Genomic DNA, 144,179 nt, shown 5'->3' with positions numbered 1-144,179 from the left:
CATTTTTCAGATGCTTAATATATTCTTTTATGAATTGTCTGAGAAATTAAATTGTATTATAGCCAATGTTCCGATAGACACATGTTCAGTGTCAAGTTACATCACAAATACCACACCCCACCTCTTCTCCCGCCATTTCTCAGATGGACTCCTCCTGAAATCAGGACTCAGAGTTGCAATAGAAACTATCTCTGGCTATTTGGGGTAGAAAAGGAATTTAATAAAGGGCATTTCATAGTCAGAGAATCCTCAGGAAGGACTGAGAACTTAGACTTGGAGGCAGCTCGGCCAGGAAGAACGCCCACGGTGGTACTGCAGAACCGCTCCGGGGACCACCACTGTCCCCCTCTGGACACAGACCCTGCAGTTTGTGGCACCTGCATTGCCATGCAGGCTCAGGACGCTGTCCTAAAGCCCCTGCCGGTGCTGCCTCTGGAGCCTGGATGGGGCTCCCACTTCACTCTCTGGAATGGATCCATGCTGCCTGCTCATCTCACCAGGAGGAATCTTGGGCTCTGCAGTCGGTGCCGGACTATGGCTGTCCTCGAGCCGCCAGAGAGGCTGGGAGGATGAGCCTTCTATGGTAGATGACAACATGGAGAATCTCTCATGTCTAGAAAGGATGGGAAAAGAGTTTGAGGAGCCAAAAGAAATGGCAAGTGTCCACCATGACACTTGGGGACCGGAACCACATATTATGGTACCTTTGGATCTTCTGAAACTTTCATCTGTTCCAACCGCTCAGGCAACTGAGTCCCTCCTCACCCCCCACTACACTTATTATCCCACTGTTATGGGATACATGCAATACTTCCCTCTGGGATGCTCTCTCTCCTCTGCCTGTAAAAACCCTGCTGGTCCAGGCTACACCCCATTAAAAATCATGCTTAAAATATATTGCAGAATCTGAAGTTTCAAACTGTCTTTGATAAGAAAAATTCAACTTGCCTTCTGCTTCTTTCTCGCTAGATTTAGAAGGAGACATTTTGTCCATTCTTCCGGAAAGAATGACTTTCTCCAGGCTGGAAGAGAAACATCCTAAGACAGACATGATCGCTGTCTTCCTGGTGCTTAGAATCTTAAGAAAATGTTTGCTTCATGAATGAATAGAAACTTCTTCCTTAACCGAGAATTCTTCCAGCCATCCCTTGCTACTTTTCCTGTACCTGAATGATGGAGCCCTATGGAGTAAAATTGCCTAATGGTGTTGATTGAGATCTTGACAAGTGTAGAAGGATGTGAACATGTTTTGATAGGTACACTCAACTTGTTTGACTTTGTCTTTGTTACACTCGTTGGTGCCTCCCAGAAATGGTGATCAGCCAGTTGTACATCCCAAGAACTGAGCTTGAGGGAGGAGGATGTAATTTCCTAGTGTTAGCAATTGGAACTCCTTTTAACAGGCAGTCAGGCCCTGCCTACCAACTCTCAAGGCAGGCAGGGAGGGGCTTCTGCATCCACTCTTCTCAGTGGAGCCAATCACACTGAAAACTCCCAAAGTTGGCACGAGTGGACCCCTCCATTACAAAATACGCATTGGAAAAAAATGCCCAAAAGAAATATGTCAAAATTATAGCAGTGGTTGCCTTTGGGAGGTCGGATTCATGGGATTATGTGTTTTGTGTTTTTAAAATGTTTCTGTCCCTCACTTGTCTCACCTGGGGTTACATTTACTTAATGTCTTCCCCTATTCCACCCTGCTGCTACCACCACCCATCACTGTGAGCACATCCTCTATTTAACTCTTTCATTTCAAGCCATGACTGGCCAGTAGCTTACCCAGATTAGGTACTCAACTAATGTTCACAGAATTGAATTCTCCTTTTTTTTTTCTTTAACCAAGGAAGGTTTGCCTTATCAGAATAATGGTCTCAAATGCCACTTATCTCTAAGAAGTTAAATCAGTTTGGAGTTGGCATATCCTTGAGGAACTGGAGGCTGAAATTTTTCACGAAATCCACCTCTGGAGGCCCCCATTCTCACAAGCTTCAGGGGATCCTCGAAGAAACTTCTGTGACCCTCTTCCAGATCAGAGTTTTGTTAGGTGATTCCTGGGAGTAAGAAGTGGGAGAATATGATTCTGACAGTAGAAACGCTGATAATAAAAAATGTAAACTTACTCTGTGACCCAGACACCTCCTAGAGATCCATTCTACCGACCGGTCCACATGGGCACCAAGGATATAAATAAGTAAAGGTGTCTTCTGCAAGGTTGTTTCAAATACCTTAAAAATTGGATACAACCTCATTCTCCGGATAAATAAATGAAAAGACATCCATATAGACGCTGGAACTTTCTCCAGTGGTTATAAAGAAAGAGGTAGATCTACAGGTATTGAAACAGAAAGATCACGAAGGCAACTGCTAATTAGAAAAAGCAGTATATCAATACATAGGCTATGATTCCATTAGGTAAAAATAATAAAAACTAACAGTTTCTTTTCAAATTTCACATGTACGTGGGAAATGTCTAAAGTATACACATTTACATGTGAACAGTGATGAGTTCTGGAGAAGGAAAAGGATTTTCTGGAAGGGATAAAAAGGGATTATAATGTTTACCTCTACGTTACAAATTAAATTATGAAATATTTGTTGTTTGAATTATCAAAGTGTACGTTCCTATGTTACATATGTCATTATAAACATTTTTTAAAAGAATTGTAATTTCAGGGCAACATTAGAATTCACAAACATGGTTTAGATGAAGACTTTTGTAGAACACCATGGAAATCCATTTATTAAACTTTAAATAATGAAATTTTGCATGTCTGCTTTATGTCAATATCTTCTTAAACTATAGCCTTAAACTGTAGCAGTTTAAGGAAAATGTAATGCAGTGAAATAAATTGAGAAACTCCAATTGATTGATTTATTTTTCTTTTTTGAAAACAGGGGGAAGGTCATAATTTATTTTTAAAGGTGGCATCCCTTCATTATAAGAACACCAGCATTGCATACAGTGTAGTGTGAGAAGCCCAAATCTAAAGAGAAAGGTAAAGAATCTGTAAGAACAGGAATCAAAGAAAAGCAGGCCATGATTTTCATGGATCTAAGACAATACAATCTAAACAGGCTGAAATCCCGAAAAACAAATTAAAAGAACATCCTGGTAGATAGGAAAATCACTCTGGAAAAGCCAGGAGAACCCCCCACTTAGACCACACTGCCTCCCTTAGTCATTCCACAAAAGATCTAAGCTGACTGTATTAATATTTATAATAAATTTTCCTTGTGCAGTAACATATATAGAGAAACAATAGCCAAAAGACCTATGGGATTACAATAATTTAAACTTATGTCTTTTGCTTCTATTGTACCATAATACCGTGGGGATTTTATACATATTGAAAGATTCAGAATCATGTTATACTTCTTAAAGTGGAATTTCACACATATAAGCCGAAAATAAAACAATGTCTGGGAGAAAATTTCATAACATGCTCAACAAGAATTGTATCAGAATTCATAGCCCTATAGTCATTTTTTTATTTTTACAAAAAGGAGGACAATGTTAAATATACGACTAAAGAGCGCCCTCTAGTGGGACGTAGTGTTCGTACAAAGGACTCAGAATTTGACCTAGTTCCAGAAAATGCTGCCTCTCAGAGTTGCTATGGATAAAATAGACTCGGCTTCGAATCACAGCATTCTTTGTTAGAGACACTGCATTTTTTTGTTTCTCCTTTCCAACTGTTAAATTAAACGCAGTTGGTTAGTCTTCAAAATAGCTTTTTCTTCTCGCAGCACATCAAGGCTTGAAACGGCGAACAATTTTTCTTATTAAAATGCCCTTCTTTGTTTAGGAATCTTTGAATGCAAACATGACCGCAAATGACTATGAGATGAGGACACGTCTGTCCCTTTTAAAAACTTTTCTTTGGCCTCCAGCACAACTCCGCTGATGCCTCCTTGTGGTCTGATGCAGACAATGATAAAGACTAAATTAAAATCCCTCTGAAGGCAGAAGCGAGAGGTGCTGAGGAAACCTGCCATAGCATATTTCAGAGAAGTGCCCAGGACCAGCGATCTCTACACAGCCATTAATCATAGTTCATCCCTATTTGGTACCACTCAAGTGAAAGGGCAAAGACTTTAAAAGCCTAGCACACTAAGCAGTTTAACAATCAAAAAGGTCTACAATAGGAGTTTCCCTAAAACAACAAGGTTCTCAAAGAAATACAGAAACAAGGAACTTGTGAAGCAAGAGAGAGTTTCGAGGTTATTTTGCACAAAATCTCACCTTAATTTTTACCATATTAACATCCCATCTGTCCTTTACTTAAGGTTTGTCTTTTAGGAGCTTGACCTTTGTTTAAAGGAGGATGAAAATCACATACTACAGTTAGAAACTAACCACAAAAATAAATAAAATTTTTAAAAAGAGTATTATCAGGGCACCTGAGTGCCTCGGTCGGTTAAGTGTCTGCCTTCAGCTCAGGTCATGATCTCAGAGTCCTGGGATCGAGTCCTGTGTCACTCTCTCTCTCTCTCAAATAAATAATAAAATCTTTTAAAATAAATTTAAAAAATAAAAAACAGTATTATTACATTCTTTTTTTTTTTGAGAGAGAGAGAGAGACACAGCGAGAGAGGGAACACAAGCAGGGGGAGTGGGAGAGGGAGAAGCAGGCTTTCTTCTGAGCAGAGAGCCTGATGCGGGGCTCAATCCCAGGACCCCAGGATCATGACCTGAGCCGAAGGCAGATGCTTAACGACTGAGCCACCCAGGGGCCCCAGTATTATTATATTCTAGGAACTGGAGTTTGTAGTCAGGCTGAGACCTGCTCATTTTGTTTAAAAAGGAAAGATTGCAAAGTATCAGAGGTGTTCAGGAGAAAGTTACACCCAGGGGAGACTTTCTTGTCCATGTTTCTGGAAGGACTGGACTAGAATCAGGAATCATTTTCTCACTGTGATTCAGTGTCCTTTGAAACTAGTGTCCAATGGCTAGTTTCCAGAATGGCTAAAATTAACAACTCAGGAAACAACAGATGTTGGCAAGGATGCAGAAAAAGGGGAACCCTCCTACACTGTTGGTGGAAATGTAAACTGGTGCAAGTCACTCAGGAAAACAGTATGGAGGTTCCTCAAAAAGTTAAACATAGAATTACCCTACAACACAGCAAATGCACTACTAGGTATTTACCCAGAGGTAAATACCTATTCAAATCTGTATCTAAGGATCTGCTACTTGAAGAAACCCAAATTAAGACAATTAAGTGGCAAATGAGCCATTGAGTCAGTTTCTCAAACCCAATTTTTCTACCTCCACGTCTCAGATGGTTTTTGTCTCCTCCTCCCCAAGGTTACCTAGTCCCAAGGTCTTAGGAGCAAGGGAGCTGTCTCTAAAAAGATGGTGGTTTGAAGTTATGAGAGTGTGCCAGCTAAAGGAAGACCAATCATTTTGGTTTGCCCAGGACTAAGGGGGTTCCCAAGAGATGGGAATTGTAGTGAAAAGTCTTGAGCAAAGTGGGACCAGTTGGCCATCCAAGCCAGCTACCATCTTTCCTCTGTGGAGGAGGTCACACAGCTCTGAGAACAGAGACCCCAGCCTCCCATGTGTAACAAATAGGTGGACTCTATAAGACACCACTTTAACACTGAAGCATCTGAGGTTCCCTAAACTGTGCTACATAGTCAAGGGGTATAAAGGACAAGTCTCTACCCCCACTAGTTATACATTTACTTTACTGTGTATTAGGGAAAATTTAGCACAGCAAATCTGTGCTTTTCTAGACGTTCGAGTCCAAGAGGATGCTAAGGCATTTCGGTTTATTTTCTTAAATGAGTTCATTTAATAAAAATAAATAAATGATAGCACACATTTTACATATCCATGGCAACGTCTTGTAACTTTGGGGAAACTGAGCTATATGGACAATACTAGAAATCATATATTTCTGGGTTTTTAGGTAAATTAAATGCAATGATTTAATCTGTTAAGTAGATCTCTAACCAACTGTCCTTCAGTAACTATTCTTCTTAACCTATTAAAGGTAAGAATTCCTATTGGTCGGGATAGCAGACAAATGGATCCAAGAATCTCCGTTAGGAGGCATATAACAAAAAGCACACTGCAACTACCCTACTTAGGAGGCCCTTACTACATGCGGATGAAAATATTAAATTCCCGTGTCACTGCTGGGTGCAGGCCACTGAACAATCGGAGAATTGTGCCAAGTGCACCACCCGGGGCTTAATCCAACAATGAGAAATGCAAATACAACTCCTTCCCTTGGGGGCTTAAAGTCAAGACGACAAGATAGACAGGAATTGAATAATTACACAAATAAATATGCAATTACTGTAAGTGAGGCAAAACATATATTTTAGCACGTTATGTTCAGACATGCAGGGAAAATGTACCTTTATTTTTTGCAACTGATTGAGTCCACTCTCCAACCCCTGAGTCAATCCTGCCGGCGGCTAAGGAAGACGTGCAGAAATAAAACTTAAAACTAGCCAACTATGGCATTTCAGTCCTTTCTGATGTAAATCCAGCCTCTTTTGGTTTAAAACACTAGCTTTCCATCTCTTTTGGCTAAATCTTGCATTCTTCTGGATGTTTCCCCCACCTGCTCTCCAAGATCAATTTCCTCTCTGTAAAGGGGTTTGGTTCTTTAAGAAATTAACAACCCAAGAAGGAAGCCTGCGTTAGTCTCTCCAGGCTGCTATAACAAATAACCATAGGTTGGGGAGCTTAAACAAGAAATGTTTGTTTCTCACAGTTCTGGAGGTTGGGATAGCCAAGACCAAGGTGCCAGTAGATCTGGTGTCTGGGAAAAAATTCTTCCTGGTCTACTGCCTTCTCCGTGTGTCCTCACATGGCTACAAGAGAGAAGAGAAGCAAGCTCTCTCCTGTGTCTTCTTAGAAGAGCACTAATCCCATCCTGAGAGCTCCACCTCATGACCTAATGACCTCCCAAAGCCACCATCTCCAAATACCATCATATTGGGGATGAGGGTTCCAATGTATGAATTGTAGGAGGACACAAACCCTCCATCCAGAGCAGACTTTAATGATCATTCTGCATGGCCCTTCATTTCTTGCTTCTGGGGACTGCCCTCCATCTTTCTCTATTCACCATCTCCGTCCCAGGCTCCTGATCCATGGTCTGAACGTATGCCCTTCTGCCAGAGTCTCAAAAATAAGGTCATTCTCATATGTTGCAGGGTCACTAATGTAAACTCTCCCACTCAAAGTCAGCAGGGCATCCTTGTTTTCTATAACTGCCTTATTTTTCCTCTAGAGCTTAGCTTTCCAATACACTAGCCATGAGCCACATGTGACTAATTCAATTTAATTGTACTTAAATGAATTCAAGTAACACTACAAATTCAGTTTCTCAGTCACACTTACTCACATTTCAACCACCCAACAGCCCATGTGGCTAGTGGCTACGATATTGGACAGTGCAGATATAGACCATGTCCTCCATCACAGATGGTTCCACTGGACGGCCCAGGTCTGGAGCCCACAGTAGGGAAAAGCAAACAAACTCATCCATTAAGGTATCTCAGTCTCCTAGTTTTAAGATAATCTCTTGCCAATCGTAAGAACCTTTGGAGTAAACTTCATTTTTCCAAGACTTCTCCCTCCTCATCTAGCAGATGGGGTCTGGATCAAAGTCTCCCAGAGATTCACAAAAGTATTGAAGGGAAAGCTGGACACCCACAAACCCTGGAACTAGAGGAAATTGTGGCTCAGAAGTTTAGGCTGCTGGCCTAAAGTCACAGAGCCAGTGAGGGGTGGAATCAGGATTTAAATCTGAGACCTCTGTCCACCCCAGTCCATTGCCTCCTGTGCTTGGCAGTGCAATAAATCTCCTTGCTTAAGGGCATGGCTCGGGCGCCTGGGTGCCTCAGATGGTTAAGCGTCTGTCTTCAGCTCAGGTCATGATCCCAGGGTCCTGGGATCGAGTCCCCCATCAGGCTCCCTGCTCCTTGGGAGCCTGCTTCTCCCTCTGCCTCTCTCTCTCTCTCTCTGTCTCTCATGAATAAATAAATAAAATATTTTTAAAAAGCATTAAAAAAAAGGCATGGCTCAACGAAGTCTTGCAAAAATCTTCAAGGGGGAAGAGCTATGCCGGTTTATCCTTGGTCCCCACAGAAAGGCAGGAGAGATGTGTACACCCAGTGGCTCCCAACGGGGTCAGGAGAGGTGGGCACCTGTTATAGGAAAGGCCCAGGAAGGTTGGGCCATACATCCCGGTCAAACCCAACTAGGGCCATTGTTCTAAAGATTCTTCTCCATCATACAAGCTTTCCTACTACTAAGAACTTTATTTCTAGTAGACTTGCCCATACAACATCTAGAAAGCCTGAATCTTAACGTTGTAACTACTCATTTGGGAGTTATGTTTATTGAGCACATAATGCATGCCAAGACCAACACTACATACTTCCCAAGATCATTATCTTACATGGTCTTCACAACAGTCCTTTGGAGTAGATATTATTGTCCCCCATTCATAGGTATTATTATCCCCCACTCATAAAGCTCAGAGTTTCAGCCATTGGCCAAGATACAAACATGAGGTTGTTTGGTATTGAAGTCAAGCTTTGCCACTAAAGGAAATCGAAATTACCTTTGCAAACATACTTCCAAAGCAGAGGTCAAAACTGTGAGAACAGATCACGGTTCTGTCATTTACTCACTGTGAGATTTGGGGCAAGTCATTCAGCCTCTCTGAAACCACAGTTCCAAATATGTAAAATGGGGATGGTGATACGTGCTCACCACTCCAATCTGGTGAATGAGAGACCCATGCTCTATCACTTAGAGTTCTTTGGTGGCAAGAAACAGAAACTGTTTGGCCACTGTTGTTTGGCTAGCAAAGGCAAAAAGTAAATTCACCAGAGGGATATTTAGAAGCCTCCAGAATTTATGGGAAAGCTGCAAAATCAGGCATGAACAAAGATCAGGAACAAGGCAGGACCTAACACAGCACACGCATCAGGGGCCACTGCCTTTGGACCATCTTTCCATCTGTGAGTCATGCTCACAATTCAAAGTCCCAGGAGAGAGAATCTGATTGGCTGGCCTTGAGTGACCTGTCCACCCTGGGCTGCACTAGAATAAGAAGTTCTGGGAAGGGCCTCCTTGGCCTCTATAGTGGGAAGTCAGAACACTCTGACCATGCTCATGGAGGAAAGATAATTTCAAAAAAGAAATCAGGATACAGTGTGAGGAGGGGGAAGGTGAATGTTGAGGGGTGGGGAAGGGAGACAAATGTTGATTACAATATAAAAAGTCACACGAATGTAAAGTGGTGGTAATATGACCATTTTTCTTATCCTTTAGCCAGAAGCCCTGCTCTACACATTTCAAGTGAGCAGCATTTGCTTTCCTGAAGGGCCTTTTCATACTCTTTTGGTTTCTAGCATTATAGCAAAGAAACATATACTACATTGCCAACCTAGGCTTTAAGTTTATCCTAAATCCAAAGTCTTCTTCTCAAAAGCATCAGGCACATACAGCAAAAAGATAAATAAGTAAGTGTATGCTGAGCATGAGTAAATCCATGGGCTTCATGACTTGTGTATGAAAATACTGATGATAAAAACATGATCAGACAATCATGCCTTTTTAAGGCAAAAATCGTCGATTATGCAGCTAGGATAAATGTGAGGCATGGCCATTCCGTTGGGAAAGAAGTGTTCTTGTTTAGGTTCAAAATAGAATGAATCATGGCCTGAAGTTCTAAGAACATAAATTTAACCATCATCATTTACAAAATATGACTACTGAAGCCAAGGCCAGTATGCAAAAAAAAAAAAAAAACAAAAACAAACAGAAAAAACCACATAGGTGGTTCCTCAAGAGGAAAGATTTCAAATATTAATGTAAATAATAATGTCTTAAAATTTAAAGAGATGTAACTAAGAAAGCAAGAGTTATGTACATTATACTTGGCTTTTTTTTTTTTTTCCTTAAATGCCATTCCAGGAAAAATGTCTTCTCTTGAGCACAGATATAAAGGGTAAGAAATATTAGCAGATTTTATTTGTTTAGTTTTTCTACCATCAAACAAGAAAAAAGTAGAGGACTAATTAAAATTGTTTCATGCCTCTTTCTAATTCTATGTGGAAAATGTGTCCCAAAGAAAAGTTTAAAAAGAAGCAGATAATGTAATTAATACAGAAGGCCTCCTACTTCCATGAATTTGCTGGAGGAAGAGGGGGAGGGGGGAGAAAAAGAAGAAAAAAACATGAAAACAAAGGAAAAAGAACCCAAATTTGTAGCACTAACATAACACGTTTATAGCTCAAAAATTCTAATTTGGTTATGTTGTCAATGGTAAAACCATACTGTAGTAAGTCACCTCCGAAAAAATGTTCCCACGTTCATTTGACAATGTTGGAAGAATCCATTTAGACACCAGTTGAATCTCAAAACATTCAGCATTGCATGAGGCAAGCCTATTAAGATCGCCTTTCCATTTCAGATCACATGATATTTTCTATCTACACAAGTGTACCCAACACGTGCCTAATTTCACCTAGAAAGTAATACGTAACAAAGCTTTTAAGAAATACACTTTTTTTTTTTTCAATTTATTTGACAGAGAGAGAGAGAGCGAGAGCACAAGCAGGGGGAACAGCAGAGGGAGAGGGAGAAGCAGACTCCCCGCTGAGCAGGGAGCCCGACGCGGGACTCAATGCGGGACTCCAGAATCATGACCTGAGCCGGAGGCAGATGCTTAACAGGCTGAGCCACCCAGGTGCCCCAGAAATACACAATTATAATAATTCCGTATTCTTCTCTCATTATCTATGGATTATCTCATGTTCTAATATAATGGTTATTTCGATGACACAAATAACACAAAAACTCACTATTTCCCCCCAACCTGACCCATCATTCAAATTCCAAAGTAAAGGAAAAGTCCTCTAAGTGAATTTTAGAACCTCCTCCCCTTTCTGTTATTTGAGAGATGAAGCATTAGGCACTTAACAAGAGAAAAATACATTCTATCTCTTCCCCATATATTTGCAAGGATTCTGTCTGTGGAGAAAGCCATACAGTACTGTTTTTTAAGTCTAGACCCACACACATCACCCAGTGTGAAAACCATCGTGCTTCATCTGTGAGGCTTTGATGAGGAACTAGCCTAAGATTTGTAGAGTCAAATCTCCGCAAAGAGTATCACTCTGGGTAAGATTTGGTGTGTATGAGTTAATAAATTTTTTGTCAGGTTGGCCCTTAGGATTACTCTCCTGTCTGAATTTTGGTTTTGTTTTCTCTCTGTCCCTCCCTCATGGAGTTGAACCTGAAATAGCATCACTCTTGAGCTCGTTAGTTTGATAAACTGGCCTAAGTGTGCGGCGACTGCGAGTAGCTCCAGCACAGAAGCAGTTATGGGTCCTGGGGGATTCTGAAACACACCAGGAAGTGTTTAGGTACTGAATCACAGCCAGGTATTCTGAATCTTTAAATTTTTTTTTCTATGAGGATGTCAGCATTAAAATATAAAACATGCTTTTCCCACTTGGTTCCTATTACTTGTAAAGCATTCAAGAGCTCCTAGGCTAGAATTACCTGCTTCCCAGGCAAAAAAAAAAAAAACTCCACAAGGCACATTAACAGTTCCTTTGCTGGCCTTCTTTTACATTTTTGAGCCAACAATACCATAAAAATGATGAAATAGCAAACCTGAGCACCAGGCTTCTAAATCCATCATAGTTTTTATCATATTTTTCCATGCAGTGTTCTCATCTTTGGTGGTTCAGATAATGCATGTTGAAAAAAATTTCACAAGATAACTAGTTTGTTTTCAGATATAACACATCCATCATCCAAATAACCAGGCAATTATGACATTGTAAACCTTTGGAATAAATGATTTGTTTTAAAGGTGGTTTAGGTTACAGTTAAAAATTAAAGTTCACAGTGAAGGCAAGAAAAAAAAAACCACAATTAATGTTTGTAAATAAGAATTTAAAACTGAAATCTGGCTTCTTTTGTTTGGTTAATTTTCATTTTTAATTAAGCACATTTATTATTGATGCTGGAATACCTCACACAACCCCTGGGGGAAGAAGAGAGATTACAGCTGTATTGTCTCAAATCTTAACTTTATCTGTCTTTGTTTACCGACTGCATTCGAATTTTTAAAAGAATCACCCCAACAAGTGAACATTGAGATATTTATCCACATACAAATAAGGGAAAACACAGGTACAAAGATGTCGAATATACCAAATTATAGTATTAACAAATTGGAGGCAATTGTCCATCAACAGGGAATAGCTAATCAATTTTTATTAGAGTCAGGTAAGCAGGATGCTTTGCAGACATTTTGAAAAATTTACCAGCAGATCCACATATATCTGTGTGGACACATCCATGACATGGTGGTAAACACAGAAAGCATTCTGCATTCAGTAAGAATCCTAAGATGTCATCTAGAAATAAGTACTCATAGATATATTTGAACATTGTTTGCATTTTTACAACAAGAATATATGAGTCACTGTATTATTATTTTTTTTTAAAGATTTTATTTATTTGAGAGAGAGAGAAAGAGCACAACCTGGGGGAGTGGCAGGCAGAGGGAGAAGAAGACTCCCCGCTGAGCAGGGAGCCCAACGCGGGACTCTGATCACAGGACCCTGGGATCATGACCTGAGCCGAAGGCATATGCTTTTTTTTTTTTATTTTTTTATTGTTAGGTTAAACACCATACATTACATCATTAGTTTTTGATGTAGTGTTCCAAGATTCATTGTTTGTGTATAACACCCAGTGCCCCACGCAGAATGTGCCCTCTTTAATACCCATCACCAGGCTAACCCATCCCCCCACCCTCATCCCCTCTAGAACCCCCAGTTTGTTTTTCAGAGTCCATCATCTCTCATGGTTCGTCTCCCCCTCCGACTTACTCCCCTTCATTCTTCCCCTCCTGCTATCTTCTTATTCTTTTTTTTTCTTAACATATGTTGCATTATTTGTTTCAGAAGTACAGATCTGTGATTCAACAGTCTTGCACAATTCACAGTGCTCACCATTGCACATACCCTCCCCAATGTCTACCACCCAGCCACCCCATCCCTCCCACCCCCCACTGCTCCAGCAACCCTCAGTTTGTTCCTGAGATTAAGAATTCCTCATATCAGTGAGGTCATATGATACATGTCTTTCTCTGATTGACTTATTTCACTCAGCATAACACCCTCCAGTTCCATCCACGTCATTGCAAATGGCAAAATCTCATTCCTTTTGATGACTGCATAATATTCCCTTGTGTATATATACCACCTCTTCTTTATCCATTCATCTGTCAATGGACATCTTGGCTCTTTCCACAGTTTGGCTATTGTGGACATTGCTGCTATAAACATTGGGGTGCACATACCCCTTCGGATCCCTACATTTGTATCTTTGTGGTAAATACCCAGTAGTGCAATTGATGGATTGTATGGTAGCTCTATTTTCAACTGTTTGAGGAACCTCCATACTGTTTTCCAGAGTGGTTGCACCAGCTTGCATTCCCACCAACAGTGTAGGAGGGTTCCCCTTTCTCCGCATCCCCGCCAACATCTGTTGTTTCCTGACTTGTTAATTTTAGCCATTCTGACGGGTGTGAGGTGGTATCTCATTGAGGTTTTGATTTGGATGTCCCTAATGCCGAGCGATGTTGAGCACTTTTTCATGTGTCTGTTGGCCATTTGGACGTCTTCTTTGGAAAAATGTCTGTTCATGTCTTCTGCCCATTTCTTGATTGGATTATTTGTTCTTTGGGTGTTGAGTTTAAGAAGTTCTTTATAGATTTTGGATACTAGCCCTTTATCTGATATGTCATTTGCAAATATCTTCTCCCATTCTGTCGGTTGTCTTTTGGTTTTGTGGACTGTTTCTTTTGCTGTGCAAAAGCTTTTTATCTTGATGAAATCCCAATAGTTCATTTTTGCCCTTGCTTCCCTTGCCTTTGGCGATGTTTCTAGGAAGAAGTTGCCGCGGCTGAGGTCGAAGAGGTTGCTACCTGTGCTCTACTTTAGGATGTTGATGGACTCCTGTCTCACGTTTAGGTCTTTCAACCATTTGGAGTCTATTTTTGTGTGTGGTGTAAGGAAATGGTCCAGTTTCATTCTTCTGCAGGTGGCTGTCCAATTTTCCCAACACCATTTGTTGAAGAGACTGTCTTTTTTCCATTGGACATTCTTTCCTCCTTTGTCAAAGATGAGTTGACCATAGAGTTGAGGGTCCATTTCTGGGCTCTCGATTCTGTTCCATTGATCTATGTGTCTGGTTTTGTGCCAGTACCATACTGTCTTGATGATGACAGCTTTGTAATAGAGCGGGAAGTCCGGAATTGTGATGCCGCCAGCTTTGCTTTTCTTTTTCAGTATTCCTCTGGCTATTCGGGGTCTCTTCTGGTTCCATACAAATTTTAGGATTATTTGTTCCATTGCTTTGAAAAAAGTGGATGGTATTTTGATGGGGATTGCATTGAATGTGTAGATTGCTCTAGGTAGCATTGCCATCTTCACAATGTTGGTTCTTCCAATCCATGAGCATGGAACGTTTTTCCATTTCTTTGTGTCTTCTTCAATTTCTTTCGTGAGTATTTTATAGTTTTCTGAGTACAGATCCTTTGCCTCTTTGGTTAGATTTATTCCTAGGTATCTTATGGTTTTGGGTGCAATTGTAAATGGGATCGACTCCTTGATTTGTCTCTTCTGTCTTGTTGTTGGTGTATAGGAATGCCACTGATTTCTGTGCATTGATTTTATAGCCTGCTACTTTACTGAATTCCCGTATGAGTTCTAGCATTTTTCGGGTGGAGTCTTTTGGGTTTTCCACATAAAGTATCATATCATCTGCAAAGAGTGAGAGTTTGACTTCCTCTTTGCCGATTTGGATGCCTTTGATTTCTTTTTGTGGTCTGATTGCTGTGGCTGGGACTTCTAATACTATGTTGAATAGCAGTGGTGAGAGTGGACATCCCTGCCGCGTTCCCGACCTTAGGGGAAAAGCTCTCAGCCTTTCCCCATTGAGAGTGATATTCACTGTAAGTTTTTCATAGATGGCTTTTATGATATTGAGGTATGTACCCTCTATCCCTATACTCTGAAGAGTTTTGATCAAGAAAGGATGCTATACTTTGTCAAATGCTTTTTCTGCATCTATTGAGGGGATCCTATGATTCTTGTTCTTTCTTTTGTTAATGTATTGTATCACGTTGATTGATTTGCGGATGTTGAACCAACCTTGCAGCCCAGGGATAAATCCCACTTGGTCATGGTGAATAATCCTTTTAATGTACTGTTGGATCCTGTTGGCTAGTAATTTGGTGAGAATTTTTGCATCGATGTTCATCAAGGATATTGGTCTGTAATTCTCCTTTTTGATGGGGTCTTTATCTGGTTTTGGGATCAAGGTAATGCTGGCCTCATAAAATGAGTTTGGAAGTTTTCCTTCCATTTCTAATTTTTCGAACAGTTTCAGGAGAATAGGTATTAATTCTTTAAATGTCTGATAGAATTCCCCTGGGAAGCCATCTGGCCCTGGGCTTTTGTTTCTTGGGAGATTTTTGATGACTGCTTCAATTTCCTTAGTGGCTATAGGTCTGTTCAGGTTTTCTATTTCTTCCTGGTTCAAATTTGGTAGTTGATACATCTCTAGGAATGCACCCATTTCTTCCAGGTTCTCTAATTTGCTGGCATAGAGTTGCTCATAATATGTTCTTATAATTGTTTGTATTTCTTTGGTGTTGGTTGTGATCTCTCCTCTTTCATTCATGATTCTGTTGATTTGGGTCATTTCTCCTTTCTTTTTGATAAGTCTGGCCAGGGGTTTATCAATCTTGTTAATTCTTTCAAAGAACCAGCTCCTAGTTTCGTTGATCTGTTCTACTGTTCTTTTGGTTTCTAGTTCATTGATTTCTGCTCTGATCTTTATTATCTCTCTTCTCCTGCTGGGTTTAGGCTTTATTTGCTGTTCTTTCTCCAGCTCCTTTAGGTGTAGGGTTAGGTTGTGTATTTGAGACCTTTCTTGTTTCTTGAGAAAGGCTTGTTATACTTTCCTCTCAGGACTGCCTTTGCTGTATCCCAAAGATTTTGAACAGTTGTGTTTTCATTTTCACTGGTTTCCATGAATTTTTTAAATTCTTCTTTAATTTCCTGGTTGACCCATTCATTCTTTTAGTAGGATGCTCTTTAGCCTCCACGTATTTGAGTTCCTTCCGACTTTCCTCTTGTGATCGAGTTCTAGTTTCAAAGCATTGTGGTCTGAAAATATGCAGGGAATAATTCCAATCTTTTGGTACCGGTTGAGACCTGATTTGTGACCTAGGATGTGATCAGTTCTGGAGAATGTTCCATGGGCACTAGAGAAGAATGTGTATTCCGTTGCTTTGGGATGGAATGTTCTGAATATGTCTGTGAAGTCCATTTGGTCCAGTGTTTCATTTAAAGTCTTTATTTCCTTGTTGATCTTTTGCTTAGATGATCTGTCCATTTCAGTCAGGGGGGTGTTAAAGTCCCCGACTGTTATTGTATTGTTGTCAATGTGTTTCTTTGCTTTTGTTATTAATTGCCTTATATAATTGGCTGCTCCCACGTTAGGGGCATAGATATTTACAATTGTTAGATCTTCTTGTTGGATAGACCCTTTAAGTAGGGTATAGTCTCCTTCTTCATCTCTTATTACAGTCTTTGGTTTAAAATCTAATTTGTCTGATATAAGGATTGCCACCCCAGCTTTCTTTTGGTGTCCATTAGCATGGTAAATGGTTTTCCACCCCCTCACTTTCAATGTGGGGATGTGTTTGGGTCTAAAATGAGTCTCTTGCAGACAGCATATTGATGGGTCTTGTTTTTTAATCCAATCTGATAGCCTGTGTCTTTTGATTGGGGCTTTGAGCCCATTTACATTCAGGGTAACTATTGAAAGATATGAATTTAGTGCCATTGTATTGCCTGTAAGGTGACTGTGACTGTATATTGTCTGTGTTTGATCCTTTCTGATCTATGCTGCTTTTAGGCTCTCTCTTTGCTTAGAGGACCCCTTTCAATATTTCTTGGAGGGCTGGTTTCGTGTTTGCAAATTCCTTATTTTTTGTTTGTCCTGGAAGCTTTTTATCTCTCCTTCTATTTTCAATGACAGCCTAGCTGGATATAGTATTCTTGGCTGCATATTTTTCTCATTTAGTGCTCTGAAGATATCATGCCAGTCCTTTCCGGCCTGCCAGGTCTCTGTGGATAGGTCTGTTGCCAATCTAATGTTTCTACCATTGTCGGTTACATATCTCTTCTTCCGAGCTGCTTTCAGGATTTTCTCTTTGTCTCTGAGACTCGTAAGTTTTACTATTAGATGTCGGGGTGTTGACCTATTTTTATTGATTTTGAGAGGGGTTCTCTGTGCCTCCTGGATTTTGATGCCTGTTTCCTTCTCCACATTAGGGAAGTTCTCTGCTATTATTTGCTCCAATATACCTTCTGCCCCTCTCTCTCTTTCTTCTTCTTCTGTGATCCCAATTATTCTAATGTTGTTTCATCTTATCGTTTTGCTTATCTCTCGAATTCTGCCCTCGTGATCCTGTAGTTGTTTCTCTCTCTTTTTCTCAGCCTCTTTATTTTCCATCATTTGGTCTTCTATATCGCTGATTCTTTCTTCTGCCTCATTTATCCTAGCAGTTAGTGCCCCCATTTTTGATTGCACCTCATTTATAGCCTTTTTGATTTAGACTTGGTTAGATTTTAGTTCTTTTATTTCTCCAGAAAGCGTTTCTCTAATAACTTCCACGCTTTTTTCAAGCCCAGCTAGTATCTTTAAAGTCATGATTCTGAACTCTAGGTCCGACATCGTACTACTGTCCGTATTGAGTAGGTCCCTGGCAGACGGTACTACCTCTTGTTCTTTTTGCTGAGGTGATTTTTTTCGTCTTGTCATTTTGTCCAGAGGAGAAAAGATGAATGAGAGAACAAAATGCTAACAGGTTAACAACGTCCCCAGGAAATATACTCTATACAAATCAGAAAAGACCTGAAACCAGGGGAAAAGAAAGGGAAAGAAAGAAAAAAGAAAGAGAAAAAAAAACAGAAAGAAAAAGATAAAAACAAAAACAGAACAATACAAAAAAAACAGAATATGATCAAATATGATCAGGCTAGTGCATAGATCAGTGCCACACACCAGATTTGGGGTGTATTTTGGTCTGTTAGAAAAAAGTCCCTCCTAAAATTTTAAAGGAAGAAAGACTTATATATGTACAAAATAAGGGTTGATACAATGAAGGGATGGAAGATGACTGTAAAGATGAAAATTATAAAAGATTTTATAAAAGGAATTGATAAGATAAGAAGTTGTTTGAAAAAAGAAAGAAGATTTTTAAAAAAAAGATGAAAAAAGAAAAGGGAGAGAATGTGATCGGGAAGGAGACTAGAACAAAGCCATACACTAGTGATTTAGGGTATATTTTGATCTGTTAGAAGAAACTGTATCTCAAAATTTTAAAGAGAGAACAACTTATATATATATGCCAAAAATAAGGGTAACTACTATGAAGGGATAAAATATGACTCTAAAAATGAAAAATAAAAAAATGTTTTTTTTAAAAAGGGATTGATAAGATGTTGGTTGAAAAAGGGAAAAAGAAAAATTAAAAAAAAAACAGTTAAAAAATTAACTTTGAAAAACTAATGAATCATGGTAAAAAAAAAAGCCATGAATTCTTTGTGCAGTATTCCCCTAGCGCTGGAGATCTCCCGTTCTCCTTGATCGGTAAATTTGGTCTTCTTGATCGGTAAACTTGGTCTTGGCTTGCTGGCTGTTCGTGCTGATCTTCTGGGGGAGGGACCTGTTGCCGTGGTTCCCAAATGTCTTTGCTGGAGGCGGAATTGCCCCGCCGTTGTCGGTCCGGGCTAAGCAAGCCGCTCGGGTTTGCTCTCGGGAGCTTTTGTTCCCTGCAAGCTCTCGGTACAGCTTTGGAGGACCAGGGTGAAAATGGGTGCCTCCCAATCTCCACCCGGAGGAGCTGAGAACTCGGGGCCCCACTCCTCAGTGCACCCCCAGAGAAAAGCAGTCACTCCCGTGTCCCCGGTCTCCGGCTGCACTCCGTGCTCACCCGGCCTGTGACCGAGCGTTTCTATGTCTGTCATCCGACCCCGTGTGGAGTCTCCAAACCCAGCAGATCCCCGCGGTGCGCTCCCGCGCCGCTCCTCCCGGGGGAGGAAGGGGAGTCTCCCCGGCTCTGCCGCTTGTTGGGTCCCCGCTGGAGGCGCAGTGGCCCAACTGGGCCGCGGATCACAGTTTATGGCCACCCCGAGCTGAGAGCCCGCGCCTCGGCTCCATCTCTGCAGCCGGCTTCCCCGCTCCGATCCCTGGGAGCTCTGCCACACTCAGGCTCCCCCGGTCTTTCTGTGACCCCGAGGGTCCTGAGACCACACTGTCCCGCGAGGGTTCCACCCCCCGCTTAGCCACTGGAGCGACGTCCCTCAGCGGAGCCAACTTCTAAAAGGTCCGATTTTGTGTTCCGCGGCTCTAGCACTTGCCAGAAGCGGCCGACGGAGGCCCCCTCCCCCGCCGTCTATCCTCCCGAATATTGCCTCGGATTCACTTCTCCGCACGTCCTACCTTCCAGTAAGTGGTCGCTTCTCTGTTCAGAGAGTTGTTGCTATTCTTCTCTTCGATCTCCTATTGAGTTCGTAGGTGTTCAGAATGGTTTGATCCCTATTCAGCTGAATTCCTGAGACCAGACAAAACCCAGGTCTCCTACTCCTCCACCATCTTGCTCCGCCCCCCCCCAAGGCAGATGCTTAACCGACTGAGCCACCCAGGTGCCCCTGTCACTGTATTATTTTTAAATGATTATTTGAATGGTCCAGAAGAATACCAAACAATCTGTTAATGGTTATTGTGGTGAGCAGGATATGAGGGAAAGAACATTCACTCTTACCTGTGTCTACTTAAAGAAAAGACACTATCACTTTATTTTTTTAACATTTTATTTCTATTTTTTATTATTATTATTTTTTAAAGATTTTATTTATTTATTTGAGACACAGTGAGAGAGGGAACACAAGCAGGGGGAGTGGGAGAGGGAGAAGCAGGCTTCCCACGGAGCAGGGAGCCCGATGCGGGGCTTGATCCCAGGACCCTGAAATCATGACCTGAGCCAAAGGCAGCCGCTTAACGACTGAGCCACCCAGGTGCCCCTAGTATTATTTTTTTAATTTTATTTTATTATGTTATGTTAATCACGATACATTACATCATTAGTTTTTGATGTAGTGTTCCATAATTCATTGTTTGCGTATAACACCCAGTGCTCCATTCAATACGTGCCCTTCTTAATACCCATCACCGGACTAACCCATCCCCCTACCCCCCTCCCCTCTAAAACCCTCAGTTTGTTTTCTCAGAGTCCATAGGCTGTCATGGCTCATCTCCCCCTCTGATTTCCCCACCTTCATTTTTCCCTTCCTACTATCTTCTTCTTTTTTTTCTTTTAACATAATGTATTATTTGTTTCAGAGGTACAGGTCTGTGATTCATCAGTCTTGCACAATTCACAGCTCTCACCATAGCACATACCCTACCCAATGTCTATCACCCAGCCACCCCATGCCTCCCACCCCCCACCACTCCAGCAACCCTCAGTTTGTTTCCTGAGATTAAGAATTCCTTCTATCAGTGAGATCATATGATACTTGTCTGTCTCTGACTTATTTTGCTTAGCATAAAACCCTCTAGTTCCATCCACGTCATTGTAAATGGCAAGATTTCGGAGGGTTTGATGGCTGCATAGTATTCCTGTGTGTGTGTGTGTGTGTGTGTGTGTGTGTGTGTATCACATCTTCTTTATCCATTCATCTGTTGATAGATATCTTGGCTCTTTCCACAGTTTCGCTATTGTGGACATTGCTGCTATAAACATTGGGGTGCACATACCCCTTCAGATCACTACCTTTGTATCTTTGGGGTAAATACTCAGTAGTGCAATTGCTGGGTCATAGGGTAGCTCTATTTTCAACTTTTTGAGGAACCTCCATACTGTTTTCCAGAGTAGTTGCACCAGCTTGCATTCCCACCAACAGTGTAGGAGGGTTCCCCTTTCCCCACATCCCCGCCAACATCTGTTGTTTCCTGACTTGTTAATTTTAGCCATTCTGACTGGTGTGAGGTGGTATCTCATTGAGGTTTTGATTTGGATTTCCCTGGTGCCGAGTGATGTTGAACACTTTTTCATGAAGACACTATCACTTTATTTTTTTTAAAGATTTTATTTATTTATTTGACAGAGAGAGAATGAGAGACAGAGCGTAAGAGGGAAGATGGTCAGAGGGAGAAGCAGACTCCACGCTGAGCAGGGAGCCCGATATGGGACTCGATCCCGCGACTCCAGGATCATGACCTGAGCCGAAGGCAGTCGCTTAACCAACTGAGCCACGCAGGCGCCCAAGACACTATCACTTTAAACAGTACTCACTTTATGCACTGGTTCAGCAATGAATGAAAAAAATGTCATCTACTTGAGGTATAAAGGGATAATTCTAACACAGGTGTGCATATCAGGGCCTAAGAAAGGAAAAAGACAGATTATCTAGTGAAAGAAATGTAAAATAATAATAATAATATCTAACTTGGCAAAAGGGTATTGAAAATATTTCAGCTGATGACAGGAACAGAATTTGGCACAGCCCTTTCCAGGGGCACATCTGTATTGTCTATCGTGAGCTTTACAAACATCTGTGTTCTGTAGTCCAGTATTTCCACTTCTGAGAACTTAGCCTAAGAAAAAGATGATGCTCACAGCACTACTTTAAAAAACAAAAAGTGGGAAACAACCTAAACATCTAGGCAGAGAGGATTAGGTAATTAAATTATTTTTAAACCCTTATTGATTATTTACTTACAATATGCTAGGCATTGTTCCAAGGGCTTAATGGACATTGGTTCATGCACTCCTCTTTACAACCCATGAGGAATGTACTATAACTTTCTACCATTATGGGTAAGGAGACAGAGACATGAGTCATTCCAATAACTTGTCCTAGATCCACAGCTAGTGAGAAGTAGAGCAGGGAGGCACCTGGGTGGCTCAGTCGTTAAGCGTCTGCCTTCGGCTCAGGTCTTGATCCCAGAGTCCTGGGATCGAGTCCCACTTCGGGCTCCCTGCTCAGCGGGGAGCCTGCTTCTCCCTCTCCCACTCCCTTTGCTTGTGTTCCCTCTCTCGCTGTCTCTCTCTCTGTGTCAAATAAATAAATAAAATCTTAAAAAAAAAAAACCCCACAGGACACCCGGGTGGCTCAGTCGGTTAAGTGTCTGCCTTCAGCTCAGGTCACGATCTCAGGGTCCTGGGGTCGAGTCCCATGTCGGGTTCCCTGCTCAACATGGAGTCTGCTTCTCCCTCTGCCTGCCGTTTTCCCTTTCTGACAAATAAGTAAATAAAATCTTTTTTTAAAAAAATTAAAAAAGAAAGACAAAGCCCATAATCTTTTTTTTATTATGTTATGTTAATCACCATACATTACATCATTAGTTTTTGATGTAGTGTTCCATGATTCATTATTTGCCTATAACACCCAATGCTCCATTCAGTACGTGCCCTCTTTAATACCCATCACCGGGCTAACTCATTCCCCCACCCCTCTCCCTCAGTTTGTTTCTCAGAGTCCATAGTCTCTAATGGTTCGTCTCCCCCCTCTGATTTCCCCCCCTTCATTTTCCCCTTCCTGCTACCTTCTTCTTTTTTTTTTTTAACATATAATGTATTATTTGTTTCAGAGGTACAGGTCTGTGATTCGTCAGTCTTACACAATTCACAGCGCTCACCATAGCACATACCCTCCGCAATGTCTATCACCCAGCCACCCCATCCCTCCCACCCCCCACCACTCCAGCAACCCTCAGTTTGTTTTCCTGAGATTAAGAATTCCTTATATCAATGAGGTCATATGATGCATGTCTTTCTCTGATTGACTTATTTCGCTCAGCATAACACCCTCCAGTTCCATCCACGTCGTTGCAAATGGCAAGATCTCATTCCTTTTGATGGCTGCATAATATTCCATTGTGTATATATACCACATCTTCTTTATCCATTCATCTGTCGATGGACATCTTGGTTCTTTCCATAGTTTGGCTATTGTGGACATTGACAAAGCCCATAATCTTAATCAACACATTAATCTGTATTAATTTGATGGAATATAAGATAACCATTAAAGATCATGAAATATTACTGACATGGAAAAATATTCATGATTTCTTGTTGCATAAGAATATATAATGCAACATAGTCTATATATTATAATGATACTTTGGTAGTACACATTCATATAAAAACATAGAATTTTCTAAAATTAACATATATTCCTTTTGTAATCAGAATTAGACATAATAGAACTTATTTTTAATCCTTCTGTGAATGGTTAATGATATAATATAGTAAGCAAGAGTGAAAGGTGCCAACTGCATATATTATAAAATAGTGATCTCAAATTTTGGAGTCCTAAATCACCAGGCTAATGGGCCTTTCCTATTTTTTTTTAAGATTTTTTATTTATTTACTTGACAGAGAGAGAGACGGTGAGAGAGAGAACACAAGCGGGGGAGTGGGAGAAGAAGATGCAAAGACACACACAAGCAAAAGACAAGACAGATATATAAAAATATTATCGATAATCCTCTGAATGTGGGATTTAAGAGTAACTTTAATCGTTTTCATTATACCTGAAAAAACGTTTTCCAAATTTTTACAATATAAATATGAAACTTTTAATATAAGAAAAAAGTTATTATTAATACTTACATTTATACTTAATATATATGTAAAGCAATACAACAAAGTTTTCTCTACTATATATAAATATATATGTATTTGTATTGTATTTGTAAAGTTGTGGGTTTTATTGGAAAAATACAAACACAGACAGTATGACGCCCCATATACTCATTACCCAGATTCAGTAATTATCAAGGATTTTCGGGAGGCAAGTACTTCAGTTTCTCAGGAAAGAGTTCAGAGGCAGGGCAGGGGGCTAAGGTGAGGCAAGTGAGACCCTCTTCTCAGGTACAAAATTTAAGGTGGCACCAAAAAGCTCCATCATCAAGATAAATAATATTTTAACACAACATCTTTTAAATCAAAGTCAATGCAAAAAATCGTGATGAACACCTATCAAAAATTTAAGGAAGGACAGGACCCTTCCCCCTGCCCCTTGCAGGACTCACCCTAGTCCCAAGCCCGCCTTCTAAAAGGGGAAATGTGGGCAGAAGAAGAGAAGGGAAAGGGGAAAGAGAGAGGGAGAGCTCGTTGCTCAGAGGCAAGTCCTAGCCTAGGAGAGAGAGGAGCTGTTTGCCCAAAACACACCCAGAGGATTGGAGGTGAGCTGGCCCCACAGGAGAGAGGCAGGCTGCCAGCTATCCAGGGATTAGTGAGGGGCCCCAGGAACAGGCTGGTGTCTCTAGGCTTCTGCCAACAGCCACATCTAACTGCTCTAATTATCTCTCATGTTTCCCAGGCCTTTAGGAAAATCATGCAGAATGCTGAACCCTCTCATTTCTGGTAAGAAATTTTGCAATATGACCATATTACAGTAGAGAGGCATTTGGGAGCTAAACCTCAACCTGCCAGAGCCCCCATTTATGTCCACAAACCCCACAGTATCCACAATGCTTTTCACCAATCCATTTACCGAGTACTGTGAAAATACATACATGAAACAGTATTTGTGTAAAAGGTATAAACTAAGGATAATTACAAAAATAAAAAATAGAGATTCAGTTCATCTCTCTACCCCATCTGAGATGAAGACAGAGAACACTACCAAAAATGCGACTCCTAAATTGGGAAGGATTCTCCACGGATGTATATTTAAGACAATATGTGAAGAACCAAACGAAGCATACATGCTTTCTATTTTTAGCGGCATAGATATTCTGGCAAACAAACAAAACTAGAAGATGGTATGATCCTTATCCTGACAAGGAAAAACTGTCCCCTCCCAAAGAAAATCCACAAAGTTTTCATGAACAGAAAGTTCTGGTGATATGGCCATTAAGACCTCCTAGCCCCTGGTTTGAAAAGTAAAAGTGTGGAATTTCCCTAAAACTCACTGACCACCAAGTAACAGATTCTGACAAAAAGGAAACTCCCAAATAATACATTCCAGAAGAAAAAATAAACATCACTTCTGAGATTGAACCACAGCTCTAATATACTTAACATTTTCTGCACACTTCCCCCAAATTAATAATTATATATATCTGAAAGGAAGCAGACAAATTACTATTTTAACATAATTAATTTGACAGTTATTCATTGTTGTAAAATTATTATTGTCACATAGTCATACTTTAACGTGCCCATGTCAATAAGGCAAGCCAAAGATGAGGATTTTAAATAGTTTCAAGAAGGAAGACAATTAATTTTTATGACTGTTGCATAAACATTGCATTAAGTGTCAAAGGAACACATTGGAGAAATTCAAATGGCTTCATAAAATCAAAGAGAAGGAAAGTCATAATCACACATATCAGAGAATGAGTGACTATTCTTTTGAAAGAATTCCTTTGCCGAAGATTAACAAACATTGATTGTTGCCAGAATGTTCCAAAATGTGCACCATAGGTGGGACAGGAGATAAATATGATTCTATGTTAATAGTTTTGTGTTTATTTTAATGTCTTAGAAATAAATATTACTCATGTTCCAAGCCTGAGATGCCACAATAGTATTGCTTACAATGAACTTTTGTTTTGAAAGAAGCTTATACAGAAGGGTCTGGGGGCTCTGTCAGTTGAGCATCGGACTCGATTTTGGCTCAGGTCTTGATCTCAGGGTCATGAGTTTAAGCCCTGCGTTGGGCTCCATACTGGGTGTGGAGCCTACTAAATAAATAAATAAATACATAAATACATACATACATAAGTAAATAAGTAAATAAAGTTTACATAAATGAGAATATAACTAACTCCTGAGACAAGTATTACACAGATTAGAGCAGACATCAGTATATGACCATACCCTTGTGGGTCTCTTTCCCGTTTACCTGCACACAGAGTCCCAGGATGCTTCTACTCCCTCCAGCCAAGCACTTGGGTTCTTTGTCCACCTCAAGCTTCTGATGCCAGTTTTGCCTGGGATCAGGTAGAGCTGGAAAGGCCTTAACCGATGTCCTTAACTCATGAGTGCAAGGGTATAAACCAGTTCTGTCCAATCGAAATGGAATGCCATCCATCTGTGTCATTTGAAGTTTTCTAGTAGCTACATTTCTACAAAAGCAAAAATAAACAGATGAAATAGTTTGATTATACATTTCATTTAACCCGTTACAGTCAAAATATACCATTTTGACATGTAATCAATATTAAAAATTACTAATGAGTTCTTTCACACTCTTTTTTTTTTTTTTTTTTGGTACTGAGTTTTCAAAACCTGGTGTGTTATTTCACACTTACAGAATATTTCAGTTTGGACTAAACACATTTCAAGGTCTCAGTGGCCACACATGGCTAGGGGCTGCCATCTTAAACACAGCAGTTCTAGACGGCTGTTATGGACTGAATGTTCATGTCTCCCCCCTCCACCACCACCACCACCAAAACTTATATGTTGAAATCCTAATTCCCAGTATGATAGTGTTTGGAGGTGGGGTCTTCGGGAGGTCATTAGGTTATGAGGGGGGGTTCTCAAGAATGGGATTAGTGCCCTCACAGGAAGAGACACAAGAAAAAAATTCTCACTCTCTCTCTCTTTCTGGCTCACTTTCTCTCTTTCTCTGGATGTCTCTAGTTACTGGGGCATTTTCTCTGTCTTTCTCTTTGCGCCATGTGAAAATACAGCAAGAGGCAGCTGTTTGCACACCAGGAAGAGGGCTCTCCCCTGACTGACAGGCTAGGTCACAGAAATCACCCGACAGACTGCGGAGAGTCCCATCGCTGGAAGGAAGGAGCTCCATCTTTGGTCTCCACCAGGACAGGAAGGAAATGGTCATCTGATCCGTCTCTCGGCTTGAGAGGAAAGGGTATCTTCGTTGATGATCATACCAACACTTCCCGCAACCTGGGAGATCCAATTTCTCCAAAAGAAAAATGAATGTTTATACCATTAAAATGAGAATATATTCTGGGCAGCAAGAAAATCATAAATATTCTCCACCAATATATGCCTTCTTCTCCAATATATTGATAAAACTTTCCCAAAAGTGCACACACACACACAGAATTATAAAAATCCCTTTTTAAAAGGATCCCTAAAGGGGCGCCTCGGTGGCTCAGTTGGTTAAGCAACTGCCTTCGGCTCAGGTCATGATCTCAGGGTCCTAGGATCGAGGCTCGCATCGGGCTCCCTGCTCAGCTGGGAGTCTGCTTCTCCCCCTGACCTTCTCCTCTCTCATACGCTCGCACTCTCTCGCTCTCATTCTCTCTCTCTCAAATAAATAAATAAAATCTTTAAAAAATAAAATAAAACAAAATAAAAGATCCCTAAGGGAGCGCCTGGGTGGCTCAGTCAGTTGAGCATCCGACCCTTGATTTCAGCTCTGGCCATGATCTCAGGGTCATGAGATCCAGCCCTGTATTGAGCTGGGAATGGGGCTCCATGCTCAGAGCAGAGTCTCCTTGAGATTCTCTCTTCCTCTCCCTCTCCCTCTCCCTCTCCCCCTCCCCCCAACTTGTGCACACTCTCTCTCTCTCTAAAATAAATGAATAAATCTTTAAAAATAAGTAAATAAAATAATTAAAGGATCCCTAAGGTTCCTTTAAGCTTTACCATTATTTAGTTGTCCTCATGTTTATGTCCTTAGTTACTGGGGCAGTTTTCATGCGCTCTTTAAGGGTACTAGTTGGTGGATTTTGCTTTGTTTTGCCTTGTTTCGGTCGGGCCTCCATTTTCCATTCCGTTTCAGCTCAGAACACAATGTTAGATACTATGGGAAGATGGAAAATAAATAGTAGGTAAGTCTTCACTGGCATAAAATCTAGGCTTTTCCAAAATTTTTTTCACCAAGAAGTTCAAAATTATTTTTTTGCACTTACATCTCTTTTATCTCGTATTTCACCAGAAACACTTCTAGTGGGATTGGCTAGAGGAGCAAGGATCTGGATGCCCATCTGTAATGGGAGCTCAGGCATCACTGGAAATGTGAGGAGAGGAGAAGCTCCTCCGGCACCATGCTGTCTCCTGGAAGGGATGCTGTGGTTAGTGAGCAAGAGGGAAGCAGGGAGCTGTGGTTTGCTGAATGGTCTCACAGTCCTTACCTTTCCTCTCCTCCGCTGATCACCTCCCACCAAAGAGACTGGGACCAAATAGTTCCCCCACCTGCCCTCCAGCTGGGAGGGGCCAGGGGACCCCCATGCAGTAAGATGTGAGGAGGAGTCAGCTGAGAAATTTCTAAGAAAGGGCATCCATCTCCCACGTGAGAGCAGAGAGCCCCACTAGGACCTTTCTCTCCTTCCCTTTAGTCACCTCTCTGCTTCTCATCTGTGGACACAATCTTACCAGCAAGTGAAGGGGGAACGCAGGCCATTTGGAGAAGAATGCTACGTCAAACCTACAGACAACAGCCATGCGCTGAGCGGGCTGGGGCAGAAGGAAGGGTCCAGCCTGGTCTCTGGGGACACAGGAAGCAGCAGATGCCTGGAATAGGCTCCCTGCACCCAGCTTCTTTGTAATCAGCCACAGCGACCTTCTCACTTCCGTCCACCATGACTCACATAGCCCCTGCGATCCAAGGGAATAATCAGCCACAGCTACCTTCTCACTTCCGTCCACCATGACTCACATAGCCCCTGCGATCCAAGGGAATAATCAGCCACAGCTACCTTCTCACTTCCGTCCACCATGACTCACATAGCCCCTGCGATCCAAGGGAACACACAGCTTTGAATCCCTTCAGAGGGACCAACCGCTCTCCTCAGTATTCCTCCCCTCCAGCCCCGAGCCTCCCTGGACATAAATCCTGAGCAAACGTCTACACACAGTCCGTCTGAAGGGACTTTACAGTATAATTGTTACCCAGAAGCTCCTCTTAAATGTACGTGAAGGGCAGAAACAAGCACGTTTCAATTCATGGTGTTTTCTGTTTCCTAAGGCGAACTTAGTCTGGTTCCCGTAACACTCATGTGCAGAGGCTGGTGAAAATATCTGTTCTGGGCTCCCACCCTCATATATTCAGAGTCAATATTCTCTGCCCAGAAATCTGCACTTGTACCAAGCTGTGCCCCCTGAGATGGTATGAGGCTGGCGGTCTGCCGCTGCGCAGAGGTGGGTGTTGTTCTAAGCATTCAAGCGTGGCTCAGGGAGGGAAACACAGAAAACCCAAGTCCACCAACTGCCCAGAGAAGAGAAACACACCAGGAGCGAGGGCAGAACTTGAGGGTGCTGTTTGGGAAAGAAACACTCCACCAGGGGTAGTCAGCAACTAGAAGTGGTTTATTGGTCAAAAGCATGAACAAGGTTCATTCTAATCAGTGCTTCTGGCTACACCCCTATAATTTCAATGACAGAAGATTCCTAAGCTATAAACCAGTGGCTCTTAACCACAATCACCGGGGTGATTTGGTCCCCAGGGGACATTTGACGGTATCTGCAGATACTTTTCTTTGTCACAAGTGGGCAGGTCCTATTGGCATCTAGTGGGTGGAGGCCAGGGATTCTGTTAAATATCCTACGATACACAGGGCAGCCCCCATCACAAAGAATTCTCCAGATGTCAATAGTGCCGTGATTGATAAGCTATATTTATTTCCTGTGGCTACTGTAACAAAGACCCACCAACTGGGTGGCTTAAAACAATAGAAATGTATCTCTCACGGCTCTGGAGGCCAGAAGTCCAAAATCAAGAAGGCAGCTGGGCCATGTTCTCTCTGAAGGCTATAGGGGAGAATCTGTCCCATGTCTTTTTCTTGGGGGCTGGTGCTGCTGGCAATCCTTGGCATGCCTTGGCTTATAGCTGCATCTCTCCAGTCTCTGATGCTGTCCTCACACAGCATTCTCCTGTGTGTCTGTCTGTCTGTCCATGTCTCTTCCCTTCTGCTGAGGACGCCAGTCCTATTGGATTAAGGGCCCACACTTCTCCAGCAGGATCTCACCCTTACTTACATCCCCAAGGACCCTGTTTCCAAATAAGGTGAGGGGTAGTCTTCAACACATTTTGGGGGGGGAATTCAATTCAACCCACAAGAGAAGCCAGGGCCTAAACTAAATTATTCATGTGTCTTTTAAGCAGTTCCCAGGTAGGAGGCCACTAAGAAAAAAAAAAAACAAGGAATAAATATGTGGAACTTATGTAAAAAATGAGCTGCTATGAGACCTGCCTGAATCTTCTTAGTCAATTCTGTTCATTTCTTTTTTCTTCTTCTTCATTCTAGGCCTGGTCAGCCAAGTGCACAGACCAAAGCCAACCTTTTTTCTTTTTCTTTTTAACTTGAGCCAAATATGCTAGGACACAGGACTAAAGAGTAATGACACTTTGAAGTGCTGAGTAAGTTTTTTTGGAAAAAAATATGTCACACACCTGCCAGCAAAAAAAAAAAAAATGAAGAGAACGGCAAAAGCTCTGGTAAAAATCAAAAAGGAAGTCAGCTGTGATGTTTCAACCATGAAGTCCTCTTTACGATGTGGTCAAGGAGATTAAAGTCACTGACTATCACAGCACACCTTCCTTCTACCTTTGACACCTGGACATGCTTTTTAATACCGACTTTCTTTCCTAGGATGATGGGAGGTCGGGCAGACATTCATGCTGACCCAACATGATCTCTGTTTCTCACACTTTTAGTTCAATTTTTGCTACATGAATAGGAGTTTGGGGACTTGCATGCCTTTCAAAAACCATGTAAGTGATCCTGATACAATAAAAGCCGACTTTATTTTAGGCTGCAGGCTTCCTTTTGAGTTATTTGTTAAGTTAGTGAGTCATTCAGGCACTTCTGTACATCAACATGTTCGTCTCGGGCACTGGTTCTAAACGGCCCTGTGTGCCAAAGCTGAGTGTCCACTCACTCCTGAAATCAATCAGCAGAGGGAAGTGTCTCAGTGTCCTCTGCTCAACCCCATTGCCACAAACTTCGTGGCTTGAAACAATACAGATTCAATATCTTATAGTCCAGGTGCCCAGAAGTCCAAACTCAGCCTCACTGGGCTAAATTCAAGGTGTTAGCAGGGCTGGTTTCCTTTGGGAGGTGTTAGAACCCATTCAAAGGAGAATCCAAAGAACAGACATATTCCCAGATCAAGAATATTGGAATGTACGTGCAAAATGAGGTGTGGGGCAGTTTCCTACCACTATTGTAACAAATTACCACAAATGTCGTGGCTTAAAACACTAAGTGGCTTGTTATCTACCTAGAAAGCTACCTAGAAAGCCTGAAAGATACAGGAGAGAAAACATCCCAGAAGATAAAGCAAAAAGACCAAGACATGAAATTAGAGAGAAATGATACATAATGATAGGACCAGGGCAGGAGCTCCAGTTCCAAAAGCCAGGAGTTCTAGCAAGAGAACAGAGAAAACAGGGGAAAAAAAAAAAACTCGATGCAATGTCCCAGAACTCACAGCAGAGGACACTATTAGATGACAGGGCTCCTCTGGGTCCCTGTGCAATGGGCGGAAATCAGCCCCACCAGTAAACGTCATGAAATTCCAGGTTACTAAGGGACAAGGAAATGCAGCTAAAAGCTAAAAGCTAAAAGAAAAAACAAGTTTTCATCTAAAAACCCAACAGTCAGAATGGCATCAGACTTAGGTCATCTGGGACTTGGGAAACACAGAAACAATGGAACAAAGCCTTCAAATTTCTCAGGGACAATTCCAGTTGATCCCCATTATGCCCAGATTCAGTATTTGGAATTTACCTACTGGCTCAAATTTCTTTTAACACGGAAATCAATCATGGAGATGTTTTCCTGGTTGTTCAGGGACATGTGCAGAGAGGGGCAAGAGGGACACCCAGCTCAGGTCAACCAAGGTGACGTTCTGCCTCCTCATGTCAGCTGAGCCAGAGTTCTCTTCAGTCTGCTTGGTGCCACATTTTACGCATTTTTTGTGGATTTTTTGTTTCAAAGTGTTTAAAACGGCCCCAAGCAGGGCACCTGGCTGGCTCAGTCAGGGGAGCATGTGACTCTTAATCTTGGGGTCGTGAGTTCGAGCCCCATGTTGGGCGTAGAGATTACTTAATTAAAATAATAATAATGAAATGGTCCCAAGCATAATGATGAAGTGCTATCTAGAGCTCCTACATCCAGGAAGGCTGGATGTGCTTACAGAAAATGTTGGTGTGTTAGATCAGGTTTGTTCAGGCATAAGTAACAGTGCTATTGGCAGAGTTCAGTCCTAATGAATCAACAATATATATTAAATAAAGTATCTTTAAACAGAAACATGCATAAGGTTATGCACTGATAGATTGATGAAAATGTCACGACCAGAGGCTCAAAGGGACCCACGTCTGTATTTCGCCTAGTAACACTGTTCCCTAATTCAGCATCATGGTAACTGTAGAACACAAAGGTAGCAAATAATAAGAAGCAACTATAATTTTAACATAGAATGAGGTTTTTTTTAAGATTTATTTATTTCAGAGAGAGAGAGCAGGGGAGGAGCAGAGGGAGAGGAAGGCAAGCAGACTTCCACTAAGCGGGGAATCTGACTTGGGGCTCAATCCCAGGACCCTGAGATCATGACCTGAGCCGAAATCCAGAGTAGGATGCTTAACTGAGCTGCCCAGGCACCCCTAGAATAGTTTTTTTTATAGTACAACATAGTGAGATTTTTTTTTTCTTGCGGTGTATAGTTCTATGAATTTTAACACATGTATAGATTTGGATGACAACGAGCACAATCAGGAAACAGAACATTTCCAGCACCCGAAAATATCCCCTCATGTTGCCCCCATGTAGTCAAACCCTCCCCTCTCCTTTTAAACCCTGGTAAGCACTGATCTATTCTCCATCACTATCATTTTGTCTTTTAGAGAATGCCACATAAATGGGGTCACAATATGTAACATTTTGACACTGGTTTCTCTCGCTCAACTCAATGTCTTTGGGATTCTTCTAAGTTTTTACATCTATCGGTAGTTTATTTCTTTTTATTGCTGAGTAATATTCTCCCTAGCCTGGAATTTTCAACACTAATCATCAATAAAGGAGAATGATATACGTGTTAAATCTTAAAATGTACCTCCCTTGTACTTCATCACAAGAATCTAGCACACCAAAAAAGGGGAAAAACCAAGAAGGTGAAGATGGAAGAGATACAGAACAAGATGGTCTGGCATGAGGAAGAAGCATAAGAAATCCTGGGAGGATGAGGAAGACACCATCTCGGGACCATTGTGCTCAGCTGCTCGTCTCCAGATTGAAGAATCTTCTTCAAAAGATGAAATCCATAGAATGGGCATGGGTATGAATACCTTGAGAAGAGATTTACACAACGGGTAGGGACTAATTCAGATGAGTTAATGCACCGAAAAGTAAGCAAACAGAAAAGGACATTTTTTTTAACTCTAATGAAAACAAAAAGTTGTGCAGAATAGGAAGTAATCAGAATATACTATGGCTCATCTGCAACTAGTATTTACACAATGTAATCATTGAATATTTGTCTAAAAATAATTACACTGTAATTCCTTTGGGGCCTGGGAAATAGTGGCGGGGAGATCACTCTTCTCCATAACGAGCCTTGGAGAATAACTTAACTCTTTAAACTGCATGCCTGTATCACACAGATAAAAATTAAAACTAAATTTTAAAATCTCACATGAAGAAATCTTTTTTTTTTCCTAAACCAGGGCCAAGAGAAAGAGAAAGTCAGCCCTTTCTGATAAAATCAGCTTTGAAGCTAGAGTCATAAATTCTCTTCTTTGTTTAAAGCCAATTCAAATTTGGATCTCTGTCGCCAGCAACCAAAAGAAAACTGACAACTACCAAAGCTGTGGACCCTCCACCCCAGAAAGCACCTTCAGTCTTCATTTAGGTCCTCCCTTGAACTGCGCTGACGGTGTTTGACGTGCTGAAGGTGGCCGAGAAGGTTGTCCACGAGCTGGAGATCCACTGCAGCAGCCTGCCTAGGCGCCATGGAGCTCCTGGAGGAGTTGGTGTTCCAGATGCCCAAGGAACATGTTGGCCAATTCCAAGTAGTGGTTCCGCTCTCTTTTTATAACTTGGTTACTGCTCTGCTTTCCCAGCTGTTCCTTTTTGGTGAATTTAGGCGAGCCGCAGGGGATTGCTCCAACCATGCCTGTGAGGTCTGCACGTGGAATCTTCCCCACTATTGTGAAACAGGATATTTCATCGATGTGTCTGATTGGACTGGAAGGCCATTTGCATTATCACAACATTTATCAATGAGAGGAAAGAAGATGTTTGCTATTAGAGCCTTAAAAAATATATATTAGCATTGGAAATTTCTGAAGGGTTGTTTTAAAAAACAGTTTTCTATTTTTATAAAACCTCCTTGTGCTAACAATGCTTTTCATTGATAGTACCTATCAAATATGTGACAAGATCATCACTAAAAATATTGGAACAGGAATTGCATATACCCACGTGAATCATGAAGTCTGACACACAAAAATCGTGTCTGTGGAACAAACTCAAGTTTCTTGTATAAAAATCGGACACTTGGGACGCCTGGTGGGCTCAGTCCATTGAGCATCTGCCTTTGCTCAGGTCATGATCCCAGGGTCCTGGGATCGAGTCACGCTTTGGGCTCCTTGCTCAGCAGAAAGCCTGCTTCTCCCTTTCCCTCTGCATCTCCCCTGCTCATGCCCTCTCTCTCTCTCAAATAAACAAATAAAACCTTTTTAAAAAATAAAAAATAAAAATCTGATACTTTACAACAAGAACTTTCGCAAAATTCTAATACTTGATTACTTCCAAAAATTTCCTGTTTTATTTTTTACATTTTAAGGAAATAACATAAAGAAATAGGATTCATTTTCAGGGGCACCTAGGTGGCTGAGTTGGTTAAACATTTGCCTTCGGCTCAGGTCATGATCCTGAAGTCCTAGGATCGAGCCCCACATCGGGCCTCCTGCTTAGCGGGAAACCTGCTTCTCCCTCTCCCTCTGCCCCTCCCCACCCCCGCTTGTGTGCATGCTTTCTCTCTCTTTATCTCAAATAAATAAATAAAATCTTTTTTAAAAAGAAATATGATTCATTTTCCCCCAGCTTCCATACCAATGCCTCAAAATTTCTACCAGTTTACCCCAGTGTGCTGGATAATTATTAGCATTTCAATCATGTACTCTGATGCAAAAAATGTTGGGAAGAACTGGCTGAAATCAGAAGGACATTTATTATTATAGTAACAAAAAATCAGAAGGAAGGCAGTGTCAAAGCAGTTTCAATGGCTCAGTAACATCAGCAAGAACCCAGGCTCCTTTTGTTTTTGCTCTTAGCACCCCGGCTTCCACACCCAGGCTCGCCAGCTGAGGTCCACAAGGCGGCTACCGTAGCTCCGCAAACCAGGTCCACTCCTGAACATAACGGTGGGAAACAGAATTTCAAGTGGGAAAAAGAACAGAATGCACCTGGTACAGAAGCTTGGAGGAGCTGCAGTTAAGTCGGCACGGTAGAAGATATTGGCTGCGTCTGGGTCCCAGGACACCTTTGTGACCCCTGGGATTGGGGGCTGTGATTAACATTATGTGCAATAGGGAGAACCTTTGCCAAAAGGAAGACGTGGAAAGAAGTCATCCTTTTATCAGAAGTAAGAAGGGGATACCAGGCGGACTCCAAAACAAAACCACCAACGTCCACTAGAATTAGCTAAATAATAATAAGCTCAAGTAAAGCCTAGGTTCCTAGATCTCCTTGGTGATGTATCATCTGAGCCAAAGTACAGAATTTTCTGTGGCAGACAGCTGTCTGTCCATCAAAACTTGCTCCACCTCCAGCCTAGGGTTGTAGTTTACAAGGGGTTGCCCATCCGGGGACTACACTTCCCAGGCTGGCCTCCCGGTAGCCCCTCGAGACCGTGTGACTAGGCTCTGCCAATGGCACATTAGTCGGAAGTAGGTGTGTGTCTTTCAGGTCATGAGTGGAACTTCTCCGGGTGCAGCTGTGGGGGATGACGGAGTCACAAGATGGAGGGCTTTCAGGCCCTTGATGGACACCTTCCATCTCAGACCTGAGAATAAGCAGTCAGGTTCTATGGCTTCGAAGCTTTGTATTTGGGGGATTATTGATTTCAGGAGCAAATGTGGCCCTAACTAAAATACTTTCCAGGACATTATAATGAAATCTGGATTATCAATACAATTGTGATATGACTACCTTTTGCATTGGCCCTGAATGCGGATGGGTAAAGAGCATTTAAAAGTAGTCCACATTTCAAGATTTTTTGCAACTCAGAAAGAGTATGATGTTATCTTTGGCGGGATCTGGGTGAAGGGCACATGAGAATTCTCTGTACTATTTTTGCAACTTCTTGTGGGTCAAACTATATCAAAATAAAAGGGTATCCAAAATAAAAGATATCCAAAAAAGGTTAAAAAAATATTTTTTTCAAACTTTCACCAACAGCTCTGGATTCCCACAAGAAGGGAAGGGTCTCAGTTTCCCCTTCTGTAAAAAGAGAACTGGATCAGTAGTGTTCAAAGCGTAGTGTCACTAACAGTGTTCCAACAGCTCAGCAAATATCTGATTTGAATTTCATCTTTAACATATAATTAATACCATTTGAAAATACACACCCAAAAGTGTTTACATGCTAACTTTTAACACACTGAGGACCCCAGGAGATTCACTTTCAGATTCCCTCTTTGACACTCAAACTTTGGAACAAAGTGTCTCCTTTACCATCTATGCATTATATTTGAACCTCCTCTGAGTCAATAATTACATAGATTGTAACTACATTGTTTTGGTTTCTTGGAGACGGGCACTAAGAATTTGCTTTAGTTTGCTCAAATTAGGCCTGTATCATAATTAGAAAAATGCAAATTAAGTCTACAACTTAGCATTTTTTACCAATCAGATTGACAAAGATCAGAAATGTGATAACACTGTGGGAGTGAGTATGAAACCTGTGCTCTAACAAGTTACTGATGGGAGCTCTAAGTGGTACAGCCCCATTGGAATGCATCAAACCTTTAAATGTCCTTTGACCCAGCAGTTCTATTTTTGGAAGTTATTCTACAGATATACTCTCTCCCTTACAGGTATAAAACAGACATAGATATTTGTTGCAGCTTTGTTTGTAGTAACAAAGAACTGGAAACAAACTAAATGTCCATTAACAGGAATTGTGTATAAGTACGTTTTAGTATATGTATGTGTACAATGGAAAATTGAACCCTTCCTAAAGCAAAGAGGCAGAACTAGACCACCTCTAAACAATATTTTCCAAGATACATTGTCATGCCCAAAAAGTGGGGTATAGAATGTTGTTTGCATTATAGTGTAATTTGGACAAAAAAATGGATGAGTATACATAGCCTTTTTTTACAGACATAGGAAACCTCTGAAGAACACCCAAGAGGGGCGCCTGGGTGGCTCAGTCGTTAAGCGTCTGCCTTCGGCTCAGGTCATGATCCCGGGGTCCTGGGATCGAGCCCCACATCGGGCTCCCTGCTCTGCGGGAAGCCTGCTTCGCTTCTCCCTCTCCCACTCCTCCTGCTTGTGTTCCCTCTCTCACTGTGTCTCTCTCTGTCAAATAAATAAATAAAATCTTTAAAAAAAAAAAAGAACGCCCAAGAAACTGGTAATATAGCAGTTGCTTCCTAAAAAGGAAACTGGGGGACCTGGGGGAAGTTGAAGGATACCAGCTTTTCCCTGTATACCCTTTTTATACTGTTGGAGTATTTTCATGTTCCTGCATTAACTATATAAAAGAGTGAAAAAAAGCAAGGCCTGTGTCTGCTTGCTCCTATGAAATCACCTAAGTCAATGTAACTATTAAAACACAGGTGTGCCACCCTCAGGTAGGTGCCAGGCAAGACTCAAAGCCAACTCTCATCAAAATAATTGGTTGTGTAATCACCACTTAATGCACAACGGGTTGAGTCTTGATCATATCCTTTTATAGAGGGGTTTTGCGCTTCTTTTAGCTTTCAAGTTTTTCTTTGTCGACTTTTATGTTTATATAAGGATTGCAGGTAGTTTTTGAATATTGTTAGTGAATCAATTTTGGAATAAATTTTTCCCCGGTCCCCTTCAAAGATTCTGGATCAGCTTTCACTGATGAAGCCAGGAGGTGCCCGCTAGAGTTACCCAAGGCGTGTCTCCATGCTGCCTGCTGGGACCACACGCCCTGATATTCTGTTCTAGTACATCTGGGTGGTGCCCAAGCATGTGTTTTCCCAGCCAGTGCCCGTGGAGAGTCCGAGGTGCTCTCCAGTTAAGAATCACCTGCAGCATCCAGAAAAGTGAGAATAAAACTGTAAGCCCCACAAAACTTACTGCAACTATGTCAGTCATGGCCCAATCAGAGAAAAAGAGAAGCAACTCTGAGGATTTAAGTGTAAATTTAATGCAGGGAATTTGATACACGCGGGATAAGAGGGTTGAAAAGCCAAATGGGAGTGGTTAAGCAACCAAGTGATTAATAACAGCTAGAAGGCACTACCCACCCCCCCCCTTCTCCCCAGGGATGAGGCAGGGACCAAAGGGGTGTTTTCAGAGACAAGGGACTGGTGTCACCTGGCCGAGATGAGGCCACAGTGGTCCGGCTGGGATCTGGGGCCATAGAGCAGACAGCCACAGCCACCACGGCAGAGAGGGAAGGGAAGAAACAGGCTGGCTTTTCCCTTCCTCCCGTTAACCAAACCTGGCAGGAAGCCAAAAGCTCCCAAAGCCTGGAAACACAGATAGGGGTCAGCTGCCCTGCCAAGGAGAGCTGAGCAGGGGAGGCAGGGAATGGATCAGAGACCAACAGACTCAGGGCCCGGACCCCCTGCTTTGGTTAAATACACGGTGGAAAACTTGCGCCGCAATTTTCTGGGTAATTTTGACAAACTTTGAGTGGAGAGGTAGTTGATATGAGTGCCTTTGGAAGTGCAAAGCTCTGGGTTAGCCATCCCTGTTAGCCTTTGTCTGAAAACTGAGAGAGGTCTAAAAATATTTGCTCACCAGTTACCATACGATTTCAATGGAAGGCATAATTTTTCTGGATTTGGTCATCATATCACACTTCTGTCTGTATGTTTAACTAAAAAGGGGAAAATGCTTCCCAAAGGTTTGCTTTAACAGTGGTCTTCCAAAGGAACTTTGATACTATCTATCTATCTGTCACTTTTTATAAATCAGGCCCCATTATAGATGCTGGTTACAACACGGAAGAAAATAAACAAAAGTTCCTGCCCTGAGAACTTACTTTTTAGTGCCCTATGCATGATCGCTATAGGAAACTACATTTGTTAAAATGTTTACTATGGAAGGGGCACCTGGGTGTCTCAGTCGATTAAGCGTCTGACTCTTGATTTTGGCTCAGGTCTTGACCTCAGGGTCGTGAGTTCGAGCCCCACATTGGGCTCCACCCTGGGCATGGGGCCTACATAAAAAAAAAAAAAAAATGTTTACTATGGGAAAAAAATTGATTACTTGAAATTATGAACTATCTTGTTAAGAGAAGGGCATCTTTGCTCACAAAACCTGTGACAATGAATCCAGTGATTATGACCTTGTGATTCTTGTTATGATTTATATTACCAGAATTTAAAGATGTGTATTCTCTTAATAATTTAAGAAAGTATCTGAAAATCTCCTTCCAGAAATTATTTAAGTAAGAAAAGAATTCTGATAGATTGATTTTGAAGCGCTATGCAAATCTCTGTTCTTCTACAGTTTATGTTACCTGCCCTCAAAGATTCTTACCTGAGATCATCTTTCACTGGCCTTCTGACCAGAGGAAATCTATTTAACTTTTATGAGACTCAGTTCCTACATCTATAAAATAGTGACAATAGTGCCTATCCTTCTGTTGTTCTGGGGATTGAATGGCAAACTACAGGTAAGGCCGGTAATTCCTTGGCAGAGATTTTTAGTCAAAAGAAATATTTAAACTGGGGCGCCTGGGTGGCTCAGTTGGTTAAGCAACTGCCTTCGGCTCAGGTCATGATCCTGGAGTCCTGGGATCGAGTCCCACATCGGGGTTCCTGCTCAGCAGGGAGTCTGCTTCTCCCTCTGACCCTACCCCCTCTCATGCTCTCTCTCTCTATCTCATTCTCTCTCTCAAATAAATAAATAAAATCTTTTAAAAAAAGAAATATTTAAACCATAGGAAAGGACAAATCCCTTTTTCTATTAGAAACATATTGGAGGGGTGCTCATGCTCTCTCTCCTCTCTCTCTCTCCTGAATAAATAAATAAAATCTTAAAAAAAAAAAAGAAACATGGGAAATGTGGATACATTCAAACACATGCAGCACAAGGGCAATGATCTAGGGAACTGACTCAATCTTTTTTTTTTTCCCTAAGATTTTATTTATTTAAGAAAGAGCACAAGTAGGCAGAGCAGCAGGCAGAAGGAGAGGAAGAAGCAGACTCCCCACTGAGCAGGGAGCCTCATGTGGGGCTTGATCCCATGACCCCAGGATCGTGACCTGAGCTGAAGGCAGATGCTTAACTGACGGAGCCACCCAGGTGCCCCAAAACTCAATCTTGATACCAAGAAGCAACAGGGAGGAGTGGGGATTAGGGTAAACTAGAGAGGCTAAGAGAAGTTTCATCAGATCTGAAGAAGTTTCTCAGATCCAGGCAAGTGTTACCATACACATATGATAATCCAGGCCTGGATTTGCCAGATCTTTCCATTAAAAAAAAAAAAGGCTTTAAATCCCAATTTTTATCAAATATAGAAATGTAGAAGTGGGTTACTCACTGAAGAGCTTTTCTGGAATAATGTCCCAACACTGGTATAAAACTGTGCTGCCCAAGACAGTAGTGACTAATTAACATGTGGCTTCTGAGCCCCTGAAATGTGCCTGGGTCTCAGTGAAGATGTCTTCTACCAGATACACACCAGATCTGAAGACTTAGCTTTGGATTGTAAACTGTTAATAATAATATTAAAATATTGATCATTTTTTAGAGGCGTCTAGGTGGCTCAGTCAATTAAGTGTCTGCCTTCGGCTCAGCTCATAATCCCAGGGCCCTGGGATTGAGCCCCGTGTCGGGCTTCCTGCTCAGCGGGGAGTCAGTTTCTCCCTCTCTCTCTACCCCTCCCCCCTGCTCGTGCTCTCTCTCTCTCTCTCTCGTTCTCTCTCAAATAAATAAATAAAATCTTTAAAAAATAAATAAAATATTGATAATGTTTTAATATTGATTACATGTTGAAATGTTAATAATTTGGATATATAGAATACATAAAAAAGTATTAAAACTTTTTAAAAATCCCAATTTTTACAAGAAATTTGCCATTTTTTAGGCATTGGCAACAGATTTATATTTATTCTACAGTCTAGATTTCCGACATGTAGCAGGATTATATCTACAACCTACGGGAAGTTGGCCTTTGCTAAATTGTATTCTATTAATTGAGAAGTAGTCAAAACTTTAAGAACAGAAGGAACCATAAGCAGGCAAAGGCTTTTTAAGAAATGTAATTCTTACTGAGAACTTCATCTGGAAGGAGCCCATATTGAGAAAATGGTCTGAAAAGAAAAGGAGAGGAAAAACCCTTCCAAATGGTGTTGAGACACGTTATCCTAGGAGCTCTGTTCAGGACAGCTGGCATAGAGAGATAATGGGTTCATATGGGCCAATAAAAAAAGCCAAGGGTATATTACTTATGATATCTAAAAAAAAATTAACATCCAATAGCATATCAAATAAATTATGATGCAATCCTATAATAAAATACTATGCAACCATTAAAACTAACAGTTAGGAGCAGAAGCTTGCAAACACCAAGAGCATCACAGTCACCCAGGGAGTTTATCAAATGTTCAGATGCCTAGGCTTCATACCAGTGCATCTGAAGCAGAGCTTCCACACATGGAGTTGGGACAACATCCCAGGTGATTCTAATCACCAACCAAACTGGGAAAACTCTTCAAAATCAAAGCCAATTATGAAACAGTATGCATAGTATTGTATTTGATGAGGATTCGACTCCACTGCATATGAAAGAAACACCCCACCCCCATGCACGAACACACATACAAGTAACAGTAGCTGAAACAAAATAAAAGTGCATTTCTCACGTAAATGAAGCCCAGAAGTAGGAAGTCCAGTTGACAGGTCCACAAAGAAGTTAGGGACCTGGGCTGCTTCCAACTCACCACCTGACCATACCTAGAGTAAAACTTCATTCTCATAGTCCAAAATGGCAACTGGAGCTCCACCCATCACATCTTCTTTCTAAGCAAGGGAGGCAGGGAATGAAAAAGTGGCAAATGGCTATGTCCCCTGTTATGCTTAGGAGATGTCCCAGAAGTTACATCACAGCATTTCATTTACATTGCGAGAATGTAATCATATAGCTATGGCTAGCAACAAAGGAGGCTGGAAAAAGCCTTCTTCCAGGAGGCCATGCACTCAGCTGCAAATCAGAAATTCTGCTACTAAGAGAATTTGAGGCAACCAATGTTGGGTACATGAACAGCAATCTCTACCAGAAGTATAATATTTATATGGTGAGTCATATTGATTTGAACCATATGAAATTAACATTTTTAAGTTAAAATAGACAAATATCAGCAATTCATTTGAGTCATTCTATTGTATTTCTATGGAAAAATCTAAGAAGATATATAGTACATATGTGAATACTGGTTGTCTCTGGACGGTGGGATCTCAGGTAGCCATGTATTATTTGTGTAATCTTTAAAAATAAGCATCATAATATGTACACAAAAAGGGAGATTAAAAACAGCATGTAAATTAAAATCATATTTTTATAAAATATATGAACACAACTTGTGTGTTTATCTATGAATATATATATATATACACAGACACAGAGAAAAAAAGAGTTTCAGTATATATATCAATCAAAATATTATTTCTGGGGGTGCGTGGCTGGCTCAGTCAGTAGAGTATGCAATTCTTGATCTTGGGGTTATAAGTTCAAGTTGCACATTGGGGGTAGAGCTTATTTTTTTTAATGTTATTTCTGGATAGGGGTTTATAAATGGGTCTTATTTTCTTTCTTATATTTTTCTGTATTTTTTCCAAATTTCTAACAGTGAACTTGTAATACTTGTACAATAAGAAAAGCAAATATAGGAAGAAAAAAAAATAAGAAAAGAGGAAATTTTGAAGCCAAAAAAAAGAAAGAAAAAAAAAAAACCAGTGCAATGATCTACACATACAAGAGAAAGTATGGCTGGGCATAGTAGCAAATGTTCAAAATAGAGCTGATGGAAACATACATAAATTCATTCAACAACAAAAACTGTATTGAGGCCCCTGTGTACCAGACCCTGTCCTAGGCTCTGGGTATACAAGGTTAATAAAACAAGCCAGATCTATGCTCTCCTGGAGCTCACAGTCAGGTAGGAAAATAGAAAATAACCAAGTAAGTTAAATAAAAAATAAATAAATAAGAAGAAGAGCAGGGATTTGTTGCCTAGTTATATGAGCTAGGCACTATTGTAAGCACATTATACATATTGACTGATTTCCTCTGAAAAAAAATTTGATGAACTTAACTCAACTTACAGAAAATTGAGACATAGAGCAGTTGCCCAAAGTCACCCACGTAGCTCAAGGATTTATATGGTGGTGGACAAGCTGACTCAAGAACCAATTGGTAAACTCCAGGCTTATACTCAACAAGAATTACCTGAGGCACTTGGGAAATATATGTAAATTACCAGGTCTTGCCCTAGGAAATTCTGCAGTAGGTCTAGATTGGGACTTGAGAGTTTGGTTGCTCCCAAGCCCTCTAGATGTTTCTTCTCTTCAGGCTGATATGAAGAATACTGCTCTCAGCACAAGGAAGTCAGAGTGGGGCTTACCTCTCTGGGCTTGGGGAGCTGGAGTAGCACTGACTGGGAAGGGTCATGAGGCTGGAAACGTTCTGTACCTTGATCCAGGTGGGACTTACCCAGGTGTGCACATATGTGAACATTTATCAAGCATTCAAAAATAAACATGGCCCTAAGCTGCAGTGCCTTTCTGGATCGTGTTAGCTAGGGATAGGTATAATGAAGGTGATGTGGTAGAGTGCCAAGAGGAGTAGGTGCTTTAGATATGGGACAGGAAAAATTGCCCCGGGAAAGTGACATTCCATTTGGCCTTGGGTGAGAAAGAAGCCAGGCCTGCAGAAGACCAGGGAAAAGCAATCCAGGCAGAGGGAGGAGCAGATGCAGAGCCCCTGGCGTGACGGCAAGAAGGCAGGTCGTGCTGGCCTGAGCAAAGCAAGAGGAGAGCAGTAGATGTGCAGTGGGACTGGTGGGTAATGGCCAGTTCACACCTAGCTCATTCCTGCCAATCCCTCAGGTTGGAATTGCCACCCCCACCCCCCACCTTCAAATATTGCCCGCTCTCGATTATTACCTCCTCACAGGCCTTCCTTGACTATTCCTGTGGTCATTATCATGACCTTGTTTTACGTCTTCTGAGACCTTATCATTATTAAGAAATCACACTGCGGGGCACTTGGATGGCTCAGGCAGTTAAGCATCTGCCTTTGGCTCAGGTCATGATCTCAGAGTCCTGGGACGGAGTCCCTCATCGGGCTCCCCGCTCAGCAGGGAGTCTGCTTATCTCTCTTCCTCTGCCCCCCTCCTGCTTGTGCACACACTCTCACTCTCTCTCTCTCAAATAAATAAATAAAATCTTTTAAAAAAAAGAAAAAGAAAGAAATCACACTGCTGATTTGACTATTTGATGTCGACGGAATCACTAGCCACTAGCCAAGTTCTATTAGAGCAGGCACCAAATCATCTGGATCACCCTTGTACCTCCAGGGACTAGGGCAGTGTCTGGTCTATTGCAACACTTATATATAAAAATAATTGGTGGAGGAATGAACAAACCCTTAAAGGAAGCAGCAGGGAAAATTCCATTAGTTATACAGTCATATTTAGTGAGAGCCTACTATGTGCCCTAGGCCAAGTCGCTGGGGATAGACAGATCAGTGAAGCAGAGATTTTTCTTTTTTTTTTTTTTTTAATCCCACTTTCTTGGGAACTTTTGAATTTGTAAGGGGGGACAGGTAAAACACCTGTCGATAGATATACTCCAGATACATAATGTTAAATGTAATAAGTTCTAAGAAGAAAGAAAAGGCAGACCAGAAAAAGACAGGGAACGGTTGGGTGCGGGAAGAGGGAGCTTCAATATTAAAATGGGCTAGCCAAGACTGGGCTCTCCAAGAACGGGAGTTTGAATCAAGACCCAAAGATAGTAGGGAGCGTGGCAGATGGGAACAGTAGCGTAGGAGACTTGAGGCTGGAGAGTGCTTGGCGCTGAAGTCTGAGTAAAGGAGAGAGTTGTAGGAGATGAGGTTGGCCAAGCGGACACAGATCAGAGAGGACAGTGTCAGTCATCAGCTGGGATTTCAACTGCTGGCAACTTGGAAACGCTCGTTCTCGGGCCTCGCCCCAGACTTACTGAGTCAGAACCTCTGGGACGGATCTAGCAGTCTGTGTTCTAGCGAGCCCTCCAGGTGACAGTGCACGATAAAGTGGGCAGAACGCTGGAGCAGGGCGCCTTTGGCGATTGATCCTAGTTGTTAATCTAAGGATCCACGTGATCACTGTCCTCTTTATTTCATAGCTGGGCAGGGGACCCGCCCAGCGCTCTGCTGATTTGCCCGCCACTGACGCTCAGCTGGGGTTTCTCCCAAGCCTGCGGCGCCCGGCACACCCACCCCCCAACCGCAGCTCGACGCGGTCCCCCTCCGCAGAGCATCCCGGCGACCCGGGAGCGCCGCCTTGGGGACCAGACGCCCAGAGCGGCAGGTGCAAAGGCGCCCGAGCCGGGGAGGCCAAACGCGTCGGCCACGACTGCAGGGGTGCGGGCCGGGCGGCGGCTGCAGCGGCCAGAGGTGGGGGCGCATCCCGAGCCGCCAGGGCTTGCCCAACCCGCCGGGACGTTTGTGCGTGGTCCAGATCCCGGGGGATTCCGCGGTCCGGGGCCGCGCGGCCCGGGCATCGGGATCGGCCCGCAGCTTCCCCGGGGAGCCGCTGATGCAAAGCCAGGCTGGGGCGGCCGGGCCCGGCCAGCGCCCTCTAGGCAGCGGAAGTGGAGCTTGCTTTACATCCGTCCTCCCCGCCTGGCGGAGTTGGAAGAAGGAAGGCTGGGGGGGTGTGGAAAAATAAAAGGAAAAGTCCTTGCACCATGTAGATCAGCGCCCCCCACCCTGGCATCCCGGCCGGCCGGGGACCTCCCAGTCTGTGGCCATGAACGCGAGCAGCGAGGGCGAGAGCTTCCCGGGCTCGGTGCAAAGTAAGTGCTTTTCCGGGCTCAGTGCGCGCTCCGGGGCCCAGTGCGCGCTCCGGGGCCCGGGCCCAAGCACGTCTGCGACGCAGCGAGCAGGCCCGGGGCCCCGAAATCGGGGTGACGGCCCCGAGCCGGCGTCTCGGGCACCGCGGCGGGCGCGCCGTGCAGGGGGCGCCGGAGTGGGCTTAGGATGGGGGCACCCAACCCAGTGCAAGGCGGGGGGCGCTCTCCAGCCTCGCAAGACCCCTTGTAAGGGAACGGTGGGGGAGGGCATGCCGTTCAGACAATCGCCACCCCCTCGGGGCATTCCCCGTCCCCCCCCCGGCGGAGTTTGGGGGGATTTGGGGATAACTGCGATTACGCTGATGGGAAAACTTCTGCCTCGGTGGCTTAAAATCCTTGAAGTCTGGGGATCTGAGGGTTGCATGATGTCTGGCGGGCTGGGCTTGACGGCGCACTGGAAAGCCTTTTACACATTAAAGGTGGAGATCTGAATGGGGAATGGGGCGGTGGTCGCTTTCTTTGAGTTTGGGATTCATTTTAATTTTCCTGATGAGGACAGCAGCCTTATTCAAGTACCTGATTTCACCCGCTGCATTGTTTCCCAAAGTGTGGTCCAGAGACTGAGCGCAAACCGGCCACCTGGGAGCGCGAGCGCTTATTTAAAAAAAGAAAAAAGCTCCTTGGGCCCCACCCATTAGATGGGGGACGTGGGGGAGGGGATCTGTGGCCAGACGCTGAGCGGTTCGGTTACACACAGTTTGAAAACGACCCCGTGGCACAGGGGTTTGCAGACACCTAGCACATAGTAAGCGCTTAGCTTGTTAGCTGTTGTGGAGACATTGCCTCCCAAACTTGGCTGGGTATTCCTTGCATAACTTGTGGAAAAGCACAGATTTCTCAAAACACCAGCCCCTCCTGTACCCTACCTCCGTTAGGACTCAGTATCTCCGAAGTGGGGCTCCGATATGTCCATGTTTAACACACACACACCCCAATTGTTCTGATGCCGGTACAGGTTTGGAGAACATAGTGAAGATAAAGGAATTCTTTCTTGTTGCTGTTGAGCTCGCACCTGTACCCAGTGTTTTCTGTTTGGTCTATTAATTCTCACTACAAATGCAGGAGGTTAGGTATATTTTATCATTCCAAATTTTCAGAGGGGGATACTGTCGCATTCAAATAGGGTATCTCAGTAATAACCCCACCGGGTGTCCTGCCAGGGCACGGAGACCCCTGTGCTGGCCCTTTACAAGCACCATCTTATTTAATCGTCTTAACCGTCCTACGGAACAGAAACTTCTACCCATTTTACAGATGAGAGAGACCAAGCCCAAGTCACTGTCAACTGTAGTGTCGGGATTCTAAGGAAAGTCTAGGTCATTGCGTATGCACTTGCCACATACTGGAGACACTGTCATTAAAACCCTTTCATACCGGGTATCATTCTTGTTGGAGCATTAAGGAATCCTCATCAATATGGTCACCTCATCTTCCGGTTCCTTGTTTTCCTGTTAGTCTCATAGGCACCTCGGCTGCAGGGAGGTAGTGTTCCAGAGAAATAGAAAAAGCTTCATTCCTTCCATCCATTGATTTCGATGTACTTAAATGCACAGGGTGCTCTGCAAAATGGCTTATAAAACATTACAACACAGCCCACACTAGCTCTCCTTAGCAAGTCAAACAAATTGTATTACCACACAGAGCTTTTTTTGTCTTAGCTTGACTTGGGGAAAATTGAACATAATATAAATATTTATAAATTTTCAGAAAGTTATGATTCATATATACCAACCATATATGCACAAAGGTAGTTCTCATATGATTTAGATTTGAGGAAAATTAGAAATAATATAAAGACCTTCTAAGTACTGAGATGATGCATAGATAACAGAATAGTGTATTATTAGATAATTATATATATTTTTAAAGATTGATTTGAGAGAAGGGGAGAGAGAGAGAGTGGGGAGAGGGGCAGAGGGAGAGAATCTCAAAGCAGACTCCCCACTGAGCACGGAGCCCGCTGTAGGGCTCTGTCTCACCACCCATGACATCATGATCTGAGCCGAAACCAAAAGTCGGGTGCTTAACCTACTGAGTCACCTAGGCACCCTTTAAATAATTATACTTATAAAAATTTTAGTGATCTAGCCACAATGCTTATGCAATGTTATGTGGGGAAAAGGCTAATTTTACAGTACATTATGATCTTAATTTTTAAGCATAAAGAAAATAAATGGAAGAAAATATTTTGTAATGTTCATGGTACACATAGGTGGAAAGATTGTGAGTGATTTTACCCCTGCTTCTTCTCTTCCAAATTTTCTGTTATAAACATGAGTTTCCTTATAATAAGACAAAGAAAATTTTAAAAAATAAGAATTAAGGTAGTCATATTAGAGACATTAATTGATTGTATTTCTTCATTTAACCAACATTTACATAGCACTTTCTAAAATAGTGCCAGATATTATGGTAAGTTCTTTGCAAATGTTAACACAGTATTAACACTTGGCATCACTACTATTGAAAGACAATGTCCCTATCAGTTAGGAATGAATTTTAGCTACAGGTAACAAACTGAACTATACCAGCCTAATGAGAAGTCATGAATTAGTTGATTCAGGGAATCAAAGAAGTAGAGATCAGCAGATGTAGGGATCTTAGCATTTTCCTCATAATAACAATATGGTCGCAGAAGCTCCTGGCATCACATCTGTGTTCAAGGCCAAAAGAGGGAACCAGTGCCATTCATGTCTTATCCCTTTTTATTATGAAAGCCAAACTTCCCAGAAGTTCTCATGCATGTAAGGAACCAAGATTATTTAGTAGTTCTCATGGCAGGGTCGGGGGAGGGGGGTATAAAAGTGGAGGGATTGGTTTTCATAATGATTGGGGAGTAAAACTACCTTTCGCTGGGCTAGGACATGGCTACTGGTCCTTCAAAGTGCAAGCAGCCCTGCACATCAAAGAACTTTTTTTTTTTAAGATTTTATTTATTTGTCAGAGAGAGAGAGCACGCACGCACAGGCAGGGGGAGCAGCAGGCAGAGGGAAAAGCAGGCTCCCCGCTGAGCAAGGAGCCTGATGTCGGACTCGATCCCAGGACCCTGGGATCATGACCTGAGCCGAAGGTAGATGCTTAACTGACTGAGCCACCCAGGCATCCCTCAGAGAACTTTCTTGCATAAAATGCCACTAGTGCCCCCGCAGGCAGCAATCCCTGGGGTTTGGGAACATTGCTGCTAAGGGAGAAGAGGGGAGTAGAATGGACATCAGGCCAGCCACTAGCCATCTCTGCCACTGTGTCCTTTTTTCTACCATGAATCTGGGTTTGTGCTCTAATTTCAAGCTGTTTGAAATTAATTAATTAACCTGTGGCTTTCCCTTTGTCCCGTGGAGTTCCAGGTGGCACAACGGTGCTGGTTGAGCTCACTCCGGACATCCACATCTGTGGCATCTGCAAGCAGCAGTTTAACAACCTGGACGCCTTTGTGGCTCACAAGCAAAGTGGCTGCCAGCTGACCAGCACGTCCGGGGCAGCCCCCAGCACGGTCCAGTTTGTATCTGAAGAAACAGTGCCTGCCACCCAAACTCAGACCACCACCAGAACCATCACTTCCGAGACCCAGACGATCACAGGTACAGCCGGGGTGGCGGGGGGGCCGGGGGGGACTGTTAGAGTTGGCCTGGTTATATCCCAAACACCTCCGTGGAACTTATTAAAAATATAGATTCCCAGGGTCCACCCTGTAGAGTTGCTGATTCATTATTTTTAACAAGCTCCACTGGGAAGCCAGCTTCCCAGCCAGGTTTGAGAACTGCTGGGTAGAAACATTAACTGTTAGCTGTTATAGATGTTGTCACATGTTAAAACAGACAAAAAGCAGATTTCTAAAACAAAAACCTGTATACACTAAGGGAAAAAAATACTTGCAGGAAATACATTGCATGAAAAAAGAAAGTAGTTATTTTGGGTGGTGGGAGTATGGGTATGGGTATGATCCCAGAATTTGCATTATTTTTATAAAGGGACCAAAAACATGGGGGGGGTTGTTTTTGTTTTTGTTTTAATTTACCAATGGGCTTTGATGCCTCCCCACTACCCCACCCCACCCCCATGTTGCCAGCTAGGAAAATAGAAAAGTTCATCCTAGTTCTTGGTTGTGTTCACTTACTCCACCAAAAATAAATTGCAGATGGATCCAGAATTTAAATGTGCACAGTGAAACCATAAAAGTTCTAGAGTAAATATACACACACAGACACACACTCACACTAACATGTACCTTTACTTACACTTCTATGATCTGTCTCAAGGGACTAGACAGACAACTTTAAAAATGTGAAGTCACCCATTTATGAAATAGATAGTGCAGGCACTGCTGGGTCCTGTGGAGAAACAGACAGTGTATTCCTTAGCTAAAGGCATTCAGATTTTTAAAATTAAAATATATGGGGCTCCTGGCTGACTCATTTGGTGGAATATGTGACTCTTGATCTTGGGGTTGTGAGTTTGAGCCCCACATTGGGTGTAGAAATTATTTAAAAATAAAGTCTTTAAAAAAATAATTACATATATATAATATATGTCATTATAAATATGATAATAAAATATATATAATAGATATACCAATACTATGCCTACCAAAGAAGACAGGCTGGCCCCCTCTGGCAAAAGAAAAACCATCGTGTATGTGGCTACAAATAAAGTTACAAATTTCCCAAAGTAAAAACAATGTATAAAACTGAAGACCAACAGCTGGGGAAAAAAAAAAAAACTGCAACACAGATGACCAAGGCTTAATGTCCTTCATATATAAAGAACTCCTAAAAATCAATAAAGGTAGAGAAAAAGAACCAAATGAAAAAGTCAGCAAAGGGCAACAGATGATGTACAAGAGACCACTGAACATAGAAGGCTGCTCCGTCACCTTAGTAATTAAATTAATGCCAGTCAGAAGAAGGCCTGGGACAGTCTACTGCTTTCATTTTCTGGGGATGTAAATTCATATAACCTGGGCAATTTCGTGATATCTTTTAAATTTAACATCTTAAATTTAAAATCTTTCAAATTTTAAAAGGTACATAAACACATTGACCTAGCAAGTCCACTTACCCTTTTATCCGTAAAATTTTATAAACAGATGTATAAGAGTATTCATTTACAGTATATGCTATAAAGAAAGTGGAACCTTTGTACATATACATCAAGAAAACAAATTAGATAAGCATCAGAGATTCAGACAATGAAATATGACTTAACCTTGAAAAGGGGAGCTACAGCTTTGTAGAGATACAGAAAGGTTCTCAGGGGAAGTGTAAAAAAACACACATGTGCATGCTTACATAGTATTATATTCAAGGCAAGCTTCTAGAACAGGAATGAGGCAGGTGATGTTAATGAAAGAAGCAAGCTATGCGTAAGGTAATGGGGACTCGTGGGGACTTGGTTAAGTAGAGTAAGTATACATGACCCGTCCGAAGGGACAGCTGCCCTTTGGATCCGGTCAGTTAGATGTTTAGGTTTTTCAGAGAAGCTGAAAAATGTAAAATTTCCCAAATTTTAAAACTTTGTCGGCCAAATGAAATACATTGATAAGCCTGACTGAGCCCACAGGCTTTTTCTAGACTTTTCTCCGACAGGGTGTAGCAGATAGTTAACCTGGAGCTGAGGGATGGAAAGAACCTCTAAAGGGGGGAACCGACTTTCACCTCCTTGATTTTGTATTGGTGTGGTGTTCGAATTTTTTTGGCAGTAAGCAAAGTTTTGGGATTGTCTCCTTAATGTGTCCAAAATAATGTCTGCTGAGTTCTTAAAACACTGAAATATAATTACCTGATCACCTCACAAGCCTTAAAAAAAGCACCTGGAGGTTCTCCCACTTTCTACTGAGTTTATCTTAATAATCATCCCAGAGGAAGTCACCAAGAAAGTGTTAAAACTAAAAACCACCTTAGCAGTGGGCCTGGGTACAACCTCCTTACTTTCCCCCTGGACAAAGGGGAGCCGCAAGTGGGGAGAAGACTCAGCCAACGGGCCACCACGAGTTCAAGACAGTCCTGGGACTTAGGCATTTTGGCCTTTACCCTAGTGGTCTTCTCCCTGTTCACCATCCTCAAAATCAAGCTCCCAGTAACCCCGCACACTGGGTGTGAAACCTGTAAAACGTCAGGAGGCTTCAGGCCCACACTTTATTTTTGGCCATTGCACCTTTCCGGGTTCTGAGGCTCTGCTTGTGCTGTTCCCTCTGCCTGAAATACTTTTCCCAACAGAGGACCTTGTTTCATCTCAGGACACTCCCCTTCACTCTGTATGGCAACAGCCAAGATGAAGTCCTCTCTCTTCCAAATGAGCCACGTTTCTTTGCCTCAGAGCCTGAGTTTGTACCATCTGCCTGGACCTGACTCTTAGGCGTACGTCCAAGCTGAGCTTAAAAGCATCTCCTCAGAGACCCCTTCCCTGACACCACACACACACTGTTCGCCCGGCCCAGGTCAGGTCCCTGTCATTAAACCATCCCTGAGCTGTAAGCACCATGAGGCCAGGGGCTGCACCCCCCCTGTCCACCACTGGATCCCCAGCACCGGTCTTTGTTGAGGGAATGAGCGGCTGCCCCAATCTCCCATCCATCAGTAAAGCTGACCCCACACCCACATACCTGCTCCTTCTTCTGTCCTAGGTCTTTGCTCAAAGATGTTCACCCTCCCCTTGGCATTTCCACTGCCCTGGGACCACTCACTGGGGGGCATGCCTGGGGCTTGCTGGCCGCCCTGTATACTCGGGCCGAGCCTGGAGACCTCGGTGCGCCCAGCTCACCGTGGCACCCACCGCATGGTGCTGCGGGGAGCTGCACGTTTCAGAGACAGACAGCTGGGCTTGCAACCCTGTCTGCCACCCACCAGCCTGAGACTGCGGGCAAGTCGCCCTCTGCTCTCCTTAATAGTTCTCATCTGTAAAAGGGGGTTCGAGTGGCACCTAATACTATTAGGTAATAGAATTAGGTGCCTATTACCTAGTAATCATTGTGTTATTGGAGGACTCTGTAATAATCCACATAAACGGTCTGGGATAGAATAATTGGGCTCAGTAAACAACTGCTTTTATTAACGTCGCGATTAATGAACAGGTGGCAAGATTTGCAGTATGTTCTGTCTCTGGCTGACTCAGCGGCTCTTCCTCATCGTTCTGGCTTCTCTGCCACAAAACAAGCAGAAGCCTGCTTTTTTCCCCTCCTTTCACACTGTTCCATTTGGTTTTCTGGGCCCAACTCCCCACCTGCACAGGCTTCCATGCTCCACTTAGTGGCTGTTCCCCCGCTGCCTATGGACCCGAATCCCCGGGGAGCTTATTAAAGATACTGGTGCCCGGGCTTCGCCTCCTGAATTCGAAGCTCGGGGGCTGAGGCTCCGGCATCTGTATTTCTAACAAGCTCCTGGGGGATTCCAGGTCCCAGCCACTGTGGAGAGTCACTCACTGCCCAAGGCCAGAGTCTGACCCCCGACTTGGGCAGATTTCTCCAGATATTCTCACCCAGACATTGCCCAAACTTGTTTGTGCCTCTCAGGCCGTGATTAAAGCCAGACCCTTCCTCACTCAGCTCATCTCTGTCCCATCTCTGTCCCTTCTCTGTCCAGTAACAGTTGGATGTAAAGTAAAATGTATTCTCTGCCTGCTAGCTTTGAAAGCTGCCTTTTGTTTGGCATTTGGTTTAAGAACTTTCCTACAGGTGCGGTAACATTCAATGTTGATGCTGGTGGAAACAATTAGCATCCCACTTGCATTTTCTAAGTTCTGAAAATCTTGGGGTTTAGGAGTTAGGCCCCTGAGTTGGCATCTTGGCCACATAGGGACTTAGGAGCCTCATGACTGTGGCCAGTTACAAGAGCTCCTGGAGTCTCGTTTTTCAAGTGGGGACAAGAATAAAGAGAGAGACCACAGGGCTTGGCAGTTAAAGGGTCTGGGCCGGGTTGCCTGAGCTCAGTTCCCAGCGACAGCACTTGCTGACCAGGTAACCTTGGGCACATAACAGGATCTCAGTGTCTGTTGCCCCAACTGTAGCATGACAGTACTCACCTCAGAGGGTTCTAGCCAGAGCTCCTAAATGCAAGACACTTAGAGCTGTCAGGGTTAGCTCTCCTGACTTACCAAATCAGAGGGCTGTGTAAATGAAAGGAGACAGCACATGGAAAATGTTGGTGCAGAACCTGGCTCATGACAAGCCCCCAACCAATAGTAGTTGAATTGCTCTCTTGACCTAGAAGGGTCTTTCTCTCCCCTTCTGGCTAATTCCCACTCTTTTGGTCCCAGGCTAGAAGTCACCTCCACCTAGAAGCTAGCCAGGATTTCTCTGCGCCGCCCCCCCCCCCCCCCAGGTTAGGTGTTTCACCGCTTCCCCACCCAGCACTTATTTACCTCAGTTGTAATTAACTAGTAATTTGGTGACACGAAATCTTTAGTTCGCTAGAGAAGTGGATTCAGGTGCTGTCAGAGGCCAGGCAGCAACAGATACGCCGCGATAGGGAGTGGGAAGACCTGTGGACAACCAGCTGGGAAAGGAAAGCAGCCCGACAGCCAGGAACCATCAGCAGCTACGTCTTGGTGGGACTAGGAGCTGGGCTGGCTCTCGCAGCTTAGGCCGTGCTGTTCTCCTGGTGAACACGAACAGTTCACAGAACATCAGCATGAGCTGGGCCACTCTGGGACTATGGTAGAACAAGACCAAACGAGACCCCCTCCCTTCCCTGTCTAAGGCACAAGATACCAAACATCCCCTCCCTACTAATCTGAGGGGCGGTTGCTTCTTTGCCTATGCCAGGTGAGCCTTCTCTGCTCAGGATTCTTGATACCCAACCCTAGGCTTTTCCCCACTTCCTGACAGCTCCCAGGTAGGCTTCCTCCAGCCTCCCCGCAGCTCACCTAACGTGAGCCCCCAACCAGGAATGGGTCCTTCGTAGCAGCCCTGTTGCTGAGGTACCCCATGACTTCCATGGTTTGAGGTTTCCCTTGCACACTGAATGACAAACTTCAACCACAGCCGTGTCCCTGGTGGTCTCTGGTCAGAGGACATTGACATGGGGAAGACCCAGCCCACCTAGTTGATTTTTGAAAACCTTGAAAGAGAATCTGAAGGCTTAGTTTGGCCTGTGGGCCCCACATGAATGGTTTAATTTCTAGTTTACTGGATTGTAAATCTCCCTGCCAGGAGGGACCTAATCCGGTCTTGTTTTCCTGCCCCCCCCCCACCCACCCACCCCCCAGCACCAGGCCTGGGACACCATAGGCATTCAGTAGACCAGTTAATGGAATGAGCACAGGACAGGGCAGCTGTGAGCATTAAATGAGCGTGCATGTGGCCTGTGGCATGGTGTCTGACCCATCAGGAGGGTCCAGCGAGGGCAGCATTGAGACTGTTGTGTGCCAGATGCTGGAGCCAAGATAGTGGAGATGCTTGCCCTTGGAGAATTCCAAGCGCATGGGGGAGAACTTAGTCGTAACATACAAGCCCAGCCGTCTGTGACAAGCATAGTCTTGTGCAGAGAGTTAGTGGAGTAGATTGGTCCCAGTGGGGAAAACCAGAGGGAAAATTGTGAGATTAAAGGTATAATAGGCCTTGAAAGACTCCCTGGCCTTTGGGAGGAAGACGGTGGGAAGGGGACATTTCCTAATGGTGATTGAGAAGTGGGGAAGCTCAAGGCAAGATCTGGTAACAGTGGCTAGAGATGACAAAAATGACAAAGAGTATATGTGGTAGGAGCCATGCTTCAGCTCTGGCCTTCGTTCTGAAGGAGCTGGGGAGCCATTGAAAGTTGTTGAGCAGGTGAGCAATTTAGTAAAACAAACTAATGATTTGCTAGGAGGATCTGACAATAACAGCCGATTCTGATGTAGTGCTTATTTGCTGTCGCTTTTCTAAGCACTCCATATGAACCACAAATCAGGTACTAAGAATTATTATCCCCATTTTACCAATAACCAACTCGGGCACAAAAGGGTGAAAAGCTTGTCCAAGATGACAGAGCCAGAAAGTGGCAAATCCAAGCTAACTGGCTGCAGAATCTGCGCTCTTGACCACGCCGTGGAAGAATCCTCATGACAGTGTTTCTCAGACTTGTTCGTGCCTCAGAACCCCCCGAAGCTCTGGTGAACCGTGCAGATACCCAGAGACCCCCCGCCCCTCGGGGTAACATGTCCGTGGCTCTGAGCAGGGCCTGGAATTTAAGCAGGCCAGTGAGGGCTTGGTTTACAGAACTGAATCGAATCTGCGTTATAAAGAGATCCCCAGATCCCAAGAAGCTTGTCTGCCTGATTGTCCCCAAGCTTAAGGCCGTCTCCCACCCCCACCCCCCGCCCCAGAAGAAAGTTCACACCAAACCGCCGTATCTTAGTCCACATTCCTACCTTCCGAGCAAGCGGATCTGATTGGCTCGGCTCCTGTCAGGTATCTGCTGCTGGACCAATCAGCTGCGGCAGAGAGAGGGGGTGGAATCAGGGATGGGAGCTGAAGGAGTGCTCACCCGGGGGCTCTTGGCTGGTGGGGTTTCTGTGCACCCCGTGGGTGAAAACCCTTTTCTCTCAGGAGATAAATTCTGAGTTTGCAGTTGGATCCAGAACCCTAAATGTGAATCGTAGGCCCGGACAACATAGGAAGAAAAGAGCAATAGATTTGAATACATGACAATGTAGTAATATCCTTCATCTGTAATGTTCGTGTACAAGTCAATGAGAAAAAAAATGAAATTCAATAGGAAAAAAAAGCTAATAGCATAAACAGGGAGTTCAGTATAGAAGGTATGAGGATGGATAAAAAATGTTGAAAGGGATTCATCCTCACCAATTATAAAGGAAATGCGCATGACACTAAACTGATCTCATTTTGTCCTATCAAATAGCCCGCGAGAGCTAGTGAAAGTAAAGGGAGAATGTAAATTGATTTAGATTTTTGGGAAGGATCTTAATTTAATTAAGTGTCAGCAAGCAATTAAATGACCATACCATTCTGACCAATTCTTCAACTTTTAGAGGAATGTAGCCAAAGAATCTAGAGGTCAATTAAAAATTAGGGGCAGGTGTTATTTATAAAAATAATACCTAGAAACCAACTCAGTGTCAAAGACAGGGGAATAGATCATGTAGCCATGCCACAACCAAAATGAACGAATAGTATGTAGCCATTTGAAATCGTGTTTTGGATGGACGATAGCGTGCCAAACAGCTTCACATGGCAAAATTTTTTAACAAAAAAGGAGACTATAAATGATTTAAGCCATGATGCCAGTTTTATACTTTTAAAATCTCTATACAAAGAATGTCTTAGCCATTAGGTTGGTCATTAATTCACAAATGTCCTTTAAGCCCCTGTCCTTTGTCAAGTTCTGCGTTGGGTGCCCGGAAACAGTGATGGAGAGGACAGGCATGTCCTCAGGTGGTTCATCCAACCAAAGGGAGGAGGGTGGCCATTAAATAATTTCCCAAGTAATTATTTAATCACAGGAGAGATAAGTGCTTTAGAGAAAAAGTACAGTATATAATGAGCGTACAATGAAGCGGTGTATATAGTCATGTGATATATTGCCATGGCTGCTTTGGGCAGCTTTTATTTTCTTCTCTACACTTATTCTGTACTCCCTAGATTTTCTACAATTAGTGTTTACTTTTATTAAAAAAAAAATACAGGGGTGCCTGGCTGACTCAGTCGATAGAGCATGCGATTCTTGATCTCGGGGTTGTAATTTCAAGCCCCACGTTGGGTGTAGAGATGACCTAAAGATAAAATCTTAAAAAGTATATATACAGTTTTTAATTTAAAAAGAAAAGAAAAAGTGGAGTTTTTTAAATTGAAGAAGAGAAGGTAGAAGCAAAATGGGCTGAAAGATGTGAAAACTGTCTTCAATTATCTGAAGGGCAGCTTTTTGGAAAAGGAGCCATACCACTGGTCCACATGAGCCCAGCGGGTTCAGACACCAGTGGGTATGACCTCAGAGAGAAAGATTTTGGTTCTCTGTGACATTCATATAACAGTCTTACATTTTATTTTTTTTTTAAGATTTTATTTATTTGACAGAGAGAGAGGCAGCGAGAGAGGGAACAGAAGCAGGGGGAGTGGGAGAGGGAGAGGCAGGCTTCCCACTGAGCAGGGAGCCCGATGTGGGGCTCGATCCCAGGACCCTGGGATCATGGCCTGAGCTGAAGGCAGACGCTTAACGTCTGAGCCACCCAGGCGCCCCTAACAGTCTTACATTTTAAGCAGCATCATAACTGCATCACTGGACACCTTAGGGGCTCCTGCTACAGACCAGGACTAACTGCAAAAACAGGCTCTCGGGTGCATACCCGGACACACAGCACAGCAAGGGAAATCCCCGGGAGGCAAAAAGAACAAAGCGAAAGCCCGCAGCAGATGTGTGAGGCCGTGAGCTAATGGAGGGCATGGGGGGCTGATCTCAGTAAACGTGGGACTTGACTTTAATAGCCAAGCCAGAGGAGATGAGGCTCTGAGCTCTTGCAAAGAATTGGCCTCAGGTCAGTGGGACTCTACACATCTGGGAGTGAGTGGGACTCTAACCTCAGATCACACCTAAAGGGCCTGAGGCAGCCCCCTAGTGACCAAGGCCACTTAAAGCCTTTCCCTGGGGTATCTGTAGGCTCTGCTGTTCCCAGGGCATCCTGGAAAGAAGCCAAGTGTGGGAGATATATGGGAGGGGATGACCCTCTACAAAGCCAGCCAAGAGGCTCCAGCAAGACTTGGTAACCAGATGCCCCAAGGCCCCTTTGTTGGCTGTTGATCTCCAGCCACCTGCAACAGAAACGATTAGTAATTAGGTGCTTCCACATTCCAAAACGTCACCTTCTCACTGAGGCCTTCATGGATCACCCTACTTAAAATTGCATGCCCCCCCGCACTCCCTGTACCCCTTCTCTGCTTTATTTCTCTCCATAGCATTTAGCTCTATATCCATATAAGCTATATAGCGAATATTTAAATTATCTATTGCTTGCACCACTCCCAGCTAGAGCGTCAACTCCATGAAGGCAGGGATTGTTGTCCCTTTGGCTCACTGGTGTGTTTCTAGTACCTAGAACAGTGCCTGGCACACAGCAGGTGCTTCATCAACATTTGCTGGATAAGTCTGTGAACAATGACAACAGCACCAGCAGTATTATGTGCCTGATTTTTAATCTTCACAACAGCCCTAAGAGGTAGGGATAGAAATTGTCCCCATTCCCCAGGCGAGGAAAGTGAGGCTCAAAAAGATTATGTAGGGACACCTTAGTGGCTCAGTCTGTTAGGCATCTGACTCTTGGTTTCGGCTCAGGTCGTGGTCTCAGGGTTGTGAGATCAAGCCCCGCGTTGGGCTCCCGGCACAGTTCGGAATCTACTTGAGATTCTCTCTCTCTCTCTCTCTCTCTCTCTCTCTCTCTCTCTCTCCCCTTTCCTCCCCTACCCACTAGTGCCTTCTCTCTTGCTCTCTTTCTAAAATAAATAAATATCTCTCTCTCTCTCTCTTTTTTTTTTTAAAGAGAGAGGTATGTACCTGGCCTAAGGTCACACACCCAGTAAGTGGCCAGACCTGGACTCATATCAATTCAAAGATAGATTTTCGCATATCTGAAATGGAAGTGCACATCAGAATCAATGAGATTGCTGTCAACCAAGAGGCAGTGACCAAAAGAAAAAAGGAAACATGTCTTTGGGAGCCCCTGAACAAACTTGAACATAATTGAACACGTTCTGTCACTTCAGCAGAGCGGTGTGCATTTTTTAGAACTCTGTGTATTGAGCTTCATCGTTGAAACAGCTTCTAAGACATTGGGTGATGATTGTGGTTACGGATGGGAAGTAACCGTGTACCTAGAAATACTTGCAAACAGTAGCGGGGGGTCCACTTGATATTAATGAAGCAAATGGTGGTTGTTGGAGAAACAGCTGCACTTCTTGCAAAGCAGCAACTGGGAAAGAAGGATTCCCTCCATTAGACAAAGTTGGGTTAAGTTTCACCGATGAGGTACATGGAAAAGGACGGTGTACACCGGTGGTTCTCAAACTTGATTACATGTCAGATCAACCTGCGTGGCTTGTTAGAACACAGGGTTGCTGGGCTGGATCCACCCCAGAGGTTCCGATTCAGTGCGCTGGGGCGGGGCCTGAGGATCTGCCTTTGTAGCAGGTTCCTCCATAGGTCCAGTGCTGCTGGCTAGGAACCCCATTCTGAGAACTGAGCAGAGCAGTGGAAGCAGGAATAAAAGCCAAACCCCACAGAGTAGATGAAACATTTCAACAAGAGGGAGGTGTGGTTCATCCAGGCATCCAAGGGACTTGGCGTGAAGACAGAACATCCCTTTGTCAGAATCTTCTGGCCAACTTTAAACAAAAGCCACTTAACTTCCCCGTGCACGTTGCAGTTGCAACCCTGAAACCATTTACTCCAATAGAAAATGCTGGTAGAACCCAGGTGCTCTTGGACCCACATCAGTGATGCTATCATGGCTGGAGGTCCTCAAGAGGGGGAGATAAGGAACCTGGGTTTCCTGACAGATGCCCAAAGAAATTGAAAATAATTTGTTGCATAAACACACAATTTCTAAGGAATTTCATTAAATATAAAATAAGGAATATGAAAGCATTGCTTCATAATAATCAGCTTTTTAATTTATTGTACATAAAATAGTGGTGCATCTTACAATCTATACGATCTAATATTCAAAGAAAGGTGATGTTTGTCTTAAGAGAAAATATAACTAATACCGCAGACCTGTGACACGGATATTACTGCTCGAGGCAAAGTCGAAATAGGTAATGATACTAAGCCTGTGCCGATTTCAATAAGGATATTCTGTAAATACAGTGGCAGAGATGCCGTAGCTGGTGACTCAGTGCCTGAAGTTTGGGAAACAGAATATGACAGTGGCTTTCAAAGTCATTGTTAGGGCCTCTCAGCCTGACAAACTCACCCAACAGACAGAACCCCCCCGGTCATATTGACTCCTCCTGTGAAACCAGATCTTCATGGGACAAATTATATATAATAAAGGAAGAAAACATTTCCAAACCCAAAACCATAAATTTAGTTAACAAACTGGTCACAAAAATCTATAAGCAGAAAAAGAAATTTGAGACTGCCTCTTTTATCTCATGATGATAAATATAAAGATAAAGATGATAAAGATGTTGGTCTTTTTGTCCCTCTGAAAACTTCAGTAAGAATACAAGGATTTCTTTTGGGAATATTTGTGTTTTTAGAGAGTGCTTGTAGTTGGGGCCAGAATTCCTTTGATCAGTTTCTTTCCAGCTGTTTGTTAGGATTTTGTGATAAAGCTTATGAAAGTACCAAATGCACTTGGCTGGAGTAGTAGAAAGCTTGCCTGGTATAAATGACAGGGGCCTTTCTTGTTTATTTAATAAGTCTAGATTTGGATAGTTTCAGAACTCTGGCTCAACATCAGAGTTTCTTTCTCTCCCCTCAGGGTTACAGAATGGCTGCCACAGACCTAAGCATCATGTCCTCGCTCCAGCAAAGATAGGAAATGGGCAACCAGGACAGCAAGAATGAGCTTTTCTTCAACTGCCTCTTTTTTTTTTTTTTTAATCAGGGAGAAAATCTTTTCCAGAAGCCGCCCAAGATGTTCTCTAGTGTCTCACTGACTAGAATAGGGTCACAGGATTACCCTTAAGCAGCAAAGGAGACTGGGGAAGCAATTTAGCCTCTTCGTTCTCTAGAAAGGAAGGTAGGCAAAGGGAGTAGCTATTGGGTATTCATATTATGAAATCTAATAATCATCCTGCCTTCTAGTTTCAGCTCCAGAATTTGTTTTTGAACATGGCTATCAAACTTATCTGCCCACGGAAAGCAATGAAAACCAGACAGCCACTGTCATCTCTCTCTCTGCCAAGTCCCGTGCCAAAAAGCCCACAGCACCACCTGCTCAGAAAAGGCTGAACTGTTGCTATCCAGGTAAAGGCAGCATTGTGTCCTGCTTACATAGAGGATGTGACATGTAACAGATTCCAGGGCTCTAGCTCGTGAATTCCTGACAGCTGGATATAGACGTGTTCTAAACTGCCTGGCTTAAAAAGCAGAGCCTCCCCCGCCAGCATTTACATCATTGCATATGACCTATCTCTCGCTGTCCCTGGTCACCGTGCACGTGGACTCTAAGACTTTTACAGACGCAGGCCTTTGAAATGGGATTCATGAGGATCCAGGTTACTGTGAATTTTTCTTTCTGTGCTATAGCTTAGGAAGACATCCAGAAAGATTGTTGTTTCCTTTTAAAAAATAGTAATAACTTTTTATGTGGAAATAATTTCAGACTCACAGAAAAGCTGTGAAAATAGCACAGAAATTTATGTATGCCCTTCTTCTAGATTTCCCAAAAGTTAACATACTGTATTTGCTTTATCATTCTTTCTATATATACATCCTTTTCCCCCAAAGCCATTTTAGAGTAAGTTGCAGACCTGATGTCCCTTTACCCCTAAATACCTCAATGTATATTTCCTAGAACCAAGGAAATTCTTTTATAAACCACAGCACAATCATCAAAATCAGGAAATTAACATTTAGGGGCGCCTGGCTGGCTCAGTTGGAGGAGCATGTGACTCAGTCTCGGGGTCGTGAGTTCGAGCCCCACATTGGGCAGAGAGTTTACTTTAAAAAAGGAAATTTGCATTTATACACACTATTATCAAACCACTGCCCTTATTAAGATTTTATTAACTTCTCACTCATGTTCTCAATATCAAAAGAAAAACATTTTCCCCCGGTTTGGGATCCAATTCATGATCACACATTTGCTTTGACTTTTCCAATCTCTTTAGTTTCCTTGAATCCAACTTTTGTCTTTCATGACCTAGACATTTTTGCAAAGTACAGGCCAGTTACTTTGTAAAATGTTCCTCAGTTTGGATTTGTCTCATGTTTCCTCACGATGAGATTTAGGCTCTGCAGTTTGGGCAGGAAGCACAGACGTGATGTATGTCCTTCTTGGTGCATCATATCAGGAGGCACGTGATACCCATTTGTCCTGCTTACCGTGGGGTTTACACTCATCACTTGGTTAAGGAAGTTTCTGCCAGGTTTCTCCACCCTTAGGTTACTATGTTTCCCTTTGTAATTGATCTTTTCTTGCCTTTTTAAGGTTGCCAATTCAAGACTGCCTATGGCATGAAGGACATGGAACGTCATTTAAAAATTCACACTGGTAAGTGACATTTCTGTGGCATATAAGCCCAGAGCATGTGCTCTGTGCTAGGAGCCAAGGATCTGGACAAGTCAGACATGGGATAGGACATGGAATCTCGCTGGTTGTCACAGGAATACAAACACAAATTCAATAAAAATAAGATGCTGTTTCCGTACATGATTTTGGCAGAAACTGTGTAAAGCAATAAAATCCAGTGCTGGAGCAGATATGAGCAAATTTAGCTAGTGGAAGTGTGAATGACTCCAACCGTTTTGACAATTAATCTGCCAGAATTAATTAACATTTAAATGTACATATTCGTATTTTGAAGCAATGGTCCTATAAATGGGTATGTTTGTAATGATTGATAAAGAAAGGAATAAGGGTGAAGAATAGTAAATTTTTTTTATGTATCTGTACTGTATCACTGGATACGGAGTGTGTGTGTGTGTTATTTTTGCCATTTTGAAGGTGAAATTTAGTAAATAAATATTTTTTTTAAAGGAGAGGGAAAGGGGCGCTGGGGTGGCTCAGTCAGTTAAGCGTCGGCCTTCAGCTCAGGTCATGATCTCAGGGTCCTGGGAATGAGCCCCACGTCGGGCTCCCTGCTCAATGGGGAGGCTCCTTCTCCCTCTCCCTCTTCCCTTCCCCCTTGCTCCTGCTCTCTCTCTCTCAAATAAATAAATAAAGTCTTTAAAAATAAATAAATAAATACTAAAAGGAGAGGGAAAGATTGATGAGGCGCCTGGGTGGCTCAGGTGGTGGAGCGTGTGACTCTTGATCTTGGGGTCATAGGTTCAAGCCCCAGGTGGGGTGTAGAGATTACTTAAAAAAAAGTAAAAGGAGAGGAAAAGATTGATGCATGGAAAAGAAAAATGTACTTATTTCTGGTGATTTTAATTTTCTTTATTATATTATTTTTATGTGTCCCAGATTTTCTGAATGGAGAAGGAAGTGCATTTAGATTATTTTTAACAAAGTGTTAGATACTCATAATTCAAATGAGAGAGAGTGACTGCAGAGTGTATAAATGTGTATAAGGTAGGGGTTAGGGGTCCACTGACATTTGGCGGGGGCGTGACTAATTGCCCAAAGTCTGCCTCCACCTTTGGAAGATGAAATCTCCAGCAGTGATTTCTGAAATTTGTTGGCCATGGCTAGTGATTGCCTTGCCGTACTGGGGTCACCATCCTGTTCTGACCAACCTCACCGTGTCACGTCATTTGGATTTATTCCAATTATCAGAATATTAAGTTTCAAGTATTGGTAAGCATTCTCGACGTAAGAGTGAATCTCTCCAATGGGGTTCAACATGAATCCCGTCATTCGAGTCAAGCACAGCATATTCATCCTTGCCAGAGTAAAGTGCTGTCATTATTCACAAGGATTAAGGAAACACTCTAAATACATAAGTGAAGCAGTGACCTTAAGTCCGTTTCTGCAAATCTTCAGGAAGCACCTTATACATGCTGGTGTCCCAGCTTAGGGTCGTAGGGTAGTTTCTACGTGACTGCAGCAACTCCAATAATGTCAAGGTGGAGAGTTGATAAGGTGTCCTCACCTTAGTTACTTTCGGAGAGGAGGCCATGGCCAGGAGGAGCCCTAGGGGGCTCTTCACCCGCAGAGCTAGCCGGAAACCATCCTTCTTCCCCAGCATCCAGTGGCTTCCCGGCGGGGGGGCAGATACACAGCCCGGCGACCACAGGAGCTAATCAGCCACTGACAGTCAGGAGAAATTCTTGTTCGTGGATTTTTAAATTTGACTAACATTTTTTTATTAATAAAATCATAATCTTTCATACACTTTTAGGTGTATTCCTAAATCCCAGACGTTTGCTCTACAACGGTAGTGATCAGCTTTGGCTGACAATTGATTTTAGCACTTGGCTGTTTAGGATTTAGCCAAAGGACATATTTAATATATAAAGTAAAAAGGGGAAATCCTGATTCAGAGCCCCCTTCCTTATTCAATATAAGCCCAAAGTCACCAGTCCTAATAGTCTACTGTGTCTCATTCTGAAATTTCAGCATACCTATCCTGGGCCGAAAAACACACAGAATCTACTTTTTCCATCTCTTACTAAATTAATATTATATATACTGTCACTGCAAATTGCTGCTTTCCACTTAATATTGGTCATCTTTCCACATCAGTAGTACATGTTTGCTTCATTCTTTTCTGTGGCCCAGTAGGGAACTGGTTCAATTATTTATCCAGTGAAATACTTGAGCTTTAAAAACCATGCTGTAGAGATTTAATGATGTGACAAGACGATTGGAATTATTTTATGTACAAGAAAGTGGTCAATGGGGAGGCATTGTTGCATTTGGCTCAGAAAGCAAGACAGTCGTGGGTTCTAATCCCAGTTGTTGAGGGGATTAAGGAGAATCATTGAGAGGCACAGTGCCTTTCAGAAAGTATTTAAATTGATGTTAGCCAAGAAGTTTTTTTGTACCAAAAATACGCGTGCACAAATAATTGGAGAGATATCCATCAAAAACTCAGCAGTCATTTGCGGGCAGTAAGTACACGAGTGAATATAGATGAAGCCGCTGTGACAAAGCCCAGCTCACACGCGGTAGGGGTTTATGTCTCTCGCATAACTGTCCGGAGCTAAGCAGGTGGTCTAGAGCAGGTCGGCGGCTCTGTCCTACGAGATCAGCCAGGGACTTAAGTTCCTTCTGTGTCCTTAAAGCGCATCATGGCACGGGCTCCCCCATCTGCAGGCAAGCTGCCCTCACCTGCCAGTTCGAACACCCCATGTCTTGGAGACGGCTGGCAGGAAGGGTGGAAAGAGGAAAGTAAAAGGCAAGCAATGTCACTTTGCAAAAGGGACACACTGACCCTCTCTGCCATTTCATTGGCGGGGACCGCGCTGCCACAGGATGACTCTTGGCTGCAGGCCGGGCTGGGGAAGGAAGCTTTGAGCTGCTCAGCCGAGAGCGCTCCGAAAACTTAGAGCCTCTGAGCTTTAGGGTGTGTCTGTGGGGAAAAAAAAAAACGGGAAGAGGAGAGAACGGAAGGAGACAATGAACAGTTCCTTATTTTCCTCAGTTCTCCTTGAGACATTTGAGTCGCCTTCTATTTTTAATTAATAAGGAATTCCCATTCGATGTAGGAGAAACTAGAAAATGGCAAGAGGCAAAATAGAAGAAACTCCCCCCTCCCCCAAGAGCTTAGCTCTTGGCAGATTTTTCTATCTAGCTTTTGGGGTTTCCTGCATATCCTTGGGTGACCAGTATTCCTCTTATCATAAGGCAAGGTGTGGGGGCGGTGGGGAGTAAGCCTCTTTCTCCTTCAGGGTTGTTTTCTGATGCCATCTGTGTGTGTGTTTGAAGGAGACAAGCCCCACAAGTGTGAGGTCTGTGGCAAGTGCTTCAGCCGGAAGGATAAGCTGAAGACGCACATGCGCTGCCACACGGGCGTGAAGCCGTACAAGTGTAAGACGTGTGACTATGCCGCGGCCGACAGCAGCAGCCTTAACAAGCACCTGCGGATCCACTCGGACGAGCGGCCCTTCAAATGTCAGATCTGCCCGTACGCCAGCCGCAACTCGAGCCAGCTCACCGTCCACCTGCGGTCCCACACAGGTAGGTCCCTCCTGCTGCCCTCGCACTGGGCTCCTCACCACCAGCTACTGAGAAGCACCTTAAGGCACTGAGTCACAATCCAAGTAAACGAACAGGGGACGTCTGCTCATCGCACGGTGGGCAGGTTTGCTTTGCGTCCACCCAGAAGAGCCTTTCTCGGTCAATGAGGGAGAAAAAAAACATGGCGCTTATAACCTCATCTCTATCTGTATGCAACTTTATAACTTAGTCACTAGTAAAGTGTTGAATGAGGAGGTGAGCTAAATGAAATCGAGATATAAATATAAACAATGTGTTTTTAATAAATGTCCGCATAGTTTCTGCATTCTGGTCATTTTTAAAGTATACTCAGATTAGGTCAGCATGGGATAGCTTCATGGAAAAACTCGGCGGGATAGGTCACTTAACAAAGCATGGACGTTTCCTTTTGGCAAGTGTATCAGTTAGCTGTGGATGCAGTGATGCTGTGTAACAAGCCCTACAAAAGCTCAGTGGCAGATTATAATCGATTACTGCTCACATACTTAAGGACTAGCCAGTTGGCTAGACACTCTGTTGATCTTGACTGGGCTCAATCACCTGTGGCGGGGAAAGGCTGGGTGTCCACTGACCTTGGCTGGGGATCGGCTGCCTGGGGGGGTTAGCTGGCTGTCCACTTGCCTTAGCTGGGGCTGGTCTGGCTCTGCTCCACGTGCCTCTCATCCTCCTTTTGGACCAGTGGGCTACCCCAGGTTTGTCCTTCTCGTGACAGTGGCCGGGGTACAAGCAAGCACATCCCAGTGGGTAAGCCCATTTCAAGCCTCTGCTTGCATCCCTTTGGTTGAAGCAGGCTATGTGGTGGGGCCTGGCATCAGGGATGGGGCTGGGCTCACCCACGGTGGGAGGTCACCACGAGGTTACAGGACAAAGGCCAGAGATAGGAGGAAGGGGAAAGAATTGGGACCATTTTTGCAAACCACCACAGTCCACCACGCTGTCAGTGCACAACTCAGACATGTGGATTTAATCATGCCTTCCTAAGACCCACATAAGTCACACCCCATCATAGGATCAGGCTCAAACACCAGGATCCCGTGATCTCCCCCGGGTCTGGATATGGCTTCTCTTGACCTGGAGTTCCTTTGAAGTAAAAAGACAAGTCGTCTGTTCCTACATTCCCAATGTACAGCAGTGACACGGAGCCAGGGTATTTCCAGTTATCCTGCTGTTTGAAAAGAGAAGAATGGGAGGCACTTGGCATTCACAGCTCCACGGGTTTCCAGAATCCCTCTGGGCACATGTCCCCAGGTCCCCTCACTCTGGGGACAGAGAATGTTCCCTGATTAGGGCTCGACTCAGCTTCCTGGTTCCTGACTCTGCCCGCTGCAGCATCCTTCCCATCAGCTGCCTGAGCCCCTTCCAAAAAATAGTGGAAAAAGTACCTTTGCAAAACTTTCTCAGCCTGCTTCCTGCCTACCAAAAGCAGGTCTCCTTTTAGCCGAGGGGGATGACAGGTTTGCTGGTAGAGCCGTGTGCAAAATTTTGTGTCTGTGTGCCGAAAGCCACACCCACAATTCTTTCAGAGACTCTCCTTTCCTCTGAACCCCATTGTAGGCACTTTTGGCATATAACCTTCTGTGGCTGAATCCCTTGACGTCCCTAGGAATCCTTGTCCAGCTGGAGAACCTACGTGGCGCCAACAGTTCTTTTGGAGATTTTAACGAAGAACCCTACATTCACACCCCTCATTTCTCATTCAGTCCTCCCCCTGAGATCCCATCCCTGGATATGACCTTTGTCCCCCGGCTTCTGTCTTACTTTGAAAACCCTTTGCTGGTTGGAGGTGAGATATGTTATCTAAAACCCAGCACATCTTTGGTTTGCTCTATTCTCTCGAAGTTCCATTTAGAAAATGGCCAGTTCTTGTGTGAGTTTGTCTCTTCCTTATAGGACCTCATCATATGCAGCCCGTAAGGCACTTTCACTTTCTGCCCAGAATTAATCTCTTTGCTCAAGTCCCAAATCCAACAGGTATATTATATTCTCTATCTTCTAACTTACTGCAGGTGACAATTGGACCAAATGTTTGCCATTAAATAGTGTGCCCTGCCACTTCTCCAGTCTTTTCTTGCCGTCCAGTCCCCAAAGCCAATGCTACATATTTTAATTTTCTGGTATGGCAGCACTCTTGTTTCCAGATATCAATCTCTGTATTAGTTATCTGTTGTCACACTTAATGCAGTGTAACAAATACTCCCACAAAACCTCATTGGACACAACGACGTACCTTTTCTGGTGGCATGGTGGGGATCAGCTGGGGGTCACCTCGGCAGTTCTGATCTTGGCTGGACTCACATGTCTGAGAATCTGCCGGCTGTGAGCTGTCTGTCCACTGGTCTTGGCGGTGGGAATCCAGCACTTCTCCACATTTCTGTCACCCTCCTCCTGGGACCAGCACGCCAAGCCAGCCTTGATCATCTCATGGCGATGGCTGACAGAGGTGCAAGCAAGCAAACCCCAGTGTACAAGCCCATTTCAAGCCATTGCTTATATCAAGTCTCCTGAAGATACCATCAGCCAAATCTAGTCACATGATTGTCGAGGGACATGGCAGGTCATCCTGCCCCTGTCTGGAGACCATGCATAATTGCACACATGGCAGAGGCCATGGCTACGGGAAGGGAGGAGAGGTGGTAAGATTTGAGAACGTTTTTGTGATCTACTAAAGCAAGTTCCAGACATTGGCATAACCAATGGCCAGCTGATTTTCTTCAGAAATCTCCCACACCTATGTTAGAGGACCTGAAGGACTCGTTTATGAAAGTGGTTCTGAATCATTTTGACTTATAAGGATAAACTTACCATTGATAGTAGCATCTTCAAGTTGGTCTAGGAAAGGTGAATTTTCTAAAACTGTAAATGTGTGCTGTTTATGCAATGTCTCCATGGACTGTTCATTTCCCTTTTATAAATCCGTGGCATTTAGAAGATTTTACAAATTGTAAAACTAATAGGATTTTGTTTGTATCCTTTCATCGCTTAGATTGACTTCATTCATCATCAGTGGTTTTCATAGCAAGCTAAACTCAAGAAAGATCTGTCAGCTTAAATATATCAGCTGCTTGTTCATTCAACAACATTCATTAAGTCCCCGCGAGGTGCTAGACGCTGTGAGGATCACGTGGGGGGCAAGAACAAACGTAGTCATTAGCTTTGGAGAGCTCATGGCCCCATGGAACTATGACTGACCAGTACGCCTCAGTTGAGAAATCTATGGTTAAAAAAAAAAAAAAAAAAAAAAAAAAGATGACAAAGGGATTGGAAACCTTTGCTTTCATATCAAAAAGTGTTGTTAACTCTGCAACTCAGCTGTGAGATTTGGTTATCTGGTATTTCTGGGTTTCACGTCTGCTGACAGCTTTTAAAAAAAAAAAAGGCAAAAAGACTAACTAATTTGAGGAGGGATGTAACAGGAAAACCTAGTAGAAAATTCTGGAGCAGGGATTCTTCCTTCTGGATCCACAGATACCTCCACTCAGAGATCCATGAATAGACTTTAGATGGTCCATGAATTTGGATGGAAAAAAAATTACATCTTCATTTTCACTAACCAAACTGTATTGAAATTGGGCGTGTCCTTCCATTTGAAAATTGGCAGCTGATCTGAGAATAGTGCATATTGCCGCCAGTGGAAATCACAGATCTTTTCATAACAGTTGTTGGAGCTCGATCAATCTATCATTTATGCTCTTTTCTATTTAGAAATTATAGTTACAGATCCACCACTAGATCTTCTTATTTAATGCATTAATAAAGCACACATGGGGCACCTGGCTGGCTCAGTTGATGGAGCATACAACTCTTGATCTTGGGGTCATGAGTTCGAGCCCCATGCACAGATAATTACCCAGCATCTAAGAATACCAGCTTTGGAGCCAGCCTGGGTTGGAATCCAAGCCCGCTACGTACTACTGGGTGACCGTGAACAAGTTATTTTAGTCTATCTAGGCCTCATTTGTACAGTAGTGTTAAGAATAATATTGATAACAGTACCCACCTCGTGGGAATGTTGGGAGCATCAAATGAGACCATTCTTGTGGAGTGCTCAGCAGAGTGCCTGCCATCTTGGAAGCAACCGAAGAATGTTAGCTGCTACTTGGCTTGCTTCAACAATATTGAAATGGGCGGGGTCACCAATTTGCTTGAACTATCTGTGCCTTAGATAATTCGGATTTGCCATTCATTGAGGAAACAAATTTGGAGTACCATGTGCATTCAGATGTTTGCAATTTCACTTTCCCCGCTCATCTTTCAGCGACCATGAATTTAAAAAAAAAAAACAAGCAGCTGGATTTCGTAACTTCACGAGTAAAGAACGCAGCTGGCAATGTGGGATAAATAAATTTTGCGCAATAAACACGTCTTTATTAATAAAAATCTGCATGAAGCGTAAGCTGGGCATTTCAATCGCTTTATAAAGACTATTCTGATGAGTGATCATGGAGCTGACTGATTCCAAAATGTGTCCTCGAATCTGTTACGACATGTAACTCAATCAAAATCAACGGATTATGCAAAATTTACACAACTGTGAACCATTAACTAGCAGAGTGGGCACATGAGCAAAATGAACCATAGCTTGATCGTTTTAAAGAACATAAGTATATTCACAAATTCGATTTTATTTGGGACAATTGAATAGCTCTTTTCAGTCTCCCGTTTTTCTTGTGGGTTTTTTTTTTTTTTTTTTTAACGGTGCTGGTGGTTTAGGTTTGGGGAAAGAAAAGAAGCCCCCCACCCCCATTCCCTTTCTCCCCCCCCACCCCCACCCAGGGGCTGCTAGCAGCTGCAGTAGGAAGGTCTCCATCCGCCTGCCTTGGTATAAGCGATTTTCTGGTGTGTGCTTCGGGGGGATCCGCTGTGGTTGTTGCCTGCCTGTTCTTATCGAAACTCACCTTGTGTTGACAGGGGACGCCCCCTTCCAGTGCTGGCTCTGTAGCGCCAAGTTCAAAATCAGCTCGGACTTGAAAAGGCACATGCGCGTGCACTCGGGGGAGAAGCCTTTCAAGTGTGAGTTCTGCAATGTCCGCTGCACCATGAAGGGCAACCTCAAGTCGCACATCCGCATCAAGCACAGCGGGAATAACTTCAAGTGTCCGCATTGCGACTTCCTGGGTGACAGCAAAGCCACCCTCCGTAAGCACAGCCGGGTGCACCAGTCGGAGCACCCTGAGAAGTGCTCCGAGTGCAGCTACTCGTGCTCCAGCAAGGCGGCGCTGCGCATCCACGAGCGCATCCACTGCACCGACCGCCCCTTCAAGTGTCATTACTGCAGCTTCGACACCAAGCAGCCCAGCAACCTAAGCAAGCACATGAAGAAGTTCCACGGGGACATGGTGAAGACCGAGGCCTTGGAGAGGAAAGACGCAGGCCGACAGAGCAGCCGGCAGGTGGCCAAGCTGGACGCCAAGAAGACTTTCCACTGTGATACATGCGACGCCTCGTTCATGCGCGAGGACTCGCTCCGCAGCCACAAAAGGCAGCACAGTGAGTACAGTGAGAGTAAGAACTCGGATGTGACGGTCCTGCAGTTCCAGATAGACCCCAGCAAGCAGCCGGCCGCGCCCCTCACCGTGGGCCACCTGCAGGTGCCCCTCCAGCCCAGCCAAGTGCCCCAGTTCAGCGAGGGGCGAGTCAAAATCATCGTTGGGCACCAAGTGCCACAGGCCAACACCATCATCCAGGCGGCGGCCGCCGCCGTGAACATCGTACCCCCCGCCTTGGTGGCGCAGAACCCAGAGGAACTCCCTGGGAACAGCCGGCTGCAGATTTTGCGCCAGGTCAATCTGATCGCCCCCCCTCAGCCCTCAGGGTGTCCGAGCGAGGCGGGCGCGATGACCCAGCCCGCTGTCCTGCTGACCACTCACGACCAGGCCGATGGGGCCACTCTGCACCAGACTCTCATCCCCACGACGCCCGGCAGCCCCCAGGAAGGCTCCGGCAACCAGACTTTCATCACCAGTTCGGGTATTACATGCACGGACTTTGAAGGCCTTAATGCTTTGATTCAGGAGGGGACAGCTGAAGTCACAGTGGTGAGCGACGGAGGTCAGAACATCGCTGTGGCCACCACGGCCCCGCCTATATTCTCCTCCTCCTCCCAACAAGAATTGCCCAAGCAGACTTACTCCATCATTCAAGGGGGAGCCCACCCAGCCTTGCTCTGTCCCGCGGATTCCATACCAGATTAGTACCTAAAAACCAAAAGAAAGGGGGGAAAAGGAGTAACAAAAACAGGAAATCCTAAAAAGATTTCTGTAAGAGGTTTGCTCTTAATGTTTTTAAGGATTGTTGTGAAACCCCTCCCCTCGTAATAAATCGTAATTTTATACTGCTTACTATAATTTTTTAATGCTTGTGACCACCTCGGAATCGCCGTGTTCTAACTGTTGTAGAATGTTGCCAAGATGATTCCAATTAGGGCTTGGAATTCAATGCAGTGAGTAGTGAATACATTTTGTTTTGTCCAGCTGGATTTCCCGATTCTGATTAGGGTTTTTTTCCAATCTCATTAAATTTGTGTGGGAGATGGGAGACTTCCCAACCTCTCTGAAGTCACCATTCTGAAATACCCCTCCTCCAACTCTGGGCTATTACTGTTTTAGTACATGGATACAAATCTATTGGCATGAGGACCATTTTCTACATCATGTTACATGGATACTTGACCCCCCCCAAAAAATGTTTAGTGCTAATGAGAAAAAAGAAATGGTTTCCTAATAAATTGATACGTGAGTAAAATATACTGAATGTTAATGATTCTTTAGAGTCACAGTATGACTGGGGCATAATGGGGTGTGAATTATCCTATAACTAAAGAGAATTTGAAGAAGCAAAGGATTTTAGTCCTCCGATCAATATTATACAGATGCCTTACAACCTTCACAGTCAACTTAAGTATTACTGATGCCTAAAATGACCCAATGATACCATTTCCATTTTGGAACGAGATTGACAAACCTGACATTTCTGTTTAAATGCAAATACGATGTGAGTTCCTACTAACATTTAGAATGGTTTTCTAGGTACCATTGTTTGAAAATATCACTATTGTGCAATCTCGGGGACCAGACGAGTGGGATTGGAAAAGCACCTACATTTTTCAGAAGGGTAGGCTCTATTGAGGAAAGGGAAATTTAAATGTTACTGTTTTAGAATTAAAATGCTGTTTTATCAGTAGGTGGCGCTAGAGAGCAAGCTAGAATTACCCATGCTTGTAACCAAAGTCGTAATTTCCAGCCTCGAGGGCTATCTTCAACTCATCATGGGTTCTTTTTTTTTTTTAAGATTTTATTTATTTATTTGACAGAGACAGACACAGCGAGAGAGGGAACACAAGCAGGGGGAGTGGGAGAGGGAGAAGCAGGCTCCCCGCTGAGTGGGGAGCCCGATGTCGGGGCTCGATCCTAGGACCCTGGGATCATGACCTGGGCCGAAGGCAGACGCTTAACGACGGAGCCACCCAAGCACCCTCCTCATGGGTTTTTAATCCATGTTGAATGACTGAAACATGCTCTCACAGAGTGTCAGCAAGGATTGGTGAGGAAAGAATATTTAAAATGTTACGAGAACCCTTACATTTTTTAAAAGATTTTATTTATTTGACACAGGAGGAGAGAGCGCAAGCAGAGGGAGCGGCAGGCAGGGGGAGAGGGAAAAGCAGACTCCCAATGAGCCAGGAGCCCCAGTGTGGGGCTTGATCCCAGTACCCTGGGATCATGACCTGAGCCGAAGGCAGTCGCTTAACTGATTGAACCACCCAGGAACCCCAAGAACCCTTACATTTTTACCAGAGCCCTCATCACTTTCACTTTCGTAGCACACAAACTTATTAAAATTATCATGCAGATCAGCTCACTTTTACATAAAGATATTACCCATCCCCCCTCTCCCTTTTTCTTTGGTAATAAACTAAGGAAATACACAAAATGGTGATGCAGAAACTTCGGGGTTTGCCTGTTGGAATAGGAAAATCAACTTCCCTTAGGAAACAGCTATAAAGTTTGAGTTGTCTCCTTTCTTTGATCCTTAATATTTGAACACAATTCTGAGAATTCGCGGGGGGGGGGGGGGAGTGCCACAATTTATTTTCATATAAGCAATGGTGGTAATGAGTCATTAACTGTGGTTTGGCAAGGAAATGAAAAAGCTTGCAGCGCACTCTGTTAATATTTTAATGATTTCACTGCTTTAGAATTACTGCTTATAGCTTTTTTTTTTTTAACTGAGAGGGAGAGCACTAGGTGGGGGAGGCATGGAGGGGCAGAGGGTGAGGGGGAGAGAGAAGCTTAAGCAGGCTCCACCACCAGCGCAGAGCCTGACACGAGGCTCTATTTCAGGACCCTGAGATCATGACCTGAGCCTAAATCAAGAGTCAGATGCTTAACTGACTGCGCCACCCAGGTGTCCCGCCTACAGCTCTTTAAGAAACTATTTAACTATTCAGTTTTAGCCGGCAAATTCCTTTTGTCATGAACCTGTTTTCCACATCTTTCTTTCCCAGAATGCCCCTCTCTTCAACTTTTAAAGTATTTTTTCCCCTGATTAGACATGTAATGTCCATTCAAGGTAGAAAAGATACAAAACACATTATATTATTTTTATTTTTTTTTATTTATTTATTTGACAGAGAGAGACACAGTGAGAGAGGGAACACAAGCAGGAGGAGTGGGAGAGGGAGAAGCGAAGCAGGCTTCCCGCAGAGCAGGGAGCCCGACGCGGGGCCCGATCCCAAGACCCCGGGATCACGACCCGAGGCGAAGGCAGACACTTAACGACTGAGCCACCCAGGCGCCCCTCCCCAGCTGGTGTTTTGATCTGCATTTCTGTGACATCTCTATATAGACTTGTTGATCATTGGCCTTTTTCTTGTCTGTGAACCTAAAACACATTCTCCCTCATGTTTCTCCTTGAGTTGTTGGGCACTGGGGACACGAACCCCATGTCTGTCACATTTTCTCCCCTCCTGTCCTTTGTCTTCTGACACCTCACAAAAAGAATTCTCTTTTCCTATAGTCAACCTTCTATTGCTTCACTTGGGGCTTCTGTTTTTTCTAGGACCGTCATCTCTTCCCCTGAGATGAGAAAAGGGTTGGTTGGTTTGTTTTTTCCTTTAATATATTTGTTGTTTGGTTATTAGCAACTTACTGCAGCAAAAATTCCTATTTATACACATTTGACATGGAAATTTGGCAGCCCACATATGCCAGGACCGTTTGTTAAATACAATTTTATTTTCCTTGCTACTGAAATCCTAATTTCACCTGTAAAATGGAAGTTCTCGAATACACTTGGATCTGTTTCTGGAAGCTCTGCTTTGTCTCACTGATCTTTATATCTTCTCTGGTTTGCCAGCAACACACATTTTATTATAGTAGCATTAAGGTGAGCCTTACTGTCTTTTAGGATCACAAAGCCTCCCTCTAGCTATTCTTTTCCAAAATTTTCTTAGCAATTCCTAGATATTCATTCTTCCAAATGAACTATCATTTTATCCAGTACTTCTCAAGCCCCCCCAAAAAAATCCTTTTGAGAATTTTTATTAGAAATGGATCCATGTGATGTTGAACTTATACAAAGAATGACTTATTAAAATATGTTAAATCTTACACCCAAAAACCTTTATTCAGCTCCTGGGTTAACCATTATTCATATGGTTTTCTTCATATACAATCAGTTCTTATGATACGAGGCCTATATTTCCTTATTATTGTATAATTTTATTATAATTATAAATAGGATTTTTCCTTGTTAAAATAACTGTTGCAAACATATAAAGAATAGCTACATTTGGTATATTTGTCTATATTGAGCTCCCTTAGCAAAAATTCTTACTAATTGGGGCACCTGGCTGGCTCAGTTGGTAGAGCGTGAGACCCTTGATCTTGCGGTTTTAAGTTCAAGCCCCATGTCAGGTGGAGCGATTATTTAAAAACAAAATCTCTTGGGCGCCTGGGTGGCTCAGTCGTTAAGCATCTGCCTTCGGCTCGGGTCATGATCCCAGGGTCCTGGGATCGAGCCCCGCATCGGGCTCCCTGCTCCGCGGGAAGCCTGCTTCTCCCTCTCCCACTCCCCCTGCTTGTGTTCCCTCTCTTGCTGTATCTCTCTCTCTGTTGAAAAATAAATAAAATATTTTTTAAAAAAAATAATATAAAATAAAAACAAAATCTTTTAAAACAATTCTTATTAATTGACGATAAGTATTTATTAGAAACTCTTGGTCTCTGATAAATATAACTTATCATGGTTATAACACAGTCATCTCATTTCCAGGTGGTTTTATCTTGTAATATTTATACTACTTTATTTTTTTTTAAAGATTTTATTTATTTATTTGACAGAGACATAGCAAGAGAGGGAACACAAGCAGGGGGAGTGGGAGAGGGAGAAGCAGGCTTCCCGCGGAGCAGGGAGCCCGATGTGGGGCTCGATCCCAGGATCCCGGGATCATGACCTGAGCCGAAGGCAGATGCTCAACAACTGAGCCACCCAGGTATACTACTTTGTTTCCTTGTCCCATTGCAATTAGCCTCAGCCTCCAAACAAAGCTGAAACAGCTGACATCCTTTTGTGTCTCCAGTTTTAATGTGAATGGCTTCAGAATTTTCCCGGTTAATATAATATACTCTGTTCCTCTGAGGGGTGGTTTTTCTAGTACTTGGGTCATTTTCTTCTACTGCAGTTTTCACTTAGAGTTTGTTATCAGGGTAGGTTGCTGAATTTTAGCAAATATCTTTTCACCGTTTTTTGACATAACTCCTTGGGTTTTGCACTAAAGTCTGTTGATGTAGTGAATTCGTATAGCCTGGTATTCCTGAATAAGCCCTGGGTCATGTTGGCTTATTCTTCTAACAAACCCATTGCTTGGGTTGCAATTATGTCATTTAGCTTGAAAGTTGTCCAACTCTATCCATAAGTGTAGTTGATCTCTGGGATTCTTTTTTGTGGTCTGTCTGATTTTTGCTTGTTTGTTGTAGGTGATGCTACTCTGGAAATAAATTGGGGCTCTTTCCTTCTTTTTCAGCGATTTAGCAATAGCTTTGCTATGTCGGGAGTGATCCGCTAATGACGTAGGCTGCTGCCCTTTCTCGTGGCACGTCCTTAACAAAACTTCCCTGCTTTTTCCACAGTGACAAGTCTGGGTTTTACAGCCCGTGTGGCTCAGTTTTGGTCATTTATGTTTTGCAGAATAAAAAATTCACTTTGCTCTGGATTTCACATTCCATTTACCATCCTCTTAAAATGATTTTTAAATCTTTGGCATCTTGGGGAGTTTCTCAGCTTTCCTATTGCTGTTGGTTTTAGAGGAGGGGAGGGTTTCTGCTTTTGTTTTTTTGTATTTTCAGTCTTCTCCTTTGTCTGCCAAAGAGTTTATCTATTTTTCATTTGTATTAAAGTAAAAGTAAAAATATTAGTGTGAAAGCTTTTGCTGTTAGTTACTTTCTTTGCCCTCTTCCATTTGATTCATTTCGGCTTTTCTCTTTTTATTAATTATTTTTCCTGCTTTTCTTTCTGTTTGTTTTGTTGTTCCAATTTCCTGTAAGTTCACTTATTTTCAGCCTTTCATAATGAAAGCATTTGAAGCTGTGTATTTTCCATTGCAACCTCACCCATGTTAAAAGATCATTTTTTTTAAAAGTTAAAATCATGACTGTCATACAAATGTAAAATATCAATGGGTAAACTGTAATGAAAATATTAATGAGGGCATTGGTTTCAACAGGCTCCAACAAGCTCAAAGGAGAATTCAGTGCATGTATAAGTTACACAGGTAATCAGAAATGCTACACTGAATTCACACACATGCAGAATGGCTCAGTGTCTCTATGGCAACATCCGCTGCCCTCTGCCAGATAAAGTGCGTTCACATTCCTGTGGATGAGTTGTTTCCATTATTATATGTTTCTGTGCCTCACAAGGTTGTAAAATATCTCAAAAACAATGAAAGGCACGAACGTCCAGAGAATTGGATAGCCCAGAGCAGAGAAGAGACAGGACACCCAGTTTATCTTTTTTGCCTGTTTTGGGGTCTTTCAAAAATGTTCGTGATATCCATATCCCTGTAGATTTTTATATGAAGTATCCTTATTTTATAAGTTTCTAGATGCTTTGTTATTTCAGTTTCAGGGTGGGTTGCTTGGTTTGGTGTGTTGTCGGGACAGAATCCAAGGGTTATAGAAAGGAACGTTTCTTGTTTTTCAAGTAGTTAGAATTTGGGAAACTGTATTTGGGATTATAGTTTCTGATATTCATGGGCCTGAGGATGTGATCTGTGAAGATACATGCTTTTTGTAATTTATTAGTTTTTTAAAAAGGTTTTATTTATCTATTTGAGAGAGAGAGAACGAGCAGAGGAGGGGCAGAGGGAGAGGAAGAAGCAGACTCCCACTGAGCAGGGAAGTCCAATGTGGGGCTCCATCCCAGGACCCTGGGATCATGACCTGAGCTTAACCCACTGAGCCACTCAGGTGCCCTTCAAGATTTTATTTAGGATGTTAATTTCTTTTTCAACATACTTATTTCATAGATACCTGCCAATCATAGCAAAAACTGGTAACATGCATGGCCATAAAAAGAACTAATAAATTACAGGGGCGCCTGGGTGGCTCAGTCAGTTAAGCGTCCATCTTCAGCTTAGGTCATGATCTCAGGGTTCTGGGACTGAGCCCAGCATTAGCATCATCCATCACCCATCGGTCTCCCTGCTCTGTGGGGAGTCTGCTTCTCCTTCTCCCTCTGTTCTTTCCCCCCACCACTCATGTGCATGTACTCTCTCTCTCTCTCAAATAAATAAATAAAATCTTTAAAAAAAAAAAAAAGAAGCAGCACATTGACTTAATTATTCAGTTCTTCTAATCTTCTCTGTTTTTGTCTATTTGATAAACTGAAAGAAGTATTTGTAAACCTCTCAGCATGGTTAGTTTTTTAACTAAGCTTTTCTTATAACTACTAGGGTGTTTTATTTTATTATACCTTGCCCTATGTTGTTTGAGGCATAAGAGTTCGTGGTTGTTATATGTTCTTCATCTATTTTACCTTTTTTCCTTTTGTCTCCACCTGTTCTTTCCATTCAGTAGCTTTTGACCTTAAATTATACTTTATCTCAATAATATTCTAAGCCCTATTTTATATTTATTTACATGTGCCTGGCTTACCTTTGCCTACTCTGTAATTTAAGATCTTTCTTTTAGCAGCTTCCCTTTGTCTCTGATAGGAGAATTCACACTGTTTGCATTTATCATAGTCACATAGACTTCGTACGTTCACTTCTGTCTTATTGAATATTTACTGTTTATTAAACTTTGTGATTTTTTTCTCCCTTTTCCTTTCTAGCTTTTCCCTCTTCTCTTGAAAGTTCTTGCCTACGTCTCCATTCTGCTAACAGTTACTTTCAAAGCTTTACCAATTATTTTTAAATTTACATTTCTCTATTGTTGTCTCGAATATAAATATTAACCTTGCCCCCACCTCCCACTAATAATCTCCTCCCCCATGGCAGGAGGCCTTTGGACTTCATCTCTTCCTGCAACTCCCCCTCCCCAAATCCCAAATTTTGCTGAGACAGTTCACGAGCTTATTTCCAAGCTTTTGCTAAGTTTTGCCCTGTGGTTGGTCTCATAATTCCTGTGTTACCTTCACCCACTTAGATCTGGCCAAAGATGACAATGGTCATTGTTTGCCATTGTTTCTTATATATTCTTCTTCTTCCCTAGTTCACATCTTTACTCTGGTCTGACCTTTATTCCGTTAGACTGTGTTCTTGAGTATACCCCCTTAGAATGGGCACCTCGGTTGGCATTTCTTTTGTCCTGGCAGATGAATGATACCTTTGGACATAGGATCCTTTTCTCTTCAGTAATCTTCAGATTCTGTTCTAGTGGAGATGAAAGGTGTAAAACATCATCTCATCCAGGGATGCCTGGGTGGCTCAGTCGTTAAGCATCTGCCTTTGGCTCAGGTCATGATCCCAGGGTCCTGGGATCGAGTCCCACGTCAGGCTCCTTGCTCAGGGAGGAGCCTGCTTCTCCCTCTCCCATTCCCCCTGCTTGAGTTCCCTCTCTCGCTGTGTCTTTCTCTGTCAAATAAATAAATAAAATCTTTAAAAAAAAATAATCTCATCCAATTCTCAGATGCCTTAGATCCAGTGACCAGCCAAGTTGAGACAAAATGTCAGTGTTGCTAGAAAATAGGTGGGGACTCACCTCACCTCAGCCAGATTGAGAGAACCAGACTCTGAAGCTTCCAGAATAGGGGGAGGGTCTGGAATGTGGGGCTTAAATGTTTTAATGTAGAAAATTTTTTGTTGCTCATCTCCTCCTACTTCTCAGCAAAAAATTATGGTTCTGTAATTTGAAATTTACATTTTTTATTCCTTAAAAAGCTCCAAGCTTTTTTTTTTCTAATTAGAGTATAATTGACATAGAATATTATATTAGTTTCAGGTGTACAACATAGTGATTCGTTACGTATATATATTACAAAACGGTTACCACCATAAGTTTAATTGCCATCTGTCACTATACAAAGTTTTTACAATATTATTGACTATATTCTCTGTGCTGCACATTAGATTCCCCATGTCTTAGTTATTTTATAAGCAGAAGGTACACCAGAAGGGGGTACCTCTTAATCCCCTCCACCTAGTTTGTCCAGCCCCTCATGCCGCTCCCATCTGGCAACCATCAGTTTGTTGTCTGTATTTATGAGTCTATTTTGTTTGTTCATTTGTTTTGCTGAAATTTTCAGACTTCATATGTAAGTGAGATCATATGATATTTGCCTTTCCCTGTCTGATTCATTTCATTTAGCATAATACCCTCTAGGTCCATCCATGTTGTCACAAAAAGCAAGATTTCATTTTTTTATGGCTGAGTAATATATATATATTACATATATATTATACCAGATCTTTATCCATTCATCTATTGATGGACACTTAGGTTGCTTCTGTATCTTGGCTGTTGTAAATAATGCTGTAGTGAACACAGGGATGCCAATGTCTTTTTGAACTAGCGTGTTCATTTTCTTTGGGTAAATACCCAGAAGTGGAATTGCTAGATCATATGGTAGTTCTGTTTTCAGTTTTTTTTAAGGAAACTCCGCAGTGTTTTCCATAGTGGCTGCAAGAATTTATATAGAGCTCCAAACTTTAAACACTTTTTCTAGGGGCGCCTGGCTGGCTCAGTCAGAGAAGCATGTGACTCTTGATCTCGGGATCATGAGTTTGAGCCCCACGTTGGGTGTAGAGATTGGTTAAATAAATAAACTTTTTAAAAAAGAAGGAAACAAAACAAAATAAAATAAAATAATAATAAAAAAAACCAAAACAACAAAAAGGAAACAAAATTTTTTGTTGGTATGCTATAAGTAACATAAATATATTATGCATTTTGATGATTATTAAATATAAGGAAAATTCTACTGGCAATATATATCTTGATGAGATAGACAGGCCTACTTTTTAGTCAGCTTATATATCCTTGATGAATATTACCTTTCTAAAAACAAATTTTTTTTACCAACTGCTAGAATAAGATACAGGTAATTTTCAGTTATTTTTTTATTGATATAAACTCTGAGACGTGTCTTTCATATAAATAAGGATATGGAAAGAGAAATTAGTATGGTTTTAATGATGCTTCTCAATTATATTAATTCCTTCTCAATTATATGCTAGAAAATCATGTAATGATCAATCATAACTAAGTGGGTCAATTTTGTTAAAAGCAAAGAACCGAAAACTGCCTGGGATTTCTCTCCCAGGCAGGGAATGCTTTCTCAGCATTGATACCATGATTTCCAACATTTTGTCCTTTTTTTTTCTTTTGGTGTCCCAGAGATTGTATAGCTCCATGCATTGATTCGGTGCAGATTATTCAAGGGGACCCACCTTCTGGTGTGTTCTTAAATGATCAATTTTAGGAAAAGGTACACACAAAAATTGAAAATCTGAGAACTGATTCTTTAATCATGCCCTTGAAAAATCTTTGTATATGGCCAAAATACAAGAACTCTAATTGAAGACCCTTGCCTTAGAGCGGTGGTTAAGCTTTCAGTGTAAAGAGCCAGATGGTAAATTCGTTCAGCTCTGCGGGCCACATAGTCTTTGTTGCAACTACGCAACTCTACTATGGAGCATGGAAGCCCTAGAGAGTATGTAAAGGAGTGGGTGTGGCTGTGTTCCAATAAAACTTTATTTATGGGCATCAAAATCTGCATCTCATAAAATGTTCACATGTCAGGAAATATTATTTTTCTTTTTTTTTTCAACCATTCAAAAAAAAATGGGAAAACCATTCTTAGCTCACAGATCGTATAAAAACAGCTGCTGGGCCATAGTTTGCCAACCCTTGATCTGGACCCTGCACATAGTAGGTGCACAATAAGTATTTACTAAATAAATGGCAGTAATGATTTTCAGTGATAAAAGCTGATATTTATTGACTCGCAATGTGCCAACATAGTGCTGAATGTACAGTACTATGTACCATGTACACTACAGTAATCTCATTTAATGCCCCCAACAGCCCATGAGGGAGGTACTATTATCACTCACATTGTGCTGAGAAAGATGTGTTTCCCAACTTGCCTGGTGTAAGAATCACCTTGAAAATGTGTCAAAATGCCCACAGCCACAGCTCAGCTCTAGAAATTCCAATACAGTGCATCTGGGCGGGGGCCTGATAATTTGTATTTGAAATCTAACACCTCTGGGGATTTTTCTGATCCAGTCAGTTAAGAAATTTTTTTTAAAAGATTTTATTTATTTATTTATTTATTTGAGAGGGAGACTGAGAGAGAGAAAGCACAAGACGGGGGAGTGTCAGAGGGAGAAGCAGACTCCCCACCGAGCAGAGAGCCCGATGCAGGAATCGATCCCAGAACTCCAGGATCATGACCTCAGCCCAAGGCAGATGCTTAACCGACTGAGCCACCCAGGTGCCCTAGTAAGTTAAGAAATACCAAGGTATAGAACCAGAGGCTCAGAGAAGGTAAGAGACCTGCCCAAGGTCACACAGCTATTAGCCATAAGAGGTTTAAACCTAGAGCCAACATCAAATCACCTGCCCTTGTTCTTTTTTTTTTTAAGAGTTTATTTATTTATTTGATAGAGACAGAGAGCACGAGCGGGGAGAAGGGGGGAAGAGGAGGGAGGGAGAGGTAGAAGCAGACTCCCCGCAGAACAGGGAGCCCGATGAGGGACTTGATCCCAAGACCCTGGGATCATGACCTGAACCAAAGGCAGATGCTTAACCAACTGAGCCACCTTGTTCTAACCAGCATGTTTTCATGAGTCGTGACTTTCGGCCAACTTGATAAAGGGCTTGTTTGCAGGAATTCATTTCCCTTCTGCCCATGAATCTTTGTGGGCTACTAAATGGGACTGGGTAGGCTTTCCTGGGGTGCCTGCCGAACCCACCCCCACATGTGAATGACAGATCTAATTTTGTGGCACCTTAGCTTACAGTATAACCTTGGGAATTCAAAGTATCTTTTTATGAGCCTGGGCACCCCAAAATGCTTCCGTTTTGTGTTCACCATTATTCCGCCATGCTCAATCCAGCAGAGCTGGTGTGTACAAGGCAGCTAGCATTTACTTTTACATGGGTTCTTTTGAGAAGACCCAAGAACCCAGGGGTTGTGTCCTGAAACATGGTCACTGCCGGAATCCTAGCTACTAATGCTTTTTTTTTTTTTTTAATTCATCCTTTTTTGTTTGGGCTTCAGAAGAATTCTCCTCTGAGCCATAAAAACGAAATACTTGCAACTGAAATTTCTCTTCGATTCATTAGCTGGCATTGGATCTTCTGAAAAGATTTCGGTAGAGAATAAAAACTGCAATAAAAACTATAGTCATTTTCTCCTCCACCACTCCTGGTTCTTTCACCTTTCTCTAGGTCAGAGGTTATCTGAGGCAGTCTGATGAACCAGATTCAGCCCCCTGGATCTGTCCACCAGGGGACTTCCTGATCTTACACGTGAACTGCAGGTTCAAGGGGCTCAGGCTGCAGAGGGTGGACTCTTGTTTAAACTGACCCTTCACTCTTTAAAATGCTCCTTCACTACCTAGTTCTGTGTTTTCAGCAGGCTGGAGAGACAGGGGTCATGGGACCTATGCATGGTCACTCTGCTGGTGACTGGCACTTGAGCCCAGCCAGCTCTGTCCATACCTTGTTACTTCCTTCCCCAGCATTGAGTGTCTCACTAGTGGGTAATGCACAGAGGCAAGAATACCTTTTGCACTCTGGTTTAGCTTTCTAATTTTGCTTGGTGCCTCTGACTTCATCCTGTCATGAAAGCAAAACAGCCCCCCCCCCCCCGTAAGTCCCCAAATGAGAGAACATAAGCTTCAAGGAAGGTTACAGTTTAATATTAAATTATTGGGAGCCAACAGGGTCACATTGCTGTTGTCCTGGGCTGTGGGTACTTTTCCCTGCATAAGCCCCCCTTCCTACACACACACACACACACACACACACACACACACACACACACACACATACACACACTTAAAATTATATTTTACAACCATGTGGGTACAAAGATGGGTAATCTGGGCTGGATCATATTAAATTTTTTTTCTTTTGATTTCAAAAGAAATGAAAGCACTTTCCTGGACTCTGAGCATGATGCCCACTGAGCCTAATGGAAAATGGGGCTGGGAGATTATAATCAACATGAGATATGCAAGAGAAGATTCATTCTACAGGGAGAAGAGATAGGTTGGGCAGACAGATATTTACTTATCTTTGTTTTGCCCTAGTTTATTTTTTTCCAAAAACTTTCCTTTTTTTATTTTTTTATTCTTTATTTAAATTCCGTTTAGGGCACCTGGGTGGCTCAGTCGATTAGGCGTCTGCCTTCAGCTCAGGTCATGATCCCAAAGTCCTGGGGTCGAGCCCTGCTTTGGACTCCCTACTCAGCGGGGAGCCTGCTTCTCCCTCTCCCTCTGCCCCTCCCTCCCCACTGCTCATGCTCACTCTCTCTCTTTCTCTTTCAAATAAATAAATAAAATCTTTTAAACAAATAAATAAGTAAATAAAAATAAATTAATTAAATTTAGTTAACATATACTGTATTATTAGCTTCAGAGGTAGAATTCAGTAATTCATCAGTTGTATAAAACACCCAGTGCTCATTATATCAAGTGCCCTCCTCAATGCCCATCGCCCAGCTACCCCTCCCCCCACCTACCTCCCCTCCAGCAACCCTCAGTTTGTTTCCTACACTTAGGAGTCTCTTATGCTTTGTCTCCCTCTCTGATTTCATCTTATTTTATTTTTCCTTCCCTTTACCTATATCCGTCTGTTTTGTTTCTTAAATTCCACATACGAGTGAAATCATATGGTATTTGTCTTTCTCTGACTGACTTATTTTACTCGGCATGATACCCTCTAGTTCCATCCACATCCTTGCAAATGGCAAGATTTCGTTCTTTTTGATGGCTGAGTAATATTCCATTATATATATATATCACTTCTTATATATAATATATATAATAATATTCCATTTTACTTCTTTTTTATCCTTTCATCTGTTGGTGGACATCTGGGCTCTTTCCATAGTTTGGCTACTGTGGACATTGCTGCTATAAACATTGGGGTGCAGGTGCCCCTTCAAATCACTATGTTTGTATCTTTTAGATAAATACCTAGTAGTGCAGTTGCTGGGTCATATGGTAGCTCTATTTTCAACTGTTTGAGGAACCTCCATACTGTTTTACAGAGTGGCTGCACCAGCTTGCATTCCCACCAACAGTGTAAGGGGGTTCCCCTTTCTCCGCATCCTGGCAACATCTGTTGTTTCCTGAGTTGCTAATTTTAGCCATCCTGACTGGTGTCAGGTGGTCTCTCATTGTGGTTTTGACTTGTATTTCCCTGACGCTGAGTGATGTTGAACATTTTTCCATGTGTCTGTTGGCCATTTGTATGTCTTCTTGGGAGAAATGTCTATTCATGTCTTCTGCCCATTTCTTGACTGGATTTTTTGGTTTTGGGGTGTTGAGTTTGATAAGTTCTTTATAGATCTTAGATACCAGAGCTTGAGGTTTTAAATAGATGGTCAGGGAAAGCCTCCCGAGAAGTTAAGATTGAACAAAGACTGGAATGAGGGAGGGAGGGAGCCATGTGGATATTAAGAGGAAGAGAATTCCAAAGGGAAAAGCCGGTGGAAAAATCCTAAATGAGAAATGTGCCTGTGGTTTTTGAGGTTGATGTGGCTGGAGAAGAGAGAGCAGAAAAGAGGAGCAGGTAGACCATGAGGTTGATGAGAGAATTATTCTCTATGTTTTATGCATATCTGATGTATATTTTAATACTCATTAAAACAATAGTAGCAGTTGCATTCATTCAGCAAATACCAGTTGCCACAGGGGCATACATAAGATATTGGTGTCGCGATGCAGGCAGGATCCTTGCCCTCTGGGAGTTCACGGTCTAGTAAGGCAGATAAGCAAATACACATTTGCCACAGCACATCAGTGCTCTAGCAGGGGACATGGAAGCACGACAAGGAAGCCGTGTGACCCAGATTTGGACCGCCAGGTGAGGCTGCCTGTGGAAAGTCAAAGTGATGAATAGGCATCACAGCTGAAAAGCAGGAACCAAGAAATGGGGGATGAGTGTTCTAAGGTGGACAGGAACATATAAAGGTCTGGAAAGAGAGAGGTCATTTGTAATTGGAGCATTTTTCCAGAAGGAAAAAGGGGGGAAAAAGAGAAAAAAGATTGGTGTTCCTCATGGTATGTAAGGCTCCTGGGAAGGTTGTTTATTTCGGGAGAAAAAAGTGCCCCATTTATACTATATATATATATATATATATGATCATCTTGTTCCTCATCCAAACTGGGACACCTCTGGGAGTAAAGAGGCACTAGTGATAATAATGCTGGGAGAGCAGGTGTGAATCAGCTTCCAACCTGCTGTGATTCCTGATGGATGGGAGCCAGAAGCTGTAAAATAATGACTAGAGCTTCACCCTAGCGGTGGAATGCAGCGTTACAACCCAAGGCAAAGATGAGAGAGGGCCACATTCCACCCGTTAGTTTTCCAAGAAACAGTCTTTATCAGTCTGCTTATACTTCACCTTGTGACTGTATTCCTATTTTCAACGTTAACAGAATTGTAGGTACCCACCCTTGCCCACTGGCATCATGGTGGGTGGAATGTGCTTCCCTACCCCACTGATTCTGGGCAAAGCCATGTGATTGCTTTGGCTAATTGAATACTCATGGACCTGATGGGAAAAGGGGCTTTCAGTGTGCCTGTACAATGTAGCTTATGCTCTTGTTCTCAAGGGACCTGTCATGAGAAGAACAATGCCCCATGTGGCTGATGGCCCGAGGAGAAATGAGCAGACCAATGGAACCGACCTCAAGCCAACCCTCAGCCTAGAGCCAAACCCAGCAGAGCCCCAATGAACTCACAGACCTATAAAAAAGAAAATAAATATTCCTTGTAGAAAGCCACTGAGATTTTGAGGTTGCTTGTTACACAGCAAAAGCTGACTAACACAGGAGACTATGAGGGAAACCTTCAGCTTGCGATTGCCTATGGAATTGCCATATCCAGTATTCGGTGTCTATTTGAATGAATGAAATGATGTTTTCCCTACAATACTACTTAAAAATCACTTTCAACACAAGTGTGATGAGAAAGTGCACTTCGGATGCAAATACAGCAGGTCTCTCCTCCCATCTTGTCCTGCCTCTTTTTTCCTCCCTCCCTCCCTTCCTTCCTTTTTTTTAAATTTCTGGTCAGTTTCCTTTCATGGGAAAAGACAACCTGCCCACAGGACTCCCCACCCAATCTACATAGCACCTGTTGATCTCCATAGGACATCTTTTGTTAGAGGCAGCACTTTCCCAGGTGGCTCTGAGACTCGGCGCCTCCCAGGAGAAGATACACGAAAGGAATGAATGCTGGAGTGGTCTCCACTTTTATGAGACTTTAGACCTTCCCACAGAGCATCTATTCATTTTGAGCTAACTCTCAATTACCAGTGTCTTCAGAAAGACAGAGTTCAGATTAATTTTAAAGATGGGTATGTTGGAGGCTCAATGAGAATTTAAATTTTTTTTAGTATTAAATTTCTTACAAGTTAGCAAACCTGCAATCATCTTCACAGAGAGTGCCTTTCTACCTAATCCGGTGTGAAAAGCATGGACACACCCAAATTACCTATAAGCAAATTACCTATAAGTGAGTCAGGAAGTCATACAGAGACCTCTCCTGCCTGGCTTGCACAGCAGGCCCATGGAGCGCTGCAGCAGTTGGCAGTAGAGGGTACTGGTTAAGAACAAGGGCCCTGGAGTCAGAAAGAACTGGGTTCAAATCCCAGTTCCGCATCTTCTCAGAGATAAGACCCAACAGGTTGACCTCACCTCTCTGAACCTGTTTCTTTTTCTGTATAGTGAGAACAATAACAGTACCTAACCTAGAGTCTTATAAAGTAGGATTAGATAAAATAGTACATGGGAAGTACCTGGCACACAGTAGGCAGTCAATTGATGTAGCCGTATCCAATGGCAACACCAATGCTCTGCTCTCTCAGTGCGTCTGTAACCTTGGTGAAGCCATCAAGAGCTCGCACTCATCATTAGTAGGGCTGCTCGGCAGCCAACGCCTTCCTGGGCGGAGGGCATGTCATTGTGCTCTCCTGAGTGGAAGGCAGTGCCCTACCTGCCATTTTACTAGCTGGTGAACATCAGCTACTCCCACCACTTCACCACTTCCTTGCAGCTGGAGGACAAGCACGTGACCTAGGCTTGGCCAGTCAGATGCTCCAGCCCAAGACCGAACAAGGAGCACAAACCACAGGGACGGATCCAAGTTCATTCACAGTGACAGCATTTCAGCAGAGGCCTGAACAGTGCATGATGGTTGCAGCAGGGGCTCACTCTGGGGGCAGTGGGCTGCAGCTTAGGGGTTCCCAGCATCAGTACCAGAGTTGTCTCCCTGCAGCATCCAAAGCAGATAGTCCCCCACAGGGTATGTCCTTCATGGTTACACCTGTCTGGCCGGCCTCCCTCTCTGCCCATCACCTGAGCCGGGCTCTCCGCGCCCCCAAGGCACTTGGCTGACTCACATGATGCCCATAAGTTTCTGTTCTGATTCAAATGGCCAACAGTTTCTCTTACGTATCATCAACAAACCCCAATTGATACATTCCCAAAGAGAGAAGCTTTGATTGGATCCCTTGTCACTGACCAAAACTGAGGGCTCCAGTGGACAGAATTTGAGGCCATACCAACATAGAAGTCTTACACTAAGCCAGCTCAGATGTTTTCACTCTAACAGTGTAAACCCTGGCACTTTTATGCAGAAAGAGGCCCCCCCACCATTGCCATGGGAACTCTCCTCCCTTCTGAGAGCTGCAGGGGAACCAGCTTCAGGGCTGGCCCTTGATTTCATCATAGAAGGGGAACTTTTTAAAGTAAACATGTCCCAATAATTTTTTTTTTTTTGCAAGTAGGGGAAGGCGCAGAGAGAGAGGGAGAGAGAGAGAATCTCAAGCAGACTGCACCGAGCCTGACACAGGGCTCGATCCCAGGACCCTGAGATCATGGCCTGAGCCGAAGGCAGACGCTTAACTAACTGAGCCACCCAGGCGCCCCAAAACTAGTTCCTTCTTAGAGGGACTTTTAATCCAAGGCTTAAATGCTTGTAAGACCCAGGTGACAACAAAAATGTGGGAAGGTATGTGCAGTGAAAGCTAGGTCACCAGACATCAGGAGATCAGAAGCTGGAACTGCAGTTTATTAGTTCTGGGGATTCTTAGGTATTTTCTCTGCCATAGACGAGACTCGGATATTCCACATTTATCTGTTTGTTTCACTGTCTTTTCAAGACTCTGCACCTCGCCCTCTATTCTATATGTTTCACATACACCATGGCGTCTACCTAGGGTTTTTGCTTTTTCCTGATTTCAGGTGAGGGGAACCCCTCTCTGGTCTTTCTCTACAGCTCAATCAGATATTGTCAACACTCTTTTGGTTACAAGTAATAGGAAACACATAAAAACTAGCAGAAGTAAGAACACTTCCTGAACAGACACTAGGTAGTTTCCAGAATCTGAGAAAGAAACACAGGGATCAGAGCCGCTCCAGGGACCTGGGGACCTGGGGACCTGGGGACCTACACCAGGGATGTGGTCTTGTGCGTGTGTCTTCCTCCACAATCACGCCCATCACGGCAGGCCTTTGCTTGGCTTTACTCTTTCCTCCTGCAGATGGGTTTTCTGTACATGGCAGAAGGATATGGTCACAGGCAACTCCAGCTTAACGCCATCCCAATTCAGCCAACCCAGAGGGCAGTCCTTCTCTTTGCTTTGTATAAATAGCCCAGGAATGGTTCTCCACCGAGGCACATGCCCAGTGCCAGAGCAGCTCTGTGGTCTGGGGGGTACAGTGAGCTAGGACGAGTCCATCCTGCCCACTGGCCATCGGTAGCTTTCTAGAACTAGCTGTCAGTTCAAGACCTCTTGGGGAGCTTCCTGGGAGTCATCTGAAACCGGCTCCATACTGGAAGAAAGAGTCAGGCCACTCCAGATTGGTAGGTGGTAGGTTTCATAAGCAAGGGAACTTACACATGACACTTGTCTTGGGCAGCTACAAGATGAATAGATCTCCGCACCCTCCCGCCAAATCTTAAAAGCTTAATTTTTAAATTTTTTTAAAGATTTATTTATTTATTAGAGGTGGGGAGGGGCAGAGGGAGAGGACAGTCTTAAGCCGACTCCGAACTTTGCATGGAGCCTGCCGCGGGACTTGATCTCCTGACCCCGAGATCACAACCTGAGATGAAACCAAGAATCAGACACTTAACCAACTGCACCATCCGGGTGCCCCTTAAACATCTACATGGAGGCCTTAACTGGTTCAGTCATGTACCATCCAGATGGTCTAAGCACCAGATCACTATCTCAAGACTATGTCCTTGGGGCAGCTTCTGGGAGCCGGAAAGGCAAGCAGAACCCATATTTTAAGGGTTGGGGAGAGAGCGAGGAGCTTCCAATTGCTGGGGTCCAGCTCACAGGTCAACCAGTGGTCACATCCTCTTAATGACCTCCCCCAACACTGCCAGTCCCACCACAACTAGCTCCCCAAAGGAAGGAGGGTAGTGTGGTTATACAAAACCATGAAGGTTCACTGCTCCCTCTGCTAACTACCTCCTTCCCTGAGCATTTTCTAGATGATCCTTGGGGATCCACTCCAGCCCATATGCTCCAAATGGGGCTGACACACTCCCTTCATAGGGGAGAGCACGGTCCCATGCTTGGCCAATCAAAGTACTCCATGACCTTGGTCAAAGAGACTGGGCTAAAGCAAGGGTCAGCAAATTCTTTCTAAAGCAACAGAAATGGTTGTTAATTTCAACAGAAATCTTTGAGAGTAAATATTTCAGATGTAGGGGGTCATCCAGTGTCTGTTATAGTTCTAGCACAAAAACAGCCCTAGACTTATAAACATCAACAAATGAACCTGCGTTCCCACAAATCCTATTTACAGAAACAGGCAGTGGCCCGATTTGGCCCGTAGACCATAGTTTGTCACCTCCTGGTGGAAAAGATGGGCGTATGATCCAAGACAAGCCAACCACGCCTAACCAGGGCAGAAGTGAGTCTCCAGGTCCAGCCAAGGGGAGGGGATTAGCCAAGAGCAAGCACACTGGGAGGTGGGACTTTTTAGGAGCCATGTCAGAAGCCCATGAGAGAAGTGCCTGAGAGCAAACCAGCACACAGCAAAGATGTGCTGAGAGGAGCAGAGGAAGACCAAGCCGGCATGATATTTGAGCCCCTGGATGAAGCCAGAGCTGAAATAAAAATGTACTCCCAACCTTCAGTTCTTTGGCACAAATTATTGTTTTTTTCCTAAGGAAAAAAAAGGAAGGGTGTTTTCTTACTTGCAAGCATACAGTCCTGATGAATAGACCCTCCATTACAGAAAGTGAGTCAAAGGAAGCCTTGGGTATCTCTAGTAATTGATAGAAAAAGTCATTTTTCATCGACTGCTCCCACTCTGCCAAGTAATGCCCTGAGCATGCTACAACTAATGTCTTGTCAACCCTATGGCAGCCTAAACAGTAGACAATGCAATAATGCTCTTTTAAGAAAACCAAGGCCCAGAAACATTAAATCACTTGGGGGCACCTCAGTGGCTCAATCAGTTAAGCATCTGACTTCAGCTCAGGTGATGATCTTGGGGTCCTGGAATCAAGCCTCGTGTGGGCCTCCCCACTCAGTGGGGAGTCTGCTTGTCCCTCTGCCCCTCCCCCAACTTGTGCACATGCTCTCTCTCTCTCTCATATAAATAAAATCTAAAAAAAAATTCCAAAAAACAAAAATATGTAAATATATATTAAGCCATTTGTTCCAAGCTATAGAGCTATGACTTGGCCAGTTCTGTCTTATAGAGAAGTTTATATTTTTGAATATTCTTTAGGCTACATCATTCCTCATGAGTGTCTCTGGTGAAAAGATCATACATTTTAGTTTCTTGTAGATTCTTTATAAGCCCAGCACCTCAAATTAAATACATTTACCATACTGATTGCTTGATTGATTGATTGATTGATTTAGCAGTCCGTAAGCTTGTCAGGCATGCACACTTCTTGTAGGTGAACTTTACTAGATCCAGGACTTTCCTTACAACGTTGAGAGAAAGGTAGCATGGATATTTATTGTGTCCACTTCTCAGGTGATAAAACTGAGGCCCAAAAGTTGTGGATTCACCCCCAATCCACAATGCACACTGCCGGACAGGTGATGCCAAGATTCACCATCACGTTCAACTTCCCCATTCCATTTGCAGCCTAGGACTTATGCCCCTAACAGAACAGGGAGAGAGGAGTTGGGGGGACTCACACCTTTGCAATATGGCAATTGGTTTGGCATCAAGCAGAAATGAGCATAGCAGGAATAGGGCTCTGTCAAAAACTGTTCACTGTACCCCAACAGCCAATGTGTTCTTTTTAGGACTAGAATCACTGATGTTTTTGTGAGCTCTTTCATGAATAATTCATACATTCACAATGTCCACATAGCAAAACAAAACAATATAGGATGCTATACATTGAGATGTCTCTTTCCCAGCCTGTGTTCCCTTCCTGGTCCGTACGGATAACTGCTTTTCTTTCTTTCTTTCTTTTTTCCTTTCTTTCTTTCTTTTTCTTTCTTTCTTTTTTCCTTTCTTTCTTTCTTTTTTCCTTTCTTCCTTCCTTCCTTCCTTCCTTCCTTCCTTTCTTTCTTTCTTTCTTTCTTTCTTTCTTCTTTCTTTCTTTCTTTTTCTTCTTTCTTTTTTGTTTTCTTTTGGTCTTATTAGGGTTTCCCCAATAGCAGGCCCCGAGACAAGGATTAGAGAACAAGTAGCTTATTTGGGAGGTGATCCCAGGAAACAGCGACAGTGGGATGGGTGGAGAAGTGAGCCAGAGGAGGGAAGGAGCTGAAACAGAGTGTGTTATCAGCAGGGTTGCCACTTCGGGCATCTGGCACTTACTCCTGCTGGGAACCCCTGGGAGGCAGGAAGGAACTGATGCCTCAGAGTTATCCATTTGTGGGGCAAGGGCGCTGAGGTATTTATCCACCAACTCCAGCATTTGCTGATTGAGAGCCACTCCTGAGGTGGCAAGAAGAGATGAATAGCCCACGTCTTTCAGACCGCTGCACAGGTGGGCAAAGGGGACGCTGGCAAACAGAGAAAACCCTCAGGAAAAATAATGCAAGTACTGACCGCTGGAAGTCCGTCCAGCATGCACCAAGGTGACAAGGGCGAGGGGATATGGGTGGGCGCCAACAGCAATTGCCACACTCTATAGGCTTCCAGTGTGTCTTTATATAAGCATAAGCAAATATGAATATACTCTTCCATTATCCCCTTCCCTTTTGCTTCCCTTGCTTTTTTCATTTAATATATTCAGAAAATCTTACCAAATGAGTACATAGATTCCTCATTCTTTTTTTTTTTTTTTAACGGAGGCGAAGTATGCCATTGTGTGGCTTTACCACAGTTTATTCAGCAAGTGACCTGTAGACAAACACGTCAGAGAGTGCTGCAGTGAATAGACTTGTAGGCCGGTCGTTTTATTTTATTTTATTTTATTTTATTTCATTTTATTTTATTTTTATTTTATCGAGAGAAGTTGCTTGCGAGCAGTGGGTGGAGGGGCAGAGGGAGAGGGAGGGAGAATCTTTTTTTTTTTTTACAATACATCATTAGTTTTTTTTTTTAATTTTTTATTGTTATGTTAATCACCATATATTACATCATTTGTTTTGGTGTAGTGTTCCATGATTCATTGTTTGTTCATAACACCCAGTGCTCCATGCAGAACGTGCCCTCTTTAATACCCATCACCAGGCCAACCCATCCCCCTACCCTCCTCCCCTCTAGAAACGTCAGTTTGTTTTTCAGAGTCCATCATCTCTCCTGGTTCGTCTCCCCCTCTGACTTACTCCCCTTTATTCTTCCTCTCCTGCTATCTTCTTCTTTTTCTTTTTTCTTAAAATATGTTGCGTTATTTGTTTCAGAAGTACAGATCTGTGATTCAACAGGCTTGCACAATTCACAGTGCTCACCATAGCACATACCCTCCCCAATGTCCATCACCCAGCCACCCCATCCCTCCCACCGCCCACCACTCCAGCAACCCTCAGTTTGTTTCCTGAGATTAAGAATTCCTCATATCAGTGAGGTCACATGATACATGTCTTTCTCTGATTGACTTATTTCACTCAGCATAACACCCTCCAGTTCCATCCACGTCGTTGCAAATGGCAAGATCTCATTCCTTTTGATGGCTGCATAATATTCCATTGTGTATATATACCACCTCTTCTTTATCCATTCATCTGTCGATGGACATCTTGGCTCTTTCCACAGTTTGGCTATTGTGGACATTGCTGCTATAAACATTGGGGTGCACGTACCCCTTCGGGTGAGGGAGGGAGAATCTTAATCAGGCTCCACACTCAGCACAGAGTCCCACACAGGGCTCGATCTCACAACCCTGAGATCAAGACCTGAGCCAAAACCAAGAGTCGGTCGCTTAACCAACTGAGCCACCCAGGTGCCCCACAGTCCCTTTTAATACTCAGGAAAACCATTTGAGGTCGGTAGATTTATTATCCTCATTTTACAGATGAGTCTGAGGCTCAAGAGGTTAAGAGACTTGCTCAAAGCACACATCTGCGGAGAGCTGGACTCGGGTGAGATACTCCATGTAGAATGTGCCCGAACCCAGCCCCTACCTGGCACGCAGTGAGCATCTGTGAGTGTTCGCTGTTATGGTTGTCAGAGTCAGTACCTTTCCAGCATTGCTGCCTCTCAGGTGAGGAGAGGTGCAGTAAGTAACCCTCACCTTCGTCAAACGGAGCCTGGAATCTGCCTCTGAATGTGTCCTTGCTGCCATACGCGGCCCTTGCGTCTCCTTCCCACCCTCCTCCTCTGCCTCCCTGCCAGTATTCTGCCCACCTCCAGCCAGACGGAGGTTCCTCAAAAGGGCCATCCCTTTACCTCCTGGTCTTGGCACAAGCTGTTCCTTCTGCCTGAAAGCCTCTGAAGCCTCTCCACCTCACTTCTCCACCTGCCCAAGACTGACTCATCCTATACACCCGGGGTTACGAACCCGCCTGTTGCAGGCTTTCCCCGACCACCGTGCGAACCTTTCTCACACGGCGTATTGTACCTGCCTGTTGACTTAGGTTCCCTCCTCATTACCCTGCGACTTCCTTCTAGGCTTGCCTTGCATTCCTTGAGGTGAGCAACCTCACAACCAGGTGGAACCCAATTAATGTTTGCTAAACAGATGAATGGCTCCGGAGCAAGAGCCCTAGTAGACAGTGTCAGAGTCAGGGAGACTGCGGCCCAAGACACGGAAACACTCAAAGGATCTGCAGGTGACCCTTGGTCCGGGTGATTCCAGTGTTGCCAGAAAGGGATCGGAAATTCACGTTTTTCAGGACCAGGTAAGGCAACTGACAAGCCCTGGTCTGCCACACCCTGCCCCAGGTCTAAAAGCTTAGATTCTTCGTCTGGGACCACATTCCTTTAGAGTTCAGGAACTACCAAACCTGTAGGAGCCAGCAGCTGGACTGGAGGCTGTTTTCTCTATAAATAAAGGGCCCTGATCCACTGCGTCACCCACAGGGTACCCTCCTCCAGGAATTCATCTCATTGGTTCATATTCTAATCCGTGAAGGGGAGGGGCTGGGTGTGGGAGCAGAAAGGAAAGAAGAGGAAGTGAAGATCGGGGTAGTGGTTATTAACATTTTCAACGAAAACCGTGCCCTAGTGACTTTTTAACGAGTTCCCCCTTTTTTTTTTCATTTTCATTTTAAAAGTCACATATGCTGACGGGAATGTAAATTGATACGGTCACGTCGGAAAAAGTTCGGCAGTTCCTCAGAATGTTGAGGGTGAACCTGTGCTATCATCCAGCTAGTCCTCCCCCACGCTGCACGTCTCACACTTACCGCACATGAGGGTCACGGGGGATCTTGTTAAAAATGCAGATTCTGGGCGTGGAGCAGCTTACACACAAGAACCACGAAAGCTGTGTAAAAATGTTCCCAGCGACGTTGCTCATAATTACCAAAGCGGAAACCACCCTTTGGCAGCGAAGGTGTAAAATGTGGAGCTTATGTGAGAGTGAAAATCCGGTGCAGGGACACCTGGGTGGCTCAGTCAGTTAAGCCTCTGCCTTCGGCTCAGGTCATGATCCCAGAGTCCTGGGATCAAGTCCCACATCAGGCTCTTTGCTCAGTGTGGAGCCTGCTTCTCCCTCTGCCCCTCCCCCCAACTCCTACACACGTGTGTGCACGCTCTCTCTCTGACAAAGTCTTAATAAATAAATAAATAAATAAATAAATAAATAAATAAATAGAAGTTGGACCTTTAAAAAAAAAAGAAAAGAAAATCCAGTGCAGCTGCCTGCAACACCACGTCGCATCTGACAAACTTAAAGAAGCAATGGAAGAAATATTAGCCATGCAGTTTCAAAAGCCTCAGAACTAAACAACATTATTTAGGTGACAAAACTACTGTTTTTTTTTTTTAATTGAAGTATCATTGATGCACAGTGACAAAACTATTTTTAAATAAGAATTACACAAAATTGGAGCTAGTGGAAGAAGGTGGCAGAAGGCAGGAGAAGCTAATGGATGGGAACATGTAAAGAGTTGCTTTGGTACTAGGAATGTTCTACACCTTAAGTTGTTGGTGGCTACAAGGGTGTTTGTTTTAGTCCATAAATTGTACATTTGTGTTTTATACACTCTTGTGGGTGTGCCAGATTTTATGATTTAAAATTTTTTAACTTGAGATTTTTAACTTAAGAGATTGCCAAAAAGTCTATATCACTATGTCATTCAGACAACTGCTGTTCTGTCCCCAGGAATAATTCATGTTACCAGTTCCCGTCTCATCTGCACTCACGTGTGTCTGTATGTCTGTGTGTTAAATTTAATTGAATCATGGAACACTGCACCAAAAACTAATGATGTAATATATGGTGATTAACATAACAATAAAAAATTTTAAAAAAAAGAAAAAAAATTTAATTGAGAGATGCTGCTATATCTTATGTTTTTACTATGCAATTGTGTGTATGTATATATGTATGTATGTATGTAAAACACATATATACACACACAGTAGCATAATTTGTATACTGTTCTGTCCTTTGAATATTTCACTTAACATATGTTGAAGAATATTCCATATCAGTGCACAAGGAAATACATCATTCTCCATTATGGTCATACAGAATGTATTCCATTGTATGACAGAACCATAATTTAGTTAATTATTTTAACTATTGCTTTTTAACTATTTAACTTTTTAACGGTCAAGCAGTGTGGGAATCCATTCCCTATTTTTTTTAAAAGGAGATAATACTAAGGATCATGTCTTCTTAAACAGACACGGAACACAGGCTCTCCAGTCCTTCCTCCCTCAAGCTACTACCCGGCCGCCATCTTGCTTAACGCATAGCCAGTGTGTATCCTTCCAGTACCTTTTACTTTCCATTAAAGCATATATGGATCTGAATAGATGTTTAATTCTATCTCTGTGGAACTTGCTTTTTCTTCAGTGCAGTGTATCTGGAACTCTAGCCATGCGTGTGTTCATAAATCTGGTGATTACTTTTATTTGCTGCCTGGTAGTCCATGGTATGGCTAAACCTTAGTTTAACCTAGCCAGTCCCCTGTTGTTGGGCAGTTAGGTTATTTCTCAATGGCTTTTTTTTTTTTTTTTTTTACTATGACGGTGGTGTTGCCACAAACATCCTTGGACACGCTCCCTTGTGTGCATGAGCAGACATTTCTCTGGAGAATAGGTGGAAAGCAGAATTGATAGATCACTGGCACTTTAAAAAGGTATTGCCAAATTGCTCTCTGAAGCAGCGATAAACATTCACGCTCCCACCAGCAATGCATTAGAAGACCAAACTCCCTGTGCTCTTGCTAACGGTAGATGTTACCAGCATTCTTAATTTTTATTGATCTGATAGGGAGAAAAGAGAGAGGAATTTATGGTTATTTAATATTCATTCCGTCATAATTAGTGAGGCTGAATGCCTCTTCATAGGTTGGTTGCCCAGAATCTGCTTTTAACAACATCACCAGATCATTCTTCTGCACATTAAGGTCTGAGAAGCACTGAAATCACAATCTGCTCCTTAACAAGGTCCCCAGGTGATCTGCACTCATGTTAGATTTTGAGACACACTGGAGTCAGAATCTGCATTTAACAAGGTCCCCAAGTGATTCTCATGAGCAGTAAGTGTGAGAAGTGCAGCGTGAGGGAGGAATAGATGGATCATAACATGTGTGCACCTTTGCTAATATGTGTGCATTTAATCTTCCCTGTTCAGACAAGATAAAAATGGTATTTCAATTTATTTTAACTTGCATTTCTATCATCATAAGTGAGCTTGGACTTTTTTTTCAACTTTTTACAAGACATATTTTTTTTTCTGGGAACCAACTAGCCACTGATGCTTCTTACTTTGCTTCAAACACGCCAAAGCTGATCTTCTCAGAGCCTTTGCTTGTTACCTCCCTCAGAAATGCTCTCTCTCTGGTTCTTTCCATGGCTGCCTATTACATCAGGTTTTAGCCCAAAGGTCACTTCTAGCCAAACTCAGCTACCCTCCCCCGTACCACTCAGTCATTCTTGGTTCATGCCCCCCCACGTCATCTTGATCATGGCGCTCATCCTTATCTGAAATGACCTCATGCACTCATTCATTCATTCATTCTCTGGCTGCCCTGCTGGGTCTTGTTTGTCTTGCATATCACTCTGTACCCCACACCTGGAACAGAGCCAGGCAATAGTGTGAGCTCAAAAAATTACCGGTTGAACAAATAAATTCCTGGCAGAGAAAGAAGTCAGATTTGCTCCTGTCTGCCTTTACACCCTCTTTGGGAATCATTTATACTTGGATAAACATTTATTCATTCATTCATTCCTATATCCATAGTGGAGAAAGGTAGTGGAAAGGACAGAAGTCAGATGAGCAATGCCTTTTTCTCTTAGGAAAGCAATTACTTGAGCAGTATTAAATGAGTCCCTTTGAATTCCTCATTTAATATTCATAATATTGGGGTGCCTGGGTGGCTCAATCAGTTAAGGATCCAACTCTTGAGTTCTGCTCAGGTCATGAGCTCAGGGTTGTGAGACCGAGCCCCATGTTGGGCTCTGTGCTGAGCGTGGAGCCTGCCTAAGATTCTTGCTCTACCTCGCCCCTCCCCAACCCCCCCACCTCGTGCTCTCCCTCTCTCTCTAAAAAAATAATACACATATATTGAAACTGGTATGAAAGCATAGAAAATCTGCAACTCAGAAGGGTTGGGTGAAGTCAACACAGATGTGTTTGCTTCCAGTTTATTTCCATGGACAACAATATCTGTGCCTAGTTAATTGGAACCACCAATTCTGGATTAGTGTGAGCTATTATTATACATGATAACCATTGTAGTAAACTAATACATTTACTCTGCTATTATAGTCATGGTTAACACGTAGGGAGTACGGCTCGCCACTAGACATTATTCTTTGTCCTTTGCATAGAGAAATCTATTCATCCCTGTAACCGCCCCAGTTATATTAGCATTGCCATTTTATTGATGAGAAAACTGGAGTGCACAGCAGCTTTCCCAAGGCCACACGGTCACAAAGCCAGGATTCCAACTCACATTGGCTCTAGAGTAATGTTATTTACATTTTACTGCTTCTCAATCTTTATAATGCTTTATAAAGAGATCTAGAGGGATGAGGAGAATCTTGTATAATTTAGAGGTGCACTGTTTATCTCTTGGCAAAAGACTTAAGTTATCAAAATTACAGAGATTTTCCATCTTTCCTTTAAAAAGTGACAAGCGTTGAAAATTTGACTTTCTCTTGAAGGGGACTACCTAACAATCATTAAAAAAAAAAATCAGGATGAAGATGATATATAAAGAATGAGAAAGTAACTCATTTCTAGAGAAACATTCCTGTGGTGAAAATATTTTGAAATGCATGTTTGGCCACGGTTTCCTTGTTCTGTGATTTTGTTGCTGAAGGAAGATGAAAAGGTGTCACCTGGAAAAACCTCATTCTGCGTGTTTAAACTTAGCAACAGAATTTTCTGATCTGTTTAAACCTTGTTCAAACGGTGGGTTTGAAATCCATCTGGTAAAGATGTAGTGATGCGCCCTCTTCAGTTTAATTGGCAAAAGCCCCAAGTTGATTATCAGGGAAGATGAAAATTTACAAGCTGGATTTCAAAAAACAAATAGTCAACTTGTATAATTGGTGAATGGGATTGGAGGAGAATTGTGACTTATCATAGCCAATGAATGATACCCTGCTTTCACTTAGATCTCTAATCTAAGAGTTATATATGTGATTTTTTTTTTTTAAGTAAGCTCTATGCCCAACGTGGGGCTTGAACTGACAGCCCCTAGATCAAGAGGTGCATGCTCTATTGACGGAGCCAGCCAGGCGCCCCTATATTTTTTTTTCAATTTTTCAGTTATGACCCTTGAAGTCAAGCCATTAAAACCAAACATGGTAATGAATTTAATTTACAGCCATAACTTTGAATAGATACATTAAAAAGTATTACAACAATGCCTTCGAAAAATGAAACAAATTTAATCAGTTGCTGTCCTTTTGTGAAAAATAAATTTTGCTTTGTTTTTTGTTGAAACCATACATGCAGGGAAAATGCAAATCAAGACCATAGTGAAATATCATTGTATATTAATTCGACATCTGATAATACTGAGTATAGGAAAGGATGTGGCTCCACAGTATTTCTTACTTTGTTGGCGGAAGTGTCAATTGGTGCCACCACTTTGGCGTAATCTCTTAAACAGTCACCTACAATCCAAAAATGTGTACATTCACTTAACCTCTGACACTTTTTAGAAGGGTCATAGATCATACCCACACAATTCAGAAAGACTGGGATACAACCCAAGTGCCCATCAACAGGAGGGCAGATGTATAAACTGTGCTATTTGCACACCATAGAATATTACACATCAGTCAGGCGAATGACAGTGACAGCGATTTGGATGATTTTAGCAATATAGTAAATGAGGGGAGATTCCTAGAAAATTACATACCCTTTTTAAGTTCTTTAAAAATTAAAATTGTGTTTTTTAAGATTACACGTAGATGCAAAAGAGCTTGCTGCAAAGATAAAGCAAAGGAATGAAGTATGTGGGGTTTAGGTTGATGGCTGTATCAGAGAGATGTAGGTTATGGTTATGCTCCCAGTTTTGGGTGGTGGGTTCCCTGGTATTTATTATATCCTAAGAAGCCTGGGAACAAACAAGCAGCCAAACAAACATAAGCCAGCAAAGGATCAGTAATGACCAGGTGTCATGTACCAAGGATTAATCCAATTGTGTGCACCTGAGCTGACAAAATGCTGTCTAAATATTAATTATATAAACACCTGTACACACCTCACGCAGTATGAAGGGGTATCAGATATCTCCCATCCTTCTGGCTGGGTTTGCTTCCCGAGGCAACCACTGTATGTGTGTAGCTACCTCCTGGAGAAAAGTTTAAAAGTTGCTTTTAAAAAAGGGGGGAGGCTCTAAGCTTTAACCTTGGATCGCTTGGCTGGTTCAGTGGGTAGAGCCTGCAACTCTTGATCTCCGGGCGGTGAGTTCAAGCCCCACGTTGGGGGTAGGAATTACTTTTCTAAAAAGTTGTAAGTAAATACATAAATATATAAATAAATAGTTTAACCTTGAGTGACATCACCTGGCATTACACAGCCATCCCTAAAATCCATTCACCATGTGAAAATCAGCGGGAAGTTGGAGAAAAACAACTCAGTTTTTGAGAAATGTAAAAATCGTCTTCTTGCAGGCCCTGCCCTAGGATTTGCTAACGGTAACCCCACAAAAGGCGAGTTACAGACGGCTGTTGAACCCCAAGGGGCGGCCCAAGCCACAGCGCCAACTGTCAGCAGGGGGCGCTGTTAAATACACCGACTCCCAGGCCTCTGCCCCCAAGGATTCAGAGCCGAACCTGGGTCTTTTCTAGCAAGGGCCCCCACGTGATTCGCAGGTTTGGGCAAGCTTTGGGCATAGCCCCGCCTTAAGCAACTCCCCAATTTGTAGAAAGTAAACACCAGAGGGATGTAGGTGGCTTCCCTGCTCCCTGTTGGATGTCGTTCACCTGGTGCAAGGAGGGGTTTTCCCCCCCCCGCCTTGGGTCTCATCAAGGTTCCAGCCAGTCTGAGCATGAAAGCCAATTAGCTAACCCCCACACACACCACGCCCCAGTCACCTGCTGGGCGGGCCCACGCCCCTGTTGGCCCTGAGGCTTCTCGCGCGTGTGGTCTTAGACCTGGAGCGCTCGAGTCACCGCGCGAGGGATGGGGTGGGGCTTGGGGGAGCCGTATAGAAATACAGATTACTGGGCTCTGCCGCCTGAAGCCAAAACTTTCGGAATCTGCATTTTTAATGGACTCCTCAGTAAAGTGGTTCATCTGCAGTTGGAGACTCTCTGGGCTCATTTAAATTTTAAATGCGAAGATGCTGGAGGTCGTGCTTCTCAACTTTGGCTGCACATCAGAATAACCTGGGGAGCTTAAAAAAAAAACCAATGCCCAGGTTTCCGCCCAGACTAATTAAGTCAGATTCTAAAAACACGGCTTGTGCGGCAGCAGCGGAATCACCTGGGAGCTCGTTAGAAATACCGAAGCTCAGGCCCCACCCCAGACCCACTGAGTCAGAATCTGCATTTTAACGAGATCCCCAGTGATTCGAGCTTACATGAAAGTTGGAGGAGAGCTGTGCTTCTGAAATTTTAATGGGCAAACGAATCACCTGGGGATCTCGTTAAAATGCAGACACCGTTTCTCAAACTTTAATGTGCATGCGAATCACCTGGGGAGCTTGTTAAAATGCAGATTCTGATTCAACGGGTCTGGGGTGGAGCCCGAGAGTCTGCATTTCTAACGAGCTCTCAGGTGGTGTGGGCTGCAGGGGCGCTGACTACGCTTCCCCCCGACCCCCGAGGTCTTGGCTCCGGGCCAATCAGCCGTCAGGGTTCTTGATAAATCGTCCTGCTCGGCTGAGGAGCAGAATTGCCAGGACATGCGCGCTCCAGCCGGGGAAGCGGAGGGGTAATTTCTGAACTCCGGGAAGCGGTTGTGGGAGGCAGGCCACTCGCCGCGATTCGTCGGGGGCCGCGCTCCTCTCGCCATGTCGCGGCGCAAGCAGGCTAAACCTCAGCACCTCAACTCCAAGGAGCCGCCGCCCGGGCGCCGCGAGTTCGCGGAGGCTGGCCCGGGGGCGGCGGGGGGCCCGGGTGAGTAGCGCTGCGGACGCACAGTCTGGTGGCTGCTGGCAGTTTCTCGGACGGTCCCGGGACCTGCGCGGGTGCGGGGCTCCGGGCGTGGAAGGGCGGGGTGAAGCCTCCAACTCTAGGGCTGGGGCTGGGACCTCGGCGCCCCAGCCCTGCGCCTTTGTAAGTTACACCTCCTTGTAAATTCCCTCTCTGCGGGTAAACTATGCGGCTGCCCCAAGCGCTAGTAAATCGCGGTTCCTCTCCCAAACACGCTGGGAAGATGCTCCGAGACCCCTTCGGAGGGCCCTCTTCGGGGCGCGCCGGCGCCCGGGTCCCTGACCTCCTTGGTGCTGGCCTGCGGTGGCGCGCCTGGAAGGTGGGCGTTCTGAGACCCGCGTCCGGGACTAGGGGGGGATGTCTGAGTTTCTGCCCGGCCCTGGAGCTAGGTGCTGGCGAGGGCAACGGCGATGAACAAGCATACAGGATTCCAGTCCTTCTCGAGTTTATGGCCGAGTGGGGTCGAGAAAGACGGCCCTCGAGACAGAATGGGGAGGCGTAAGGTGCGTTAGGGGTGAGCGGCGGAAGCAGACCTCACGAAGCTGGGAAGGGAGAGGTGAGGGCGAGGGGGCATTTCACAAGCGTTGTCCAGGGAGGGCCTCGTGGAGGTGGGTATCATCGAGTAAAAAAAAACCCGAAGGTTGTGAGAGGCTTGGAGATGTCTGGGGGGAGAGCATTCCAAGCAGAGGGAACAGCAAGTGCGGAGGTCGAGGACGTCAGCAAGGTTGCAGCATTGGCGGGGGGTTGGGAGGCACATGGGGTCGGACAGATGATGGGTGCCCTAGGGACTCCAGCAAGGACTTTGCCTTTTACTTTAGGACCCTTTTACTTTAAATGAGGCTTTGGAGGGACGGTTGTGTCGAGCAAACCACTGCCATGGTCGGACTTTGCGGACTGACTTGGCCGCCAAGTGGCTGGTGGAGGGGGTCCGGGTGACGCGCAGAGGCCCCGGACTACCCTAAGTCCTCAGGGCAGTATTTCTCACCTTGTGGTCAGTGGAGCCTCTGTTTCTGAAGAGCCTGCAGGTGGGCAGCTTTGCTAACTCGCTAAATTCCTCAGTCTACCCTTAGGCACCGCCCCCATTGGAATCTCTGGGGCGAGGTGGGGTTGGGGAATCTGCATCTCTAAGGCGCTTCCCTTCTGATTATCTTGCCCTCAGATAACTTAAATTCCCACTCGATCTCCTCTCCACCCCCGCGGTTAACTGATAACCTCCTAGTTCCGAGTGAACTTTTTTCTCCCTCTCCCTTGCGTTCCTTCGGCCCAGAAAGGAAGCTGGGGGATCTCAGGTCTCTTCTAAGAATAAGCCTCAGACTTCCAGCAGTGCCAAGTCAGTCTGCAGGGCTTTGATGACCACAGGCCCAAGGAGAGTAGTGGAGGGGAGAAGTGTAATGAAGCTACTTTGGAAATAATAGTACATAAAACTAAAATTGGGCTGGATGGAACTACCTTTTAACCAAAAGACCATAACTACCTTTGTGCCCAAAGACTATAATGGACACAGGTTGCAACGGGAGCGTCTCCCTGGAGGGTGGTCCCCCGCTGATCCTCCATAAAGGAGGAACTGGAGAGTGTTGTTGGGAGTGTTGAATCTTGGGGGGAAGCAATTATAAAAGACAATAACCTGAATGACCCCTGGCTGTTGTGTGGGGGCCCTGGGCTCCTTTTGTTCTCGCATAGCTGCTGTGAAGATGGCTCCTTTGGAGACGCCCTCTGTTTAGAAGGCTTAGGGTGTTCTGCATTGTGAGGTACTCGGCGTGCCCCCTGTGGGAGCAGGGCACAATCAGAATTAAGCGCCAGCCACTCTGTAGAGAAAAAGCAACATTCCAACTGATGTGGTTTTTCCTCCTGCATTTTGGGTCTGTCCAGATGAACAAAGGCCCACCTTCTTTTTGAGGTTTGTTTAGGCTTCCCGCACCCCACAGGTAGCAGGGGTGGGCCACCATTAATTTGCAAATGGCTTTGCTACTCAAATAGGTTTTGGAATAAATAAAATGGAACCAGTCAATTGGTAGACTGCAGTCATGACCAGTTAAAAAAAACCACCTGAGGGTAACCTTATGAAAGGAAGTGGTTTTTCATAGGATTAAAAAACGCCCACTGTACTAAACTGGGTTCTATCATGTGGCTCACCCCCACTTTCAGACTAGAGGGTCTCTGTCCCAGCTGTACCATTTTCAGGAGAGAGTGGGCTTCCAGACTGGCTTGGTTTCCTGGATGTTTGAAAGGAAGGAAGTCTCCTTGGGAGGCCCTTCATGCCACTCCACATTCTACCTGGGTGACCCTTTCTAGCATTAGTTTTGTTTTAAGACTTTGAGAGCGACAGTGGGGGGCAGAGGGAGAGGAAGAAGCAGATTCCCCCCTGAGCAGGGAGATCATGACCTGAGCTGAAGGCAGATGCTTAACCAACTGAGTCACCCAGGTGCCCCTGGATAGCCTTTTTTTTTTTTTTTTTTTGGCTTTAACACATCAATTTCTTCTGCCTGTTCCCAAGTTTTCATGGCACAATACATTTCCCTCCCTTGCAGAATCTGGTGGCTCACGTCTACCCATCAATGAACAAAATCAATGTTTATATGGTGTTAACTTATGTACCAGGTCCTCTTACATATACTAAAGGATTTAATCTTCACCTAAACCTAGGAGAGAAGAGCCATGATCCCCATTTTAGATGTGGAAATTGAGGAACAGGGAAGTTGAGTAACTTCTCCAGGGTCACACAGCTAATAAATGATAGAACTGAAATTTGAAACTTAGCCCTGGCTTTCCAGTCAGCTCTCTAAACCACTGTGCCTTACAACTTCTCACTTAGATTTCACTTTTCAATCTTTCTTGGTTTCTCTGGGATTAAAAATCCTTAAGAGTTTGATGGTTTTCTTTAATACGAATTGCTAAGTAGTGCAAGGTTTTGGGTTTTTCTCTGAGGAGCATAATGATGGGCTTCATTCAGATCTGGCCAGTGTGGGTTCTGGTCAGCTGAACACTTCTAGCCCTGCAACCTTCAGCATCTCTGAACCAGTTTCCCTTCTCACAGAGAAGTTTTCAAAAGTGTGGTTGCCAGATCATCATCAGCTGGAACTTGTTAGAAATGAAAAATGACCAGCTCTACCCCAGATCCACTGAATCAGGATTTCTAAAGGTGGAGCCCAAGCCACCTGAGCCTTAACAAGCCCTCCAGGTAATGCTGATGCACCTGTTTGAGAAGCAGTGCCTTAGTGGTGGGCTACTCCTATTTTTAATGTGCACAGGAATCACCTGGGGATCTTGTTAAAGTGCAGATTGATTCTGTTGGCTGGTACCTGAGGTTCTGCATTTCTAACAAGCTTCCATGTTATGCTGTTGTTAGCTCTGGGGACCACCCTCCAAGTAGCAAGGGCTTGAAGTATATGATGGAATCACTGGGCAGGGCTTCAAAAGTGCAGGTTCCTGGGATTTACCTGTAACCACCCTCACCCCAAGTTATCTGGGGTGAGCCCTGGGAAGCTACATTTAAAACCCACAATTCATGTGACTCGGATACAGGCGTGAGGGCTCTCCTGTATGTTGTAGGATGTTTAGCAACATCCCTGGCCTCTACCTGCTAGATGCCACAGTCACCTATGTGTGTGCATATATGACCACCAAAAATATCCCCAAGCATTCCCAGATAACCCCTGGGGGCAAAATGACCCTTAGGGGAGAGCCACAAGATTCAGTCACTTGTTCAGACCCTGTTAAGGGGCTTTGAGCACCACCACTATTCAGATGGGACCTCTGCAATCCTTTATTCCTGAATTGTGTTTACAAGCACAGGCTGAGTGATGCACTGAGAATTTACATTGTTCTCTTAACCCTGCAGCTCTGCGGCGGGTCCATTATCCTTTTTCAAAGGAGTAAACTGAGGCTCAGAAAGGTTAAGTTTCAGTTAGCAAGTAGCTAAGCAAGCCCTGTGCCTAAGAGCTAAAGCCCACACCAATGTGTTCACTAGCTGCTCATGGTAAGAGGTTTACCCTGACAAGCCTCTCACTGAAAACGGAATCCACCTTCTCTACCTGGAGCGAAAACAGTCCCAGCCTTTGGCCCATAATTTATCAGTATCTTTTTAAGACTTCAGGCATTGACAGCACCTCTTTATTCCTTGGATTTAAATCTGTTTGGAGAGAAATCACTTTATAATCTTTCGGGAATGCTTTGGTTTTGTTACAGAAATGTTTAAACCTCCACATTAGATTGGACCACATGAAACTATCTGACCATTTTGGCCCACAAAAACATCAGTTTCACATGATTCTACCCTAGTAATAGAACATGAGCCACGAACTCCCATGTGTGTACCTGGGGCCAGGCTTGTTTCTTCTTCCAGCTATTCCCCTGCCCTGAGGTATTTTGAAGCATCCGATATCTATACAACTTGTAAATATCCATCCCTAAACTATGAGAATGCTCTTTAAAAACTCTTAATTTCATCTTCACACACACACACCCCAAAAAAAACACTTTAGTGTTCATGCTTGTCATGGTCTTAAATGGCTTATGATATGTTTAAATCGGGATCCAAGTAACCTCCTGATACCACAAGTCGTATCTTTGAGTCTGTTTTTTTCCCCCCTTCATCTTTAAGTGATTTGCTGAAACAGTGGCATTTTGTCCAGGAGACCAGTGGTGCTTGAAGTGTGGTCTGTGACCTACTGAATGGAGACAAAACAAATTCAGAAATCGAGTAAGCTTTGAAAAAGAGCTTGACATTGCTGGGCCAGCCTTCTTTCATCTCTAATGTTGGGTCTTTTTTTTTTTTTTTCCTGTATTTCATTTGTAATTTGCATTATATTTTATAAAAATAGCAGCCTGTGATGGATCGGAACATCTTTTACAAACTAAGTTTTCAGTAGGTCATTTGAGAAGCCCCAGTTGCAAAGTTTTGCAGCCTGGATCTTGCCAGTCTGTCCTGTTTCCATGTCCCTTGTACCCTGTATTTTCTGGAAGTTGGTAGTTCAAGAAAGGACTTCTGTAAGGCCAGAGTGTATGTGGCTTTCCATTTTTAATGTTTTTGTTTTTTGTGTGGGGGGTTGTTTTTTTTTGTTTGTTTGTTTGGAGAGGTGATGGAGATAAAACAATCCTGCTTATATTGTAAGACTTACCATGGTGGTGGTTTTTGAGAAATTAACACTTCTTTTTGCCTCCATTTCAGCTTCAGGATTAGAAGATAATGTTCCCAAACCAACGTGTCCCTCCACGGACAGCAGTGATGCCCAGAAAGCCCCTGCCTTGGCGCTTCCCTCAGCGTCCAAGGAACAAACGGTGACGCTGGGAGAAAGGACCTTCAACTGTTGCTACCCAGGTGAAACATGAACTTGATCGCGCGGAGCCCTTTCTCTGTACCGGGCGCTGGCGGGCAAGCTCTTCACCTGCTGAGTCCTGGCCCCGCTCCGCGCAGTCACCGCGCAGGCGCATTCCGTGCGTTCTAAGCATCCTGTGGCGTCAGAGCTCGGCCGATCTTCCCAGAACTTCAGGTTTATAGGAGCTTCCTTTTTGAGGAGCTATTTTAAGAAAAGCTGGATTTTTTTCTTCTAGGTTGCCACTTCAAAACTGTTCACGGCATGAAAGATTTGGACCGCCATCTGAGAATCCACACGGGTAGGTGTCCATTTGTTTGTGCGAAACTTTAATGTTGAAAAGAAGGAAATGGATAAGAATTTAAGTGCAGACACGTAGTGGTGGGCAGGACAGAAGCGGTCTCTGCCTCATGAAATGGTCTGGTGGGGTGGGCTGGGACCTAAAAAGTCATGGGAGCAGGGCTGTCCTGGGAGAACCGGTCGTAGATGGGATCAAGGCTATTTCTGAAAGGCTTTCTGAAGGAGACTCTTGCCTTAAACTATAAAAAGTGGCTAAGTAACCAGACAAGCCCAGGAACATTCCAGCAGAGGGAACAGCAGGTGCAGGTGCAAAGGCTTGGAAGAGGTGAGCTAGTTGGAGAGGTTGGTGAGGACGGGCTACAAAGAGGCCTTGTGGCCCTAGTAAACCTCAGATAAGGTCGTGGCCGCCTGGGTGGCTCCGTTGGTTAAGCGTCTGCCTTGACTCAGGTCACGATCCCAGGGTCCTGGGATCAAGCTGTGAGTTGGGCTCCCTGCTCATTGGGGAGTCTGGTTCTCCCTCTCCCTTAGCTCCCTACCCCCATTTGTGCGTGCTTGCTCACTAGCGCGCGCGCACACACACACACACACACACACACACACAAATACACAAATTAAGGTTGCTTCTTAATGGTTCCTTCTTGAGAGCAGCCAGCTACTGAGAATAGAGAAATAAGATATGCTGGAGCAAAGGAACTTCCATGCTCTATAATGAGGGTCAGCACACTATGTCCTATGGGCCAAATCCAGCCTGTGAAGCTGGCTGTGGCTGCTTTGGCCCCTACAGTGGCATTATTGAGTTGTTGCCAGAAAAACTGCATGACACACAAAGCTGAAGGCATTTACTATCTGGCTGTTTACAAAAACTTTACCCACCTTTTGGTCTCTGGTGTAGACCCTATATGAGCCTCTGGAAGTTAAGATAGTGGTCTGTGGGGAGCCTGGCTGGTTTAGTCGGGAGAGGGTGCGACTCTTGATCTTGGGGTTGAGTTTGGGCCCTACATTGGGTGTTAAGAGGACTACAAATTTAAAAAGAAGAAATTAAGGGGCACCTGGGTAGCTCAGTTGGTTAAGTGTCTGCCTTCGGCTCAGGTTGTGATGTTGGGGTCCTGGGATAGAGCCTTGCATGGAACCCTGTGCTCAGCAGGGAGTCTGCTTCTCCCTCTCCCTCCCCCCCCCCCCACCTCAGGCGCACATGCTCTTCCTCTCTCAAATAAAAATCTGTAAAAAAAAAAAAAAAAAAAAGGGGGGGGGTGCCTGGGTGGCTCAGTTGGTTAAGCCTCTGCCTTCGGCTCAGGTCATGATCCCAGGGTCCTGGGATCGAGCCCCATGTCAGGCTCTGCTCAGCAGGAGCCTGCTTCTCCCTCTTCTTGCAGCTCCCTCTGCTTATGCTCTGTCAAATAAAATCTTTAAAAAAAAATAATTAAAAATTAAGATATTGGTCTTTTAGCTCTTACAGAAACCAAACCAAGTGGCTTAAACATAATCAAGTTTCTCTCAAGTACAACTAAAGGAGTACTCCACAGCTGGTTGAATGGCTCTGTCATCCTTAACCTATAGCTTCATTTCCAGGTACAAGGCAACCGCTCTGCTAACTAGTGGCAAGCAGAAGCGGGGGAGGGGCTCACAGCATCCTTCCCTTGGGGCATGCCCTGCCCCACCCCCCAGCAACATCCCTGGTGACTGGTGGGGTATGACCCACCTCTGGCATCAAGGGGGGCTGGGAAGTGGTTTCCAGAAACCACTAAACTCAGGAGCTCTAATAGGACCACTTTCTGGACAATTAGTAGTCTCAGCTAGAAATGGGCATCGTGCTGTGCAAATAAGAAAACGAAGGGTCCTTTTTGCCAGGAAAGGGTAGGTCATGAAAGGCCTGTTAGTGAAGGGAATATTGATCCTCCTTGAAAGACCAGGCTGCCAGGATGAGGTCAGGAGCATGCAGAGTGCGGAAGCCATCTGAACAAAGGAGACCCCACCAACACGACTGGCTAAGGCAACTTCAAAGCTGGTTGGTCGCTCACAGCTGGGGCAGTGCTACTGCCACCTAGTGGGCGGAGCCAGAAGTGCCCCCAAATTCCTAGGACCACAGGTCAGGCCCCCAAATGTGAACAGTGTGCCAAGGTAGACCTAGAAAGACAGTCAGGGGGTGGATTAATAATGTTTTATTGGAATAATACAGAGCATGATGGGGATACAGAAAGTAGGCAAGGCCCTGTCCTTGGTGGGGTTCAGACAGACTCCTTGATAACAGAAGTGGGGGCAATATAGATAGCTTCTCTAGCAGATTCTTAGGCTATTTCTGTGTTCAAAGCAAATGCTCTAGTTCTCTGAATATCTTGGTGAAAAAGAGGAGTCTGGGGGACTTACAGCATCTCTCAGGGCATGACCCAGAAGTAGGATCCCTTGTGATTAATAGTGAGACCCAATTAATGGTGGCTTAAAACCAAGCTATTTCTGTCTTACAACAGTCCAAGTTAAGTATGGTAGACAGCCCCATGGTTTCGGGGACTCAGGCTCTTAGGTTGTTGCTTTAACATCCCGAGTGTGTAGCCCATGTTGGCATGGTCTGAGCTGGCTGACACCCCCCCCCCGAAACATACCCATTTAAGGTATATATTAGAAGCTTCCAGTCACTTGGGTTCATTCCTGTTGGGCTAGAACGTAGTCACATGGGTCACTCCAGGCTGTGGAAATGAAGGCTGGGAGAAAAGTCTTGACTCTGGCCACATGCCCAGCTTACAGAGCAAAGGTTCTACTTAAAACGGACGTGTGGGCTGAAGGGCATCCCTGACCAAGCTGTGAGAGGCAGGGAGGGTGCTATGTGCAGGTGATCTTTTAAAGGCTTAGGCTGGACCACTTTGCCAAATGGATTCAACAGTGGTTCTCAAAACACTGTTGTGATCTTTTTACATCTAAGAATTGAAGCTTTCCCCCACCCCAAGTTTGTGTTTTTATAGTTACTGCACTAAAAATTAAAACCAAACTTTAAAATATTTATCCACTTAAAAGTAAGCCAGGGTGGCCTACCAGGTGGTAGAGTGTGCCGCTCTTAATCTCGGGATTGTGAGTTTGAGCCCCACATTGGGTGGAGAGATTACTTAAAAAGCAAAGAAAACTGTAAGCTCCTTATAGTGACACTTTTATGAGAAATAACTATTTTCCCCCAAAAATGTGACCAGTGGTATTATCTATACCTTCATAAATCTCAAGTCAGCTGGATTCTCACACCTGCATGTAGTCTATTGCCATGTTTTGAAGTATCTGAAGAAAATCTGGTGCCTCACATGTGGTTGGAAATGGAATATTTTGTTGATAGCCTTTTCCGATAATCTTTAATATTCTACCAAAACACATCAGAGGGAAGTTTCCTTAACTGTTTTTTAAAGGTTTATTTTAGATTGAGTGTGCAAGTAGGGGGAGGGGCAGAGGGAGAGAATCTTCAAGCAGACACCCCACTGAGCGCAGAGCCGGATGCAGGACTCCTTTCCATGAACCATGAGGAAACAACCAGAGCTGAAACCAAGAATCGGATTCTTCACAAACTGAGCCACCCAGGTGCCCCAAGGGTTTCTTAAGGATCAGTTGCTGTATAGAACCTGGAGCCATATCCATAAACTTCTCAAACTGATAAAATCCATTGTTCTATTTACTTTTTGAATATCTCTTACTCGTGCTTGGGTTTTTTGTTTGTTTGTTTGTTTTGACCTATCCTGCATTGGCCACTTGGAAAATACTGGTTTATCAACTTTCATAATCCTTCCAAACGTTGACCCATTTTATAATAGAAAAAAAATCACTTGTTAATATTCCCAATCTCAGAAAAAATCTAAGAACCAGGAAGCTGCATGCCCAGGGTACGGGATAGACGTTCCGAAATCCTAACTTTGAGTTTAGAACTGGGATGTTACCACTGCAACATTGTTGATAATCTCCCTTGAAATGACAGGCTCACATAGTTCATTCTGAAGAACATATTCGTCAGATCCCAAATTTGAAAAAGCCACAGTGGGTGTGTTCTTTCAAGTGAAACTGATGTCTGCACCTCACAACGCAGCCCCCTCCTACCCCCCAACAAGAGCATGTTCTCAAGACCGGGTACTTTGGTCTGCATACTTCCCATTTCATTACATGATGTTAAAAAGTCGTCAGCAGGGAGAGATTTAATATAATAGGTTTTGCTGCTGGGAAAGCTATTCCTGAGTGGAACTGGCACTGGGTTCCCTGGGAGGGCACGGCTGGGAGGAATCGCCTTCCTGCTGCGGGGGGGTGCGGCGGCCTGCAATCCACGCTCGGGCACCTGCAGGTCTGCCCAGGTGCTCCCACAGCGGAGTGAATGTCAACCATGAAAAAGGAAAAGTCCCATCTTCATAGTTCATAGTAGGATGAAGATACTTCTGGCTACAGATTCGACTAGAAGAGACTCGGGGACCCCCAGGCACTGCACTCTGAGAACCGTGGAGGTAGAGTTTGACAGGACAGGCTAATGCAGGGGAGGGAGACACGGCGGACAGAGGAGCGGCTCAGAGCACGGCCTGTGTGCCTGGAACGGGGGCTTGCTGCAGGCTTATCCTGGGGAGAGTGAACTAGAAAGCTGGGTGTGCTCACATTAGAGACCTCCTGGAGAACAAGGCCTTGATTTGGGGTTTTTTTTTCAACTTCATTCTAAAGTTACATTTCCTCTTTATACCCCAAATGCCAGTTTATCCTGGATAAAAATTTTTAATCAGAAATAATAGTTGAATTGTAAATGTTTTAAGATGCTCATGCAGCATTTAGCTTAGTAAAGGAGATTGACTTATAGTATTTCTATTTTTTTATCCTATTTCCTCGTTTAGTACTGGAATCAGGGTTAATTGGTCATGAAATGAGTGGGGGCGTTTTCTTTCCCTGCGCTATAGACCGTGGAAACACTGTTCCTGGAAGACTTGATAGAACATGCCCCCAATGCTCTCTGCTTCTGACTTTCTCAGCGGATGGAGAGAGTGTAGATTAGGTTGTGAGGACAGTGTCCATCTCCAGGACAAATGAAGACCGCTCAGTCCCTCCCAGTGTCCCCCAGAGTCAGTCACCCCTCTGTGCCTTGTGCTGTCTTGTCTGGGACCCGGCCTATGGAGCTGCCTGGCCTCTGTCTGGAACATGCCAGATAAAGGCGGTCTTGACCTTTTTTTCTGCCATGGACACCTCGCAATTTTGTGAAGCTTATGGACCCTTCCCAGAAGGTTTTTAAATTAAATTTCACTATTTCTGTACAAGTTCGATCAGTGTTAAAAGTGTGGTGTTTTAATACATAGCCCCCCTTTTATGTGTGGTAAAGACCAGGTGTGTCAGCCTCACCTGGGAGCTTGTTAGAAACCCCGATTCTCTGGACCAACCCAGGCACACTGACACAAACTACATTTTACTCTGTTTCTGTGAATTTAACTTGAGAAATGGGAAATGCTGGTAAAGGGTACCAACTTCCAGTTCTAAGATGGAGTTCTAGGAAGCTAACGTACAGCGTGGCGACTGTTCAGTTAGCAACTTTTAAGTCTATTAAGAGTAGACTTTAAATGTTCTCGCCACAAAGAAACGGTAATTTTCTGAGGTGAAGGTGTTAACCTTATGGTGGTATTCCTTTTTCAATATACACTTGTATTAAATCATCACACTGTATACCTTAATGTCACATCAGTTACATCCCAAAGCTGGGGGGAAAACCCACTTTAATGAGCCCCTCCTCAGCCCCCAGATGATTAGTATGTGCAGGAACACTAAGAAAACCCTGAGTTTGTTAGCAGACCAGCTACCAGATCCTATCTTAATCGTGAAGTAGTGATGAGCATAAATAATCCTTCAGAAATGCAACAAATATAATACAGTATGAGCATGGCTCCTGTCTCTTGGCCAGGGTCTCTGGTACCATTATTGGGTTTGTTGATTGCATAATGGGTAGAAATGCTAAATTCCAGTTACAGGTAGTAGAAATAAAAATGTAATAGTTTCTCATACAAGGTCTTGGACCTCCTAAATCTTATCCACAAGCCCTAAATTAACCCCCTAATCTGGCGGAGGCTGGTGCTTGGGTGGCTCAGTCGGTTAAGCATCTGCCTTTGGCTCAGGTCATGATCTTAGGGTCCTGGGATCGGGCCAGCATCAGGGATCCTGCTCACCCAGGAGCCTGCTTCTCCCTCTGCCCTTCTCCCCCACCCCACCCCCCCCCCCCGCCATGATCACACACTCTCAAAATCTTTTATAAAAAAGGGTGGGTGTGCCTGGGTGGTTCAACTGTTAAGCATCTTCCTTGGGCTCAGGTCATGATCCTAGGGTCCTGAGATCAAACCCCACATCGGGCTCCCTGCTCAGTTGGGAGCCTGCTTCTCCCTTTCCTGCCTGCCACTCCCCCCTGCTTTTGCACCCACACGCTCACTCTGTCAAATAAAAATAAATCTTTAAAACAAACAAACCCTGATCTGTAACGTTACAGGTCATCTGAGCAAGAGAAACGTGGTGAACCACCCTGGCTCTTAAAAGCATTTGCCTGAGAGTGATCCCCCCATTTCGATCCCTCTCTCTCCAGGCAGAACGAGTCACAGGCCCAAGCCTGTGATTACGAACTAGGAGGCGGAATTCTCCTGGGCAAGGGACCACTAGTGAATAGTCAAACAGTACATAGTTCACCTTGGGGTTCATCTCTGACCTAACAACCCTGTCGTTGATCAGTTTTCTCCTGGTTCAGACTTTGTAATTTGATATATTCCTAAATCATCATCTGTTTTATCAAGTCTTAATTTATTAGGGTAACGTTCTACGTAAGCCACGATGGACCTGATCTGCAGTCCCCTTTCTCTTTTCCAGCGTCTGTTGGAATAGTTCTCAACCAGGTAGTCTCGCCCGCCCCCCAGCCCTGGGGACATTGGACAATCGGAAGACCTTTTTGACTCTTAAAACTAGGGATGGAGGTGCTACTGGCATCTAGTGGGAAGTGGTGAGAGATGCTACAAAGGATTACTTGGCCAAAAAGACAATAGTGCTGAGCTTGAAGACCCTGGGATATTGGTATCTTGAGCAAACCTCCCTTCTTGACCACTTATGTTTATATGGATTAACTGCTGTATATCTTGATTTCTTCTAGTTCATCAAATTGCATGGTTCACTTCCAGCTGTTTGTTAAAAATGAACTTAAGTCTATAAACATCCTTCTGAAAACAGGGCTAGGCTATAGGTTTTGACAGAGCTCTCCCTGCCCGTCTCTAGGGACTTTGTAATCTGATTTTGATTCTTAAAAATTGTTTTAAAATATGCCCTGACTTTTGAAAAACCTTCTGGGAAACCATATCAGGTTCATAAGTTTGAGTCACATCTATTTGGTTTTATCTTTTCAGTATGAATTTTTTTTAGCAGCTTTCACCAAGATTTCTGTTTTGCCCAATATTTGATACTCCTATCTTCTAGCATTTTCCTAAGATACTTATGTACCTTAGGAGCATTAAGCTGATTTTTAAAATGTGTTAAAACTTTTAACAGGGAAACTTAACCTGTTTTTACTTACACGTAGTTTGACTTGTGTTCTGTTGCCTTTTTGTAGGGTTCCCTTGTGGTTTGGAAGCAATACTTTCCATTTTATTATATCCCACATCTTATCCACTTCCTTTTCTCTTATGTACACTGTTCAAGTGTGATGCTCTGAGTCATCAGCTGGCTTTATCTTCTCTTCCTCCTGAATGCTAGTTCAAGTGTAGGACTCTATTTAAACAATTTCCCTAGAACTTTGCAGACACTGCTCCCATTGTCTGAGGAGTTACATGCTGATCTGAGCATTTCTTTCTGAAAGCTGTAAGAGCTCCTTGGGCTTCTGCAACTATCACCCTGCCTCCAGATAAGCCATCTTAAGACCTGGGACTGTCATTAGTGTTGAGAAATAACTATTTGTTTTGTCCTGGACCATCTAGAACTGGCTTTCATGTCTTGTACTTTCCCTCTTGTCCTTTCGGGCAGCCTTCTGGGAGATTTCTTGAGCTCCATCTTCGAAGTCCCTTTTTTTTTTTTTAACATCTTTTCCACTCGTGAACTTGGAGTCTTGAGAGATCTAGGAGAATCAGAATTATTACAGAAATGAAACCTATTTGCTTTTAGAACCTCAACTTCTTGAGTTGGGTGTGTCTTCCTGGGTTCTGGCTTTCCCCCAAGCATTTGGTTATTGGGTAGATTTTTTTTATTTGTAAATGATCAGTCTGGAGTGGTTGCAGGGGAGGGATGGAACACTGGAGGAAACGCTCTGGCCATGGGGTTCTGTTCTCCAGATTATCTCTAACTACTTGAGGCCTTTGCACTGTTTCTGTGGTGTAAGCGCCCTCATTTTCTAACAGCCCGGGGTAGACACCATTGCTGCTATGGTTTGGCACAAGTAATGGAGGAGGCAAGCCGACCATTCGATATGAGCCATGAAAGCTGTTCCAAGGTCCCTACACCTGATCCTGAATACTTCTATGACCACTCCCTTTCTCCCAAACAGAGTTTGGTCTATGATTTTTCTCCTTCAATCTGATCTTACCTCTTGTTAGGGTTCTTTAAAATTTGTGAGCCACCCATGCCTAGCACACCTTCTCGTTTCCCAGCATGCTGAACTACATACTTCAGTGTCTTCCTGTCTGAGCACTGGGACAGAAGGAAGAGGCAGACTCCTAGGCCCAGGCTACCATCTTGGTCAGATCTCTTTGCAGTCACCTTAATAGAGAAACCCTTAAACCCTCAAATCTTCCTTATGTGTTTGAAGGAGACAAACCCCACAAGTGTGAGTTCTGTGACAAGTGCTTCAGCCGGAAGGACAACCTGACCATGCACATGCGCTGCCACACCAGTGTAAAGCCCCACAAGTGTCACCTGTGTGACTACGCCGCCGTGGACAGCAGCAGCCTCAAGAAGCACCTGCGGATCCACTCGGACGAGCGGCCCTACAAATGTCAGCTCTGCCCGTACGCCAGCCGCAACTCGAGCCAGCTCACCGTCCACCTGCGGTCCCACACAGGTAGGTGCCTGGCCCGGAGACCTGTGCCTTACCTGTTGTCCAGTTTCTTAAGCTTCATCTCACCAAAACACAAGCAACCAAGAGGACTTGGTGGTCAAAAGTAGAGGAATTGGAATTTCTGTGGTTTTCCACCCAGACGGCAATTTTCAGTAAAACGTGGAAGTCTGACAGCTGGGTTTTTTCTAACTCCATTACAGAGGCCACAGCTGGGAATGAGTACCCACTACAGCAGGGAAGCAAGGGATGTCTCTCAAAAGTCTGGCGTATAAACTAGGTGTTTTCAGTCATTTCACATAAACTGGTCGCATGGCTGAATTCAGAAGCGTCACAAAATTCATTGACTGGAACTGCAAATCACAGACTTCTAGTGCTGGAAATTTGACTTGGCAAAGAGCTTTATCTTCCCTTTGTGAGACCCCATTGAATAACAATAGATAGAATCAACCAGTTCATCATGGCACAGAAAAGGGGGGACTGGGGGGCTCATAAGAAGGCTCAGAAAATGAGGCTTTTCAATGAATTCATGGAAGATGGCAAGCAGATAGAATATGCTGACAACCGAAACTAAGTTTAAAAAAAAAAACTTCCAGCAGACAAATGGCTCCCAACACTATGTCCGCCTCCCAGTCTTTCTAACCAGTGTTTTACTGCCCTGAGCGCTCTGGACTTGGAACTGGCATGTAGACTGCCAAGGCCACAGAGCTCAGAGGAGAAGCTAAAGACTATTGGCAACATGGTCCATACTGCCCAGTAGCACGTAAAACCAATGGCCACCTATATCTAATCCTTAAACCAATCTGTTCTTCCTAAACTAAATGTCAACTATGGATTAGGAATCATTGGCAGGAGATGAGTGATCTAAAATGCCCCAAATCTAACAAATCCTGGAGTTAACAGAGTACTTGGGTCACAGACAAGAATTCTTCAATTCTAATTGGTATCTACCCACTAGCAGAAATGTTGCATCCAAGAAGAGTTCTATGAAAATGTAGTGAGAACAAAGTAAGAATTAAAACTGGAATTGTTGGCTACAGAGGCAAAGAAATTCCCCAGACATTAGAAGAAAAAAAAAAAAAACTGGTTTGGATAACTGAGAAAGAATAAGAAATTGGAAGTTTGGTTACTGACTAGGTCTAGGAAAAAAAAATAGAAGTGAGAAAATCAAATGAGAAAGAATTTCCCAATTCTAAGGAGCCATGAGAATGGAAAGGATTCACAGGATGCCAAGCAGTACAGAGTGGATGGGCAGAGTCAAACCTAGAAAAACTTCTCAGTAGTATTAGCTTCTAGGGGGATAGTGGAATAATGCCCTGAAAGTTGGGAAGTGATTTTGAATGAAGAATTCTATACCCAGCTAAACTATCTGAAGTATACAAGTAGAAAGGAGACAAAATTAGGCAAGAAATCAAACTTCCAGCCATCATGCTGGTGGAAGTTACTGGAAGATAAACTTTTCTCCAGGTAGAAAACAAAATTTGGCATATTTGATGTATATTTGAACATAGCTAACAGAGGTTGCAGTAAAGGGAAATATTAGGATGATTCCTCTGTTGAAAGTTTAAAAGAAAATTCAATAAATCAAACTCAAAATCCACAAGAAATTTTATCTAAAATATTCCATAATTAAAGGACCGGGTGACTTTTGAGATTATGGCAAGATTCTTTTTTCCTGAATGCATAGTCCAGTCCAGGATTAAGCTAAACTGTGACCCAAAATGATCATGTAAGAAAAGAGAGTCAGTGTGACCTTAATGCTAACAACACTGTCAAATGGCCCAGGTGTGACAGTGACCCTCTAAGGAGGTGAGCGGAATTCTGGTGCAGTATTTGGCTCCGGTGAATGATATATACCCAGTCATAAATTACAGTTTGATTCGAACACTGAAAACGACTAGTTAAAGCATGGGACTTCACTGGCCAGAATGCAAATGTTCTTGAACTTAAATGTGAAAATCCTGACAAGTAGGAAGAGGTAGTATGGTGAAGACAGGGGAATCCTCAAGAAACCTCTCAAGCTGATGGACTAAAAGTTAGGATGCTATTACCCAATGTAGAAGATAATGCCAGAGGGGTAAAATACACACCCAACAATGGAGGAGAGGCTGGGGGGGAAGGGTGGACGTGTAGGGTAAGTGAGATCCTCATCTCTGCTTATGTTCAACTGATGATAACCGTTAAAGTAGCAACCTCCAGAAGCACTAAAAATCCTTAGCAGTGCCTCCAGAGTACAAAGGAGGCTATGGATTTTCAGGAATTTGTCCCCTGCTGCCATATTCCTGTATTAATTTTATAAATAAAATTCAGTCTCATTGTGTAACTATGAGACTTTAGTAATACAAGCCAATCGATTGATGTAATACAGCTTAAACATGAGAGTCAGCAGTAAGTCAGTTTGATTTGGAGCAGTTGTAACATAAATTGCACCTCTCCCATGCCCAGTTTTGGGGTGTTAGATTAAATGAAGAGCTAGATTGGAAAGTAAAGTGGCCTCATGAAGAGTGTGGACTTGCACGCCCTGGTGCCTGAGTTCAAATCCCTGCTATTTGACCTCGAAGCCTCCATTATCCCATCTGTTCAATGGGGGCAATAGTACCCACTCATAAGATTGTTGTGAGGATAAAAGAAGTTAAGGTACATGGTAAGTGGTGGTGTCAGGGAGTTACCTGTCTGTTGGAGTTCAAAGACCCAACTCTCTCTGCACCACGTGTTCTGATGCATGTTCGGAGGGGGGAGGAGGGAATTCTTTTGCCTGCTTGCTCTAATGGAAACATACCTTCCGTTGTTAGGGGACACCCCCTTCCAGTGCTGGCTCTGTAGCGCCAAGTTCAAAATCAGCTCGGACTTGAAAAGGCACATGATCGTGCACTCGGGGGAGAAGCCTTTCAAGTGCGAGTTTTGTGATGTCCGCTGCACCATGAAGGCGAACCTCAAGTCGCACATCCGCATCAAGCACACGTTCAAGTGCCTGCACTGCTCCTTCCAGGGCCGGGACCGGGCCGACCTCCTGGAGCACAGCCGGCTGCACCAGGCCGACCACCCCGAGAAGTGTCCCGAGTGTAGCTACTCCTGCTCCAGCACGGCGGCCCTGCGCGTGCACAGCCGAGTGCACTGCACCGACCGCCCGTTCAAGTGTGACTTCTGCAGCTTCGACACCAAGCGGCCCAGCAGCCTGGCCAAGCACATTGACAAGGTGCACAGGGACGAGGCCAAAACAGAGAACCAGGCCCCGCATGGCAAGGAAGGGCCCCGAGGGAGCAGCTCCCAGCACGTGGCCAAAATAGTGACCCAGCGGGCCTTCCGCTGCGACACCTGCGGTGCCTCCTTCGTCAGGGACGACTCTCTGAGATGCCACAAGAAGCAGCACAACGACCAGAGCGAGAACAAGAACTCAGACTTGGTCACCTTCCCGCCCGAAAGCAGTGCCCCGGGGCAGCTGGGCACCCTGGTCTCCGCGGGGCAGCTGGAGACGTCCCTGGAGCCCAGCCAGTGCCTCTAGTTGAGCCACAGACGGCGGTCGCTGTCCGAACGCCAGACAGATGCTGCGGTCCAGCCCTCTGAGTGGAGGCCGCCGAACCAGACTTGTCACCAGCTCTGGGGACGGATGCTCCAACTTTATAGGCCCTCAAGGCCATGGCTGCGGGTTACTGGCGTGAGAACCGACGCCAAAGCAACACCGTGGAGACACCCCTCCACGTTGCTGTCTTCCCTCCAAACATCGGCTCCGCAAGTCGACCCAGTCGCTCCAAGGGGGGGGGGGGGTCCACTGCGCACTGCTCTATCCCACAGGGATAGTTTTGTGATGGATTCCAATCCTAAAACTGATCCACCTCCGATGGAATTATGAAACTATTTAGACCACGTGGAGAACTAAACTGATGTGTATAGTGGGGAAGGCTAAGATGGCGGCGGGGGTGCGTTCCGTGGAGGACCTGGGGACATCTGGGAAAGTTCTGTTTCTTAACCTGGGTGGTGGTTATGAGTGTTTGCCTTATGCATTCGTGTGGTTCCTTTTATCATTGTCTTATAATAAAAAGGCAGACTCAGCTGTAGAATGACATAAGAGGAACGCTCCGTTTTTCTTTACATGCTTCCATTAGACTAGGGTGTGGGGTTCTCCATCCCCGCCCCATTCAGTAATGCGTTCGCGGCGCACACAGATTTCTCCAGGTTATGAGTGCTGCAGAGACGTGAAATGCAGCTTGACCTCTAGGTGGCGCCAGAGATCAAGCTAACACTAGCTTAGCCCGCACGTGTGCATTGTGAAACTGCATTTACAGACTTCATATAGAAAAGACTTGGGGCACTACATCAAAAACTAATGATGTAATGTATGGTGATTAACATAACAATAAAAAAAAGACAAGACTTGGGTCCCGGGCTTGGTTCTGGGACATGTGATGTATGCGGCAGGCGAAGCTTAGGGTCTTTCATCCCAATAAGCACTTGGTGTTCGCCGAACCAACGAATGAAAATCCAAACTTCTTGCAGATGGACATTTTACTTTGGCCAAATCTTAGGAGGCTCTGGAATGCCAATGGATCTATAACTTATCCAGAGTTGTTTCGTTGTTTGGCATCTTTTCAAGTACAGTTTTTGTTTAATACAAATTCTTATGTACCCTCATCAAGTTAAACATCTGTGCTTTTAAAACCGATTAAATAGATCCATTGTTTTTGGTAAACTGGGAGAAAAGGGACGTGAAAGCTTTTATAGGTTGTACACGAGGGAATAAATAGTTCACTTATGGAAGGTATGTAGCTTATTTCATTATGAATTCTGTTGTTCGAACATACCTGATTTAAGTGCGGCCGCAGGTGGATGATGATACACTGTCGGATCTCTTTGTTTTAAGGAGAAAATGATGTCTGAGACCCACGAGAGAATTAATCTTTGCTTTGCTTTGGATTGCTTTGCTTTTCGATTGTCCGGGAGAGTGGTGACTGAATGCCCATGCATTGTGCAGATTCCGTTGTCACCTCTGTTTGTCATGAGTCTTATCTGTGTTTCTGTTCTAGTAGCAAGAGGGCTGTTGACCTTTCAAGTGGGAACCCATAGATCGAAATCATATAAACGTTCCTTGAACTTTTCGTATCACAGCTCTTCAGATAAACAGGAAAGTCTTTTTAGAAGGTTTTTTTTTTCCCCCAGTTGTATGGTCTTCAGGGGTCTGAGGTCCACCCTGGGTATAACCCGTGAATTTGGATTCCCCATAGAGCAGAGGTTCGAGAAGAGTGCTAGACCACATTGTAAATATTGGAGGCATTGTAGGGCCATAAGGTCTCTCTTGTGAGGAAACTCTGGCTTTAGCACAAAAGCGGCCATAGGCTAAGAGAAAGAACATGTCTGTGTTCCAATAAAACTTTATAAAACAATTCAGGAAGTACAAGAGTAAACCCTTCTGGGATGAGACTTCAAATATATAGATAAGGACAGAACTGTGGGAAAGAGCCGTGATGGCTAAGGGGCTGCTGACCTGGTGCAGACCAGAAAGGCCAAATTTCTGTGCCTCTGTTTGCAAGGTCAATATGGGTCTGAAAGGGGAAACTGAGTATGTTTGCGGTCTGACTTCACCCAGACCAGGAGTTGGTGGACTTTTTCAGGCAAGGGCAAGATGATATTCTGGGCTTTGCTGGCCTTTGTCTATTCAACTGTTCATCTCTGCTGTTTTAGCACAATTACTCAACTCTGCCACTGTAACTAAAGTAGCCGGAAATAATAGGTAAGCATATGGGCATAGCCATGTGCCGATAAAACTTTATTGACAAAAAAAGGCCATGATTTGGAAGGCCTAGTTTGCTGACCCCTGAGCTGGACTATTGATGAGTACAAGCAACGGGGTAAATGATCATGGGTTAAAAACATGGGAAAGAGATACTGAGAATGCTAAATGTCCTGGGGTCCTTTCAAGGAGGGGGCTACTTCATGCAACAGATGAGTTCAAGTTTAGGCATTGGGAAAAACGGGGTCCTTCTGATCCTTATTCAGATTGGCTATAAAATCTCCAGGAAAGAGTCCAGAAATCAAGATGACCTCATGTTCTTTTCTGCGTATGGTTTCTTGCTGCCTTCTAAGCACTACAGTACATGAATTTTTTTGTCCCATTTAGTTTTTCTTAAAAAGGATGAACCCGGGGCACCTGGGTGGCTCAGTCGTTGGGCGTCTGCCTTCAGCTCGGGTCATGATCCCAGGATCCTGGGATCGAGCCCCGCATCGGGCTCCCTGCTCCGCGGGAAGCCTGCTTCTCCCTCTCGCGCCCGCCCCCGCCCCCCCCCCCCCCGCTTGTGTTCCCTCTCTCGCTGTGTCTGTCAAATAAATTAAAAAAAAAAGGATGAACCTGTTTCTGTTGCCATGGCAACATGAGTCCCTACTCTGAGCCAGACATTGTGCTAAGAACTTTATCTGTGTTCACTGATTTCTCCCAGTGCCGTCCAGAGCTGGGACTAGGGCAAGGGAAGGGAGCCCTTTGTCTAGGGCACCAAAAACTCCATAACCAAGAAATATTTTAATTGGCAAACTATGGCCCCCAGGTCAGCCACTTTGTTGTTGTGAAGTAGCATTAGAAGTCAACCTGGGAATTGAGGCCAGCTATGCAGGGGCAGAATTGGATCCTAGTTTCACGTAAAATTGCATTAAAATACTGACCTTGATCAGTGAGACTTGGGGTACCACTTTCTTTTGGCACCTGAGGGGACTGCCTCACCCTCCCCACCCTGATCCTTGCCTCTGGTCCAAATGCAAAAACCGGAAGCGTAGAGGTGAAGAAATTCTAGAACAGATTTAGGTTTCAGCTCCTGACAGGGTAGCTCCAGAGTCCATGTTAACAAAATGCTAGGCTGGGTCTCAGAGAAGAATTTTATTAAAGTAGTAAATTGAGCAGGGTGATGTGGACAATCCCGAAGAAGCCTTTTGATGAAAGTTAATGGGGTTGAGGAGGAGGGTGTGAGGAAGCCCCAGCCTCTGGCAGTACTATCTGGCTGGCATCCAACCAGAGACTCGGATTCTCCGTTTGCTCCTCTAAATGTGCCGCTTCAGGCATTTGGCTTAATGCTAAAATCAACTGGTGTAAAACGAAACTAAGGTTGGCTTACCTGTTTGCCCGTTTCTTGTTTCTTTGGGGGGGGGGGAGGCAGATTGGAAAATAACCAAGAACTAGTACTGTGACCTTCTGATGTTGGGGAACATGGCTTCTGTCTTCTCCCCAACTCTAGATCTTCCACATGTGGTCCAAGATAGTGCCACCTTAAGCTCCAACCAGGTGGAAAAGGCCATGCCCCTTCCCCTTAACACTGCCAGGAAGTTGTATGTAAACTCTTGCTCACCTCCCCTGGCTACCTGGCTGGTCCCACAGCATTGCTATTGTGAAGGGGGCTGGGAGATGGTGGCTCTGGAGTAGCCTGTGCCAAGTTAAAACCTGGAAGGAGATGCTAGGTCATGAGTGTTCTCTGCCCCTAAGCAGCAATGCAGCCTCCTAAAAGTTGGAGATGACTTCCCTAGGAAACACCTGGCTCAGATCCTGAACACCCGGGGTGTTCTATACACGAACACTTTGCTTTTATCAGGGCTTTACTGGGGCTGTCTTTGCCTGCGCTTGATGGATGTTGGTCCATGGCATTTGTCTAAGGTTTTCTGCCCCTCTAGTCCAGTGGGCTCAACGGTGGCCCCAGCCACCTGGGAAGCTCTTAGGTATATGGACTCTATCTTGGGGGACCTCCCGGGGCAGGGGGTGGACTGGTATTTTCTGGAATTCTGCAGGTGATTCTAATGTGCAACAGGGGGACAGATGCTCCCATTGAAGGAGCAGGGCTGTCCTCGACCTGCCACCTGTGCTGTCACAAAGGGCCCTACACTTAATTGCGTGCTCTGCTCTTGCCATCCTGAAATTGATTTTTAAACAAAGAGCCCTGTGTTTTCATTTGGCATCAGACCCTGCAAATTATGTAGCCGGTCCTGTGAAGGAAGAAAAAGAATCTGCCTAAGAAGGAAACCTGCCTGTGTTGCTGGTCCAGAAGTTGTCATAACCATGGTTGGCCAGCCAGGGCTCCGCATGGGAGGAATGAGCACGGGGAACCATGGTGTTCAAGCATTCCTCTGCACAGACCTCATGAGGAATGGCATTTGCATTTGTCCTAATAAGGGAACCGATCTTCAGAAAGGTTAATACAGCTGGTGCAGGATAGTCAAGCCCCGGTGCACCGGGCTCACATTCCCACATGGTATCTGCAGTCCGGTTCTCCACTCACGTATAGGGTGTCTTCCCCTGGCAGAGGTGAGGGAATCGGGTGGAACCATTTGCGTTCCAAATGTTAAGGCAGAAAAAAGGATAAGCTCTTTCTGCAAGAATGGCGAGGTCTATGGTGGGATTGGAAAAAGAAAAAAAACTGCAGTTGTGGGTAGCGGATGGTTGCAGAAATGTCCCTAGGCTGTCCGACGACATGCTGGGGCGAGTACTGCAGGAATGACCGACGTGACTTTCTCCCAACATACACTGCATAATTGTAGTGTCTGACTGAAGTCGAGAGTGTTAGGATTTGAATCCATGTCTGAAGCTTGCAGGTGGAAGTCCTTCTAATACCCAATACTGCCTGCTTGGGCGATCTGCCTAAGGCCTGAGTTCATTTTTTTGAGGCCTGGACCTCTTTCAGTCCAATGAAATCTATGATTCCCTTCTGAGTGATGTTTAAAGATTGTATTTATTTGAGGGGGGGAATAGAGCAAGCGAGAACACAAGAGCAGGCAGAGGGAGAAGCAGACTCCCCGCCGAGCAGGGAGCCCAAAGCGGGGCTCGATCCCAGGACCCTGGGACCATGACCTGAGCCGAAGGCAGACGCTTAACTGACCGAGCCACCCAGGCGCCCTGAGTGATGTGTAAAAGAAGAAAACAATGCATCTGTTTACAAGGGAAACAGTTATATTGAAATAGTTATCAAAATATTTTTTGAATTATATACACTTAATAGTGCATTAAATAGGTTCTAGCAGCAGATCTAGTAACTCTTATTTTGAAACAGTGATGATATTTCAAGATAACTAGAGCCTGAAATGTATTTCACATGTCCTATGCACATACCTGATTTCCTTTGGCTTGCTCATGCCACTGTGGTTTGGTACCTATATCCAGAATTGACAGAAATGTTCAATTTCAGTTGAAGGCTAGTGCAGGAAGTTCCTCTTCTTTCCTGTCTAAGTCCTTGGACCCTCTCAATTCCATCTATGGTCCCCTTGACCCTATATGAAAACCTTCAGTGCTAATGGAGTTTCTGGGATCTGGTGTCTGTGGCAAAATTTGCATTTGCACTTGCTTCCATCATAACACAGATCTAGCAGCACCAACATTTGAAAACTTAACCCCCGGGGTGCCTGGGTGGCACAGTTGGTTGGACGTCTCACTCTTGGTTTCAGTGCAGGTCATGATCTCAGGGTCCTGGGATGAAGCCCCACATCAGGCTCTGCGAGGAGACTGAGATTCTCTCTCTCTCCCTCCCCCCCTCCTGCTAGTGCTCTCTCTCTATAAAATAAATCTTAAAAAAAAAAAAAAAACTTACCCCCACCAGCCCTGCCCAAAACACCTTGCAGTAGGAGGGCTTCACCAAATGAGCTCTTTGTAGCATCGTGTACAATCTTTTTCCGATGAGCTGCTCTTTCAGATGGCTCAGTCCTCACATGTTAGTTTAATGAACTTTGACCCACAGAAAGCAGACATTGAAGGTTTGGCCAACAATCCTGAAGTTCCCAAGCCACTGTCCCCACTCGTATTGTACCATATATTTCTTGAAAGTTTGCAAAAGACTGGCTTCAGCCTTTTCGCTAAGGGTAGGCTTTTGCCCATTGCCAGGCGGGTAACAGGTGAATAACAGCAGTTAATTCTAGTGTTCAGCCTAGTGTCCTTTGCACTTGTTAGTTGTAAGAGTCCCGGGAGGGGAATGGTGTCTCATTTGTATTGGTGGTTACTTATGGATTTGAAACAACCTACCTTTGTTTCTTTTAGTTTTGATAAATGATCCCTTTATGGGTAAGAGAAATTGATTCCCTGTGTAGAGTTCTTTTAAAACATATCTCTGGGGGCGCCTGGGTGGCTCAGCCAGTTAAGCATCTGCCTTCAGCTCAGGTCATGATCCTGGAGTCCTGGGATCGAGTCCTGCATCGGGCTCGCTGCTCAGCAGGGAGTCTGTTGCCTCTGCCCCTCACCCCCCTCATGCACTCTCTCTCTCACTCTGTCTCTCAAATAAATAAAATATTAAAAAAAAAAGACATCTCTGGATTTTGAGAAAAACTAGGTACATTTGCCTCTTCAATTGTCAGCCCATCCCCAGTTGAAGAAGACCTTTCTAATACCAGTATCTGAGGGCAGCCATGGTGCAGATGTCCTTTAGAAATGTTTAGCCTTTGAAAGAAAAATCTTTATCCCAGGTACTCATTTCTTCCCTGCCCGTAGCCCAGTCTCTAGCCCAGGGGTCGGTAAACTTTTTTGTAAAGCAGGTAGTAAGTATCTTCGGCTTTGTGGGCCCTTCCGTCTCTGTTGCAACAACTCAACTCTGACCTCAAAGCAGAAAGGCAGCTGTAGACAATACATAAAGGAATGCATAGTTGTGTTCCAGTTAATCTTAATGGACAGTGAAATGAGTTTCATGTAATTTTTCATGTCACAAAATACTTTGATTTTTTTTTTTCCAAGCATTTAAAAATCTAAAAAACTACTCTTAGCTCATGGATTGTGCAAAACAGGTGGGGGGTTACCATAGAAAAGCCTGAGCAGAGTATACAAGAGATCTCTCTGTTACTTTGTACAACTGCATATGGACCTACAATTCTCAATAGAAATGGTTTTTGTTTGTTTGTTTTTTATGAAATAACCAGTAGATGGCTGGATTTGGCCCCTGAGCTGTAGTTTACAACCCCTGCCAGTCAGAAACACTTATAAAAATACAGTATTTGATTTTAAACTCTCATTTCTTAGATTGTTTTTTACACAAAAAGCATGCTTGAATATGATTTCTTCCGATGTATCCTGTTCCCAAACATTGCCTTTATATTACAATTCAAATACAAAAGGCTTTGCCGTATAGGGGTCGGTGTAATTAAAGACGCTAGTGTTTCTCAAGCATTTAAGGGATAGATGAAGTGCGTTTATGTTGTCAAGTGTTCACTTATTTAGGAAAGATGATGTGTCGAGTTTTCTAATTAGGAAAGTCATTTATAAAAAAAAAGTCTTGGCATTCTTAATGTCTTGTTTATATTTTAAAATAGTAATACATGTGCATGATTGGTTGGAGGGGGTACTTTATCAGGATGTGCTGTGAGAAGTCTCTCACCTAGGTCCCTCTTCGACCCTTCCAAGAGGCGGTCATCATTAGCCGTGTCTTCGCATCCGTGAAAGTTTTGATTTCAGACTTGTCATCATGCTGTTTTTGTGTTGGGTTAGCTGCCAATGGTAATTCTAGTAGCTACCAGTGCCAACTGGTGCTCTGAACCTCAAACACCTCTCCTCCATACAGCAACTTTTTACTGGCCCCACTTCACAGATCGAGCCCCTGGAAAAGTCCTCGATCGCTAGCACATAGAGGTCCCAGACATTTTCCTTCTGATTCTCCCCATTGCCTGCACAGGAAGCGCCTGGGCATGGCACCAAAGGCCCTCTGTCTACCCTCACACACCGAGCCGTGGTGATCCTTGCCTCCCACCTTGTGAATGACCTCTTGCCATTCTCTTTTCCTTTTCTACTTCCTCCATCTACGTGGGGGCCTCCTCTGCGACAGATATGCACTACTAGGCTACTGCAAAGGGCCATCTGGTCACCTTGGAGATGCATTCCCTGCAAGTCATGGCACATTACCTGTGACCATTCCAATAAGGATCTATGGACCAAACGTCAGCTCCTCTTCTCTACAAGTATTCAAGTTTTAAAAAATTAGTCTTGAATAGGCAAAGACTAACAGGACACACATCCCCTGCTGACCTTTCTTGCATTTTTATATCCAGTGGGCATGGTCAACCATTAAAAGAAGCCCACGTGTGTTTAGTCAGACTAAGCTACAAATCCGTAGTCCTTCATCTGGAAAACAGAGACTACAGTGAAGTGGACAAAACCTACACCCTGACAAGGGCCACTCCAACCAGAAAGCAATGCCCTGGTGCTTTAGCTCAGAGCATTAGGTGGTGTATTAACCATTGCTGAGATAATGTTGCATAACAAACTACCACCCCCAAAACACAGAGGCTTTCAGCAGACTTAATTTCTCACCTATGGTTTTCTTGGCAGCTCAATTTTAGGTTAACTGGACCAGGCTCCAGGTTTCAGGCTGGGTTCTGGTCTATTCCGTGAATCTCCACATTCTCCTTAGGTGAGTGATGGTCCTCATCTTCTCATGGCCGATCACAGGAGCAAGGCGCAAGGCAAAGCAAAAGTGGCAGAACTGGATAAAGCCATTGCTCACATCACGTCGGCTAATATCCCGTTGGTTATGGCAAGCCCAATACCGGAGGGGTGGGGAGATACATTTCCCATGCACTGGGGGGACTGCAGCATTCTCTGGCCGAGGATGTGAGTGTATAATCCTGTTAGAGATGAGTAGGGGACCTAGAAGCTAATCCGGGGATCAGCATTCTCCAGTCCATGGGCTAAATCTGGCCAGCCACCTATTTTTGTAAATAGTTTTACTGGAATCTCAGTGTACGGGTGAGATCATTATAGATTCACCTGCCATTGTGAGAAAGAATACAGAGCAAGTCCTTGGACAATTCACCCAGTTTCCCCCAATGGCAACCCACCACTTGTTTTTTGTACAACCCTTGAGCTAAGAAATGGTTTTCAGATTTTTTTTTTTAATGGTTGAAAGAAAAAAGAAATTGTGATATGGGAAAACTACATGAAATTCAAATGTGTGTCTGTAAAGAACACAGCACATCTGTTCATTTACCTTGTCTATGGCTGCTTTTGAGCTCCGGTGGCCCAGTAGAAGCAGGGACCGGGTGTCCTGCAAAGCCTAAACTAAGACTGTGGTCTTTACACAAAGGGCTTACCACCCTGCCCTAGCCCAAAGCAGTAGGTACTCACTGTACTGGCAATAGCCTGCCTTTGTTTTGGGATTCCTATGTGCCCGGTGTTCTCATAAGCTTTGCCTACCTGATGTCATGGAATCAGCACAAGAACTGTATGGGGGTGGGGGAGAAGCCCTTTTATCCCCATTTTACACATGAGTCAATTGGAGCTGCAGAACTTGCCTGAGGACACAGGTTCCGAGTGGCAGAGCCGGCATTCAACCCCACACAACCCAACCTGCAGTCCCGCAGCATGAACCACCCAGCTGTTCCAGGTCTTTCTGCTCCATCCCAGTGGCAGTGGGAAGGGTGGATTTTAGGTGCTCTGTCCTGCTGAGCAGATGAATGAAAACAAAAGCATCCGAGGAGAGTACCAGCAACCCCTGAGCAGCACTTAGCAGGGTCTTCACGTTCTCTATTGGAATTCTTTCCATCCTTTGAATCCTGTTTCAAATGCCACCCCCTAATCCTGCCCGACTGAAAGGACTTTCTCCTCCTTTTCCCTTCCCAAAGCAGACAATAGGGCTTGTCAGATTCTGCTTTTAGGGTTTGTGTGTAAGGTTGTTTTGCCCACGTCATACTCCTCAACCGGGGATACAGACACTAGGGTACTCCAGTCAATACTAAATTCTCTGGGTGCACAGTATCTTCCAGATTTGTATGCCAAGTATGGGAAACACCAACGTGACATGTTATAATGAGGAATTTTGAAACTCTGCCTCTGGTGCCTCTGAGGTTTTGTGGTTTGGAGTCATGAAACCCTCCTGATGCCGAGTGGCCATTGGTAGGGAGGGTGGATGAGGCATTCGAAAGATGAGCCACTTTCTGATACGGAAAGTGTTCTGTCCTCAAGAACTGTCGATATTTTTAAGCAACTTCATTTTCTTATGACCCAAGCCATATGTGGTCATCAGAGAAAATGTTGAAAAGCAAAACAAAAATGAAAAACCTATAGTCCAGCCATTGCTGTATCTTGATATTGGGGCACCTGCATCCCAAAGGCAGGTAAGGAACTTTCCCTGTTGGAAATGCTACGATGAAAAGCTTTGTGGAGAACTGTAAAGTGCATCCTTATTTCCTGAACGTGAGCTTCAAATATAACATGGTGGTTAAGAGCCCAGAGGCAGTAGTCAGGATGCCTCCTTTGGATTCTGGCTCTGTCATTGTATTAGTTGCATGACCTTGGTCATATCACTTGAGACCTCTGTACCTCCTTTTTTTAATCTATGAAGTGAAGATAATCGTAGTGCCGACCTCACAGAAATGTCACAAAGATTAAATACATTTGTGTAAAGAGCTGGAATAGTGTCTGGCATATAATAATAAGCACCAGATCGTGAGCTAGCTAATTATAATTTGTATTTGTAAATGAGTCGTTAATAACTGCAGATAGCTCTTTACCCATGTCTACTAGGGCTGTGCAAGAGTTTCCTTAATCAAATCATTTATGTGTGACTTTGGAATTAATTCTATAACATTTGTATTGGATTTATTTTGTTAGTAGTAATTTCCAGTGCTCATACTTTAATAAACCTATGCACATCTTGCCCTTTATCATCTTCTCTTTGGCCAAATAAAAAATGCCCATGCCTTGCAAATACGTGGACACAACTGAATAGAAATCATCTATTTATTACAGACAAAACTTAATTCCACAGCCAAAGATGGGGAAAGAGATTCTTGTGCTCTGTGAGGGGGAGACTCACCGGAAGAGGAATTTAGCCATATTTATCCAAATAGAAAATGCGACTGTCCTTCACCCAGCGATGCTCCTTGAAGGAGTTTCTCCCATGGAATGAATTTGATTACATATGCAAGTCAACGTGTATGAAGGTGTTCAGAGCAACATTGTCCGTGGGCCCCAGTTAGCAGGATACAGCCCAAATTTCCATGAGCACAGGCAAAATTATAATACAGTCATACAGTGAATGACCACACAAACCTTTGTGGGTTTTTTTCCTTTTTAAAAGGTGTGGTTGACTCATGCGTGTTGATGTGGATAATGGTTAAAGGTCGATCATTAAGTGAACAAGAAGCAAGTTGCAGAGCTCTCTGGGAAATATAGTCCCCATTGGCCTTCAAAAAAGAAGTTATGTGCATGCCTCTTGTCTCAAAGGATACGAAATAACTTTAATGGTGGTTGTCTCTGGTAAGTGAAGCAGGTGTGAGGAGAGAGGAGCTTTTATTACTTTAATAGCCTTCTGTTAGGCTTTTTACAACAAGCAAGGACTACATAAATAATAAAAATAGCTTTTAAGTTTATCTCCCACATTCTCACTTGTTCACTTTGATGTCCACGTTGTAAATATATACGATACATTAATTTAAACACGTAAAAATCCTTTGGAATTTAGAAGTTCTATGAACATCTCCCTTCTTGTATTTTGCTTTTCTGCGGTGCCTCTGCACCTATGTTCCCCACCGCTCGCCACCCACTCTTGGACATTTTTAACCTCCTTTCCTGCCAGTCTCTAGAAAAATCTTGGACAACAAACAGAAACTAAGTTCTTTATAAGGCAGTTTGTGAATGGCACAGAATCTCTTCTCTCCAAATATGAGCCTGGAAGAATCGATCACCTTCGTGGGTTTCTTTGTTATTCTCTGAGAGTCTGATTTTAGGATAAAATAGGAGTTTATTCCGTACAGTGGTCATTTCAGCAGCTGGCCTTGATTCTGTCCAAAAAGGAAAAAAAAAAAAAAGCAAAGAACGATTTTCAGTCACAGAGTGGGTCTGTTCACTGATTCTGTCTAGAACTTACCTCGCACTCTTGTGCTTTCCTCTGATCAAATACTTCTCAAGAATGTTACCCATCTCTTAAGAACAGGGAATATTGTACTAGGGAACAACACGATTTATTACTGATATTTCACACTAGAAGGAAATGTTAAATTTAAATATTTAAATGTTAAATTTTAAATATTTAAATTTTAAAATGTTAATTTTTAACCTCTTGCAGTATGATCATTTTCATTATCTAGGTTAAATTCATGCTCGTAGAAAATGCAGAAAATGCAAAATAATACAGCAAAGTAAAATTACCTTTACTCTAGTCCTAAATTCACAGGCAACAGTTCCTAACATTTTTGCTCTAGTCTTTTGCTGTGCTTGGTATGTTTTTACATCATCGTCTATCGTATTACCATATCCACAATTTGAAATGTTTCTTTTCCCTTCTTTAAAACTAACAAGACATTTCCCCATGTTATCATATACTGCTTATAAATATAAGTTACTTTCCATTACTTCCTTAGTGAACATTCAGGCTTCTTCCAGTTTTTTATAATTGAAAATAATACCGTATTTATCATCTTAACGCATAAAGCTCTTTCCGATATAGGATTATTTTCTTCAGATAGATTCCCAGAAATTGAATTACTGGGTCAAAGGTTATTAACATTTTAAGACGCTTGCTACATGTTGCCAAATTGCTTTCCACAAAGGTTGGACCAGTTTATACTCATCAGCAATACCGAGAGGCCACGTTTACTTCCCCTGCTCCAAAATTGGATATTATTTTGCTAAGTGCCAGACTAATTTATATACGCCGATTATCATTATTGCATTAGTAACTCTTAATGGCATTAATAGAGGATTTTGTGAAAATCCATACATGGTCATATCTTCGCGTAGTTTAAGTGATATGTAGTATATATAGTAAATAAAAGAATGGCAAAAAAAAAAAATCAAGGATTCTGAGTATCTTGATGACCAGGTATCAATACACAAATAGAAAATTTATCAATCCCTTAATCCAACAGCAGAATAAGCACTGTAGAGACATAAAATCATTTGCAATTTCACCACTTTATTTAGCACATAATGATTCTAGTCACCAGCAAAAAGGGAAATTATTAAGAATCCAGACTCTTTGCCCCCATGTTGGGAATTTATCCCATGTGTCTTGATTTGCTTAATCAATATGAAATATTGCTTGTATATAAGTCATAGGACTGTAACTTCTAATTGGACAGTGATGTCCATGATGACCAAAAGCTGCCAGCACAGTTGGGTTTTGGTGATGACTCGGCTTGAAAATTGTCCAGCAGGGAGCCATTTCCAATTGATTATCTCTCATTGCTAATAGCCTCAAAGGCGGTTTCTACTCCTATATTTAAATGCAACTCTTGATAGCTGAACAAAGCACTGATCAAGGAAAGGGGGTGAGGGTAGGGGCCACAATAAAATAAATGTACAGCTTTGCCGGATTTTCAGTAACTCTGAGGGCAACTTAAAAATCGGAAATGTGCAGCAGTTGACAAAGCTCCTTACATCAGAAAATGAATGGGAGCCTTCAAGGAGGAGGAGGGACTCTACCCTCAGTGAGTCCTTCAAGTCAGCATCTTTAAAAAGAAGGAAGGAGAAATACTTATCTAGTATCTCTTAGGGGCTACTCATGCAGTCATTTCTTTTTTTTTTTAATTTTTTTATTGTTATGTTAATCACCATATATTACATCATCAGTTTTTGATTCATGCAGTCATTTCTATAACTTCACTTAATTATTTGGGGAAAGAGTCAAGATCGCTGCAAAGTAGCTTAGTTTAAGAATAGCTGAAAATGTGTTTTATGAGTAATCCATCAGTGAAAAAGGACATAGGAGGGCATGAAGAGGGGTGCCTGGGTGGCTCAGTCGTTAAGCGTCTGCCTTCGGCTCAGGTCATGATCCCAGGGTCCTGGGATTGAGACCCGCATCGGGCTCCCTGCTCTACAGGAAGCCTGCTTCTCCCTCTCACACTCCCCCTGCTTGTGTTCCTGCTCTCGCTAACTCTCTCTGTCAAATAAATAAATAAAATCTATTAAAAAAAGGGGGGGCATGAAGATTCTATATGGTTTGTTGGTGTCCTTTTTAAAATAGAGACTCCTGGCGCCCAACATTACTGGTTTTAGATCCATGGAATGGGACTCTTTGTAACCTCACTGAAAACTAAGAAAACAAAATCTTCAAGACTATGATCTAACGCGAAAATGCCCATAATGATGCCTTAGCTAACATGAAGATTGTACCACTCATAACAATGTTAAGTAGAAAACAAAAGTTGAAAAAAAAAAAGTTGCCTTCAGTTCAGCAATATTTATTAAGCACCTACTGTGGGCCCAGCACTTTGTGAGACAGAGACACGAGAGAGAGAGAGAGACCTCAATATAGGATTTTATTCCTTTCAAGTAATTGTATTTTATTATAAAAGTACTACATAATTTGTAGAAGATTTAAATCTTACATATAATTTAAAAAGAAAAAGATGGGGACAATTCAATAAATGTAGCTGAGAAAATTGACTATTGAGTGGGGAAAAAAGTAAAGTTGGATTCCCTACTTTAGTTACAAAAGTAAGTCCTCATTGATTAACAAAGCCCGGGGGTGCCTGAGTGGCTCAGTCAGTTAAACATCTGACTCTTGGCTTCAACTCAGGTCATGATCTCAGGGTTGTGAGATCGAACCCCCCACCCCCCCCCCCCCGTTCCTCTCCGTGCAGAGGGTGGAGCTTGCTTAAGATTCTCGCTCTCCTTCTTCCTCTGCCCCTCCCCTCTCCTAAAAATATTAATTACATAACAAAGCCTAAAAAATATATTTATATTTAAAAGACACAAAAGCCATCAGAGCCATTGGACATCTCCAGATTTGAAATACCAAGTAGTAGTAATAATAGGGCACATAGCAAAGTTAAAAGACAAGCTGGATCCTGGGTGAAATATTTCCCACCAGGATTCAAATCAGTAAGAAAAAGGCAACCCGATAGGGAAAAATGTGGCAAAGGCTGTGGACGGACGACCAACGGGAACAGACATGTGGTCAGTACTATAGGCAAGAGGCTGGACGGAGCCTGACTCAGGAAAATGGAATGGTGAGACAGTTTATAACCATCAGACTGGCAAACCTTTTACAGCTGGTGATACTACGTGTTGACAAGGGCTAAAGTATATGAGATTTGAGGATCCAAGCCCCGTAATCTACAAACTTGCTACGTTGCAGTCTCAAGGCTGTGTCTGTAGGGTTTGTCCACTCTAAGGTTCCCTTCTTCCCCTTTGTCCTTAATAAATACCTTGTGGCGAGATTCTTTGCCACCATCCAGTTTCTCCTCATCCTCCCCAACCCCGCCACCAACCTGCCCCACACGTTAGCATCCATCGATGCTCTGTGTTGTTTGCCAAATGACAATTTTTCAAATTCTGTCATTACTTTCACATTTATTATGTGGAATTTCTGTAAGGAAGCACTGTCCTTTCTCCCCCATTTATTTATTCAGTTGTTGACTTGAATCAGTTACCACTTTCATGACTTATTTGGTTGCTCATTTGGTCTAGATTTGGCCATTGGGAGGTCTTCATGTTGGCTCCTGTGTCCTTTCAAAAGGCCCCCATCATTTTTTAAGCACTTACTTCCTGGCCTCACAAGGTGTTCCGGGCTCATCTTGTACATTTCCTGCCCCAGCTGTGGAATCAGACATTTGTCAAAGGAGCGCAGGTTTCTTTTAGGAGAAGTGTATTTGAAATCAGTCTGGGCACTAGGTGTGCCTATTGCTGCTGGGTGTCTCCAAACTGTATCATGCATCTTCCCTCCATCCCTCCCACCACCTACCCTGCCCCCCCTCCCCCACTGCTATCTCCCTGGTAAGCCATCACATTTCATCTGGATAACCCCCTCTTGCTGGGTGCCTTACTTACAGCCTTGCCTTCCTCCCATTTACCCTCCACGGGGTACTGAGCATAATCTTTGAACATTATTTGGACCATATCATCCCTTTGCATAAAACCTTGATGGGTGTCAAGGTTAGGTTGAGATAACAGAAATCACTACATGTTTGAGCATGGGGAACTGAAGCGTTGCCCACGGCCAGCCACCAGCAATATTGGCCTGCCACATCTTGGTGCAGGGTTGATGGACTTTTTTTGTAAAGGACCAGAAGGTCAATATTTTTTATTTTGCAGACCATTCTATCCTGCCATTATAGCACAAAAGCAGACATAAACAGTACAAATAAATGAACATGGCTGTGTTCCAATAAAACTTTATTTGCAAAATGGGTAATGAGCTGGATTTAGCCTGCATTAGCAGGTAGGTTCAAAACCTTATCCAAAGGCACTATGAACTCTCAGAAAGCTCTCAGTAGGTAGTACCACAGTTAATACAAAATTCTCCAGGAAGCTGCCTCAACCTCCCCACCCCACCCTCACCCCAACCCCATGCATGCAGCTGCCTCCAGCTGGCCTGCCTTCCTCTGCAGGCCAGGTTGCTTACAATGCCTCGCACTGGCAGTCTCTAACCTGGAACCCACAGGGAAGAGGATTCTGGGAAATATCCAAAGGGCAACAGACAGTTTAGCCTAGTGGCTTCCAATATCCTATGGGCTAAAATTCACTCCACAACCATGGCTGCCTTCTCCTCCCCTTGCTCACTACACACTCCACTATGTTTCTGTCAGTTCTTCAAATCTGCCAACCTTCTTTTCTACCTCAGGACCTTTGCACATGCTGCCCCATTTGCTTGGAATGCTCTTTCCCCGCTTTGCCCAAGTCTAGCTCTTTCTATCTATTGGATCCCAGATTAAAGGGCACGCTCTTAGAGATGCCTTCCCCAATCCCTTTCTTTAAAGTCCCCTCCGCTTTTATTAGAATCTGTCTTCTCAAAGCTATGGGGCTCTCTTTTTCCCTGTCACATCTTCAGGATTTAGAACTGTGCCTATCACACAAAGGTGCTCAAATACTGCACTTAGCACAACTGACAAACATCTCACTTGCCTATTGACTGTTGATTGATTATTGATCTTCCTATATCCATATACACGCTTTCAGGGAAGGGGTTAGAACTCTATCATTTATTCCTTATACCTAACCCCTAAAATAGTGCACAGAACATAGTAGGTATTCAGTAAACATTTGTTAAAGGAATAAATGAATGAACCCCACACATTTAATAAACCTTATTATGGATAGTAAGTACTAGATAATCATGGGGATCAGGTAAAATTGCATAGCAAATTTTTTTCTTTATTAAGTATATCCATTTAACATCTAGACTCGTCATATTTCCACATGGCAAGCCATCCAAGGAAGCGGTCTTTGGATTTGGAGGGTTCCCCTCTGAGTTTAAGGACAGCACACCCTGTCAGTTCTTTGCCTCACCTTAAGATGTCACTAAGTGACTTGGCTCATGGCGTCTGCGGAGCTGGTGTGGGAAGTGCCGGGAGGTCAGAACTGGAAGGGAGGAAATGACCTGGTGTTATAAACAAATCTCCCACTTCCGCCAGTGCCCGGCAGACAAGGTGACAAGGTGCTGATGTGCTCCCCCAGCATTAGAGGATGTTCATTAGCACACCTGATATTCTGGAGCCCTGGAATCTGTTTTCTTCTACAGCCAGAACCTTAATAAATCAGTCCAAACCCGATAAATCATGTCACGTCGTGATTGACTCCATGTTGTGAGTCCACTGGGATGGACTTAAATGTTCAGTAATATGTCTCTTCTTAAGAAGTACTGGGGGAGCTGAGACATACAAGAAAGCAACTCCAAGCAATAGAAAATCCTATAGGCAATGTTGTATTCTAGATCCCAAAACAAAAAAGGGGATATTAGTAGGAAAACTGGTAAGATACAAATAAAATATCTAGTTTAGTTAGTAGGGTCAATAGCAATGTTAATTTCTTGGTTTGTTAACTAGGAGAAGCTAGGTGAACCAGACATACAACTCTCAGTACTATCTTTGCAATTTCCCATAAATCTAAAAGTAGTTTTTTTTTAAGTGTGTAAGACAATTAAAAGGTACAGACTTCCAGTTATAAGACACAAGAATGCAATGTATAGCATAGGGAACATAGTTAACAGTGTAGGGGCATCTGGGTGGCTCAGTCGGTTAAGCATCTGCCTTTGGCTCAGGGTTGTGATCCTGGGGTCCTGGGATCGAGCCCCACGTGGGGCTCCCTGCTCAGCAGGGAGTCTGCTTCTCCCTCTGCCCCTCCCCCCCCGCACTGCTCATGATCCCTCTCAAATATCTTTAAAAAATAAATAATATTGTAATAACCTTGTGTGGCAACACATGGCAGATAAGATTTATCATGGAGATGACCTCATAATGTATATAAGCATTGATTCACTATGTTGCACCCCTGAAATTAATATAACGCCAACTACACTTCAAAAGAAAAAAAGTGTGTAAGTGTTGGCTTGGATGGCATGGGTATATATTTTGTAGGACTCCCGAGGCAGCAGAGGAATTCCTGAAATCACATATACCCAGAATGAATCTCTTTCTCCCTTCCCCTCCCCTCACCAATTTATCAGCTGTGTGACCTTGGGCAACTGACTTAACCTCTCAGAGCCTTCTTTTTCTTTTTCTTTTTTTGAGAGAGCCTGGGAGGTGGGGGTGGGGGTGGGCAGGAGGCAGAGGGAGACAGAATCTTTTTTTTAATTTTTTATTGTTATGTTAATCACCATACATTACATCATTAGTTCTTATGTAGTGTTCCATGATTCATTGTTTGTGCATAACACCCAGTGCTCCACGCAGAACGTGCCCTCTTTAATACCCATCACCAGGCTAACCAATCCCCCCACCCTCCTCCCCTCTAGAACCCTCAGTTTGTTTTTCAGAGTCCCTCGAGACAGAGAATCTTAAGCAGACTCCCTGCTGAGCACAGAGCTCTGGATGGGCGCAGGGCTCTATCTCATGACCCTGAGACCATGACCTGAGCTGAAACCAAGAGTCAGAGGCTTAACTGACTGAGTCACCCAGGCGCCCCAGTTTTCTTATATTTAAACAGTGCCCCCATCGTGGGGTTTTTGTGAAGGCTCCATGATGTATCTCATGTAACACATCTCCTAGCATGGTACCCGCGCATCGTAAATGCTCAATAAATGCTATCTCCCCTTTCTCTGTCATTTCAGAAAAAGGAGCAATCAGCTGTACTTTTATATTTGGCAAATAAATAATGAGAAGTGAGATTTGTTTTAGGTCACTGAAGTTGGCTCACTTGAATTAGAAAAGCAGGAAGGGGGTATAAGGATCTCATCTGGGGCGCGCCTGGGTGGCTCAGTTGGTTAAGCGACTGCCTTCGGTTCAGGTCATGATCCTGGAGTCCCGGGATCGAGTCGCACATCGGGCTCCCTGCTCAGCAGGGAGTCTGCTTCTCCCTCTGACCCTCCCCCCTCTCATGTGCTCTCTCTCTCTCTCAAATAAATAAATAAAATCTTTAAAAAAAAGGATCTCATCTGAAAGCCAAGAGAATCACTTTTGATCTGTTTTTAAATCTATGAAAGGTATTTTGAAGGCTATCAAAAGGAGGCATTTTTCAGTTAAGACTAGTCTTAAAAACTTGTGTGTTTTTTTTTCTAAGATAAACTCAGAGATGAGCAGAACAACATTTTGTGGAGGTTATTCATGGCAGCACTGATTGTAAAGGCAAAAGATTGGAAACCAGTTCAATGCCCCCACACAGGGAGTCTGGCTAAGTAACTACGGTTCATCCATGCCATGGAATTCTCTGAAGACATTTAAAAATAGAGAGCAAGAATGTGTGTGTATCCTTATATATTGCTATGACATGGTCATATGCAAAGATACATAAGTAGAAAAAAAACAGGGCACATAACTGCATACACTATGCTACCATTTACGTATCAAAGGAGTATATGTGAGTATTTATTCATGTGTTCATCCAGTATCACTGGAAAGATACACAAAAACCTCGTAATAGCAATTGCTACTAGACTGGAACCAAAGAAACCATTCAAGCGATAGCCATCCTGTTAAAATACTATTGCCAAAAAGCTTTAAGAATTTATGACGTACTTACTCTCCAACATGTTTTTAAACATTTTATTATGAAAAATTTCAAACATATACAGAGGAGTGAGGATCATAATGCTCCTCTCTTTACCCATGACCCAGCTTTCACAATTAGCAACCTTCTGTCGTTCTGATTTATAATACCATCACCTTGTTTTCATCAATTGCATAAAAATAATCATTTCATCAATTACATTGAAACAGTCATTGTAATAGTAACTCAGATCTGATCAAAGGAAGTTAAAAATGTTTTTTAAATTTATGTATAAATTTTCTTGCTAAGATTGATGGGATGATCAATACAAGACTTCTAAGCCAAAAAATAATTATTGCATGACTATAAAATCCCATAGGGAATTAGAATTGAAATATAAGTTTTAGGAGAAAAACTCCTTCAGTAATGACATAAAATCTCAACTTTTAAAGACAGCTTACTCGTATACTATTTAAATGGATGGACCATGGAGATCCAGGATACATGAAATTCAGACTACTTTAAATATATTTAAATAAATCATGTAACAAATAATTACAATGCCCCAGAATCCTTGTAAGCTATTTAAATATGTGAAAACATTTTAGAGATCAACTTCACAACATTTATGGGAGTATGTACTTTTTAAAAATTATTCTAGATGGTGTAAGAGAAAAACAATTTGAAGATCACTGTTCCAGAAGACCTGGTATTTATTTCCAAGTCTTAGGGAGCTGTTGGGTTGTTTGGCTAAAAGGTCCTGTGTGCCTGAAGTCTGGAGAGAGGAAAGGGAGCATGGAACCTGAGCCTGA

General features: G+C 43.6%; 1 protein-coding gene across 3 annotated transcripts; it reads left to right on the top strand.

The window, feature by feature from the left end:
• The first annotated feature begins 46,108 nt into the window (after positions 1-46,108).
• ZFP64 (ZFP64 zinc finger protein) lies at positions 46,109-123,660 on the top strand. Of its 3 annotated transcripts, XM_027624109.2 has the most exons (9): positions 46,130-46,300; positions 49,696-49,935; positions 62,086-62,247; positions 63,434-63,496; positions 66,818-67,069; positions 110,131-110,280; positions 110,514-110,576; positions 119,325-119,576; positions 122,363-123,660. In XM_027624109.2, exons 1-9 carry the CDS (start codon positions 46,255-46,257, stop codon positions 123,070-123,072), a joined length of 1,938 nt encoding a protein of 645 aa, XP_027479910.1. In that variant the 5' UTR covers positions 46,130-46,254; the 3' UTR covers positions 123,073-123,660. The 3 variants fall into 3 exon arrangements, with proteins under 3 accessions (XP_027479909.1, XP_027479908.1, XP_027479910.1); XM_027624108.1 differs by lacking the exons at positions 110,131-110,280; positions 110,514-110,576; positions 119,325-119,576; positions 122,363-123,660 and adding an exon at positions 72,017-73,437 and having other exon boundaries at positions 46,109-46,300; positions 49,702-49,935; XM_027624107.1 differs by lacking the exons at positions 110,131-110,280; positions 110,514-110,576; positions 119,325-119,576; positions 122,363-123,660 and adding an exon at positions 72,017-73,437 and having other exon boundaries at positions 46,110-46,300.
• The last annotated feature ends 20,519 nt before the right edge of the window (positions 123,661-144,179 follow it).

This window comes from Zalophus californianus, chromosome 8 (assembly GCF_009762305.2).
Source record: "Zalophus californianus isolate mZalCal1 chromosome 8, mZalCal1.pri.v2, whole genome shotgun sequence".
NCBI lineage: Eukaryota > Metazoa > Chordata > Mammalia > Carnivora > Otariidae > Zalophus > Zalophus californianus.
This window is presented reverse-complemented; position numbering and strand designations above follow the sequence as displayed.

Coding starts and splice junctions, on each gene's coding strand:
- ZFP64 (XM_027624107.1), top strand. CDS start 46,255: ATGAACGCGAGCAGCGAGGGCGAGAGCTTCCCGGGCTCGGTGCAAA. Junction 49,936..62,085: donor CGAGACCCAGACGATCACAG/GTACAGCCGGGG, acceptor CCTGCCTTCTAG/TTTCAGCTCCAGAATTTGTT. Junction 63,497..66,817: donor TCATTTAAAAATTCACACTG/GTAAGTGACATT, acceptor GTGTGTTTGAAG/GAGACAAGCCCCACAAGTGT.